The sequence below is a fragment of the Protomyctophum bolini genome (assembly GCF_963924005.1).
Source record: "Protomyctophum bolini genome assembly, chromosome: 8".
Taxonomy (NCBI): domain Eukaryota; kingdom Metazoa; phylum Chordata; class Actinopteri; order Myctophiformes; family Myctophidae; genus Protomyctophum; species Protomyctophum bolini.
The window spans coordinates 28,294,924-28,415,394 of NC_137869.1; the positions used below are offsets into that span (position 1 = coordinate 28,294,924).

Here is a 120,471-nt window from a genome sequence, read left to right on the forward strand (position 1 = left end):
TTTGGTGAAACACTGGGCATTGTAGTGCTCCTCTCTTTCCCAGACACCATCTACTAGTCTCTACCCTGAGGGACTGCTCCACCCACCTTGGGCTTTGGGTAGTAATGTAGAAGTGCAGGGGTATGGGGTGTATGTTGAGGTGAGGCGGGGCGGGGGGGGACGGGTTGTACACTCTGACCCAGCAGCAACGATTAGGATTGGGGGGTCAGGTGTTTGCATAGTTTTCTGTGCAAAAGCCACCAACCGGAGCCACTTTTATTCCTCGCGGCTGGCTACATCATCGTAAGATCAGCAGGAAACAGCGGTGGGTGGTGGGAAATGTGGTCTTTATATCGCAGGGCTTTGTTTCTTTTATGCTCATGCACTGCATTGACTGGACTGCGTCCCCTTGACGCAGCACTAGGCAGCGAGAGCACAGGAGTGCATGTTGGAAATGTGACGGGGAGTGGACGATGTTGGGATTCAGCATGTCTGAGCTTTGTTCTGGAGTGTAGTGGTGCTGTTAGCATGGGGCGTTCAAGTAGGATCATGTCAAGGTATAGAGGGAAACTGATGATGCGCGCAATTGCAGCACGGCTCTGCTAAGAGCCGGGCGGCAATAAGCTGATGGAAGCTACACGGGTGTATGTGTGTGTGGTCTGGTGAAGTGACAATGGCAGAGGGGCAGTTGTTTTGGCAGTCGGGCACCACCACAGCTTGGCACAACGCAGAGAGCCTCTTTTCCTGTGATTTTTATTTCTCTTTTCTTTTGGTTTGTTCTTTTTCCTCCCTACTGGCCTGCCCTCTCTCTACCTTTTTCTTGTTTTGAAACTGATTGTCTTCTACCATCACAAAGACACTTGGTTCTGATTGATTAACAGGTAACAGAAGAGGGAGAGCACAGTGCGACTGGGGGTGTCTACATCAGTCCCATTGGCAACCATCTATCCTACAGGGAAATGACACATACATATGCTGTTTGACAGTAGATGATGAGAGCATTTCATGGTTGGAGGGGTCAGTTGCCAAGTAGTACTGTGGTTGGTCGGTCATTCAGTCATTTAGTAAGAAATGGTTTTTTCGCAAATTTTCGCATGACAAATATTGCAACCCAAAGTAAAAGAACATTTTAAAAAAGAAACAAAAACAAATCAAAAAATAAATTAAATTCACTTGTTTCCACATAGATACAAATGCACGCACGTACACTGATCAAAAAAAGCATGTAAGACAGACAAACAGTTTTTTTCGGGGCTGCCCGGGCCTGTGAGTGTGTGTCCCTCTGATTAACTCCAAGCAAACAACCCGTCCTTGGAAAAGCAAGACACACATTTCAGGAACCCAAGTCAGGACCCCAAGCTGAGGAATGAAGATTGAATGTTATTGATTGGAGGAGAGGAATTTGACCTCCCCCAGCACACACTGCCCCCTACTGTCTGGATTTATATACATCAAAGAAACATTGGGGGAGGAAGGGGAGAGGGTTGCAACAATACATGCACACAACCAGTGAATCGACAGAAAGTCTAAAAACAAGGACCCCTCCAACGCCTAAAACCCAAATTCCCACCCACTTTTTTCCCCCCTTTCTTTTTTTTCTTTTTCTTTTTTTGATAACCAAAATATTCCCCAACCCACCTCCACCCACTTCCAGGCCTTTCCTTCCTCCTCCTCCTCCTCCCCACAAAAATCACAGGTCATTCCTGTTGGTCTATACAGTTATACAATATCCATGCAGAAAAGAAAAAAGTGCACCTCCTTTCCAGTAGGAGATGCTGGTCTAGAACACCAGGAGCACTTGAACACACCCAGGAACCTTCAAAAGTAACTGTGAAATCTTTTTTTCTTTTTTTCTTTCTTTTTCTTCAGAGAAAAGACTTGAAGGCAGAAGAAAGCTTACAATGAGTAAAAGATTATTCCTCCTATTGATTATTCTTCAAATGTTTTTTAATTCAGGCCAAATCCATTATTTGTATTTTTTGTTTTGTTTGCTTTTGCCTATCCCTGCCTTTGAGAGCATCAAGCACATCATCTGAATTGTAATAAGGTTAGCTCTCTCCCTCTCACTCTATCTCTGTAGCATGCCTTCTGTCTCTTCTTTTCTCATGTTGCCTTTCACAGAAACATTCACAATGTCTTTTCCATTTTTGAAAACAGTTAAGTACATGCCGTAGCAAAACAAAATGAGAGAGAACATACGAGAGAAATGAGCAAACGGATAAAAATAATTATAACAGTATAAAGCTTCAAGTCACAAGTTCCAAAACTAACTATCATAGTATCATAGTTTCATAATCATTGTTATCATTAGCAGTATTATTTTCAGTTAAATTACATAAACTTTACATGAAAGGTTTTTGAGGTATTTCAGAATTAATTGTCAACACACGCCTACCGAGTCTTTAGCACTAGCCAGGGGGAGAGGTTCAGATGAGTCGAGGAGGGAGGAGAGGATTTGTGTCTTAATTGTCAATGACTGTCCCACACTATTCTAGTGCAGCCACTGTGCTTGCACATCGTAGGAAGAGAGAGAGAAAGAGAGAGATACCTTTAGTGGTAAAATATTACAACTACAATGTGCTTAACAGCCTCTTACCATCTTACCTCCCCTCTCTCTGTTACACAAAAATATCTCTGCGGAGAGAGAGGTAAAGTGGCAAAGAGACGGTATTTAAACAACACTGGACAATGGAAAAAAATTAAAGGCTGTGAGCTACCATAAGGTCAACTATAGTAACAAAGACAATCGACAGTTTAAGGAGTAACATTATTTTGCTTCAAATAAATAGTGTATAGAAAATGTTTTATAGACTTTCTACATGATAAAGTGCTTGTATTCTAGTGTATGAAGATGGAAAGTCAATATAGAGAAAATGCTGACACAGCCCCCACTCTGCGTCCCTCTCTCCTCCCCCCTTCAGTCCATCTAATTATGGGTGTATTGTCTAAATGTGTGTTTATAAATGGGTGTGCAATGCATGTGTGCGCATGCACGGTGTGTGTATCCGGTGCAGTCTCACCCGTGGTTGAAGGGAAAAGGCACTCAACTCTTATCTGCAAGGTAGCCACCTCCTCTTGTATGGCACGATGCAGTCTGACTGCACTGTATGTGTGTGTGTGTGTGTGTGTGTGTGTGTGTGTGTGTGTGTGTGTGTGCGTGTGTGTGTGTTTGTGTGCGTACAGTAAAAATGTATGTGTTAAGTTAGTTAACTCTGAGAGTATAACATTTTACATTTGCACATTTACAAATGAATAAAATAAAACCAAATGGATAAGGATTTAGCTGTGCAGGTTTAGATTATAATCAGTGTGTCTATCAGCTATGGTATTGAACAGGGGGGATCTCTATTTGGTTTTTGTGTCCCCCTAGGCAGTTTAGGACCGGTAGGCAGGAGTATCTTTGGTATCAGTGGCGGTTTCACAAACCACTCAGCTTAGTGAGGTAGCCACATTGGTTCTCACTACAAACAAATGTCATTTCGTCAGCCTATAATATCTAGAGCTGAATCTAGCTATGTACCTATAATGCTCGCTGAACTGCGTATCACAAATCTATTTAAACTCATCATCCTTTGGTGACTTTTAACTCACTGCTTACAGCAACATGAAGTTAGTTAGCACTCCCCCCCCCCCCTCTATCACCCCCCCCCCCACACACACACATACACCCCCCCTCACAATGACCATCTCTTATCTAATCGGCACAGCTAATCTGATCTGACTACATTGTTGGAAATGCTACAGTTGCATTTTTTTAAGACCATACTGATAGCTTTTAAGTCCCTCCCTTCACCATCTCCCCTCGCCTATCACCCTCCCCCTCAATGCACACTGAATCAGCAAGGACATTTGGAGGTCATGTTTTGTACCCCCCCCCCCCCCCCTTCCCACCCACTACCCCCTCCTTTTCATTACACCCCTTTTTTGGAGCTCAGCTTTAAAAGGCGGCTGAAATGACCACAGTTCAGACATAAAATGCCAAAAGAGAGAGAGAACACATCCGTCTTTCATTCTTCTCTTCCACAGCTCCCTGTTTTTTTGTTTTTTGTTTTTTTCTCTCATGGGAAATGTCTCCGCCGAGTCAATATTCACATAGAATGCAAAAAAATATGTCCTTCATTGGCCTCGGTCCTTGTCTCTCCCTCCTTTTTTTCTCCTTTTAAAAAGTCCTTTCTTTTTCCCTTTTTTATTTTGATTTATCAACAAGGTGCCTTACTTCTGCACAACAGAGCACAATAGTAACAAGAAATAGAAACTTTGTGTCTATGGTACTAATTAAATACCCGCATCAATATTATAGAGAGAAAGAGAGAGAGGGGGGGGGGGGGGGGGGTATTTAGAGGGACAGAGGAGGTAGAACCAAAGACAGAATGAGAGAAAGATTTTCTTCTGTTTCAAAATGTGTGTCCAGTTTGGTAACACATACTTGTTATACCTTTTGTCAGCTGAGGTTTGGTATTGTACGCCTTAAAATCTCGTTCATTGTTTTTCCTTTGTTTTACTAAAAAAGTATATTCTAATTCGGTTAAAAGTTGATTGTTGGTTGCTATGGCACATACCGCCCGTCGTCAGTAGTGGGGACACACTGTATAGCTGTGTGAACGTTGTACCATATTCTCTGATTAGCATTAAGGCAGTTAGCATTGGCACACATTTTTGTAGCATTTTGACGGTCAAGAGTGGTGTAGTTGATTACTGAAAACCCATGTTGGCGTCTGTCCAGGAGGCGATTTGCATTAGATCAAATCGTATTTTCATAATTCACTGCAAATCTTTAAAAATCTTTTAAATCTGAGAGTGTACAAATGTAACCAAATGGACCAGTAAGAGTCCATTTGGTTACATGTGTACATTCTCAGAGTTACAAATAGATCAGGATTTGTATGTGTAGAAGAACTGAATGAATACATTAAATTAATAAACAGATGATGGGATTTGGGTCAGAAACCGTTGATTTGTCAAAACATTAAGCCCCCCAAAAACATTGTGATTGAAATCATGTAAAAATTAAATCTCCACAGCTCCTCGGATGTGTCAGTGTCTAGTAATACCCTCAGTGCCCTTCTATCAGTTATTTGTTATACTGTGTGTGTGTGTGTGTGTGTGTGTGTGTGTGTGTGTGTGTGTGTGTGTGTGTGTGTGTGTGTGTGTGTGTGTGTGTGTGTGTATCCTATCTTCTGCACTGTCTAAGATAAAGCTGTCAATTTTGATTCTTTCGTCTAACCATGTAATGTTTGTGTTTAGCTAAATCCCTGCGTTTTACTTCCCAGCATTTTCAGCATTGCGTTTAACCATCCCCCCTCCTCTGGCTTCACCAGTGCTGGTTGGATGAAGAACAACAATAGGATAATGGTTTGTTATTGATCTGCCTTCACAGAGCTGTGAGGGCCTGAACGTGTTGTGCCATGACTTTTCCAAGTGGCTCTTCCCCTCCCTCCCTCTCATCCTGCCTCCCTCCCATCCTGCCTCCCTCCTCCTCTCTGCTCTTCTTGCTGGCTACATGTCTCTGCTATTAACAGTAGGGGGCACTGTTGCTCCGCCAGCTGCTCGGACAGAACTGGGGAGGGAGAGGTGCCACTGCTACTGCTGCTGCTGCTGATGCTGTTGCTGTTGCTGCTGTGAGGCCTTTGTGTCCCCATCTCCACTGGGTTCTGTGTGCTCTTCTTACATTCTGCTTCCTCTGTGCAGCTGTAATGCAGTTGGCTGGACGCCCGAGCGCGTTGTTGTCGCTTGGTTCTCAGTTATTGATCAAAGGAAAAGCTCCCAGCAGAACAAAGAGCATGTCCAGACATATCACCCGCCTCTCCTGTCGGTCAGAGAAACACAGACTCTCGGCTCGGGCGCTCTTCTCGAGAGCGCCGACGACAGTGACAGTCTCCCTGCAGGCCTCCGACATCTGTGCAAAAAATATAGACCTGGTCTGGGCAGACCTGAGTATCTTCACTGCCGAGCGTCTTGAGTTTCACCTTCAGGAGGGGTCGAGGTCCCGCTCTCTCTGTCTGCATCGATTCATTTTTCAATTCATTAGTTTGCAGTATGATCAGACCGAGCTGCTCTCTGAAATGGCTGGCCAGCAGGGAATACCTCTGGCCGAGGAGTGAAGCAGAGTACAGGAGGGGAGGGGGGAGGTAGATGGAGAGGAGGAGGAGGAGGAGGAGAAGAGAAGAATCGGAAAGCCTTGTTATTTTCTTTTCATAGGATCCGTTGTTTTCTTTATGATGGCCTTGTGTGTGCAGGATGGGGCTTTGATAATAGGGCTATGTGCTGTTCCATCAGGTTTATTGCCACTCTTTCTTTTTCATCATCTTCTTCTATGCCCTTGTTGCATCCAGGGGTGCAGAGGGATGAGAAAGAGTAGAGAGGCAGACGCAAAGAGGAGAGTTGGGAGAAAAGCAGAATCCGAAGGAAATATTGTGGACAAGAAGGGCCGGCATTTGCCGTCTGATGGTGTCCAAAAAACAAAAATGTCATATCTTTGGTGACTCTTTAATTGCTAGCAACGCAGATGTCATAAAACTGGAGTTTAGTTTTTTCTTTTTTTTAAAAGACACAATGATTGTCCGTGTGTGTGTGTGTGTGTGTGTGTGTGTGTGTGTGTGTGTGTGTGTGTGAGAGAGATGTGAAGTGGACCTGACTTTTATGTTTGACCTTTAGGTTTTCATAACAGTCCAGTGGATGGAGGAGCTGGAGGTTGTGGTTTATTGTGTTTTTGTCACTGACCAGGTGATTGCATGGCACAAATGAAATTGAGGCATGAGGACACATTCTAGATGGTCCAGGCCAGGTAGGGGCAACGATCCAGACAAACTATAAGCATGGATCCCCCCCACCTGACCCGCCTTCCCAACCTGTGTCCCCAGCTCTCTGAAGGCCCCTCTCCTCCTCCTCCTCAGGCCTTCGAGAAGGTGGTGGCGGATGTGCCTGGCTGCCCGGGACTCGTTCCGTGGTCGTCGTGCCAGCGGTCCACGCAGCGGCGGCGGGCGTTCATGAAGAAGTTGCTGACGGTGTTGAGCTCCAGGCCCAGCTGCTGGGAGATGGTGATCTGCATCTCCTTGGACGGACGCTTGTTCTCCTTGAAGATGGCGATGAGCGTGCGGCGCTGCAGGTCGGTGAACACCAGGCGCTGCTTTTTGGGCGCCATGTTGCGGTCCTTGTGTTGCTCCTGCTCTTTGCGCTTGCAGGCTTGGAGAGGGTGGTGGTGGGGGTGGGGGTGGTGGGAGGGATGGCAATGGGGATCAGGATAGGAAGCAGAGAAATGGAAGAAAAACAGACATCAAGGTAAATACACAAACTTCATTCTATCCATATAGTAGCAGCTTTGGATGGGGTTGGGGTTAGCCTGTGCTTAAACATGTAACAAGTTAATACACCAAGAGAGATTCTACGGCTCCATCTATATGGTTGTATATTAAACTTGATTTAAAGCTAATCCATGCCTTCTGCCCAGTGGGACTATTCCTTGCATCCTGCAGAGTGCAGACAGGGAGCCAGCCCGCGGTGAGAGAGATAGAGATAGGTTGTGTGTGTGTGTGTGTGTGTGTGTGTGTGTGTGTGTTTGGTGGGGGGGGGGGGGGGGGGGGTGAAGGGGCTGCTAGCTGGAGACACTGCTGCTGTTTGATTCAATATTAATGCAGTTTGAGTCGCAATGGGGGACTGAGTGACTGTTGCACAAAATTGAACGTTTTTTGTGTGTCTGTGCATGTGGAGCTGTGTGAGTCTAGGTTAGGAGGGAGGAAGAAAGAAAGAAAGAAAGAAAGAAAGATGAGTCAAAGTGAGCACATTTGTGTGTCTCAGAACCCAAAAGAGAGGGGTAAGGAGGGAGGGAGAGGAACGAGGAGTGAAAGAGAGGGAGATATTGACCCACATTGCTGTAGGAATTGGGGGGGGGGGGGGGTTCTCCACGGGGACGGAGGCCAGAATCCCCCCCCAGCAGCTCTGCAGTCTGCTACTTCAAAAAGAACCCCACTGGAGCCCACTCTATTGAGCTCCGAGAGGGTATTTATAACCCACTCCTTTCCACCACAAGCACCAGAGAGATGCATGCATGCAGGACTCGCTATGAGCGCCCGCAACATACACAGAGCAATTTTCAAAAGAAAACACATGGAGTGGCCCCGTGGGAGTTGGTGGGGTTGGCGGGGTTGTAGCCAGGGAACAGAGAAATTAATAGTTAATAGAATGTTGCATGGAGTGTAAGTGTGTTGTTATAAGTTGTGGTGCATTTGCAGGGGATGGGGTGAATGGGGTAGTAGCGGTAGACGTGTGTAGATGAAAGGGAGAGACGGTGCTCTGAGATGGTGTGTGAAGACCAGATCTGTAGCCACACTGTAGCCCTGCTGGCCCTGGGTTACTTCCTTAGAGTATATATACTCTAAGGTTACTTCTAATCCTACCAGAGACATCTCTCCTGCACTGTATGTGTCCCTCTCAGCTTCCATATATGGCCTCACTGAGGAAATAAGACAAAATAGCAAGATGGCTGTCTTCTCGGATTATGCACTGTATCAAGATAGACTATTTCTCACTCTTATGCTGTGTGTGTGTGACTGCATGTATATAAAGCACTTAAAGCTCATTTGTAATTTTCCTATAGCATATGCTGTGTGTGTGTGTGTGTGTGTGTGTGTGTGTGTGTGTGTGTGTGTGTGTGTGTGTGTGTGTGTGTGTGTGTGTGTGTGTGTGTGTGTGTGTGTGTGTGTGTGCGTGAGTGTGTGCGCGTATTTGACAGAGATTCTGCAAGCTTGTACACGCGTGGATGCACATGCACCTGTGTGTGTGTGTGTGTGTGTGTGTGTGTGATTGTGCTGAAATGGCTGGAGCCAAGCAGTGGCGCTGTGTGTCTAATTACAGTGGAGCAGAGCCCATTGATCAGCCATCGCAGTCCAATCTGTTTACTACAGATGTCTAACCTGCACACAGGCCCATCCATCATATTCATATTTTACATCAACACTGCAGCTCTGTGTGTGTGTGTGTGTGTGTGTGTGTGTGTGTGTGTGTGTGTGTGTGTGTGTGTGTGTGTGTGTGTGTGTGTGTGTGTGTGTGTGTGTGTGTGTGTGTGTGTCTCTCACTCACTCACTCACTCACACAAACACACACACACACACACACACACACACACACACACACACACACACACACACACACACACACACACACTCACGCATGCAAGACCACATACTGTACACGAACACAAAGATTTGCACACAAAAATAAGCACGCTCATGCACATCTTGTATATGTATATGCAGCAGAATCTTATCAATCACTACACACTGTGTAGACTAATGAAGGCAGGGATGAAGTGTTGTTGTGCACAGTAAAATACTGTTAATTTACTTTAGAAGTTAAATTAACACTATGTATTTGACTGTGACGGTAATATTATCAGTGGCCAAGATGATGAAGATTATTATCTTATTGCGTGGTTTGGACTTTCCCTAAAGTGATTCAGAATGTGTGGTGCATCATTGAATGTTTCACTTCCATCTGTGTGAAGTTAATGCACAAAAGGATGCATTTAATGAATGAATTATTGACCTTCATGTGGATTTGTTCTTGCTCAAATAATAACATTCACTGGATATTTTCATGTGTGAAAGGTCTAATTTACAATACAATATTATGTAAAGAAGCAAGTAATTTAAGCGCTATATATTTCTTTGTACAACAAATTGCTAAAATGTCTGACCTGTGGGATTGTAGCAGTGCTATCTTTTGACATGTTTACAGATTTCTGGAAATATGCCCAAATTAGGGATGCCAGGGTTAATGTGGTGAAAATCCTGCAACTCGACAATAAGAATTGAACCCAATATAATGCTAGGGGATTAAATTGCTAGTGATTAATATGTGATAAATGTAACTCTTACAAATAACTATCTGATGTTTCTTGCACTCTAAAAAAGCAACCCCTTGCCATGAATTGCATCCCCTTAGTTTCCATTCCCACATTCTGTGACTTGTACTTTTTTAGATGGTGGAGCTTTGTTTTCACTCATATGACGTGCAGACAGTTCACACACCCTGACCAAACATTTCCTAACATTTGTGATATTTCATATCTTTTAACGTTATCTGTTTTTGTGCCCTTTGTCCTCTGCAAAGCTGTGATGACAAGCATGCATGCCAGAAGCCTTGTATAAGCTTATACTTTTGATTGTGGTGCGTTTTATTAAGAAAAAATATATGTTTTTTACCTTTTCGGTAATTTTACTACGGTCATGGTGTGTATCTAGAAAAAACAAGGAAGGAATAAGATGTGTGTTATTGATGGAAGGAAAGTCTTACACATCCATTCTTGTTTTCTCAAGTTGTCTGGACAAAATATTATTTTAATCTATTCCCATAAGGTTCTATAAATATATTTCACAAATCTTGGCTAAATTGCAAATAGGGATTATCAGGTAATATTATACGCAGTATATTTATCATACTTATTCTTGAAAATGTTTTAAAATAACAAACCTTCCCCAATCCCCTCAGATGTGTTCCAGTTCCAAGAACACTGTATTGCTCTCTGACTCTCTGACAATATATATAGAGCTCACAAAACAAGAGCATTTCCCTCCCCTCTTCTTCTCTCCAGCTTATTTCAATGGTGAGTCATGCCCTGCCATACAATCAACCACTGTGGGAGTCCAGCTTGGTGCTTTATCGTCTGTCTGTCGGTAGGTGTCACTCTCGCTGTGCCCCGGCTGCACGGGGCGCCATAGTGTGCTGCCTTTGCTACAGGCGCTGGATTTAGTAATCAATATCGATCGATTGGTGAGGAAGGGGGCCCTGATTACTGAACCAAGCTCGGCGTAGAAAAGAAAAAAATCGATCATTGCAGCTTTTAGAGCTACAGTAGGCACCGAGCGAGCGCACAGAGACGGACACAAACTCATGCACAAAGAACAGCCCACGCTATGAAATCCTATTTTTGGTATAGGCTATAGTGTTTTCTTATAGTTAGATCTCGTATATGGAGGTGTAAGGTGGTCATATCTGTATAGCAGCGTAGGCTATATGGAAATAACTCGGGCCATTCATTAGAAAGCAAGTCATTCATATTAAGGCAGCCAAACCATATCAACCTTTAGGGTTTATATGGGTTATTTCATTCAGGCATAACGTTGGGCCTAGAGTCGCTAGACTATATATTGAACTTTTTTTTAATATCACTGTTAATAAAAGGCCATTATTAAAATGTCTTGATTTATAAAACATTATAGGAAGCATACAATGTTTGTCCTCAAATTACTTTAGGCCTATTGTTGACTGTAAATGTAGGCTATAAGTTCACATAGCAGAAAAAAACTAATATTTTCCGATGGCATTAATATTCTTTGCATCACAACACGCCAAGAGGGGTTAAGAGAAAGGCCCTGTGTTCAATATCGATCGATGGATTCGTGAATAATTCGTGTGTGAAATTCAGTTCGTCCAATTAATTATGCCTTGCAGGGGGAGTGGGCCCATATAGTGCACATTCATGGAGGGGTGGAGACAAAACACTCTGGATGGAAAGGAAACGTGCTCGTCAACCTTTCTCTGCCCCCTCAGTTGGCACACGATGGTATATATAACCCACTATTCAGACTGTCACATATATACCGGTATAGGTATAGACATGTGCCTATTATTTCTGAATTGATAATGCCAAATATATTTGCCCTATCTATCTTGCGTCTTTTGGACTTTGCCTTTTCTTTAGGCTATAGCCTATATACGCATAATTCACATTTCATCGTCCTTTGCATTCTATAAAAACATGTTGTCTTTGATCATCTCATGCTGCAGGCATGCATTCATGCATTTGCGCTTCCCCAAATCGCCACAGTGCTTTCAAATTATATCCATGTTAATTGTAGGCCTATACTTATATTGTCCTTTTATGTACCCCATAAGGTATAAACGGATGGTTATGGCCCTAACGACTCATTTAATTAAGCTACCAATAAACACGTTTACTGGTTCGGCGTGCTAGGCTTTCATTTGCTTCCACGATATAGCTACTGCGAGAACCTATAACATTTTAGGCTATAAGCCTTATATATAGTGTGCCCATTTCAAACCTGTTTACTTCAAAAGGCACGGGATTATGTTTTTCTTTACCAATTGCTGTTAGTTTGAACATTCTCAGACTATTCGATTAAGATTGATAGTGTGGTATCGACACGACTACAATTTAAAAGGCTGTTTGTACAGTATTTATTCCATTCAACCTGCGGGGCAGTGCCAAGCTCTCGCCAGTCCAAATCACTTCCAGTTCAATACTCCTTAATGTAATGAGAGAGAATTGGTGTTAATATACTGATAAAGTGACACAGTTTGTTTGTTTTCCTTCCTCGCTACTCAGCTGCAAGGCATTCCCCACTACTTCAATAACATTCAATCTGAAGGGCGCATGATGCAGCTCAGATTCCCCTATACATTCCACTAGTTCATCATTGTTTCGAGGTGTATAGCCTTTAAAACAAAATAATAATAATGTGTTTTTATAACGTTATATAATTTTGTGGTCATTCTCAGTCTTAAATTCAAATATTGAACACGATGCACAGTGAACATATATAGCAGCGAATGCAGTATCATTATAAATATTCTATTTCACAGATGTCACAGCTCGCAAGTTATATTTTAGGGTCTACATCTGACGGCCATATATATATATATATATATATATATATATATATATATATATATATATATATATATATATATATATGCGCCATAGTGTTATTCAATGCTATACTGTTTTATACACGCCTCTATGTATAGCCTATAAAGCCTGAGAAATTACAGCGCGTCAACAATTCGATAATCAATAAAGATGGCCGTTTGCGATCATCTCTCCGCTTATGACTTTTTGGATAATGAAAAGCATTCAGCCATTTAAGTGTATGATTGAGAGAACTGTATGGCTGAATTCTAACCTGCATTATTTTGTGCCAAGTTAATAGTAGCCTGCACTCTGCGCAGGAGTGCATGCATGGCTTCGCTCATGATATTATATTATCTAAGATTATCATTGATTCCACTCATAATTGCTTGAACCAGTTATGCGTGGTGATGATGATAATTATAATGCTTTATTTTCTAAGCTTCACTTTCTTTCTCGTGTGCAGAGTCAGACATATAGCCTTTTATGTATGGTTGTTCAACTCACCAATATTAGCCTATAATTTAGCGAGATTTAGGCTAGGATTGTCATTTGACACACTGTCAAATTCTCAGCTTTATTTTAACACAGAGTGCACAAATGTAAACACCATAGTTACAATTAATTTAACACTGGGGATTTTAACACTGGGACATTCTATTTTGCGCACACATATAGCCTAACTATTTCTAAATAATTTGAATGTATGCTATGCCTGTATGTTCATTTAGCCTAGTCAACAGACCGACAATGCACACTCGTGCAAAACAACCGAACTGGTTGCAAATAAAGAATGAAATGTCAGAGCGTGTGAAAGCTACCTCAGCAGCGGGTTGTGTGCAGCTCTCTCTCCTGCTCTGTCGGATTTGAAGTGGGAGAGTAGAGGGTGGTAAGGCTATGGGGGGAATCGATAGGTAACCGCACCATGGGCCTGGCCAGCCGGCCTCACATAGATCGATGCCGAACGGGGCTGATGTGAAATTGGGTGCGGTGCGACTCTCTCCCGCAAAGGCCAGGCTACTGCCTGTGAGAAACAGTCTCCCTGTCACCCATGGGACTCAACCTCCACCGTACTTTTTTTTGTAATATCTATACTTACTAAGCGGCAGCGCCTTCAGATATATACACTTTATACAGTATATACAGGCTAATACTGAGCCACTAGGGCGCTATTGCGGGAAGTGGAAGTTATACTTGACAATGTATGCCTATATAGGCCTTACTTTTCAAATCATTGCTGCATGCATAATTATGTGTCTATAGACTAACATAACAGATTTCTTTATCATATATTTTTTAGAATATTTCACCTTTTTCACGTTTTTTTGTTGGCCTACTTTAGAACTTACGACAAGGCTATTTGCGCATTTTATATAGCAACAAGTCGGTGAAAACTTAAACAGATAACGGCTTCAACGGTGTTATTTGGTTTTGGAAATCAGTTTAGTAATTAGTCTATTTTGGACTAAAATACACTGCAGTGGATCACAAAACACAATAATGTCCTCTTCTCTCAGATAAACTTTATCTTTCGTATATGAGTGCCATCATTATTATCCACTAACAAATATAATTTGGAAGATCAATATAAAAAACATGTGGGTGAACAGTATTTATTCATTTACATTTCGTCTCAAAGCTCGATCTAGTTATAGCCTGCACGTCCTGTAATTATCAGCGTGAAAACATCTTCAAGTATCCAAAAATCACGATAATATAAATTCAAATAATAATAGTTTGTAACTTGAAATTACAACATTGCTGCTTTCTGAAAATCGTTATTACAATTATTATTATTATTATTATTATTATTATTATTATTATTTTAAATAAAAAGTTAGGAAGCCTAATTTATGTGGTTGGCCTATAACGAAAGTATATTCTCTCGCACGCACACGCACACACACACACACACACACACACACACACACACACACACACACACATAGGCACAAGCCCACATCAATACGTGTAATATCAGTAATCGTGAAAACATTAATAAACTAATTTGGCTGAATCAATCAGTCCATACCGGCCAAATCATAGCCTATGTGATTATTCAAATGGGAACGGCCAAATCGCAGTATGTATTAGCATGCTATGCAAAAGACATATATAGGCTAACATTGATTAATTCATCAATTGATTTCACAGTCGTTTTGTTCCTTTGTTGATTTGTGTGGGTTTGCCCAACTGGAGTTTCAGGTTGCACTTGCGGGTACGGCAAGGTGTGCGCGTGTGCGTGTGTGCGTGCGTGCGTGTGTGCGCGTGTGCGTGTGTGTGTGTGTGTGTGTGTGTGTGTGTGTGTGTGTGTGTGTGTGTGTGTGTGTGTCAGAGAGAGCGAGACAGTGATTGCGGTTTTGTTGTGATCGACCCTGTACTGTAGAGTGGTTTACAGAGGTCCCATATCAAACCATCTGCTTCCATCACAAAATAGAAAACATCTCTGATCAATTAATACGACATTTTATACAGAACACTTCTTTCCTGCGGTTGGTTGGCGGACAATGGCGTTATATAAATATTTGAATAATTAAAACGTTCAAATGCCGACATTATCTTATTCTCAACCAAATGTCCTATAATCCTATATAGAAGCCGGACACCTTTTTAACGTGTCCCACTTAGGCCTACTCATTATATGTTATTTCTTTTATTTCCCACCAAAGGGATAAGCAACGATTAGCACGCCACTACTCTCTTGGGTAACAGTCTATGGGCAACCTGATTTAATCAGGCCAACACAAACCATTCTTATCAATCTACCTCTCGGTGAGTCACCCTTAAATTGAATATGCGCCTTTTCTCTCCTTTAATTGCGTTGACAATGTCCTTGCCGCGCGTTTCTTAGCATGCGCATTAAACAAGCCATTATCGGGCCTTAATAAGCAATGGCCTGTCAGGGCTTCAGATAAGCGGCTACCGCGACGCGGCAGAGTAGATACTTTGGTGTTTCAGCGCCAGTGTGGTCAGAGATTTATAATTTGCTTTGGACCATATGATACAGTGGAGGTATATAGGAACAAGGAGCTATGGTTTTTGATGGTATAGCCTTATATGTATATGCCGTGCATATAGGCTAGGAATGTTTTGGTCAACATTCCTATATTGCACAATAACACCAATCAATGGCTTATAAGGAGCCATGATATCAATGGAGTCCATGATAGCCTTCGGCGACTATCGGGTCAAAAGCCATCGAAATACAGTTTTGTATAATTCAACATTAAATAGTATATGGCTATCCTTTATCCTGCTATACAGCGTAGGTTGAACGCGCAATTTCTTCATGATTAGAACCCTAAGTGCTTCGCAGACAGTAGGCATGCTGTTTCAGATTTAGATTATAATATGTGGTGCATGCACGCAATGGCTTTTAACTCTTTGATGCTAGCCTCGTGCATTCAGCCGAGTCTGTGAGCAATTTGATTTAAAGGTCATTCTCTCCTATCGATCCGGTTTGGCGAGGGGGCGACGGAGCAACATAGGAATTGATCATCTAAAATAGAATAGACGGTGTTCTAGACTGTACAGAGCCACGCTGCGCAGACCTCTGCTCTGCTGCATTTATAATTGCAAAGTGTGTGTGTGTGTGTGTGTGTGTGTGTGTGTGTGTGTGTGTGTGTGTGTGTGTGTGTGTGTGTGTGTGTGTGTGTGTGTGTGTGTGTGTGTGTGTGTGTGTGTGTGTGTGTGTGTGTGTGTGCGCGCGTTCGCGCGAAGTCCAACAGCTGGCCGTTTCCAGTAAGACAAAGGAGGTGATGACGTGTGCGGGACAGTATAAGGCAACTTTAGTATTTTGAATTCTACTCACGTTATATTCTGCAACAACAACAGCGACTCCCTGACTGTTTGTGTGAAATATCTGCACAATGACTACCTTTATGGTTGAGTGAATGTAAAGCCTGCATGCACGGAATATTGAGATATAGGCTTGTGTCCATCAATGATCAAAGGTAAAAGACACCGCGTGACTGTAGTTGTTGCAGCATGCAGCGACCTGTGCAAACCAGTGTAAGAGCAAGTGTTTATTAGTCATTCTGTTTTGTGTTATGAAGGGTGGCTGGGCTGTTAATGGGAGAAATGGTGTTGCACAGTGGAGAGGTATAGGGGCGGTGGGGGGTGGGGGGAGGCTAGCGGGAGTTGTATGGCTGCATGGCGCAGCTCCAGAGATGGAAAGGAGAGGCCGGGGGAATGGAAATCGATACAGATTCAGGGCTCGCCAGATCGGCCTTAACAATGTGTATGGCGCAGACGCACTCTATATCCCGATCACATACACACGGGAGAGAGAGCGAACTATGAGGCGACATGCCGGCTATATGCTATATTGGCTGCACGACGTGCATGCCGTTTTTCATCCTGCATGGGTAGCAGATAATGTTCCAAATCCCAAATTGCTATCTCATCTATATAGGCTATCACAGATAGCCTATAAGGAAAATGCCTTAAGAAAGGGCTGTTCAATAACCGTATAGTGCCCCTATATAGCGTCGAGGATGTGTGTACATTACGTCTCCGTATTTACAGCACACATAGCTGTGCTTAACGAACAGCGAGTCTGAAACCGCAGCTGCACCGTTCACTCGCCAGTCTTCCCCTTGCACATCAATTATTAAAGTACCAATCGATCATTTCAGGCTAACATCAAGCCATCTCTTCATGAAAAAGCCTGTTTTAGATGATCCCACATCAATCACATCTTATGCCCTTTCCAATTAAAACCATTATCCTCGGCTTAAGTGACCTACTCCGTACTATTTATGTTTTGTTTTTTATCGGTGAATAGCTTGCTACGATAGCCTATATAAACCGTCTTCCATTTCATATCATTTGATTCAAACCCCCAAAGACCGACGTTTGATTTCTCAGTTGGTTTTGGACTCAGATATAATCCTATAAGGATAGGGTTGTGAAGCTGACGTAACTCTGATATTGATCCATGGAAGCCAATGTTGGATGATAATGTGATGTTTCTGGCCTACACCAAGTGTATACTCTGTATAGGCCTATTGGCGAAAGAAACTGGAATATGCCCTAGTTTGGAATATTTCAGCACGCCGGACAGCGCCATGTGTAATACACATGCCCATATAGTTTTGAACATTTCAGCACTACTATACTTGCCTATAGACAGCACAATGCGTACAGGGAGCATTTCAGCACCATGGACAGCACCACTGATATGCGAGGTAGGCTAAAGCCAAGGAAACGACTAATTATTGAATAGGTCAATAAAAATGTATTTACTATTGAATAAATGGAAATGGGCATGCACTGATGCACGCTTCGAGGAGAAAGGACGTACGCAGCATTGTTTGTTACGGGCGGGCTGGGGCAGGAAGGGGGGAGGGGGTCTGCCCTAGTAAGTATTAGGAGGTCTATGTAAACGGCGTGTGTCTCATTGAAACGTGAATAAAGGCGGCCCACCCTCGCACACTGTCTTTTTTTCCTCTTCGGGTCTTGTGGGTCTGACCTACTATACACACTCTGGCACGTGCTCTGGCCATTCAAATGATAATGAACCAACTGCATGCGCTTTTTTCGGTGCAGGAGGAAAGAGAAAACAGTCCTCCTTTACTTGGCATATCATGGCATGCAGTCCTGCACTCCACCACAACACGAAACCATGCAATATATGCAGGCAATGCATTGCTTTGGATTTCGATTTGCTTATAGACTTAATCAGATTCCATCGCAATACCAAGAAGAAATTATTGCGCCATTTATGCATTGCATTTGACAATTCGTAGAGGTTTCATCGATGATTTCTTTGCAATATTAGCGTATAGTGAACGTATGTTTACACGGTTGATGATTGTGTAACCGAAACCCCAAAGGGCATATTGAGAGTGAGCTTGCTTTCCACTCAACAAATGTAACGTGATTACAGCAGAGAGAAAGAAAAAGGTGTGCAATAAGGCTTTCTTTCCTTTTTTTCTCCCTTTTTTTTAAGCGACCCTCTTTCCGCCTTTCCTGGCTGTGAACCTCCCCCTCTACTCCGGGGAGAGACCAATGGGAGAGAGTGCTGAGGCGGGATAATTGATAGATGCACTGGCTATCCTTATCGATCACAGCTTTATTGACCCGACCAAATACATTGAGATGGAGTGTGGAATTCAACACAGATGCAAAGACGAATTGTTTTCATCGTTAATGCAATCTTTAAATGCCTCCCAGGCCCTACCTTGCTGCGTCTTCCTTACAGCCTCTTGTTTACTAAAAGGTTAGCTTAGGAACAGGTATAGGTCCTATTTATTAATAGCCTATACTCAACCAATGCATGCAGTTGCAATTGCGAGGTGCAAGGACAGAGGCTATTTATTTGGCCTAGGGTTAGGCCGCCTAATCCATATCTGCACCTTCCATTTGGACCTGGAGGGAGTGAATAGGGTGAGTGGGAAAGCGTTGCCCTCATTCCATTAGCAGACGTCGAGCGTGAAGGGCACGCGCCACATTCCCCATGTCAGAACCCCCCATGCACCAATAACGTGATAGCCCATAGGCCTATCTCTCTCTACTCTGTTTTTCGTTCCGGGACTGGATCGTCATGTGAGTGTGCAGACACTGGCATTTTCACATTAGCTAAGCAGGGCAGCTGCATTGATTTGTGTGACTGTGATGAATTTGGAATAGTAATTTGAATTTATTGATTGATGTGGCCGACCGAGTATTGCCCAGCCTCCCTTTCAGCATCACAAACCCTCCAACTCCCACTCCCAGCCCACATATACGCACCGCGGATAATGGCGATTTTAAATGCAATAAGTAAAATGTAGCTCGAGCCATTTACATACAAATCATTTGTCATTTGCCCAGCTGTGTTCTGCCTCAAAGGTGCTGACAAGCAGGTAGCTCACAACACACAACAAAGACTTGTGCTCCTATAGCTGTTACCACTTAAGCTAGGCTATATACATTTTTTTCGGGGGTTTTGTGTGGTCACATCAATTCACATTAATTTACGCAGACCTTTTCATACTTGGCCACCACATAAACATCCTAAATGTTTGTTTTCTGTTGCAGTTTTGCAGTGAATATGACATGGAACAACTTGGACCCTTAAGCTGTTCCCTAGCAACCCTATTCCAGTGTATATAATAGCTCTGTTTTCTTCTATTTCGGTCACTGTACGGCAGCATGTGTCAACTGAAACAGAGTTTTATCCCGGCGCATGCAGGGTGTGGAAGATATAAAACCCCATTGCCCAATTAGCTTTAACAGCAGTGGCACTTAAACAGACAATTGTGGAGTGTTTAAATCTTTATTTACCAGAACCCCACTAAATGCGCAAAGGAACAATTTACATTCCATTAAGTGCTTTTCAATAGGGCATTGACTGGAACTAAAATATGCCACTATATCTGCTTAATTGAACTGTCCGCTGAAATACGACGCAGAAGCGCTGATTGACGTTTGGAATCGCATGTCTAAACGGGGGCCTTTACACAAACATCAATGAGAGACTCTCAACCACTGGTTTTTTTAATCCCTATTGTAATGTCTCTCATTTTCATTAAAGTCCCATTTAATCGGTTTCAAAGTGCGCTGTACTAATCTCTTGTGGGCCACAAGTTGTGATGTCTATAGTCTGACTTCTGAGATGTTTTTTAGGCCCTGTTTCGTTATCCCTCTAGCTATTGCGCAAGTGAGTCTGGACACCAAATTATATCGATCATCATTCCGAATGACCTGCATGTCACAAATTAACAAACGTGCTTAGAATCCTGCGCGCGTGCGTCCGTGCGTGCGTCCGTGCATGCGTGCGTGTGTGTGTGTGTGTGTGTGTGTGTGTGTGTGTGTGTGTGTGTGTGTGTGTGTGTGTGTGTGTCTGTGTCTGTGTCTGTGTGTGTGTGTGTGTGTGTGTGTGTGTGTGTGTGTGTGTGTGTGTGTGTGCTTGGCTGGCCTTCCACAATAAATCTGGTATATTTTATTCATCCGTGCTGCAGCCTGATGTATAATTGCTGTAATTGAAATAGTTCATTTCACAGTGCACAACCCACACAACACATTTCCACAAGCAGATAAAACACGGGGCATAAATCACGTTTGGAAATTAACAGTGTGCCAAGCGTTTGGAAAGCATGTGTGCCATATATGAATATTATTCAACACGGGGCCATGCAGAAGAAGACGCATCTGTTTGTTTCGTTGTCTTTCACATTCAAATCGATCATTTATCAGTGCGCTACTTTGAAAGGGACGCTGGGACCTGGAATATTGATCCACAGGAGGTCACGCTCCTGTGACTCGTTGGCCAGGCCCTTACGCCTCAGACGCATCTTGTTTGCGCCTCGCGTATTTGACAGGGGAACACAGTATAGCAGCTCTTCATGGACGCACAGGCCCAAAGTCACACTATAGGTGTTTGAGGGGGGGTTGATTACACAACGTAGAAGTGGGAGCTTGCTAAAAGGTCAATCATGTATATATAGCTTTATTTCACCGTTAAAGTCACATGGGTGATGGGTCTCAGATGCAATCATTTTAATCCGCAGCTTGATTTGATTTCCTTTGTTTGTATACTCCTCTCTCTCTCTCTCTCTCTCTCTCTCTCTCTCTCTCTCTCTCTCTCTCTCTCTCTCTCTCTCTCTCTCTTCCATTGTATTCTGTCTGTCTGTCTGTCTGTCTGTCTGTCTGTCTGTCTGTCTGTCTGTCTGTCTGTCTGTCTGTCTGTCTGTCTGTCTGTCTGGGCTGTCTGTCTGGGCTGTGCGGGTGTGCGCCTCTGTGTTTATGTGCGTAAAACACAGCCAATATAGGTCTTTGCAGAGATTTGTTTGGTTGATAGTATAGCAACCCTATATCCTTTGTTTTTACAGTCTAACGCTTGCCCTTGCGCTTGCCAAAGTAAAGCGCCTGTTTACACTATCATGGATTGTAACATCAATCAAAATATAGATTTCCTTAAACATTTAACACCCCAACTGTCATGATGAAGTTTTACTCGATGCCATCGACTAATAACTTCTAGTAATGTGTGTTTGAGCAGCTATTGACAGTCTCGCCACATTGACTTCTAATTGATCCCTCCACATCAGTCAGATTCAGAGCTGTCTCCTCACTCACCTGCTAGTCTGAGCGCTGACATCCGCTGGAACTCCGGCTCTTGGAGCCACTTCCACATCCTGCGGAAGGTTTCGCGGCCCGACTTGAGTTTACTCCACGGTTTAGGGTTCCGTAGCAGATCAGAGAGTGTTCCCTGGGACCGACACAAGATCCGCTGGGCAAAGATGGCCTGGGGGATGCTGTAGCGCTTGAGCTCCGCCGTTATTCGCTGCGCTACCTCCTTGGTGTTTATCTCTTCGACTTGACCCGACCCACCTCCCTGTCCGCCGCCCACCGCCTGCCTATCCCGGTCTGACAGCATGGACCCGTTCGCCTGAGAGTGCGGATGGCTGTGATGGTGCATGCCGTTCAACGATGTCATGAGCCCGGCCCCGTGGCCACCGAGACCCCTGGCCAAGTGCTCCTCGCTCCGGGACAACATGGCTGCGTGGGTCTCGAATCCCCCCGACGAGAGCATCTTGTCGTTGGACAGGTGAGCTCCGGGGCCGTAGGCGCCGAGAGACTGCTGGGAGTTGTGCAAAGACCCGAGGCCGTTGGACAGGGGAGACAGTGACTGCCCCATGCCGGACATATCTTTGGGGTAATGGCCATATAGGTTACCCATGGAGGCGAGGCTCCTGTCGTCCCTCATCAGGGTGAAGCTGCCGCTAACATTCCCGGCTGTGAGTCGCTGATGTGCCGGATGGTGGTGAGCATGTGGGTGGGGATGGTGGTGAAATTTTTCCGAGACGGTGGATATGGGAGGCAGATGCTGCAGCGGTGTCAGCGTGGTGTAGGTGCTGCTCAGGCTCATCCCGGAGTCGCACGACATGGTCATTGCGGGATGCAGGGGACCGGACAAAGCGTGGTCTGTACGGTAGTCCCCTGCCCCCTCCAATATCGAGGCCATACTGGACACCATCGCTGACCGTCCGTGCGACACCAAGTTCCGATGCGACGCCGAAGACTGTCGTGCGTGAGGGGAGTTCATTAAGTCACTCGTTTGATGAGAGTGAGACACGCCGTGCAGATTTCCAATGTTTTCCATTGTAAGTTCCATCGTTGAAAGAATCTTTATTTCCACCCCTCTCTCGCCACTCTCTCGCTCGCTCGCGTCTCTCTCTCTCTCGCTCCCTCTCCCCCTCTCACTCTCGCTCTTTCTCACACACTCCTTTCCAATAAATTTTGAACGATTTCAAAGCCGAGCCATTGATTGTAGTTGCCTCTGTGCAGTCAATCCAGCATGGTTTTAAAGGATCTCGTCCCAGCCGCCGCCACAGAACTGTGCCACAAACCACTGCTCGCCGTGGGTCGGTGTCTGCGTCTGCTTGTATTTCGTTCGCCGTAGAGCACCCTCTACTACCGAAAGCCAGCGCTACGCTTTCAGCGTGTATATTGACGTGCCCGCGCTCATGTTAAGCTGTGCCTGCGCACGTGTTCGCGCACAGCCATGCTAACACGCGCGCCCTGTGTCTGGGGCCAAGCTGACGTCACGAGCTCTATGTGTCAGAGACAGAGGTTTTGTCATGTTGTAAACTGAACCTCGGAATCCTTTTTTTAAAAGGCAAGAAGATTGCATTACACGTTTGTTAAGATAAGACGAGCTTCAATCATTTTTCTTTATGTGCAACGTTTACCTTGATGAGAGCTTTTGGATAAGAGTGGTTTGTTGCCTGTTTTCTCTGATAAAGCCGCTGGACTTGGCGCCAGTATAGCATGTGATTCCTCTCTTAAATAAATAGATGGTTAAATATTAATTGACGTGTCACATCAGCGTAAACGCACATTTTGTAGAGTCAAACCTTACATCACATATTGATTATTAGTGATATTTGTTTATTTTAACTTATAGGGAGAATGGGACCATTAATTGTCATATATGAAACTTTTCTAGGTTTTGATTGATTGATTAATAATAATAATACACAATTGCAATTAGCCTCCTTGGGTCAAAGGTATAGGCCTATAAGCCTATTCTACACCTTCAGGATATTGGAGAAACCCATGCAGGCGTTAATGCAATAACGTGTTTCATGAAATTATGCTTTATTTGACGAGACCATGTGATGCATTGAGTGAACAATATGCTTCATGCCATGCAGCAAATGGCGCATTAGATATATATCGTGTGGGAAATGCATTAATCTCGCATATTGTGATTTATCACAAGAAAACATGTGCACATAAAGTTCTTTATAACACCGATTTACGTTTCAGTATGGAGCCATGGCCTTCACATTGATCGATGAATACAGTTGTATATAGGCTTAAGTTAGGCGCCTTCAGAGAATTCCAAATATCACATAATATTTTAACTTATAAGTTCTGCATGCATGGAACTTTACTGCTTTCTGACGTCAATCTAGGTCAGCAATCCATCAATGTAGCCTACGCATCAGAGAGATGAGAATCCATATAGGGTTACAGTACATCGCCATGCTGGATCGTGGTGGACATTTTTGTCAAAATTCTATATTTCATGCATGTGCAAATATATAATTTTGACAAATGTCCACCACGACCCGCACGACCACGATAAGATCATCAGTTCTGTTTCTGCTAATATTTCTATTTGTACAGTATGATACAAATATTACCAGAAGCAGAGCTGGGGATATATGGTGCGTTCACGGGCAGACGCAAAGACGAATGGGAGTATAGGCTATCATTTGCATCATGCATTATTGCGTCTTTGCATCGTGGCTTCCTTTGACAATGAATAGACTGCATGCCTCGTTGCGTCTGACCCCTATATGGTCTGACCGCGTGTGAACGCAACATTAGTATAATTTGTCCTCAAAGTGCATGGAACTTGCTTTGGGGTTCCTATAGTGTGCACGGTTCAAATGGACCATGCACTGACATGCACTGACAAATACATGGTTCAATTTGTATACTCAAGAGTGTTTGTGGGGGTCCTTAAATAACAAGTTTGAGAACCATGCTCCATGTCTCTTTGGACTGCACTCCAAATAGTAAACCTGGAGATTGACAAAGTAATTGGAACCTATATTTAATCATCCAAATATGAACGTTATAATAAAATTAAAACAAATATAAGTTTGCCACGGACGGGACAATTGTGTGTGTGCGTGTGCGTGTGTGCGTGTGTGTGTGTGTGTGTGTGTGTGTGTGTGTGTGTGTGTGTGTGTGTGTGTGTGTGTGTGTGTGTGTGTGTGTGTGTGTGTGTGTGTGTGTGTGTGTGATGTGTGCTCTTTCTTGTGTAAGTATATTCCATTGCCAACACAGTAATGCACAAATACTATACAATAATACATTTGCACATTAAGCCAAAAAAGATCCAGTATGATTTCGACTAATAACCAGAAGAATAAGCTCACAATGATGTGGCGTCACTAATCATGTGCAAATTGCATGAGGATGAGGCCTATAACTAATTTTCCTCGAGTGTTTACCAACAACACTTAAGGTTCGGTCTTAGTGATGAAGAATTGTGATATCATAGACTGGCCTTGGCACTGCCGCTCTTCCCAAATAACGATCCCAAAACGGTGTCTTGCTGAACCGATTGCCAAGGGGGGATGGCGGCTTTTGGCTTGTGCCATCAGGAGAACAGCAGTGTCCGCTTGGGTTAATGTCCCTGTATTGATCCCAGCAACCACTGCTATCGAAAATGAATTACCGAACCTCGCACAGCAGCGAATCCGTCATTTCTGCTCAGCCAGCCGGCCAGAGCAGCTTATTGGTCGCGGTGGTGATGGATGTTAACTTTCATTCCCGGCTCCTCCGCTGCTAATTCACCAGGGTTTACAACCCAAAACAACGCAATAGAAAGTTTCATACTTCTATATGCACTTGACTACTATTAAGCTTACAGTAAAATCATGCATGAGCGTCATACTATATCTCTGAGTCTGCGTGTAAAACGCATCACCTAATCAGGATATTTCATTACTTGGTGCTGGACTTGGAGTAGCCAGTCTTATATAGGCCTATATCGTGCTATAGGCCTACTAGCTAGCTAGGCTATAGCCTACTTTCCTCAGCTAACGTAGGATAGCAGCATATAGTCTTCATGGTGAAGAGGTTGTGGACATAATCCTTTCTCTGAATCAATGTTGTTTTTCTTCTTTTTGTTCCGGCTTGGTTTAATCGTCTAACACAAATTTGAATGCAAAGTATCCATAAGTCCGACTATTTCGAGAAAGAAAATCTTTACATTTGCCCAGAGCTCCGTTTTAATTTGTATTTTAATGTACTGTTTTTGAATACTTAAATAAGCATGCATATCCTGTGGCAAATACAATATGAAATATTAACTATGTCGATATTTGCGGTGTGACGGGGCGATGCTGCGGAGACCAGGTGATTTATTTCATATTAATAGCAAGGGGCGAGTCAGTACTTCCAACAAAACACACACACACACACACACACACACACACACACACACACACACACACACACACACACACACACACACACACACACACACACACAAGATTAAATCATGCATAGTCGGTTCATTATACCTAAATTTATTTTTGATCGCTGTTCAAATGTTAAATGATCCCTGTTCTCACTCCCCATAAAGTTAATGTTAGAGGCATTCCTTGTTATTACAACGAGGCCTGCATGCCTCATGCCTATACACTGCAGCCTTGAATTCCTATTTCCTGATCAGATCAGCGGATCAATATACTGCACCCTACCCGGTCAATATAAGAACGAACACCTGTTATGTGTTAATTCAAGGCATCAAAACTTTTTAAAGACTTCATTCATTTAACACGCACCAGACAAACAGTTTAAATTCGTTCATCCTCCTCGTTTTGGTTTCGAGTGTGTTGGAGCCGGACATTGCGTTCATTCGAACTATTTTTGTTCAAATATAGACAATGCTCATTCAATATGAGCACTTTTGAAATACATAACCGGGCTAATAATAATAACAACAATGGGACATTTTATATCAATTGTAGTGTAAGAGAAATGACGATAGGCATATGAGAGAACTACTCCAGAGGCTACTCGTGCTCCAATAAAACTTAGGCTAAACATCCGTATGGCAAATCTATAAGTTAAAGTTGACATTGCTCCTCTTCAAAGTGTTAGTGTTTTTGTTATATACTAACCGTGTGTTCACTTGGAGTGAATTCTAGTATAGACTAACTTCCCTCCAGCCTCTAAGCTTGTCTATTTTTCTAAGAATCACTAGATCAGGACAGACTAATCTTTTCATGGCTTCTTGAATGACTTGGCGGCAGATACATCACTCTTAATGTATTCTAAAGTATATTTACTTGAATCTGGCTATTGGCAAAAGTTAAGTAGCAGTGTTTAGTAATGTCGCATTGATCAGGGCTGTGAGCAAGTCAGCGGGATGGAGCATCTCAGTCTATCCTGGCCTTGAAGGAGGGAAGAAAAAACTCCAAAGATTCGCCTTGTTTGCCCATGGCTCTGCTTTAAGTAAGCGCGCGCGCGCGCGCGCGTGTGTGTGTGTGTGTGTGTGTGTGTGTGTGTGTGTGTGTGTGTGGCCACATTTGCATAACCCGGTGTATTTGATATGTTCAACGCCACAAAGCAGACTTTAATCTTCGACCATATCAAGTCACAGTGAAACAGTTAGTCTGTGTATTTGTTAAAGACAAAGGCGCCGTGTGTGTGTGTGTGTGTGTGTGTGTGTGTGTGTGTGTGTGTGTGTGTGTGTGTGTGTGTGTGTGTGTGTGTGTGTGTGTGTGTGTGTGTGTGTGTGTGTGTGTGTGTGTGTGTGTGTGTCAGAGATGTTCCAGTTAAATGCTTTGAAGTTATTTTTGTCTCATATACAGCTTGTTTTGTTGCCTATTTCCGACGTAAAATATAAAGCAACTATAGCCTGATAAGTTTTTTAACATTAAATATTTAGTCTTTGGAAATAATTTATAATTACATAATAGAGCTCTAGAATATATTCTTTGCACGCAAGATTTCAAGAACATACATATGGGCTTAGTCATGAGGTTGATGTTCAGTGCACTGCTGCATGCACTGAACAGCCTAAGCAGTGTTTGTAAAGCGTTTGCCTGCAGTTTGTTAAGGAATTAGTGTGTTGCCATAGATTATTATTTAAGGACATTTGCATTTGAAAGCACCCAGCAATAGAGGACCGTGGTGATCAATAGCCCTGGTGCCATATCGATCTATCCGCATTCTGATCGATTGGTGGACAGAATTGGGCTCAAGACCGTTTGCCTGCTGCTGCTAGTTTCACTCAAAATGAAAAGGATAGGCTAATATAAAATATAAAAGTGATGCTACACACACACACACACACACACACACACAGACGCACACGCACACATAATAATCCTGTCAACAGGTGCCAAAGTAGGCACGTAGAAAATATTTCCTTCCCCCGGTTTGTATAGGCCTATACCTCAAATATCACACACAAACACAATGTTTTCTTGCCGAACTCGATCAATAATCAATGAATTCGTGGGATCTTTATTGATTTTTTCTTTATTGATATCAGAAAGATACTTCTATACGGGAAATAGGAAAGTAAGGAAACATGCAGGATATAGCTATTTTGGTGAAAAATACATGCAGAGAAATGTGTGATATATAGGCCTAATTATTAGCTGAGGCCTGCAGCCTATACTCTAAATAAATACATGTTACATTTTATAAGCTTTTTTTTCCTGCAATTTTTCAAAAGCTGAATAAAAGTTAAACCAAATATCGTATTATACTATATGGTAGGCTAATCAATTAGATGGCAAATATAGAACAATTCATTGTTGAATTCATTCAACAATTCAATTTGGCAAACATTATTTTGGGAAAATATTTTAGAAACTGAAACCATCCAAAATCTTTTAACTTTTATAAGTCAGTAGTAAAAAATAATAATGCATGCGTTCACGGGATGTCATTTCAATCAATAGCGCCACTAATCAGAAGAAAACATTTAATAGAAAATCGATCGAATTGGATTTGATTACCAAATGCTGTGCGGCTTGTCATTTCCTTCTTCTGCCGTAGGCCGTATATATAGCAATATAAAAACTTTAGACATGGACCTTAATACCTACAATTTATTTCCTAATCAAACAGGCTAAGCAAAGCATAACAGGACACACATGCACCTTTCCAAAGTTAAACCTCAAATGTTATGACGCATGAGGAGCATAATTCGCCTAATTATTATAAACTAAACTAGATAAATTAACGTCCCGCGAGTGAATGTAGGCCTAATATGAAACATTATTAATCCAGCAGTTAGTGTGTGCATATAGGCCTAATAAATGAATGTCAAAATAAAATCAGTTTGTGAATTATTTCACTACACTGTCCTGTTAGATCTGAGCATACCCACATCAATACAATAAAAAGGATTTCTTTTAGGTACTTATTTTAACACCAGTCAGTTCATTTAACTCGGAAAATGTACAATGTTTTACATGCGAGATAAAGTTACAAATGGATACGTAATTGCATAATTACATCGTTATTTTTTATTTATTTTTATGTGACAGTTATTTAGTTGACTCAAGTGTGTGTGTGTGTGTGTGTGTGTGTGTGTGTGTGTGTGTGTGTGTGTGTGTGTGTGTGTGTGTGTGTGTGTGTGTGTGTGTGTGTGTGTGTGTGTGTGTGTGTGTGTGTGTTTGTTTGTGTGAGAGAGAGAGAGAGAGAGAGTATAAATTACATCATAGTATAAGAAATGTATAGTATACAACTCATTTGTGTTGAATTTCAAAGAACCAAAATATCTTTTAATTTAACTCCCTATCTGTAGCCTATATTATTAATAATAATGTTCCATATAGGACCCAAGTTATTTTAAGAAAGGATTTGTATAATGCATTGAGATTCAAAATTACATATTGGGTTAAATTTAAAATAAATATGAATTAGTATAAGATACAACATGCAGGGTTCATGTTTATTAATTGTTACTGTTTCCTCTACTGCTGACAAACCATTGATTATTTGATGCAGAACAGCAACAGCAGAACAGCAAAGATAGTATAGCCATTTAAGCCATGAATATATGCTACATGTATATATGCTACAAACATTAAGTTAAATTATATTTGTGTGTGTGTGTGTGTGTGTGTGTGTGTGTGTGTGTGTGTGTGTGTGTGTGTGTGTGTGTGTGTGTGTATAGTATACAGTGTGTATTAGTATACGTAAGGTCAAGGACCCATGTACGTTAGCATATTTATTTTACACGAATCCATCCATCCATCTTCAACCGCTTATCCGTAGTCGGGTCGTGGGCATACCTTAAAGTCAAATGAGTATACACACAAAACAACATGTTATTTTCATTTGCCTCCTATATATAGGATCCTACTGAGAACTCTTCTCTATCTCCACTGAGGAGCTCTTTCTATCTCCACTGAGGAGCGCTTTGACTGTGTGTGTGTGTGTGTGTGTGTGTGTGTGTGTGTGTGTGTGTGTGTGTGTGTGTGTGTGTGTGTGTGTGTGTGTGCGTGCGTGTGTGTGTGTGTGTGTGTGTGTGTGTGTGTGTGTTTGTTTGTGTGAGAGAGAGAGAGAGACAGAGAGTCTAAATTACATCATATTAAGACATTTAGTATACACAACTAATTTGTGTTGAATTGCAAAGAACCAAAATATATTTAAATTTAACCCCCTATCTATTATACAATAGAATGTAGCCTATTATTAATAATGTTCCATATGGACCGAAGTTATTTTAAGAAAGGATTTGTATAATGCCTAGGGATTGAGATTCAAAATGACATATTGGGTTAAATTTAAAATAAATGTGAATTAGTATAAGATACAACATGCAGGGTTCATGTTTATTGTTACCTCTACTTATTGTTTCCTCTACTGCTGTCAAAATATTGATTATTTCATGCAGAACAGCAAAGATAATTTAGCCATAAGCCATGTATATGTTACAAACATTAAGTTAAATTATATCTCTGTGTGTGTGTGCATGTGTGTGCATGTGTGTGCATGTGTGTGTGTGTGTGTGTGTGTGTGTGTGTGTGTGTGTGTGTGTGTGTGCGTGCGGGCGTGCATGTTTGTGTGTGCGCTTGCATGCGAGTATACAGTGGGATCATACATGTGAATTTATTTGCGTGTGTGTGCTGCTTGTGTATACAGTATGTATGTATATGTGCACACAATAAAGACAAATGCCTGTAGCCTTGCACACTGCAAACATTGCATCAGTATGTTATACCATGCCCATCTGCTTAAGGGAGTTACATTAATATAAGCGTTGAATATCCCCTCCCCTGAACCCTTGCTTCTAAACCACACCATGTTCTCCCCTTTCCTCTCATTATCTACTTTCAACGACTACTAACGCTGGATTTATTAGGCTTAAAGAATAGCCTACACCACCTTCCTCAAAGGGGTTATTAAACGCAGATCAAAAGGATAACGTTTTAAAAGGAGAGGAGAACAAAGCACACATTCATGCTAAAGTATTTTCTTATTCCCCTCTGAGTCTCGACTCAGAAACATGGGAATCCATAGGCCTGTTTAACGAGCGTGTGCACATACCAAAAAAAATTAATTAGCAAGCTTTCATCTTGGTAGGTCAGCTTTCTTCACCAGATGTCAGGTCTCATCATTTGCGTCTCACACAATGTTCAACAGTTACAGTAGTGTCTTCACCAGTGGGCCATTTTCTTCCTTATTGGTTACTTTTTCTGTTGGCAATGCGCATAGAGTTATAAGCTATACGGCTGACAAGACTAAAGAAATGTCAGCCATCAGTAACAAAATAGAAAAACACGTCCGCACATGTCTGCATCACTATCAGCATGTCTTAATTAACCAGTCATAATTGTGTATGACATAAAAATGTGATGAGTATTAGATGTATTTTGACAATGTACTGTACAATAACAGACCCAGAATCAGCAGATCTCAATGACTGAAAAGAGTACTGTGTGTCTATAACCCCGTATGCATTGTTTCTCAGTACTGTTTTGCTATAATACTGTAGTGAAAGAAACGGACAAGACGAAATATGGTGATGATGGGAAACTGTTAATGGTTTGCTTAAAGATTGCTTCATTAAGAGTTATTCCTGTGAAACTACAATTGCAGTGGGGCTTATTTTTGTTCTACGTACTGTACAATGACAGCCTATAAAGTTAACTCCGTATTTTAACCACTACGGGCCAGAACCCTGAATTCAATTAGACCATTACTGTCATTCTCTAACTGCAATCAACAATCTACAGATTTCTTTTTTTCACTTCATATCCATATAGGCAGTAAAACCTCACATGATATAGTCCGTATATAGGACTAGTCCGTATAGTACTTATATAGGTACGGTAGTCAATTAGCCACTTGAACCCAGATTTTGGGAGGTATATTAGCCAAAAATAGCTGATCTACAAGCTCACAACAATGCATTTAGAGCTTGTAGATTGGCTATTTTTGGCGAAGAGATTTGGTGTAGAGAGTAAAAAAGCGGTCCAAGTAGGCTACAGACTGTAAGTACCCTATATGTCAGTTTAACTAAGTATAGATGGGTTCAAGTGGTTAAAAAAATTGGAATTGTGTTGAATTAAGTACAATAAGCTGTTGCCTGCGAAGCCCCCCACGTCCCTCCCTCCGCCCCCCCCGCACCCCTCCCCACACCACAACCTCACCCCTCCCTGAGTGAAACTCCCAACCTCCACACCCGATAGAGCACCCGTTGCTAAGCGACAGAGGGAGAGATGGATTGAGGAGACATAGTCGATCAATTCTACAGAGAGAGAGGGAGATCGGAGAGAGAGAGAGAGGGGGGGGGTGGGGGGAGTGGGGGAGAGAGAGAGAAAGGGGGAGAGAGAGAGAAAGGAGGAAGAGATGGAGCAAGAGGGAGAGAAAGTGGGAGAGAGAGGAGGGGAGGGCAGGGCAGCAAGCAGAGTGATTGCAGTTGTATTGAGGCACCAGTTCGGGTTGGAGATGATCTTTTGAAGCATCTGTCTTTGTTAACTGTATCGCGCCTCCGAAAATAAATCCATCTTTGAAAGCTGTCCACCTTTCCATCTTTGTCCAAGAGCCTTGCCTTAATACTTTTATCACCACGAATCTGCATGACCGCTTAATTCTTCCCCTCATTCAGAAGACATTTAATTGTGTATTTCATGCACTCTTTCCCTCTCGCTCTCTCTTTCTCTATACCTCCATTAGTCACTCGTGGATACGCACGGCCACGCACATGCACACAAACATATGCTAACAGAGAGGGGCATGTATGTGGTATTGCTGGGCATCTGCATATGTGTGAGTGTGTGTGTGTGTGTTTCTGTGCGTATGTGGTAGTGTACTTAGCTGTGTGTGTGTGTGTGTGTGTGTGTGTGTGTGTGTGTGTGTGTGCGCGTGCGTGTGTGTGTGTGTGTGTGTGTGTGTGTGTGTGTGCGTGTGCGTGTGCGTGTGCGTGTGCGTGTGCGTGTGCGTGTGCGTGTGTGTGTGTGTGTGTGCGTGCGTGCGTGCGTGTGTGTGTGCGAGCATGTGCATGCGTGCAGCGCTGGGTGTTGAGCGCATCGACTGGCTATCGATCCCACCACTCACCTCCCAGCAGTCAGCTCTTGTCCTACATAGCATGCCCTGTCTGATTTCTCCCTTAATGGCTTTTATCCAGCTCCAATCTTTATTTAAACTGAAAAGTAGGAGTTAGCACCCACTCTCATCCTAGTCTCTCTTACCTATATTCTTTTGGCTGTAATCTCTAAGTAAGTAACAAACCAGTGAACCCTGTCCCAGCTCCTCTCGGCTTGCATTTCTTTCATGAATGTGGAGGCTCATACAGTATACATGTCTTCCTATATTCCCTCTCTCTATGTGGTTCTGTTTTCCTTTTGGTCCTCATATCTCTTGTATGTCATCATGTCATGTCCATGTGTTAGGCTATCGTCATTGTAAACAAGTAAATAAAGCACACACGTCCAAAGATTAGAATGCAGGTGCTGGGCTGAAACAGACAGACGTCAAAGAGGAATAGAGTCCACGCACTGGCGCAAACTCCTAAAATAACATTTAGTAGGATTATTTACCACCCAGGTACCACTCGCTCTTCGTACAGTGATGATCCACAGCGATGTGTACACTGTGTACAGTGAGGATATACGACACTGTACTGTAGCCTACTATTCTTTCTCGTGCCATTGTACACATTCATACAGCATAATGCAGGTGAACATGAAAGCCTATAGGTGCTAATGGTCATCAAATGACTCGATTTTGATTGGCGAGGAGACACGTCTGACATTTCAACCTCCAAATGGGAATCATCTATTTTGCACAGACCAGTTTTCATATTGACGAGTTTTGCTTGTTGTGATCAGTCAGGCCCAACCCGGGGAGGACCACGCCGCATGCCATCATCCCTTTCGATTTGATTTGATTTGTTGCTCATAGAGCGAAGTGATGGGAGAGACTCTTATCTTGGCCGAGCAGAAACAAGCCGTACCAAATAAGACACGTCGGACTATCTGTGCTGGCACACACAATGGGGATTAATTGATCCCCTAATACCACAGATAAATCAATTCCTTCCTTCCCCCTCGAGCTCTTCGGCCAATCGGAGGGCCTATCGTTCGATCAACATGGCGTCTCTGGCCAATAGGAGTGGGAGCAGGGGGTTGACTGACAGGAGCGCGGGGGTTGAGCCCTAAAGGAGGTTAGGGAGAGAGAGTCCATCAGAAAACCATTGGCAGCAGGACTGCAGCTGAGGGCTGTGGTGTGCAGTCAGATCCATAGAAGGAAAGCCCTGTGTGTACACAGACACAGACGTGATGTTACACTGCAGAGGATGATTAATTATGTACTGTATATGCGTAGGTTTCATTATATATGCAGGATCAGAACCGAAACGAGAAGAGTAAAATGCGACTCATATTGTTGTATATCTAATACAGTAGCCAATATCACCATCTCTGCTGTCGGGAAGAAGCCACTTAACTAAATGTTCATTTTTCAGAAAATAAATAAATAATAATAATCAGGAAATGAAAGAAAATACGTATATTTTGAAAACAAAGCAATACTGCCTCATCAAAGTTGGTGCTGTGACTTTTATATTGTCAATTACTTGCATGAGAGGGGGAGAGGTAGTGGAGTTAGATGTTTTAGCAGACAGTTTGAGGGTCCAATGGTGTTAAGAGGTTTTGTCCAAAGTGCTTTTTAATACATTCCATTGGTTCAATATCTTTTTAACTATCACACAGACGTAAAGCGTGTTCAATAGCAACAAAATTACAGATTTGCTCGTACATACGTATGATGTAAATTCTCCATTCATTGTTAATGGCATAATTGTCAAAAAATCTAAAACCTAAAAAATTGAGTTAGGTATAGTTTCCTCCTGACAGCAACGATATGAAAATACATTCACTGCATAAAGTGCTCAGAATCCCTATGAATGGCACCCTCCAGATAGGTGTATTATTTAAAATCCCTATGAATGGCACCCTCCAGGTAGGTGTATTATTTGTTGTGTGTGTGTGTGTGTGTGTGTGTGTGTGTGTGTGTGTGTGTGTGTGTGTGTGTGTGTGTGTGTGTGTGTGTGTGTGTGTGTGTGTGTGTGTGTGTGTGTGTGTGTGTGTCTATGAATGGCACCCTCCAGATAGGTGTATTATTTATTATCCCTATGAATGGCACCCTCCAGATAGGTGTATTATTTATTATCCCTATGAATGGCACCCTCCAGATAGGTGTATTATTTATTATCCCTATGAATGGCACCCTCCAGATAGGTGTATTATTTGAATGGAACCCTCCAGATAGGTGTATTATTTGAATGGAACTCTCCAGATAGGTGTATTATTTGAATGGAACCCTCCAGATAGGTGTATTATTTGAATGGAACCCTCCAGATAGGTGTATTATTTGAATGGAACCCTCCAGATAGGTGTATTATTTGAATGGAACCCTCCAGATAGGTGTATTATTTGTTGCGGCATCCCATAGATTTTCTACGCACCCCTCCTTCCTCCTACTTCATCTGGCTTCACACACAACACAGCTTAAGACTCTGTGGTCAAGACATCAGCCATTTTCTCACAGTCACCCCATCTTATCTCCACCTTCGTTTGATCCATCTCCATTAGATTCTCCCTTACGGCCCACCATCACTCTCTTTCCCTCTCACTCCCTTTGTCTCTCTTCCCATCTCTCTCTCACCTCATCTCTTTCTTATCAGCACATTGGCATTTCTCTCTTTCCCACAAACATTGTTTTACTCATACAGCTCATATAATAACAGGCTAAAAATATGCCTTCTTTTTTCCTTTGGAGTATTGATTTTGCCCGTAGCATTGTCTATGGAGAGAGAGAGAGAGAGAGAGAGAGAGAGAGAGAGAGAGAGAGAGAGAGAGAGAGGAGAGAGAGGAGAGATGAAGTAGAAGAGACTAGAAAAATAATTATTGGGTGTCTGGTAATGCTCTCACCTTTCCTATTACTCAAACTAATTGCAGAGTACTATACTGTACTTATCTATAGAACATTTTTTCAATGTTTTTCCAATTTTAAAGCTAATTACTTCCAAGGAGATCTGTTTTGATCCATTCCACTTGTCTCCAGTTCAGGAAACCAAAACATGTTTACTTAGATTATGCATTTCATAAAACCCGGTAGAAATCAGACAAAACCATACCATTGCACATACGTTCCAGATATGTTTTGCAGGGAGAATGGTCGGCTCTTTTGGCACTGGTGTATAATGGGAATGGAGAGAGTTGATCAATAGGCTATTGATCGCAGCTGGCCAGAGTCTGGGGAATTGAGAGTGAGAATAGAAGGGAGTCAGGGTGGGGGTTGGTGTTTCCAGGTTGAATTTTTTAAAATGCTCTATTTCTGAGATGACAAATAGTCTATTTGAAGAGAGAGAGAGAGCATGAGAGAGACAAAGAAAATGAGAGAGAGAGAGAGAGAGAGAGAGAGAGAGAGAGAGAGAGAGAGAGAGAGAGAGAGAGAGAGAGAGAGAGAGACTCATCCACCAGCAAGCTGTGTGCTCTGAACAGAGATCTGAGGATGCTCAGATTCCCACAAGTTATTTTTGGGGTGGGAGCTCTTGAACTACAAAGACAAAAGAGAGCAGCTTCTTGGAGTACAGTAGTACACAGTCAAATCACAGTGTCCATTCAACTCTTAGAGTGTAACAGTACACCCAAGTCCAGGTTAAAGTAACTCTCCAGATTTTGGAGTGAGTTTTGGAGACGGTTCAGAGGGTTGGAACAAACCCTCTGAACCAGAGATGAATGTTTTAAATCCATTGTGAACAGTTCCCTGCAGGACAGTGATTTATATGCCTTGCATACAGGCAGATTATTATCAAACCTAAGCTCGGATGACTGACCCTCTCACTACACAGTCATATTATCCACAGAGACTGGGGGGTAGGGGGCGGCTTGAAGAGCACAGCACATTATTCACCTTGTCTTGCAAGTGATAATTCAAATCTTTAACGCGGAATGCAGTGTCGACTGTCGAGAAGCTCTGTCTCGAATGACGTCATGCTTTACATTGTGCACCTACATGCCTACAAACCAACACGATAAACAGACCTCACTTGGCAGCATTAGTCCTTCTGGTAAGTCAGCTTTACTGCAGGCAAGCTGGGAAGCAGTTAGAGCCCCATGCACAGTCTGTAAACACCCCAGAGAGAGGAACCCATACCTCAGTAAAAATTCAGCTGTAAATAATGTATTGAATGCAAACTTAAGGTCCACGGGGAGAACTGGATGGGCTCATTATGCTTTAAGTTTGTTGCCCTTTCACGTGGTCTATGCAGTTCTCAGCCATCGACTCAAGCCGCCCTCTCTCTTTTGAAGTAAAGATGCTTTTACCTGCGGATATTGTTATGGATATAAATATTGTTTTATTCTCTGTACATTGCCTAGAGGTTTCACTGCTGTTAACCTGTTCTCCCCACCCACATGCTCTAGTCTGCACCCGGTTGGTGTGTGTGTGTGCACGTGTGCGTGTGTGTGTGTGTGTGTGTGTGTGTGTGTGTGTGTGTGTGTGTGTGTGTGTGTGTGTGTGTGTGTGTGTGTGTGTGTGTGTGTGTGTGTGTGTGTGTGTGTGTGTGTGTGTGTGTGTGTGTGTGTGTGTGTGTGCGCGCGTGCATGTGTGTGTGTGTGTGTGTGTGTGTGTGTGTGTGTTATTTGGGCAGAGAGCCGAGGCGAGTATGTGGCCTATAGCTCTGTGTGCCCTGTTAATGTGGTGAGGCGGTATCCATTGATCTCCAAGCAGGATGTCAAACATTTTAGCGTTGATCACGTCCTTGTTATTGCCTTGCACAGCCAGGCTGTTAATGCATTAAAAATCATTTGTCCCTATCTTTCCAAACTTATCTCACCCTACTTCCCCGAGCAACACAAGAATACCCCTCCAGCATGTCGTACACACCACGCCTGCCCCCCTTCCTCCACACTCTGTTTCTAACCATGTCCTTCCATCCCCTCCGTCTCAATCAATCTTTACGACACCCGGTTGCATCTCCCTAATGTTTCCGGACTTGACCGTATCCCTGCTCAAAAATTCTTAATTAAGCCCATTCTGTATGTTTACCGTTGGGTAAATTACAATCTGACAGGGCTAATAAAACAACATCGCCAACAGGGAGATGAAGACTACCATGTTCTATGACCCTAAGCCTCTATATCTACACCTCTCTACCTTATCTCCCTCCATCCCTACATGTTCATATCTCCCCATTTTCTACCTCACAGGACTGGGAAAGGTTAGGGAGGGGATAAAGGAGTGAACCGGTGGCAGGGCACCATTTGGCTGGGGTCTTCCATTAATTTACTCTATGTCACTTTTTTATGTCACAAGTGCCCGTGTGTCATTAGAGTGACATATCTTGATAATACCACACAGCCCAGTCTCTTCTCATCTCTGATTATTAAGATTCATGAGCCTCCCTGCCTGCGTGTCAACTCTTACAGACATGAGTCATATATCTATGTTCACATCAGCATCTTTCTTAATTTAGCTATTGACTTGTGCAGCGTCCACAGATTCTGGAATCCATAGCCACACAGTCTGCATTATATCTCTGTTTCTGTACAGTTTGGTCCAGTTCACTTCTGAGCTGCAGTGGATTGTGTTATGCTAAAAGCATGATGGAGAGGGAGGGAGCGCATGTCTTATGGATCTGATCTACTGTTTGGATAGGCCCTGCAGAATGTGGAACATATAGTGGACGCTTCATGTCTATTGACGTTAACGGATTTAAAAGCATGGCGGTTTTGGCAAGAATTGGTCCAGCACCGCAATTATACAGCCCTGTTCCCTGTAATGTAGACAATATTCTGAGAACTGCAGGGAACTAATGCATAAACATAATGATTAACTTTCAGACAGATACATTTATCATTTATAACCGATTTTACTTGAACAGCAACAAATGAAGGAAAAGCAACAGATAGAGATGTTCAATCATCCCCAATATAACCAAATATATGTAATAGATGTTGTGGAACCTTCATGGCATTCAGACACTGTACTACAGACCACTAGTGTTTTTATTGTATGATGTTCTTATAATGTTTGTATGTATTGCATGAAAGCATATAGACATAGACATCTAAATAGCAAACGCTGGCTGCTCAACAGAAACACGGAAGGACGTGAGAGAAGTAAACTTCATTAACAGTGTTGGAATAACTGAAATAGCTGATCTACAAACTCATGTATGGCCTTGTAGTGTATGTTTTAGTAATTTTTTAACCTTTTTGGAAAGAATGTTGAATTGAATCCTTTTGACAATTATTCCTGGCAATATAATGGTATGCCCAAAATGGGGATGCCAAATTGAAAGTGCATGAAAGTTATGATTTTATGCAATGTTTTGGACTACCTCATGCTCACAAATTGCCAATATTACCAACACATTCTTTTTTGGACAATCAACTCATCAGACGAAAAGAAAAAATCACATCTGTGTGAACTGAGTGGTGCAACTCCCCTCTCCCCATGCCTCTCTCTCTCTCTCTCTCTCTCTCTCTCTCTCTCTCTCTCTCTCTCTCTCTCTCTCTCTCTCTCTCTCTCTCTCTCTCTCTCTCTGTAATTAACACTAGGCAACAGTGCAACACTATCTCTCTCTCTCTGTTTCTGGCACAACAGTGCCACTTTAGCCCCTACTGGTACTCAGCCACACTCATATAGCCACACACAGGTTAACATGGACATTGCTGTTCCTTGGAGTGGTTGCACCACTCAAAAATGTATCAGAGTTTTCTACTCTGCAAGCTTTGAATCTCTCCTTTTTACTTTTTACTGCAACTATAATTACCCTCAGGGAATGCAATAAAGAATACCTTCACACTAAACCAAACACAAACTATAAATTGCAGATCCAGAACATTGTATTTACTTGTCTAATGATAAAATAGGCCAATAAAACTTATCGAAAACCAGAACACAGATTTAGGGCATAAGGATGATGACACTCAAAGCCAATAAGTCCCGAACTATATGAGGCATTTCCAAAAAGCTGATAGCGCCATATAACAATCAAGTCCTGTCCTGTGAAATTGTGTGTGTGTGTGTGTGTGTGTGTGTGTGTGTGTGTGTGTGTGTGTGTGTGTGTGTGTGTGTGTGTGTGTGTGTGTGTGTGTGTGTGTGTGTGTGTGTGTGTGTGTGTGTGTGTGTGTGTGTGTGTGTGTGTGTGTGTGTGCGTGCGTGCGTGCGTGCGTGTGTGTCACACACGATCATGGAGGTGAGAAAGAGAGCATGGGTGAAGAATTGTTGGTGTACACGTCTGTGCATGTGCACGTGTGACAATGTACGTGTTGCAGGGTTTGTATGATGCGCCATGCTGTCTGACAGCAGCAATGCCCGTTGGGAAAGCACTACTGTATCTTCCACTTGGCTAAACATATACCTCACATCAGAGGTGTAACAAATCCATTCCTGTCTGCCAGAAGCTTTAGAGGCTCCCTGCCTGTGAACAACACATCTTCAGTTTTTCCACACTTCAGACCTGATGCGTGTGTGTGTGTGTGTGTGTGTGTGTGTGTGCGTGTGTGTGTGTGTGTGTGTGTGTGTGTGTGTGTGTGTGTGTGTGTGTGTGTGTGTGTGTGTGTGTATATATATATATACACACGTGTATGTGCATATGTGTGCGTGCGTGCAGTGCCGTGCACTCACACATGTGTACATATGAATGTACAGTATGCGTATCATACGCAACACAGTAGGTACACTGTGTGTGTGCGTGTGCGTGTGTTTGTGTGTGTGTGTGTGTGTGTGTGTGTGTGTGTGTGTGTGTGTGTGTGTGCGTGCGTGTGTGTGTTTATCTGTCACACTGCCTACGATCCACTCAGATGTACTGCAGCTTCACACAAAGGTGTGTGGCGACTATGAGGTGAGAGAATGAGATTGATAGAGAATGTGTCATCGAATCTGTGTGTGTGTGTGTGTGTGTGGACTGCATGTGTGTCTTATGTGTGCACGTGTGCTTACATTCGTGAGTGTATGTTTATATGTGAAGTGTGTGTGTATGTGTGTGTGTCTCAATGGCGTCTTTAGAGTGGTTAATCAGAGGAGAGGTTGTGGAGAGCGTCAAAGTGTCAGGGTGGCTCTGCTGAAGAGTCCTCAAGCCCTCTCGCTGTGTGTTGACACCTCTTAACCTTGGTCTATCATCTCTCGCACTCGCCGGCTTCCTTTCTATTGACACTCGCCACCCTGTAGCTCTCCAAAGACCCGAAGAGAATCCACTACCGTCATTGTTAGTACGGGGACAGCAGCATTGACGCCTATATTGAAGCCTGGAGAGGATGATGTAACAGTAACATATATGGAAATATAGATTATGGTGAGGGCAGGTGAGGTGTGTTTATATTTAGTGGCTATTTGATTATTATTATTTTATTCACTATTAGTATGGGTGGATGAATTAATCGAAGATAAAACACAGGAAAGGATTATGGATGTTACATGAGGGATATGGGTTATTTGCCACGGGTGGATGAAGTAGTTTGAAGGACAAAATTAATGAATAATAAACTATTTTGGGACAACACCACACATGGTAAAAGGCTCAGCAGAGACTATAGCCTGGCTGCAGTATTATTTCAGGCTCTGCCTTATGTACACTTTATCATACCTGTTTTTTCTGTTTGTTTATAGTACAGCATGTGATAAGTATAGATATCTTTACTTTATTTATTTAGTCTGGAGAGTGCACGTTGTTGAACACAATACATACACATGACATGAGCAAGTGCAAATACTGTATGCCGGATTTAGCTAAAGTTACTTTCCATCCAGTCAGGGATGGATTAACCCCCATGAGGGCCCCTGGGCCGGTCATTTTTGCAGGGCCCCCATAGTGCGCGTGCGCGCAACATTTTTGTGTTTTTCCGTGTTTTTTTTCATCATCATGTTTTTGACCTAAATTTTACTAAACCAATGGCCAATGAAGGGCCCCAGGAGCCCTTTTCAGGGCGTCAAACCTAGTACTGCCTGGTCCAATTTCCCCGAAGGGCCCCTGAGAGCCAAGGGCCCCTGGGCCACGGCCCCACTGGTCCAATGGCTAATTTGTCCCTGCATCCGGTAGTTCCCAAAACAAGAAGAAACAAAAAATATACACATTTGTGTTCTTTTTGACACGTTTATTTACTGTTTTATTTTTTCCCTCTCTATAACCCCCTCCCTTTTCCTTTCTGAATACTACAGAATAACGGAGCTTGCACAAAAATGAATTTCACCCACTTCTTTACACCTTTTAAACCTATGCATGATGTGACAATAACCTGTAAGATTATAGGCCATATGGACAGCCATATTATAGGAGCGGCCTGGTGTATCGCTTGAGAGGCCCTCATTTGGCAAAGTGGCATGCCATTTTTCAAAATGGTATACCACTTTTTGTGGAGTGGCATGCCAAAGACCACTTTTGAAGCTCGCCCTACCTCCACATTTGAGCGTTCACCAACAACACTGTACATGCTACTGCAAATGCACACAGTCTCTGTCCATCTGTCTATCTGATGTGCATCTGTAATCTCGAGAACCGAACAACAGGCCGACTTCAAATTCGGCACGCCAAGGACCCGAGGGAGTGCAGTGTTGATCGGTCAGGCAGGTTGGTCGGACAGGCAGTTGTCCAGAACTGCCGATTGGCCCATATATGGCCAATAGGCATGCATTTTCAACTTGCCTCGTTCTTCACTCAAATCATTCCTGAGTAGACTGGTTTGTAGTGAAGTGGATATAAGTCTCACATCACAGGGCCCAAACCAGGGAGGGGACCCTGATAGTCACGTGCCCCAGCATTGCACTGGTCCAATTGGCCCGGTTCATAATCAACCCATGCTCCAAAGATGTTTTTTTTGCGGCTTACGCCTTTTATTGGTTTTTTGAAGAGACTGACAGGAAACGGGAGAGAGATGGGGGGATGACATGCAGTAAAGGCCGTGTCGGCCTCGGGAGTCGAACCCGCGGCACACTTGCGATTACCAGTCGGGTGCCCAGACGGTTACGCCACCGCCTGGCCCCATTTGTACACTCTTAGTTAACCACTTGAACCCTAGAGTCCCTATTCTGGGGTGAACAACTTGCCATGTCGTAGCTTGGCAAGTTGTGAGCATATAGACAAAATTAATGCTGAGGATTTTACTGTGTAAAAACAACAAAACTAAATTAAGAACAATAAAATAGTTTGATGGATGGCTGGATGGATGGATGGATATGGATCGAGTTGGGTGGGTGGGTTGATGGATGGATGAGTGATGTAGGCTATGGAAGGAAGGACAGGTGAGTGAGTGGGTAGATGGATGATGAATGGATGGATGAATGTCAAATAGGACAATAGACAAGTTGGTAGAACAACTAATTGATCAACAAACTTGCAAATGTGTAAATTAGTCTCTCTCTTTCTTTCCTAAAACCAGGAAGTGTAAGGATCACTGTCCACCACTGTCACTGGCTAGTGTAAGTGGGGTCAGGGGTTTGGGGTCAACTGAGAAGAGGTCAAAGGTCACAGAGCAGTGGGTCTTGTTAAAATACCTTTTAGCCTCCTTCAGGGATGTTATGTAATGGCTCTGGGAATAGGTTGGGCTGGAGGGTGAGGTTTTGTTGGTGGATGCTAAATGATATATGTTCTCTGCTTTATGCCAGATGTATATTTATTGCCCTTTTTAAACATCAGGATGTAAAGTAAGTGCTAGAAGGTCAAAAAGGGTCAGGCTTAATGTTTGTGTATCATCTTCATTGTCCAATGTTATTGTGTGTAAGAAAAGGTAGCATCATCAAGAAATATATTTTAATTTCCAGGATATACATGTGGCTATATGATACGCCACCAAAATGTTTTACACAAAGAAAGAACCTTCAAAAGGTTATACAGTATAGGGAACCTTTTCTTTTTTTTACTCTGAGATAGGAGCAAAGGTTTACTCTCTTTAGGAACTGGGTTTGTCAATATATTGGGAACATTTTAATATCAATACAATCCGTGCCCTGTCTTCAATCTTAATCTTTAATATGGTGATAATAAGCATATTAATTTTCATAAGTTTCACTCAATAGCTTTGGAATGAGCGATGGTGACCCCTTTTTAAGCTGAAAATATCCATCTCTCTCCTCTTTGTCGTCATTGATCACTCCATAGCGCCATGCAGTCTCCCTTGCCCTCTTCCAGTCTCTCTCTCTCTCCCCTGCCTTCTGTCTTTATTCTCACACTGTAAAATCTGTTCTTATTCCCCGCTCCAGCACACTAACCGTGTGCACTACCTTTTATCAGTCCAGAGCTGTTAAATTAATAAATTGATATTGACGAGCTATCAGCCGGGGGATAAATTATTTGGGAGCAGAAGGCTAGGGTCACGTGACTTTTAGTACCCACGATTCTGTAATTATTCCCCACGAGAAGCATGGTGGTGTGGTGGTGCATTGCCCATCCCCCCCCCCCCTATGGAAGTGAACACACACACACACACACACGCACGCGCACGCACGCGCGCACACACACACACACACACACACACACACACACACACACACACACACACACACACACGACTATAAATAACCACACATACAGTGGATTATATGGTGGCCATGGGAATAGCCATGATCATTACTGCTATCATAACCGTCATGATACAGGGAGTTAGCTAGCTAGAGATTCATTTTTACCATCACAATTTACACAAAACCAAAGTGGATATACCTAGGAAACGTGTGCACCAGTGTGTGGCCGTTGGACACATGCAGTGCGTATGGAATGTATAGAGACGATGTAAGCGCTGAATGCAAATTACACAATATTGACCACTGCGTTGCCTTGAGCATGTAGGACAGGCTACCTGCAGAGGTGCAATGCAAAATGGTGGAAAGAGGGCTTATATTATGCAGCTCGTTTGGTCCACCCTCCGTAGTAAATGCAAATGAGTTGCTATACAAACCGGGAGGGAGGTATACAAGGCTGCGGATGAAGGGATGTAAGCGTGTCAGAGTGCCAATCATGGAAGTGCTCTTGTTGCCCTGCGGCCATCGCTGACCTCTTGACCCTGGCCATGGCCTAAAGGTCAGAGGTCACGAACAAGGGTCAGCAGGGATCACCGCAGGCACTGGTCAGAGAACATCACCATGGCAACACCTCTTGTCGGGAGGAGAGGAGGGGTCCTCCATAGTCCTGCTCTAATGTTGCATACACGCGCATCACATCTGTGCCATTTTATGAGTTTGCCCCTATTGGCTTAGAATATACTAGCACGCAGCTCAGCTGAATGAGTCAGTGGGCAGCTGCATTTATCCACAGTTATTTGCTTGAAGCCTAGTGTGAGCACATGAGCAGCAACAGCAAAGTACATATCTAGAGATAATAATTAATATCCTATTAAGACCATGATCTGACTATACCTATCCTCAGTGTTTTGTAGGCCCTACATTTGTTGCATGTGTACAATTAGAAATTGATTAATTTACACTGAGGATTAGAGATTTAACAATGTTGGTCCATGCCCTATAACCCTATTTATTTAATTCAGTTAGTTTGTGAAATAACTACAGACTACTACAGAGCAGAGCTCTATATGAGCTCTCACAAGCTTGTGTAATTCAGACAGAAACATATATCAACAATAAACACATACCTTCATAAAAATCCTGCCTATAAGCATAATTGCATATAGGCACTAGGCAGGCCTTGGTGCTCCTGTCCCTAAAGGGGGAGGGGGGGTTAACGTCACGCTGAGAATATTTACAGGCAACGTGCGACATCTAGTGGTTGGATTCGACCTCTTCTAGGCAGCGCCGCTGTGTGGTTCGGGACGGGCTCTTCTTTTTGCAGAAAGGGGGGGAAATTCGCTCGGTCTGCCTTTGTCTCCGGGGAGCTTCGGTCGATGCTTCGTCCTACCATATGTCTGAGCGCAGCTGCCAATCAACAGGTCAACGCGACCCCGGGGAGGTAGAGACTAGTGGGGAGAGATCAAACAGCGGACCTCGGGGATGACAGATGCAGATGAAAAGAAAGGCAATAAAACATTGCTTCAAAGATGGCAACGGTGCACTGGGAGGCAAATTATTGTTAACAGTAATCTGCAGAATAGCGCCTCGCATTCATGATGATCGATTGACTATTATGGAGCCTTTGAAGCTGAGGCAACGACGGGCTATTGTTCATGATGGGACACAACTAAACACAAAAAAGCAGCTGCTTTTGGTTCGGTGTGCTACTCTTCTAAGGTGCTACTACTTAAGGTTGAATTGGTCTACTATTTTAGTCTGTGCGACCAAAGGCGTTCTAATCGTCTTGTAATTTTCGACCGGGTCACCACATCTAGCTATAGTTCATATAGAAGCAGCTGCAGAATTTCAATAATCTACCAAATAAAAGCTACTGTGGCGCGCGCGTGTTGTGTGTGTGCGTGCGCGAGTATGCTACATACAGCAGGACTACACCCCCCCCCCCCCCCCCCCCCCCCCCACACACACACACACACACACACACACAGTCACACACACACACACACACACACACACACACACACACACAGTGTGAAAAAATATATTAGTAGGCCTAGGTTATGTTTGTGCGTGCGCGCGTGCGAGTGTGTGCAGGCAGCAATGTAACCAAATTAAAGCCTTAAAGCTGCATGTGAATTGAAGAGGATTTGAAGCAGAGAGCAATTCATGGTTATTTAGCAACTTATATCTCCAATTAGCTGTTGACATTGAAAAGGGAGAATTGTTTATCAAAAAATAATGATGTGGATTCGCAATTGCCCTAATGAGCATAATGAACAGTTTTTAATTGATCCTCCATTTGTCCCCCAGACGTTTACTTAATTATTTTGATTTCAAATATTGCCTTATACTCAAGTACTCAATACTATAATAAAAAAGCATGAGTTGAGACAAAAAAGTGTGAAAACAAAAGAGAATCTGCTATAGGCCTAAAGAGACAGCATTTAGTGGCAGACATACAGTATAGGCCCTACTGTATGTCTGCCACTAAATGCTGTCTCTTTTACGTATACAACAGATTGATATTCGGACTATTTTATTTCCTTTTTAACCTTTTTGGCTCATGTTTGAGTGTCTTTCATTCATTCCTATATACTACCGTTATTTAAATGGTCAACAAGTGTCTGTAAAGGGTTAGCAACCCATCAATCAATTAATCAATTACTGTCGCACAAATCCATCACAGTACACAAAAGGACATGCATAAGCAGAGCATGAATACATGAGGAATATATAGAAAAATAGAATATTGTTACCGTACAAAAACACAAAACATGATCTTTTGGAAATTATCACTGCCCTTCTCAAATTACCGTCTATTGTATTAGTTTATATAGTATTTGATTAATATTACTTTTTTCTGGGTGTGACCCTGTCATCATTGTTATTAATTGCTGTGTATTCCTTTGTATATGTTCTGCTAATGTGTGTCCTTGAGTGTAGTCTAGTGTGATACAGTAGTTGAGCACTGCCTTTTCTTCATTTACAGTCACTGCACTAATTTGCCTTTAAACGCTTTTAAAATGTTGCATGGAGCCTAATGTTATTTTTGCACATTCTTGTCACTTTCTCACCTGACATGCACCTTAATGTCTGTGCAAATGTTTATCTTCATTACCCCATTATCATCTCCCTGATATGTTCTATATATATCAAATGTTTATCTTCATTACCCCATTATCATCTCCCTGATATGTTCTATATATATCGCATTCATTCCCATATCCCCGCATGGGATTCATTCCTTTCTAGCTCCCTCCATATACAAATCCACCTCTTCCACCTGCTATATCCACCTTCTCTCTCCATCATATTTACACACTCCTCCACCATTGTCTCGACTGACTTTCCTTTCCTTTCCACTCCCTTTAGCCCTGCTTGTTCCTGTGTGTTCCCTCTCTTGCCAGTCTTGAGTAGTTGCAGATTACAGTATTTGGAATTTGTGGGATTATCAAATCTTTTATCCTATGAAATGGCTTTGGAAAGCCTGATTTTCATCTCATGAGGTACAAGATTTTGCATCCTACCAGCTTTCCTTTGACTAATTAGCACATGAGGCTTGTCAGTACACACACACACACACACACACACACACACACACACACACACACACACACACACACACACACACACACACACACACACACACACACACACACACACACACACACACACACACACACACAGTCCTCACTACAAAAAATGGTGTTCAATTAAATAAATACAAATCTGAACTCTAGAAACAATTGTGCATTACAGATATAGATTCATATAATACATTTTATTTAATCATATTCAATCCTATTTAAAGATTATCACTCAAACAAAGCAAAAGAATAATGGTACAAGACCACTTTCACATTCTCACTTTCAACATCACACAAACTTGACAAACCATTATACACAGAACATACAGGCTACAGAACTCATAAGAAAGTGGTCATGTTTACAATGGAAATTGGGGGCTCGCCGGCTTGGAGAGGTCAAGAGATATCCTTTCCCTCCACTTATATGTACTGGACATAATTAGTCCTGGTCTTTTGACGGATGAAAGGCTGTCAAGTGGCACTGAGTCCTGCCTGCCTGCGTTGATGAAACACATATTTAGAGGCAGGTTGTGAAGTTGTGACACATACTGTTCTTCCACTTTTTTATCCTGTTTGATCAAATTGGAATCATGGTTAGACAATTAATGTATATGAAATCAAAATCACTGATACAAATTTCTTTTTTTTTCCTTTTACAGTGACCAATGTTAATCACCCGAGTCACAATAACTATATAAACTACTCTAATTCAGACACATTGAATCAATGGCCTTTGTCCTTAGTATGGCATGGCATGTCTAAAAAACTAAGAACTGAAGATCGAGGTTTTTTGATTGATTGATTGAAATATTTATTAACAGTTTGCAGAATTACAGTACATTTCAAGCACAACTCAATACAAAGACTGTTAACTGTGAGTGGACGACCCAATAAAGCATTACACTTGTTTACAAGAGGGTCCACCTTGTTCAATTCATGAAAATGGTGAAAAGGCGAAGGACTTGAACACCAGTAGACAGTTATACATTTCAGATATATACGGCACTTATGATGGTCTTTTTACAGAATCGTTTGTTGGGTTTTGGGTTGAGCATAATATTATTTTTCTATTAATATTAAAGTCTCTGTCTAATTCCTAACTCCTTCACCTCTTCAGTTCCCCTCTGATGCCAAAATGGCTATGGCGATGAGTCCAGTGTAGGACTACACCCAGGCTGATCTCTGATGATGGTGTAGCAGTGGTCGCCGTGGTGACCTCCCCTCCCCCTCATCTCCAATTTCATGCTATTCTTTCACTTTCCTCTCTTCATTATCTTCAGCTGACCTTTGTAGCCTGCTGCCTCTTCCCCTGGTATCCTCGAGTCAATCCCCACCTCTTTGGGTTTGGGATCTGGCTAGTTGTTTACTGTCTGAACGGACTGCACCGTTGTTCGACTTTCCACCAGTCCCTCTTTGGAACTCTTGACTCCTTTATTGATGATAGTGAAGTCAATAGTGAAGCTCAGTCCCAGCCTTACCCAGGCGCTGCTGCTGCTGTTGCTGCTACTTCTGTCCACCATTGTGATCTCTGCGTTTAAAAGTCAGTCCTAAAATTATTTCCACAAGTCTGTGTCTACTGAGTGTCACAGTATTGTCTTACAAAGTGTACTATACTTCAGAAAAGGTGTGTGATTCAATACTCCTCTCTGCCTCTTTTGCAGAAGACTTACAGGGAACAGGATCAAGTTTACAGACAAAGATGAGTTTCTCAATGACCCTCACCAGATAATAGCCTACAACCTCATGTGGAACATTGTGTTTATTTTATGTTTCAGAGAACCTTTGATTAAATGTTACTGTTTCCTTACTGCCTTACTCTTTGGATCAAAACCTTCCTTTATCATTATTTCTGTGATTTATATGATACGGAGGACGGTTTTCTTACCGTTGTGAAGAGAAGACTGTGTTCATATATGACAGTGGATCCTTCCCTCACAAAAGGAGGCAAAGGGAACACAGCAGCATCTTAAGGTAGGCCTACGAGGTATTTTTTTTTAATTTAACCTATAAGCAAATATCTCCAAATATAAATAACACATTCATATTTAAGAAGTGTGTTCAAGGGGTGGGTCATGGGTGCTATTGCACCAAAGGCCTTTAGGTGGCAGCGTTATCCTGTAGAAGTGGTTTTGACAGCGCTGGACTGGTTTGTCCAAGTTTTGAGTCTCAACCATAGACTGTAAAAAGGTCTCAACTCAACTCAACTTACACAAAACAGTATTGTGCCGAAATGAATAGCCACAAGGCAACTTGGGTCCTGTCCTCTTATGAGTGAGCCAAAAGATCGTGCTCCCTTTACTCTTACTTACTTTACTTTACTCCAAAATATTATTACTCCTGTCTATTTCCATGCCATTGAAAGGTTTTACCTTTTTTCATTTTTTGAAGTGGACCAAAAGTATTCACTTTTCACACACACAATTTAACATTTTGATCTCTCCATTCTGTTTATAGTTCAACTTCAAATAAGGAGCAAACATTCTTATAGCTTTAGGCTTTCTATAACCATCTCTATAGTTTGACGTAATACACAGTTGTTTCTGTCTGAAACAACTGTGTATTACGTTTATTTATTTCAACGTCTTGAATTAGATTTGACTCTTTCTTTTCTTTCCATCTTAGATCTTGGCCAATATGTTCCATTTTAATATTTCATAACCTGCAGATTTTGTTGTCTGACTCTTCATCCTCGTTCTTTTGTTAACTATCTTGTATGAATATTATGAATTATGATGAAGGAATGTATAACTTTCATTTACAATTTGAATTATTATGGTGGATTCATATTACATGACTGTCATATAATATGTTCATATTATATGACAGTCATGTTATGTAACAGGGCTATAGTCAACCCATGTGATCAAATGTTATTCTGAACAAGCCCCTAGGCTATATATAGACAAGATAGGCCTACATAAATTATATATACCTTATCACCTTTCATAAATGTGATTTGAGTAAATTGCAATTCATTCATTCTGAAAAGGAATTAAATTGAAATGGAATTAAACAAGCAGACCATATTGGCCTCTTGTGATTAAATAAGAATACAATTGGAAATATAAAGGCACAGTAGTCATGTGTGGGATGGACATTATGATTGTATTGGATCTGTAACCATATTTTGTAGCCTAGATATTTTATTATAGGTATAACAGTAGACTATAAGCATACAGGTAGGACTATAGGCCACTGTACGTAACATAGCTTACATTCGTAGATATCATTTATAATAAATGTACACCTTGTATAACGATGTAAATGTTGTAGTAATTTGGTCTGGTTATGAAAAATGATTGTAAACATAGCCGAATAGCCCATAGTTCTTCATTTAACCTTATATAACCTTGACATAGTCACTCAGTTAATGTAAAGGATTCCATGTTGATAGATGAAAGTCATAAAACTAAAGGAAACTGGTTTAAATTTGCCCTTCATCTCATCATAACATTAAAATAGAACCACTGTGGTATTATGGCATGATATGGCATTATAATTTGTTCAATTGATTTTATGCATCAATGAGGCTGTCTCTGGTACTACAGTACACAAGAAGGACTTTGGGAAAAGCAGGACTGGATCCACAGATGGAGTTTTATAGTTTGCCTTTTACTGTTTTACACATTACCCGGAGTTATAAAAGTGAAATATGGCATGATGTTCAGAGGACCTAAGCAGGATTTTTGGAGGTGTATTATATTTGATATAGCATTTAGTTCCCTTGTCTGTTTTAATGTCACTGTGAAAGAGACAAAGCATCGACGCTCGCATCTTACGGTTAGAGGTATAACGTGGAACAGATTTTTTTGCTCGGACGGGAGTTTCAAGGACCATGCGAGCCACTCCACTTGGCACACCATGATTACGTTTTACTGGCAATCTCTGCCTTTATCCCAATGCGCATTTGTAATAGCTCGATACCATTAAACCGAAACAGAGTGAGCATTGAAATACTTCAGCGGGTGTCATAAATTGTGGATACCGAGGCCTTATTTTGGAAAGGCGACCTGTCTCTTAGTAGATTTAAAAAAGTTGTACTGTAACTTTAAAAGACGCTTTGGCACGCCTACTTTCCGTGCATGTCTCTGCGATTGGCGGCCGTTAGCCGTCCAACAAACAGAGCGCCGCGTCTCATTGGTAAAGCACCAGCCACCGTCTGCGGCTCTCGCGGTACTGCTGTACGAAGATGGCGGCCGAACTGGTGGAAGCGATGGCAAGTAGAGCTCTGCTGGCCCCGGGTTGATGAGAGAGGGATGCGGGAGGGTACAAACGAGTCGGTTTTTGCCATTATTGTGACGCGGGGGTTCCTTGAATCTGGCCCACGGTTATAACCGGTGTAATTGTGTACCGCTTAGGTCTATGAAAAATAAATGAGGTAGCCTGTCCTGCTAGCTTTGTGCTAACTAATGTTAGCTGGTAGTACTCTGGGTAAGCTAGCTTCACGCTGGCTAGAAGGAAGAGAGAGAGAGACGGACAGACAGACAGACAGACATACAGACATACATACAGGAGAAATGAATGATGGGCAGTAAAAACACTCGGCTGGCTTGCTACTAACATGCTGCCGGCATTTGAACTGTCCAGCGCCCTTTCGGCTGTCTTTGCTGTGCTCATTGTAAGCGAGCTAATTCATGCAACTAGCTGTCAATTTAATGTTATGGATTGACAGTTCAATCCATATAGTTCTAGGCTGTCGTAATGGTATAGATGACCAAGAGAAAGCCGTGTAGAAGCGTTACTGTACGCCCTTTGCTAACAACACGAACTGGGAAAGACCAAAATATTGTTGTTATGACAAAGTTTGAAGCATTGTTTACTGTTTTTACATAGGCATATCTATGTGTAGTAGGACAAAGCGGATGTTTCCCAGGAACAAAACATTCTAGGTCACCTACCGCGTCACTGCTGAGCATAAAGATGTAAACACTGGTCTTCTGAGTATTTAGCGTGCTTTTCTGATAAACGTAAACATTGGGTGTTTTCAGGAACGGTTGGTAATGGTAACGAATGGATTATGATGAACTAAATAATATATTTGGTCTCTTTTAAAGAAAGTGCTAAGGAGGTGTCTTTTATATAAGCAGATACACCTGCACTTTGTTATTTAAGCAAATGAATAGTTTTGTCGATTGATTATCAATCTACTGATATATGACTGATATATCAGACTCATGTTAGCCCTCACAAGACTTTCCCAAATCCATCACTATCAAAATGCAGTCCTATGTAACAAAAGTCAGGAGGGAACCTCCAATCTTGCATCCAAGCTGTACTTATCGGATTGTTATAGATATTCCAGTATTTATCTATATATTACCACCCTCTGTTTTATGCTGCATTTTGTCTAAATGTAGATAATCTAGAGATTATGTGAACGTTGTCAAGGATGCTATACAAGAGAGTACTACTATCCTAAATGTGACGCAGGATTTTGGCTGACATTGGCTGACATTGATTGTACAGTATACAGATAATGGATAACAACTTTATTATTAGGTGCCAATTGCAACATTCATCGTCTTGCTCGGCCTTATGATGGGTGATCGTGCATTCTAAGCAGGTTGCAATAAATCTTGCCGGCAAGATGGATCCTTGCCTGCAAGATCATCACATACATGACTATATCATCATGTGGCACATATATGGGTGGGCACATATGATTATTTGTCACTCTGTTCCTCCTCCCTCATTATACATTTCCTGTTTTGTGATTTCCTGATGTTTTTTAGAACATGGTGAAAAGTTTCCGGGTCTCAGACCTGCAAACACTGCTGGCCTCCATGGGTCGCAGCAAAAGCGGTCTGAAGCAGGACCTGGTTGGCCGTGCCCTAAGGCTGGTGCAGACTGAATACAGCCCAGAGCTGCTTAAGAATGTCAGGCAGCTCTACGAGTCGCGCTTCCCTAAGACGTCCGGTTGGTTGGCGGCTCGCCGTCCAGATGGGGTCCCGGTAGCCTACTCATCACTCAGCTCCTCCCCCTCTGCCACCTCTCAGGGCGCAGACTACCTCAATGGCATCTCCAAATCTATCACTACACCTGCGGCAGAAGTCAAGCTAGTGCCACTGCCCTTCTACCAAACCTTGGAGACGCTGTTGCAACCAACAGAGCTAAGTGAGTGATCCTTAGTTTGGAGTCTACTGGCATGATGGGGAGCACAATGGTTTATGTACATTCTCATTATAATCTATTAACCATATTCAAGCAGTAGCTATTTTGCTCTTATATCATACTTGGTGGTGGGAAACACTGAAGGGCAGGGGTTTTCCACTTAACCTATTATTTGCATACACAAATAGATGTCATGCTGTAACCCAATGAAATGGTATGACTTATGAGATTGATTTTGTACTGATGGTTTTGTTGTCCAATGTTTACAGTTGCCCAGAACAACGAGAAACTGCAGGACAGTCAGTGCATATTTGAGTTAACACAGAGCCAAGCAGACCAGATCAGAAATGCAAGGTATGAAATGTACACCTTTACACCTATGTCACACCCATGTCAGTGGGTTTGTGTTTACTTATATGCTTTACAATACAAACTATTTAACTTCCATACACCAAAACATGATTTATTTATAAACTATGTAACTGTCATATGGCATAACAAGCTTTTAAATTAACTGCCATACACAAAAACATCTGAGGAAGAATTATACTATTATTGTTATTATGGTTGTTTATGTCTAACTTTTATATTTTATTATCACGTATAGTACTTGCATATACGATTATGATATTTGGTAGCCTGTAGGAGCCAAGATGTCTCTGCTAGAAGGCCTAATACTTGAGTTGTGGTTGTTAGAGTAGTTGTGGTGGGAGTCATTTGTGTAGCTATTGTTTTTGTTACAGACTGTCTGTTGTGGTTCAGCTTGTCCTTGTAGCAGCTAGTAGAACTATGGTCTGAGCTCTGTGCTTTCTGGCAGAACTACCGTACCACTAACCTTGCCTCACCAGGCTTTCCACCTCGGAGGAAAGCCTGGTCTCTGTTCCAAAAGTGCCGTGTGAACCGGTCTGGAGTGGATGATATCGTTGTTGTTGTTGTATTATTTTGTTGTCGACAGGCAGGAACAATCAAACGGAACTTCCTTTTCCCTCAAACCGGAAGAATAACAATAGAAATCTCGTAGCCTGCCGCTTTTATTGAGAAAAATCGGTTTGAGGGAAAAGGAAGTTTGAAGTTTGATTGTTCCTGCCTGTCGACTACAAAACAATACTACAACATGACGTAACGATATCATCCGCTCCCGACCGGATCATATACCCGAAATGAAATGGTGCCCAGGCTACCGCTGACACTGATCTGTGTCAGACTGTATGTCTACTCTAACCTACTTCTCCCCATGATATCACCAGTAAGACGCCTGAGGGCGAGAAGCGACCTCGCCCTAAAGGGCGAGGGTTGCGTGGCGCTGGCGCTTTGGCATGGGGGGTCAGATCAACTATGGAATGAATTCTGTACTGGCCATATATGGAGTGTGTATTTAGTGTACAGGGTTTGATGAGATCAGATCAACATGGAATGTCAGAACAGGTCAGCTCCATATATGGATAACTTTTAAGATTTTTGTTTCGTTTTTTTGTTGAGAACCACAATGTAAATGAGCCCTCTGGCTTTATTTTATCTTTATCCTCTGTGTCAGGAGTGCTATTATGTGATATCTTTTTATGTGCTATCACCAAATTATATTTACAAACCATGTAATTGCCATGTGTTTCACTCTCTCCTCTCACTTAGTGAGCTTCGTCCAGGAACAAAATCAATCCAGGTGGTTCTTAGGTAAGTTCAAGCCAGTTCCCTCGTACTCCTACAACCCAGCCTACCAGTTCAAATCAGTATTTAACTCATAGAATGCTGAAAGCGTTTTTAAACGTTTTATTATAGCCAAGCGCAAGAAGCGCATAACGTTTTTATACGTTTTATGGTCCAAAAAACGTTTTTTTATTGATTACTATAGTTCAACTATATTTGCGCCCGGACAACTCATAATGTAACACCGATCGGCTCTAAAAAGAGTTAAAACCCCCCCCCTGCTGAAAAGAGGTGTTGGTCTGAGAAGCGTCTGGCACCGCCTATTGGTTGGTCTATGCGAGGACGTACGACGTATTGGAGACGGCCGTCCGGCATAGACCAACGCAGATGTCAGGGGATCTAAAATGGATGGGACAATGCTCTTGTTTGTGTGAATACACTCGATTCCCCCTCCCCTCCTGTTTCTACATGGTTTCTCCCGAGGGAGAATGGTGGGGGGGGGGTCTCTTCCTCTTGGATCGCATTGGCAGTTCCCCCCCCACTCCCGAGTCCCCACTGCTTTCAACTGCAAGGCTTGCACTCACTCTCATTCTCGGAACAAGATACAACGCGATTTGCTCTCTGCCCGTATATAAACCTGCAACGATCGGCATTTGATTTCATAACGTAACGTTTGCCAGACACATGTGGAGTTAGTCATGGACAGATTGCACATCATTATCGAGGGCCCGCCATGATACGTTGGTCGCTGATCGCAAGCCGTACTGCTGCTGCGCTGCTCGCATCCAACCATCCAATCCATCCCCCTTTCTCGTTACAACAGGCTATTATAAACTCACCGTCGAGCAGCCTGCCCTGCACCTAATGTGATAAAATGAACGGCAGGACAAAATCGGATCGATTATTATCTGTCTATCAGCAACATACGGGTGTTTGTCTTGCAACGACAGGTGGTGCTTTCTCGTTTTTTTTCTTCCAAATACGTTGACGTGCTGCTTCTGCTGCTGCCGCATCCATCTCGTTGTTTTTCTTGTTTTTTTTCCCAAACATGTCCAGACACAATCCGATCCAGTCTCGCGTCTCACCTTATAGATACGCGAGACTGGATCGATGAGGTTAGTGGTATGTCTGGACATGTTTGGAGCGGCACACGACAATCGACAATAATGTTGATTATGCAAGATCATTTCCTCAAAGCCTAGTTGCCCCCCCCCCCCCCCGTTACTGCGATTGTTTGTAGCTCGAATCACAGAATGAGTTCAATGAGCGTAGGGAGAGGGCACATATGGGGCTACGATTGAAGAAAGTTTCCAAGTCCGTTTTATGATCAGATAATGTGCATCAAGACTCTCTGCTTTCATAAGAAAAAAACTAATACTGTAATTGCGAATGCAATGAGCACTTACTATGAGACCTAGCAGATCACGTCTGTCTGTCTGTCTGTCTGTCTGTCTGTCTGTGTGTGTGTGTGTGTGTGTCTGTCTGTCCCGCTTACTGTATATGTGGACCTGGCCCTTTTGTGCCCATATATGGAGCTGAGTGATTTGTGAGTCATGGTGACATGAGTGTGATGGCGTGGTCCTGCTTTGGGGACTCCTTATATGGTTATGGCTGAGTCATGGTGACATGAGTGTGATGGCGTCTTTTGTGACCATATATGGAGCTGGCGTGGTCCAAGCACTAACTATGACACCCTGCAGATCATGTCTGTAATTTATTCTAATTGTTATTGCAATTTACGATCTGCGTTCGCCTTCCGCGTTCGCGCGTCTTACTCGTAATAATAAAAATCACACCCCTGTGAAGTGAGCAGTGCAATGTTGTGAAGTGAGCAGTGCAACATTGCACTGCTCACTTCACTGGGGTGTGATTTCTATTATTATTACAGTATTAGTATTTTTCTTATGAAAGCAGAGAGTATTCTGTTTCATACGGTATATAGTATGTACATGTCGCTATAGGCCTTATTTTGTGAATATTTAGTTGTTAGGTCCATGCTCTCTAAAATTATCTTTTTCAGAGAACTTTAGAGATGGCATGGGCCTGAATAACTATTATTCACAAAATAAGGCCTATAGCGACATGTACATACTATATACCGTATGAAACAGTCGACTCTCTGCTTTCATAAGAAAAATACTAATACTGTAATAATAATAAAAATCACACCCCTGTGAAGTGAGCAGTGCAATTGCACTGCTCACTTCACAGGGGTGTGATCTTTCTGGGTGGTATTTTTCTTATGAAAGCAGAGAGTCTACTGTTTCATACGGTATATAGTATGTACATGTCGCTATAGGCCTTATTTTGTGAATAATAGTTCTTCGGGTCCATGCCTTCTCTAAAGTTCTCTGGTGGGCGCAAGCTGCATTCAATAGCCAATTAGTGACAAACTGTATATGTGTACAATGTGTACTGTTTTCCTCCTAAAAGTAGACATTCAGGGCTTTCATTCGGTATATGGTTTGTATAGGATATTATTTGTGCTCAATTTTATATCGGTCTTTTGAACTAAAAAAACTGAACTGAAATGTCTGTCAACTTCAGGCCTCCATATCTCTGTTGTTTTTTTTCACAAGCAGCGTGCAGGCAAAAGCAGGTGTTAGAAAAAGGTCAATATCTCCAGAATGGAAGATGGTAGAATCATAATTTTTTTTTAAAATTGAAGTGGACAAGTTGGGCTTTCTTTTTATTTATGCGATTGTGATTCTCGCTATAAGAGGCCCCTCGCTGTGGGCCCCCCAAAAAGTTCAAAAAGCCCATGTTAAGCCTTCAGCACCAGTAAGCCAGGGTCCGCTAGAACCTGTAGCAGTCTATGTGTTAACAGTATTATGAAATATGTTTCTTTGAAAATAAACAGATACCGGCATTTCATAATACTGTGGCCTGGAAGGTGCTCTGTGTGTGTAATGATTTACAGATCTTTACATACTCTTACTTCTTTTTCTTCTTATTGTTAACCACTGAAGCCCTATTTTATACTTTTTTTGAATACCATTCATTGACCAAGTGGATGAATGACTTGATTGGTTCAATGAGGTTGTAAAATAAGCTTGTAGAACAGACATTATTATACAGTATTAAAGATTAATGCCGGCCTGGTAACCGCCCTCTCTCATGTCATGTTCCGTTTCCAGAATCTGTTACACAGACTCCATTGGTGTACAGGAAGACCAGTACCCTCCTAACATTGCTGTCAAAGTCAACCAGTCGTACTGTCACGTACCCGTGAGTAGGCCATCTTCAGTATGAGAAATATAAGAGCTGGAAAATGCAAAGTAAATTAATAAATGATATTTAAGCCCCTGGGAGGGAGCTCAGGGAATTTTCATCATTTCCGTTTGAATTATTAATGACGTGACAAGGCTGTTCACTTTTTCACTGTATTTAAATGAAATGTGCCTGGATGTTTTGTGTATATCTACAGGGCTATTATCCCTCCAACAAGCCTGGTGTTGAACCCCGTCGCCCATGTCGTCCTGTAAACATTACACCCTGGCTACATCTCTCCGCTATCAGTAACAGAGTCACTATCACATGGGGCAACTTCGGCAAGGTCAGCCTCTTTTACAGAATACTGTTATGTTGTCTCATAGTTTGTATATTTTCTCAAAACCTTCTCTTACAAGGATGTGGTCAAAAGATATTTTGTATTTTTTCCGAGAGCTCCCACAGATGGAGGAGGAAGAATTATAGAATTATAATGTTCAGTTCACTCAATGATCTGTTGGTTGGCACTATGAGATGGGATATGGGAGTCTGATGGGAAAATTACATGTCACGATTATTGTGGCAAAAATAATTGTGATTAACAATATTAAACCTAAAATTGCACTTTTGTTCTAAATGTTTTTTTTGTGGCTTTCGCCTATATTTTATATTTTTTATAGAGGGACAGACAGTAGGCTGACAGGAAATGGGGAAAAATGGGACTTTTGTTAACCCACTGAAACCCTACCATCCCTATTCTGGGAGGAACATTTGCCAAAAAAAATCTACAACCTCACAACGTGTTGCGAGCTTGTAGATCTTGTAGAACGAAATAAGCGCGTACCAAATGCGTACCAGAGCGTCGCAGTCCCGCCCCCTTTCAGAACGACGAGTGGCCCAGGAAATTATTCTCCATTCATTTTCTCCATAGGCTTTTCAAAAAGTATTTATTTAAAGACTGTTACGCCGCGGACAAAGCCAGCTCGGATCGCGACAAATCATGACAATAATTACAATGTTTTGGGCCGATCAAATAATTAGTAAAAACAAATAGTGTTGTATCCTGCCTTTATTTTCTTCTTTCAAATTATTATTATCGGCACAAAATATTGTGTTTGTCATGATTTGTCACGATCCGAGTTGGCTTTGTCCGCAGCGTAACCGTCTATATAAATACTTTTTGAAAAGCCTATGGAGAAAATGAATGGAGAATCATTTCCTGGGCCACTCGTCGTTCTGAAAGGGGGTGGGACTGCGACGCTCTATAGAGGGAGGGTTTAAGTGGTAATGAATTTGCATCTCAACAAGCTAATTCATCCTAGTGTATGACGAGGACAATTTCACGATAAATGACTCCACGATACTATTATTGTGGGCACTAGTTGGCACTTAAAATTGGTGCTTACAGCATTGTAATCTCTGCATTTGATTCCAGCGATATTCAGTAGCAGTCTATTTGGTGAGGGTCTTCACTTCAGCTGACCTCTTCAGCCAACTTAAGCACCACTCTGTCGAGAGTGCAGATCGCTGCAGAGAAAGAAGTAAGTTGCTTTTGTATTTTGGTCACTTTTCTTCTAAACAGGACTAATTTACGGAACATTCACACCTTGACTGTTTGGTCGATTTTAATTGAACCATGGTCCGTTTACTCTATTGCTCCGGTTCAATCGGAGAAGTGCATTCAAACTCCGTTGTGGATCAAACAACCGAACCATAGTCATCCTGAAAAAGCCAGGACTCTGTTCGGTTGCAAGTAACGATGTTCTGGTGCAGTGGTTTTCAACCAGTGGTCCTTGCTGGGGTTCCAGGTGGTCCCCAGCTAAATGATGGAGAGTTGTCAACCAAATGGACCCTTAAATCTTTAACTCTCTCAAGAGTTACATTTTTAGACAGCTATATGTGTGGCTGGGTCTGTCCCTGTGTCCGAGCACGAAAATAGCGTTATAGCGTTTGTTCAACAAGTGTCAATGTTGCACATCCTAACACACAGACACCGACACACACAGGCCAGGGAGGAAGGGTTAATACAGTACAGTACTGTACGGGTGGCCTCTCCTTAGTTCCGCTTCATGAAAGTCCGCCTTAAAGGTTTAGGGAAACGGTGGACATTTTATTTTGTGTCACATATTTTAGCGTGATGGTTAAGTTTAAAACAAGTAATACACTGTCTGGATGTCATCTTGAATTGGATAAAAAATGGAGTAGTTCTTTAATCAACACCAGCTGTCAGCAATCAGGAAGCATGGGAATAAAACTGGTGAGCTTCATTTTCATTGGCTTTTATAGATGTGTATCTCATTCTCTACACGTCATCAAGCAGCACGTTTTCGTTTTTTGGCATCCATGGTCTAAAAGTGTGAAAATCGTATTTTTCATTTCACCAAGCCTTTAAAATAGTGCCATCGTTTCATCGTCATAATGTCGAAAATATTCCAAAGTCCCGATCATCAACAAGAAGCGAGAACAGACCGACACAGAGGCTGCCATGACACTCCATAGGCATTGCATTGGGACTGGATTAACAACAAGCCCTTAGAGGCCAGCGTCACGTGATCCGGTAAACCTTGTATGTCTTAAAAGTGATCAAAAACAGCTCGGGTAACTCATTGTTGGGATGGAAAGAGGTCTTTATCAATTAGCTCGGGCCACTCGGGTTTCGGAGGGAATGTGTTGATGTCTGTTAGCCTTTTTACGAAATATGTTGGACAGATTTTTGTGTTTCATTGTGTGAGGGGGGGGGGGGGAGTACACATGCCTTGATTTTGTGGACATAAATATATTGTTATTTGTGTGTCGCTGTTCATTCCCTGTGGTGCTGAAATACGTATGTGAGTTGGGCTACTTTTGTCAACAAACCAACCCACAAACGTAAATCGGCTGTCGTCGTGTATCGCTGGCTACACATTAACCCATTCTGAACGGGAACCCATTTTGGTGTTGGCATCATGTTATGCTTTAGCTATTGAAAAATAGCAGATCTACAAGCTCATAGCGCGCCACCGAGTGGCGCGCTACGAGCTTGTAGGTCTGCTATTTTTGTAAAAATCGAAGAACGACTGACATTTTTAGAATCTGATCTCAGGTCAGAATGGGTTAATCAGACCAGTGTGTGTCCAGCGGAAACCTCGTATGAATCTGATCTCAGGTCAGATTGGGTTAAGATGTACTTTTTGAATCTGTTGCATTGTATATCAACAATGCATTCAGCTATCCTTGCAATACTCTGTAAGCCTCTCTACTGTTCAATATTAAATTAAATGTCAAAAGTATGGTCATATAAGGATCGTTGCATTGTTTATACCGAGTTCTCTCCTGACATGAACCTACATGATTCTCAAACTACTAATAATTTCTGAATGTAGTGGGTGGGGAAGGTTTAGCTGTTCAAACCCCAAAATGTATTCCCTGTTTAACTGATGCCTTCAATTTCTTATTTATTACTCTATTTTATGGTAACTTGTTTGTCAAATTCAGTACATTGATTTGTTCTGCAATGAGACTCCGTTCAGCATCATAATGATGATCTGCCATTTCTCCTTATCCAGTACAAGACAAACTACGTTTTGACCCAGAGAGTGAAATCGCTACCACAGGTCTCAGGGTTTCTCTCATCTGTCCGGTGAGTATTTGATAGTTTACACTTAGTGACATAGTGAAAATAAATGTTTTTCACACTTTTAGAGCAGTGTGGTCATAATATGGACATACCTAACACTAGCTACCAAATACATCTTTTTTTAATCAAAAGTCCCTCAAAGGCCAATCTTAATTAATTCCTGTGATCGAAAACGTGCTGCGTGATGACATAGATTGATTCCCATAGTTGCACGTTCCTTTTAACACAGCTGATGATAACCTTTTCCCAGCTAAAAAACGTATTCTGCGTTATTTGTCGGGAAGCGACGCTGCCAAAATGCGTAGTTGCATAAATGTGTTTGATTCGATCTAGTGGAAAGGCTACTCACATTAGCTTCGGGTGGCTATCTGTTGTTAGCTTAGACCCTGGGCTGCGTTGTTTGTATGGAGCCTGGCGGTCGTAGTAATAGCACCGGCCAGTAGTTATCAGCATTGACATAGAATGGTACCCGCCTCCTTTGGCTCTGGGACGTATGTGCAAAAGTGAGGGCAAGCTTCCGCATTGGTGCTTTACTAGTCTCACGTAGCCAGACAACTATGCGAGAGGCAAAAGTTTGACAACACGAGACTAGTGCTTCACAGAAGCTTCCGCATACAGAGAGGATGTTTGGGTCTGACAAGACCCGGAAAAGGCGCAATGTGATTGGCCAGGAATTGAGTGGCAGCATGGTGTAGCGTGCCATCTGCACTTCCGACGCACGTTGATAACACATCGCTCCAATGAACTGCAGCGGCCAATGAGGCATCCATTTGATATCCGATCAGATTTTTATGGCCGATTCCGATATGCTACAGATTATATCGTGCATCTCTATTTTTCATATATCTATGTTGGGCAGGCTACAAATACTAGCACTCTTCTCTGCAATGCTGCTGTGAGTGAGATTCCACCGTGCCTGAAGGAATGCAACCTTAAGATTGGTTGCGAGGGCGTTTCAGACTGAAACGTAAAAATAAAATAACCGAAAGTAATTTCACTACGTCTTTAAGTGGCGATTGCTTATATTTCTGCAATTCCCAAGGAATGTTGTCCTACTCTGTTTATAATATAAAGCCTGGTAAAAACTAACATGTCTTTCTGTCTTTCGCAGCTGGTGAAGATGCGGATTGGTGTGCCATGTCGAGTTTTAACCTGCGCCCATCTTCAATGTTTCGACGCCGTCTTCTTCCTTCAGATGAATGAGAAGAAGCCCACATGGACTTGTCCTGTATGTGACAAGCCTGCTCCATATGAACTGCTCATCATTGATGGGTAAGAAGACAGAGACGCGCTCAGTCTTGTCGCAAGCTTCCTCTTCACCTTTTGGAAAATGTTCATTAATGAGTCATTTTAAGGGAACTTTGCTGCATGTTGAAACCAAAGAAAGCTGAAAAGTCAAAACCTTTTTTTATTAATTTTGACCGACAACATAGCTTATTCTAATCTATACCAACCTTAGAGTAGATACCAACAGATTCAAGTCCATAAATTGGCTTGCTAGTTGGATAAAGTTGAGAAACTTTAGGAAGAGTGCTAATCATCTCATTAAGGGAGACTAACGAGCATACTGAAGCTGTCCTCTGGACTATTCCCCAAATTAAATCTGTGATGTGATGTGTTCTACTGATCTGTAATAACAAACTCAGACCACACTGACCTGTGCCATTTGTCACTTTCATAGCAGTTGTATCATTGCATCATGTGTCTTTTGTATCATTGCATCATTGTCATCTTTCAGGCAGCTGTCTGAAATCCTGAAGGAGACGAATGAGGACATTGAGGAGATCGAATACTTAACCGACGGCTCCTGGCGACCCATCAACATTGAAAAGGAGAGGGAGAGGGAGAGAGAACGCAGCAACACACCTGAATATCCTGTTGTTGATATTTGTGAGTGTTCGGCTAAGTTCAAAGCCAAGCCATAATCACCTCTAAATTAATGTATTTTTTTATATATCCATCACCGTTTTACACTTTATATTGACCCGTTTTTATTGTTGTACAGGTGTTAAAAATGTGACATTATATACAAGCTCCATCATTGCACTTTCAAGAAAGGTGGAAAGAAACCGAAAAATGGGTCAGATATCTACACTTTCTACAGTATATAAGCAGAGTAAAATGTATACCAGATGCGTGATTTATACATAGACTGCGTGACCAAAAATGGCAATGAAATGTGGAGTTAAATGGCACATATTTTCAAAAGGTGCATTGTTTAAAATCTATAAAGTTAGCCAGTTAAAATGACTGACTATGATATAATAACAGCCGGCATCAGTAGTGGTGTGCATCATTCTGCAGTCATACATTTACAGTATAATACTCAACTGTATATTTAAGTGAAAGAAATCGCAGCCATTCACAAAGGCAACAATGAGAAAGTGGCATTTGGTCAATGCTGTAATATAAGTAGATTAACATTGCTGTCAATAAGGAACTGCCCCTGTGAATTAAATGGTAGTCTCGATGGTGTTTCCTGACAGTTTATGTAGGGAGTTGGCGGGGAACGCACAGCCATTCTGTAAACCGTCAAACATACTGTAGTTTTCTTAGTGCCCAGATAAACTCCTTCAATTACAAAGCGAATACACATTTAAATGGACACTATCGCCATTTTCAACCATATTTTTATAACTTATTCCTTTTTTGTGGTGTATCATGGCTAATGTTATATTCACAAGGCAGAACTGAACTGAGCAATCGTGTGACTCTGAAACTGTGCCAAACTTCAACCCTTGCTTCTTTTTTGTGACCATTTTCATCGTTCGTTTTTCTTTTTATTTTACATCGAGAGCAACCCATTTTGCTCAGCAGTTTGATTTACAGTGTACGGACAATAGGACATTATACATGCATGTGTGCAGCAGAGCACATGCATGTTTACATCCACAACCACCGACCTACATATGCCGTCACTTATTTCCCTTTATTTTTTTGTATGCAGGGCTACCCTCCTTTCACTACCCCCCACCCAATCCTACAATCCTGTTGGTTCCATAATGACGACTGTAGTGCAAAGTGCACTTTGACCTTTTCTACAGCACCCATGAGTCCAATCCTTGCTTCCAGTTTTTTTTGTCACTAAAAGTGGGTTAATGTAATGGCAGCTATAGACCATATGGCATATGGGCTTGCCAGGCTGACGCTTTGTGTGTATGAACAGTCTGAATTGTATTGTAAATATTGTTTCTATAGATTATCATAATCATCGGAATGGCAGGAGTGACTTATTGTTGGTATCGGTCGAGAATGAGCGTGTCTATCCACTTTTCAATAGATTGCTGAGGAGAACAACATCTACCAAGTACTTACTGCACATCAACAATAACTGCAATACACATCAAAAGCATGCTGAACTTTCAAACATGATAATGTCCCTTTCACAATTACCACCTTTAAACTAGTCCAGCGTGTGTGAAATATGTACCACACATACTTTTTTTATTTTTACACCTGTGACACTTGCTGAAGAATGCCATGTCTGCCAGATATGAGCCCAAGCGCACGTACAACAGACCACCTGAATGGACTTTTTGTTCTTTGTATGTGTGTTTTACCGTAGTACGTAGAACAAAACGGGCATATTGTCTCTCTGAAACAATGCCAACGTTGTGCTGAAAAGGTCACTGACTGTGGTAATGTCTGTGAATCTAAAAACTTGCGAATGTGATATTTGTATATTTATTTCATTCTAATGTTTCATTTAATGTTTCATTCTAATGTTTCTATCTACAGGCAGCCCTGAGGTGAATGGCCATTCACCGGCCCACAGCAGCACCAGTCTGACGGGGAAGTCGGGGAGCGGGTCCTTGGGTGTGGGTGGAGCTGCACCGGGAGGAGGCACAGTAGTAGATCTGACTCTGGACTCCTCATCTGAGGAGGAAGGGGGAGGGGCTGGCGGAGACAGCGAGGACACTGAGGACAGCGCAGACAGCCCTGCCCCTAAGAGGGGTCGATACAACTATGACAAAGACCTGGTCACTGCCTACTGACTGGCCGGACAGCCCACCCCTTCACCTCCACAGACAGAATGAGAGAGAGGTTGGGGGGGGGGGGGGAGAGGCAGAGAGAGAGAGAGGCGGGGGACTGAACCTGGGGAGAGGAGAACATTAGTGTAGTGAACACCAATGGGATAACTGCTTCCTAACTCTTCAGTCTACCACCTTGCTGCACCGCCACCCCTCTCTCAGGATATCTGACTGAATAGAATAACTACCATCACACCTCTTCCCTCTCTAAACTCTTCATTCCCCTTTCCCCACCACCTCCTTGCCTCCCTGTACTTTATATGACTTGGACTTACTGGCTCTTTTAGCCGTGGGCGTTCCGATTTTTGCGTCTCTGATTTTTGTCACTTTTGGGATGAACGGGTAAGTGGGGAAAAATGAAGGCGCCTTTAGTAGTTTGTTAGTCGGAGGTCAAAACACAAATGACTAATGAGGGGAATTGGCGTAAATATTTGGGGGAGGCCAAGCTGAAGATGTCTGAAATGTGATGCAAGTTAAAACTCCCTCTCCCATTAAAATAATAATTTTTGGTTTTATTTGGTCAGAGAATGAAATCATGTCTTTTTTTCCCCCAGGAATTTGTCCTTTTTTATGAATAGATGGGCAAAAAAATCCTGCTGCCCTCAGTTTGATGTTAAACTCTTTATTTTTGTTTTTGGTCCTTTATAGATAAAGAGAACCTACCTCAGTCATATAAACTTTGCATACCGTACATGACCAGAGAGTAGCTTAGAAACGGGAACAGAAGCATTGATGAGAGATGTACTGAAGCCAATTTTACACTGGAGATTTTGTTTCCCTAGTTTTCTCCCCCAGGTGTTCCATACAGTTCCTAGTCCTCCCAGAGCTATGAAAAATGCAAGGTAATCGGTCAATGACCAGCACTTAAGCCCTAGTTTATATTTTGTCGTACGACTGTGTCGCACAATAAAATTGTGATAATAGCAGATTTTGCATTGCGCAGTCTCTGAGCTTGTGAGATATGCTATTCTTGCTATTTTTGAAAATGTTTAATAATGGACATGCCCAACTAGAGGCGTTTGATGGTTGAAAAGGTTGGTAGCTGGGACTGTGCTACCCTGTGCAATGTGCAGTTATCTTGCTTGAACAACAGGAACTCTTGAGGGTTGATTTATTAACATTACATTCTGGACAAAACTCACTCATCACAATTATTTTGTGGCAGTTGTGCCAAAGTAGGTTTGTTTATTTTACGTATTCGTTGATGTGAATTGGTCAGGAGATTTGGGTGCCTTTTTTAGTTTAGGATTTTGAATGATGAAGGCTGGAGCCTTTCAGTGGAGGGGCTAGTAGAGCTGGCCAGCAAATGATACCTCCCACCCCACCCCCAACCCACTCTGACAGATGTTCTTCTTTTCATTGTGGTTTGTCATTTGCCTAGGCTTTTCCAAAAGGAAAAATAGACATAGGAGTCTAGAGAAGGAGAAGAATTGGATGGTAACAATATCTCTAATTCTGGAGTAACCTTCATAAGTGCTCACATCCTTTTGACATATTTTGAATTTCTTAAAATCATAGTATTTATTGATAATTGCTTCACAACTTTTATTTTAATAGTGGTTTGCTGTATTTGTACATACATTTTTGCCATGTAAGAGTGCTGTACAGATGATATCCTGAGGAAAAGATACACTTAAAGTCCTGTGTGCTCTATTGTAAATGAGTCAGGCCTATGACATTGCTGTTGATAAACTGGTTCCCTTTGCTTGTTAAAGCTACCATTGCAATGTATGGTATTTTCTTTGTTGGTACAAGCCCCACCAACATTTAAATTAATTTCACTAACTGTCCCTTTTGGAACACAAGTAAGCTACCGGTAATTCAACCTACAACTTCCTTTGGCCCCATCCCCATCGGAATATATGTCATTATTTTCTGGAATAAAAAACTGTACTTAATGGCTGTAGTATACCATGTAGGCCTGATGGTTATTTCTCACTCTGCCCCTACTCTAACATTATCAGTAAGTCATGGTTATTTCTGAGGAGCGGAAAGGATAGGAGACTTAGTTTGGATGTGCAGGCTTCAGTTTTATATACTGTACATTAGCACTGCAGGGGAAAAGACACTGGGTTTGAAGTGAATTGCCTTACACCCAGAGATGATTGTATTTTGACTCTTGGCCCATGGTCCCAGATGAGCAGTGTTTATCTCCTGTCTCTGACGGCTGTGACCAGGTCACCTCAGCCATCTTGTGGCTCTTCTGTGGATCCAAATCTATCCCACTCCACTTTGTGGATCAGACCTGCATTATATGACTTCTTTGTATGCTTGTCCCTGTTGTGTAGTTTTATGGGTTCAGATTCAGAAGCTGCTTCTGATCCATAACTCCACAAATGCACATGGGAAATTGCATCTACGCATTGATCCAGAGCTGTTGCAAGTGCATGTTCTGAGTTTGAGGCCTGACGAAGTAGATGTAGTCAAAATCTGGTCTTCCATTTTCTTGCTCTTTTGACACTTGACTTGGCTTACAGATCGATATACTGTTATACTGATACCATTTTGTTAATTCGCACATACCTTTATTGATGGCACTTTGCCTGAAATCTTTCCCTTAACCCGAACAGATTTCTTTCCCTACGTAAGCTGCATTCAAGCAACATAACGCGAAGAACTCTGATGCACATTTTTAAAACAGGCAGTTGATTGATGGGAAACTATTATATACATTTAAATTGATATTTGTTCATAGGTATTGAAATTTGTGTGAAGTTCTCCCTAAACCTTTCCCCCTATTTGATTACAAATAAGAAGAGGTGCTTTGGTTGCTTCTGTTGAACTGAGCCAGGTAAAGTTTGTGGTTATGTGGGGATGAAGAGAGTGGAGGAGAGGGTCCGGTCTTTCATGGTGGCTTCCCTTCTTATTAAAAAGTGTAAGGTAGCATGGGCAGAGGCTTACAATCCACAATTGTCCACCAGTTTGTGTGTTTTTTTATATGTTCATGTTAAAAGACAATAAATTTAAATAATATTTTATTAAGCTTTGAATCGCCTCCAGTTGTTCCATACAGACATTGAGACAATGTAATGGTTACCAGTGTTGAAGCTGATGCCATTAGGACTGAGGAGAGAGCAGTTGTAGATTGTAATGTTCTGTACCAAATGTTGGATCTTAGGGACAAATTTGTCACCTGTTGGAAAAACTGTAAATTCAGAATTATCGTATTCTAACACCTGTTATTGACGTGTGGAATTAATTAAAATCCGTTTTTAAAAACTCACCTGCCATCATTGTCATTTTGAAATTAGAAAATGTTGAATACAGTGTTAGGAATAGTAAAATCTCTATTCAACTCATAGCAGTCAAGTCTCTTTTGGAGGTACAGATTTCGCAGGGAAGGGGGTACATCTATAGAATACCAAACGACTCGCCCGTTTACCAACTCGCCCCCGCGAAATGTTAATGAAACAGTTAATATTTCCCTCCCTCTCTGAAATTATCTTGTATACAGATTTATTTGATTGTATAGTAGTCGATCTCTATACTCTATACTTCAGAGACGGTGACTGCTTAATTAAGTTAATTTCGTTTTATTACACACATTTCTTCCATGTAGCCCATGTTTTGTAATGGCATCATCATGCTATTATGCCCGTGGATATACAGAGTGAACTTAACAATGATAAATTAATATGATAATACATTTTTAAATAATCACCAACATGAATTATGTTTGTTATTTACAGCTAGGTAGAGTAGTGGGGCGAGATGGAAAAGGGGCTACCAAACATACACGTTACCCATCTATACGTATATTAATCGGGTTCCTCTTTTTGACTCTGAGGTTCCTAGCTTGCTAGGTGTGGATGAGTAACTTCTATGTACCAAGGGAGGTTATATTTCAATTTTATTAGTTGGAATACTGTGATTGTAAAAATGACAATGTAATTTAAATTTGGCTAAATTGATTATTGGTGGTTCTGCATGCGATGATGGGTGAAGGTTCTACCAGCTCACTGATGCATCATGCATGCATCAGTGAGCTGGTAGAACCACTTCACGAACCACTTATACGGCCAGCATCCATGTTCTTGGTGGAAACATTAGCCATAAATGGCATGATCCAGCATGTTGTGAGCTTGTGGATCTGCTATTTAAGAGATTTGGTGTAGGCAGGGAAACGGTGGTCAGCTCAGAGTACAGAGCCACCTCAGGTCCAGTGTATGACGGACAATTTCAATTAAAGCTTTGCGATATGATTATTCTGAGCGTGTTTTGCTTTGTTTCGCGATAAAGTAACGATTATAGTCCCATCCCTGGTAACATCATGCTAGAGACCAGTTTACAGTTTGTCTCTAATAACTTAACGAACAGCCCCAGCCCCTCTTACAGACACATCACACAACTGTGTTAATAGAAAAGGCAGTGACAAGGCAACATCCTAATTGTTTACTAAATATATTGAAAACAGAGGTCTCACAAAAACGTGACTTATGCTATTAAAGGACCACTTTTCAACCTATCTTCATATAATTGGTCCTCCCTAATAATCACGATAAAAATATCTACTCTGTGTCTCATCGAGGGCTGTGGGCAGTTCAGAAACCCAGTGACATCATCGATGGGGAATCCAAACCAATAGAAAGCACAGGCTTTCTATTCTTGAAAAGTTGCAATACAAAATGAAAGCCATCGTTCTCACAATAAAATCTAAATATTTTACAAAATTAGTTTTTTAAAAGAATCTGCCTAGCGATGTCACTGGTGGCTGGGTTTCTGAACTGCCCACAGCCCTCCTATGGAGACAGACTGAGTAGGACCAATTATATGAAGATGGGTTGAAAAGTCGTGAAGCAGTCCTTTAATTGTGAATGAATCACAATTGCTAGACAAGAGACTAGAGAAGAATAGAGATAGAAAATGGGTCAGATTACATACAACCAAATTAAAAAAGTATAATATAGACAAGTCTATGGCAGAACCTAAACTCTATAGTGACTTACTATGACACTGCTATGAGTGACACCTGAATTCCCCTCTGGAGATCAATAAAGGTTCGTTTATCTTCTATCAAGGGAACAGATCAAGTCAAGAAGAAGCAACATTATTTCATAACATGGTTTAATAACCGGTTACTGGCTTACTTCTCCATCAGGATGATGATTAGCCCACAATGCCAGTTGACGAAGTTTGGCATACCTTATTAGCTCTGGTCTGATCCATAGCCCTAATGCTGTTGCTGCAACGGCATTAGGGCTATGGATCAGAATTCCCCAGAAGAAATTATACAACTAAGTTTTATTTTTAAATAAGGTTAGCGTTAATAGATTGTTACATTTGTGGGAGAGGCCAGGCCGCCAGGAAAGAAACAAACTATGTTCTATCATTTGACAAAAACATGACATTGATAAGATTAAACATGTTGATAAAATATGGCAGTTCTGTCTTTACGTGATAAGAATCAAAGTCTCAGTTCACACTATAGCTCAGTGGATGGAGCTGTAGGATAGAATGCAATTCTTACATAATATAAAGAAAAGGAACCGGAAGTGTTAACACTTAAATACGAACCAACACGATTTTCTGCATCAATCAACTTGTCAGTCAGGCAGTCTCGCAGGCGCAGGCTTTCTCTCCTTGTGCCTGCAGTAGTATTTGACGCTGCTTCCTGGATTGAAACATCGAAGGAAAGGAAAGGAAACCCAGCCCCACCAGCACAGGCTCAAGACCTCTCCTGATAGCGGTGGGACTTCCACAAGTCAAGGCGGCCGCCCAAGCTGCTTCTCCTCTCCGGTGTAGTTGGCGATCATCGCGGGTGAAGGGGGGCACCGTGTGGTGAAAGCTGATAAGATAAGCAAGGGCCGATCCCCGCAGGGCACGACATTCCAGAAGCTGGTGCTAGCTTGTAGCAGCTAGGTGGCTAATGCCTGGCCAGTGTGTTTACACACGGGTATCTAACGTTAGCAGCCAAAAATACGCAAGGGGGAAAACAGCAATGCGTTGACTGCAAAGGCCACTATAGCTGCAGAAGAACGATATGATTTATCCAAATAGCTGACTGACATGCTCGCAAAAGTAAACTAAGATAGCTAACGTTAGCTACGTTGCTAGCAGCCTAAAGCTACTCCTGTTGCTCTTAGTCTTGAGTTTTGAACAAGGCAAATTAGATTAGCTGCTGTTTAGCACCTCGCAGGTTGTTGTTGCACTACCACTTCACTCGGGTTAGCTAGGCTAGGTGTCATTGAGATGGCTCCCAAAAGAAGACCCGTTCCCCTCAACATAACGCCCATCGGGGAGGGACAGGCCACCTCAACGTCCATCGATGCTGCATCTGAGTAAGTAGCGTACTTGTTGATGATACAGCAGTTTAAACAATTGTACTTGAAAGATCATATGTTCTTGAAATGGTGCTACCTATAGTCTACTGGTTTATACCCTGTATAACATAACGACGCAATATGACATAGCTCTGTTTACAAAATGCTGTACCCCCTCCAACTATATACTTTCCCAATTTTTCAACATTATATTTTGACACTTGCTTTGGCAATGTAAACATGTTTTCTCATGCTAATAAATCTCCTTTGAATTAATTTGGGTCTTGTTAAATGGCACACTTGAAATGTGATTTCTACTTCAACCTGTCCTTCCACTGTGTGTCACAGAGCCAACCTTGAAGCCTTACAGAAGAAGTTGGGTGAACTGGACCTGGATGAGCAGCAAAGGAAGCGCCTGGAGGCTTTTCTCACCCAGAAGGCTCAGGTTGGGGAGCTAAAGGATGATGATTTTCACCCCATTTGTGAGCTGGGAGCTGGAAATGGAGGAGTGGTCAACAAGGTCCGCCACAAGCCCTCGAGTCTGGTCATGGCCCGAAAGGTAAAACCCCACTAGGTTTAATATATTGTTGATATATTGTACATATTATTCCAGCAAGCAAAATGTTGATTATAGATAGACGGACAGTTTGTTTGTTTGCTCAAATGGACTGTCATATAATCTTGAACAAGAGTTCCTGCTCTCAATATGTTTTTTTGTATGACTAATGGGAAATGGAACACATTTCCTCTGTGTAATTTGCAAACGATGTTTTTCCAAATATCTGGGCATATTGGTGCATTCTCTCGTTCACATTTCACAGTTTTCTCATATGCATCTATTCTAGATTGATATAGTCTCAGGCAATGGATGACATCATTCTAGAAATGGGGGAAAAAGGTTAATATTGATGGAGCCGCCAGGGACAGGGGACGGCATAGTTGTCGCTCCACCATTTCCTTGAATTGAATTAACCTAAATTCCACATTGACTCAATATTAGGTAGGAGGAACTCGGATCCTAGAGTGGGCATAGAAAATAATGTGAATTTAGCAATTTCCGTGACCAGCCAAAATCATTTGAATATTCTTTAAAATAAATTAACTTATTCTTATTAGAATGGATCATTGAAATCAAAGGGTTTTGCACAATAAATAAAAACTACAACATTCAGCAATATATATTCCTAGGACACTAGTTAGTAGCATGTCACAGGAATATATGACAGCATTGCATTTCCAATCAACCGATCTTCAGAAACGGTATGTAGCATGTGCATCTTATTATAGTTAATAACTATGAAAGCGTGCATTTAACGTCAAGCTATATGTCACGTGATGTCATCAATATTAAGTCCATATATGGAGATCCCTCAATATATAGAGCATTGCAGTCCCGCCTTTCATGATGGCCCAGGAAATAAATCGCCATGAATTTTTTCCCATAGACATTTCAAAAAGCATTTAAAGATCTGTAAGCCTCGAACAAAGCCAACTCGGATCGTGACAAATCATGACAACAAATACAATATTTTGGGCTGAGCAAATAATTACAAAGAAGAAAAACAACCAAAAAGTGTTGTAACCTGTCCTTTTTTTCTTCTAATTATTTATTCGGCCCAAAGTCTTTTGTTTGACATGATTTAAACATTTATAGAATATGCACATCACTTAGTAGAGGTGCTGGGTTCAAAAGTATAATTTTTATATAGATAACGTCACACAACGTAGAGAGGACAAATGTCTGTAAACTTTAGACTACATTTTCGAGACATGTTGAAACTTTCAACCACTTGACAAAGGAATCCCCAAAACTTGGGTTTGCTAAATTGTAAAACTGGACAGTGCACACCCAGGCGACCAATGGTATTGCGAGCAGTGGTATTGTCACATTCGGTATATGGGATATTTACTGTAGACAGGACCTGTCTCTAAAACTGGACAGTGACAGTCCACATCAAGGCGATGAACAGTCGTGTGTGTGTGTGTGTGTGTGTGTGTGTGTGTGTGTGTGTGTGTGTGTGTGTGTGTGTGTGTGTGTGTGTGTGTGTGTGTGTGTGTGTGTGTGTGTGTGTGTGTGTGTGTGTGTGTGTGTGTGTGTGTGTGTGTGTGTGTGTGTGTGTGTGTGTGTGTGTGTGTGTGTGTGTGTGTGTGTGTGTGTGTGTGTGTGTGTGTGTGTGTGTGTGTGTGTGTGTGTGTGTGTGTGTGTGTGTGTGTGTGTGTGTGTGTGTGTGTGACAGTGTGACAGTGTGACACACACCCACACACTTTTTCCTGGCACTACTATTCAAATATTTTATAAAATTCAGACTAATCCCCAAATAAATACAGAGGACTTAATGTATTCTTTTCCACTTTCCAAAATGGGACCAGTGATCCCTGGAGATGGAGGGAAGACAGAGAAGGATGTTGGTACATTTGTTTCATCAGTCTTAGTCAGAACAGCACCTTCTCTCTTTCCCGTTTTCCTTCCATAGTTGATCCACCTGGAAATCAAGCCCGCCATCAGAAACCAGATCATCAGAGAGCTGCAGGTGCTGCATGAGTGCAATTCCCCCTACATTGTGGGCTTCTATGGAGCCTTCTATAGTGATGGGGAGATCAGTATCTGTATGGAGCACATGGTGAGAGACAAGCACACAAACAGGCAAAGAATGAACAGAGAGAAAATGAACGAGGGTTTGCATGCTCAGATTTAACATTCGACTCCCATCTTACTTTTACTACACAGATAAAATATGTATTTATAGTACAATATCATTGTTTGCAAAAAAAATAACTAGACAGAGCGATGTGCATACTTTTTTATTACGCGTCTATGCTCATTACAGGATGGAGGATCCTTGGACCAAGTCCTAAAGGAAGCCAGGAGAATTCCAGAGGAAATTTTGGGCAAAGTCAGCATAGCTGTAAGTAGTTACTTCCTTGTTTATAAATATTAAGATTTGTCTTTAACGTTTGCTTTGAGCTTTGCGTCTCAAATTGGACAAATAAGTACAAAATAACATGACTGACTTCACTGTGTCTCCACGGTGATGTTGTTAGATGTGCGTCCTTAAACTCTGGCACACACACGTGTGTGTGCGCGTGACAACAAGCACAAACAGACTGTTGTCTGTCTCCCTACCTGACTGCTCGCCTCTTGCTGAACACGCGTCTGATTTTTGCTTTGAACATAAATTGAAAACAAATACATTATTTAAAACAAAACTTAAACAATGTCTGAAATGGAGTAGGATGTGTAAAACTTATTAAACTCCTACTCCCCTTTTGCCAATGCAAAGTATTCACTGTTATCAGAAAATGTATTTCTAACTGCATAGTGCACACACGTGTGTGTGTGTGTGTGTGTGTGTGTGTGTGTGTGTGCGTGCGTGCGCACGCTTGTGTGTGTGTGTGTGTGTGTGTGTGTGTGTGCGCGAGTGTGTGCTCCTCATACTCAAAGAAAAAAAACATAAAAATATAACCATAAAAACAATCGCAGCAATAATAGAAATAAAATAAATAAAACAGCCCCTTCTCGTCCAAATACATCCCAAATATGATATTTTTATATAACTTAAAATAATTCCCGTCTGGACTGAGTTGCTTCCTCCATACTAGGTCCATTCCACAAATTCACTCCACAAACTGAAATGCACATCATTTTCAATGTCCAGACTTTTATTCTTTGAATTTTAAGCTTAAAATGTAACACCATTTGTTGTATGTTACCTGGCAATAGCTTGTTTTTATCACAAGAGCCAGCCATCCAGGGCTCCAGGCCAGAATGTGGTGCCAGTCGTCCATATTTGAGCCTCATCCTAGGCTGTGCTTCGACGCGCGATGTCGATGGATTAACTCTCTTAGCACAATCAAAGTTTAGACTTTTAGAAGGTCTCAAAGATCACAATTTGTCTCATTTAGAGGAGAAAAGGCGTGTGCTTGGATCGGGATGTACCATAGGTGTTTCTACCATGTGAGTAAAAAAATCACACCCATGTGAAGTGAGTGGTGCAACTCAGTGTGGGGGTCCCCGGAAATTCCAGACCCACAGGATCGCCCATGGGGCCGGGCTGGTTCCGGTGAGCCGCCCCACGTCCGAAAAGGTTGAGAAATGACAGAGTTAGCGTGTGGGGGTCCCTCTACTGTGTACTGTACTGTACTGGCACACCCGAAAACATATATGCAGTTAATATGTTTGTGTGTGTTAGGTGGTGAAAAACAACCATGCTGTTTTCATGCTCAGACGCACCCAGGCAGGCACCCACACACACACATAGCCAACCATGCTGTTTTCATGCTCAGACCCACCCAGGCAGGCACCCACACACAGCTCCGTAAGGGAGTGGTTGCACCACTCAAAAAACAAAAAAACGATAAGTATTTTTAGATGTTTTTTTATCAAATCTCAGCATTTAGTCGTACTGGAACAAATCTGACAAATCTTATGAAGCATTTAAAGCATGTGCTTTCAATTCAGTAACATTGACACTGGTTTATTCAGCAGACGCGTGCTGTAATGCGTTATCATATCCATCTTACAAAAACATCAGGTGCATTCAGTAAATTACCGTAACAGCTGCATAGAGTGATGCCTCATTTGCAGGAAATCATATAATTTGTATAGTGTCAATCAACATGATGACGACGGCTAGGAATGTGGGGCACAGGTTGACGAAAAAATTCTTATTGAGATAATAATTGGCCGTAGATATGTGGAGATCAATATCTACAAATAGATGTGCAGTGTAAGACTAGATTTAGTTTAGTGTAGTATGTGTAGGAACAACTGTTGAGCATGCTGTGTATAACGTATATTACCATCTTTTAGGTGCTGAGGGGACTAGCCTACCTGCGGGAGAAACATCAGATCATGCACAGAGGTAATTATATTTTTGTTTCCGTTCACAGAATTCTGGATGGTAATAATGTTATTGTTTGACAGAGGACGTGACAATTACTTTGAAATGTAAACTATACAGTATACACACATCCAAGTTGGTACTGAGCCAAGAAAAATCACCCAGCAACAGCTCGCAACTAAAACAAACTATGCTCCCAGATTTAATGGATTTTCGATTCTGCACAGGATCTTCATCACTTCATGCAAACGGGTGTGTTGCAAGTGTTTATAAATGGAGACAATATTTTTTCCCTGTACTTTGTGTACAAATAAGACAGTATTTTCGATATTCCATATATCAAATCATAGCAAAAACCGAAATCACAGAGCACAGTAATAAAATCCTGTCCCGAAGGATATTCCTCTTCACAGGTCTGTTCAACACCCACAACAAAACAACACATAGTACAGAAAACATAACACCAAGACAATAAAAAAACATGAGGTCACCACTGACTGTGATGGCCTTATTGTTCAGATCAGAAAGTGTGGGTGTGGGAAATCCGATACAGGTAATACCGAAAAGTTTGTTTCTGTTAGGCATGGACGGTATGTGGTAGAAACATGCAGATTGCAGAACAATACAACGGAACAGGATAAATAATGCTTTTGTACAATAATAACAAGATGAGGAGCAACAGATAATGATCTTGACTAAATACATACGCAAATAACGTAATATGTTGATCAAACTAAGTATTGCCCAGAGTGAGTCCAAGATATGTGAAACTGTCAACCTGTTCTACTGTTTTACTATTAATGAGTAGATTAGGTCCAGTGTGGGTCGTTTCAATGATTAGTAGTGCTCTCTTTAACATATTGCTCATTATTGTCTTTATTTAAAAGTTAAAACACCTGAAACACATTTGTCTGTGTACCTGCTGTTTATCACTAAGTTCCCATACTGGATTCCAATCTCAGAGCATGACAAATTGAGTTGTAAAACTTGTGTTTTATATAAAAAATTGAGCCAATTTTATTTATAAATGGGCTCAAGCTACCAGAATATATCACTTCTGTGCTGTAGCATTCTTCACTGGTTTCTTTAGTCCATATAAGCCACTTTTTAGATATATTTTTGTACACGCTTAAGAGGTAGAAAACATGGAATTTAAAATCAGTTCTTTGGGCTGCAGAAGGTGCGATAACTATACAGTGATTATAATGACTAGTATATACATAATACAGAATAACTGAATAATGACTAGTACATTACTTCCAAGCCATTTGTTCATGGTGATGATGCAGAAGCATCATTCTGCAAGGCAGATCAGCAGGTTTCATACTTGACTCTCTTATTCTTAATCTGAGCACAAATCGTATTCCGATAAGGAGCACCAGCTGCAAACTCAACTCAACTGATGGGCTAGGCAGAAGCAACTAGTTCAGTCGTATAATTTCCAAGAACATTCCTGTTCACTGAGATGTATTCCCTTCTCTTCTAACTCTGTCAGTTATCTAATAATAATAACAGTAATAATGGCAGTGTTTTATGTATCCGATTTTGATAATTTGATTCCTGAAACGATGCTTTTACAAAACACAATGTATCAGCCTTTCCCACCAACTCACTGCACCAGTGGACTTATTACAGGGTGTGTGTGAGTGACTATAGCATACAGGCATGCTATTTAAGGCTAATTCCTATTTTTTTCTTGTGATATACAGATGGTTCTTTGGCTAAAAGCAGTTTAAGAACCTGTTTAAATCTGTAATATATGTTTTGGTTGTCTGGCAACAGCCCTGCATAGACTACAGCATTTAGAAACTGCTTATGCATAGTTAAGTTATAGGGGCAATCATGGCATGTTTGTCCTCATTTAGCAGTACAGTTTTTCTTTGTTGGACGTTTCATTCAGGAATCGCATTCATTCAGCACATATATTGTATGAATTCAGTATTAAGGTTGTTGACTAAGACTAAAGGACTAAGATTTGGCTTGGGCTTGTCACAAAAAACCTGAAAAAGATTTTGAAAAGAAAAGACTAGACTAAGACAATTTCAGATGATTAAATGGTGTGTTATTCATAAAACAGACTAAATCAAAATTTGCTGTCAAAATTAACACTATGAATTAACATTGTTTACAACAAATTCTTTCATTCTTTAAACTTGACGCTCATCCACATTTGTTGACATAATAGTATTTACCAAATACCTATGATAACTTTTGCCTGTTGCCACATAATAAAACATTGAGGATTGGATAGGCGATTTGACCTGGCCTACCTGGGTGGCACTCAGGCCCAGGCCACACTACTCTGGATCTTTTGCAAAACGGATATTTTCGTCCTCCGTTTTAGAAGAAATCCCTGGCCATACACAGAGATATCTATGTCCACACACAAACGCAGAAACGCATTGAACACAGGATAAAGTCACTGCAGTAGCCGGTGTCAATTGTAGGCTATATTATATTTTAAATGTACACTTGTGAGGTGCCAATCATATTTTTTAATGAAGGAATAAGTATCGCATTTTAAAAGCCACCTAAATTGTGAGTGGAAGTGGAACATGTTTCTTTCATTGTCTGTCAGCATGTCACACTATGTGCGTAAATCTCCAAATCCAGACTATCGACTTTTCTCTCCATTTTAAATTAGGCTATATTATAGCCTAATTTAAAAATGATAGACACTTTACCATTGCTCTGGCGACTTGGCAAGTCCTGCACAGTAAATAATAGCAGAGTTAGACCTATAGAAGTGTCCACAACCACTTGTGAGCTTGTAGAGTGGCTATATTTTCGAGGTGTATAATAAATGTCACGTTATAATGTAGGCTAATAAAAGTTCACACGCGCATATTGTTGGCATGCAGACACAGTGACAAATGCAGTCAAGGGTGTGCCCTTTATTACCTAAACAGGAGAGAGCCATGTGCGCTGCTGCGCACGGGGACCCACTGTATTCTCTCTCTCTCTCTCTCTCCATGCTATATCTACAGACTACAGTTTATCTGTAGCGGTCCGCAATTAACATATTGTCACTTGATGAAATCACCAGTCCGCACTGGACTATAGCTGATATATTTATTATTGGATGCAGCAGAGCAGAGCCTTGCTTGCTGCAGTTGATGCAACATATGATACGTTTTAAAGTTGTTAACAGTGATATATAAACATGAACAATCGGATAGCTATCCGTAGTTTCCATGCAGGCATAAGCTGCATTTCTCACCTAATTATAGTAAAAATTATATGCGCTAATAAGCGGTGACATCATCGTTTCTCAAAAGCTATGTTTCGCATGACTACACAGCTCCACTGATCCGGATATTTTCGAAAATCTTCACTTATTTATCCGTTTCCAAAAACCTCCGTTTGAGTTGCCGAAAATGCCGTTTGCGTGTGGCTGAAAGGCCCAAACTCACAAAGAAATGTGCGTTTAGCAAAATATCCAGATACGTATGGCCTGGGCCTCAGTCCCATAGCCTTTTAGCTTATTAGCAGAAAGCACAATGTGACAATTACACACCATTTTAAGGCAGATCACTGTTAATTCAATTGAGTTAACACTTTTCCCTGGAGACATAATGTTATGGTACAGGTCAGGACCCGATAATAAATTAGAGATCATCACTAGATAAATTATATAGAATCTGATCGTTGCATAGACTCGCCAATGCTGATACCAGCATTTTAGATGTTATCAGAGGCATTTCTGATAGTGGTATCGGAACAACTCTGCTTAGGAGGAAACTCTGGAAGAGGTCTGCCAGATCCAAAGGTAAAAAGGCAAAATAGTTTCTCAGTGCGTTATACCAACTATAACATAGAGGAGGCAGCATGATGGTCTGGGGCTCTCTTGCTGGATTGAGAGTCTGGAACTTGAACAGAGTGACTGGCACCCTGAACAAAAAGGTCTACCATAGCATTTTGCACCCTCTGCGCCTACTTGGTCATCCTACAGCAAGATAACATACCTCCACACTATGTAAGAAGTACCTTGGAATCAAATTCATGATGTTTAGTACAATTTAAAGTAACTTATTTCATGTTTCTTTGTTCTATGCTTTAATGTCATAGTACATTTAGAGCTGCCTACATTTCTGAAAACATTGAGGTGCTCTACAAGCACTATAGAGTAGGTCTTGTGGTGCTGTGGTGTCATGATAGGACCCAGTGAGGAATAACTTATGTTGCTCATTAACACCAACATTATCACGGCTGCTGGTGCAAAACAGGATGATTTGACCTCCATATTGTAGCTCAGGGTGGTGTTGCGAGCATAGCTTTCCCGCAGGATAGGGTCGGTGGTACTGTAGTGAGTAGTGGCAGGTCTTAGTAAGGACAGAGTTGTCTCTGAGCCCAGGCGGTAATTACAGCCTCTCGAATGTGATTATACAGCAGCCGCGCCCTGTCGACCCCTCCCTCTGTCTCCCTCTCCCTCTGTCGCTCTCCCGCTCTTTCATGCCACCTCTTTCTCAGAGTCGCTCCTTGTTTGTCCTTGGGTGGTGGTGATGGTGGTGGGGCGGGGGGCGGGTCACACACCACAGAGGATGGATTGCAGGGCTCAGTCCTACCCCGTTATTTATATTTTTTCCTGCAGGATGTTTTTCCACAGTGCTGAGGGCCAGTAGTGAGGAGGACTGGGTTTGTTTGTGACGGGGGCTCAGCACTAGTTATTTTCTTACTGCCTTGCTTAAGAGAACCCCCGAGGACGGAGCAGCTTGGCATGGGCTTGCCATCACCCGTGGTGGCCTTTCGCTCACAGGCAGACTTTGGAGTCCTGCTCTAAATATTTGTCTCTGAAGCGGTTCTCCACAGTGAGAGAGATTTGGTCATATACAGGACTTATTCGCCATCCTTCAGAGTACCAGGCTCTTAACACTAACAAACCAGGCAGTGCTCTTATTTATGTTGTGGTCAGTCCTGGTAATTTATTGTACAGAATCCCATTAGCAGTGACATATTTTCTTGCTAGTGTCCACAGCTTTTGCTATAGGCCCATTCATCAGTGGTTGGTTGTTTGTTTTGGTGTGGGAGACAGAAAGGGAGTAGAGGAAGTGCAGTATGAAGATGCGGCATGTGCTGCTTCTCTGGGTGCTGAGCAGGGAGTTCACCTTTGTGCACCTGTCTCCCCTGTGTGTGTGTGTGTGTGTGTGTGTGTGTGTGCGCTCGTGCGTTTGTGTGTGCGTGCGTCCGCCCACCCTCTACTCACCACGCAGACGTCAAGCCCTCCAACATCCTGGTCAACTCTCGCGGGGAAATCAAGCTGTGCGACTTTGGCGTGAGCGGCCAGCTCATCGATTCTATGGCCAACTCCTTCGTTGGAACGCGCTCCTACATGTCGGTGAGTCAGCTTAGCGCCCCCTCCACACCTCCAATCCTTTTTTTTTTTTTTTCTCTCTCTCTGGCCCTATCCCCACTTTTTCCATCCTCCTCTTTTCTCCCATCTCCCTATTTCACTGACCCCTCCCTCTCTCTCTCCTTCTCTCTGCTCCCTTCCTCTGGCCCGCCCTCATGTCCCTGCCAAGAGCATAGGGCCGTGCCCAGGAAAGGGCTGTTTGGCACTGAAGCAGGCACTGCCAACTGTGCTCTCTCTCCTCTCCCCTGTTTGTCCCTCCCTTTCTCCCTCTCTCCCTCCCTTTCTCCCACCTAGTCTCCTTTTAATATACCTGGAGGCTGCAGTGCCCAGAATATTGCTGCTTGTTCATTCTCACTGAAAGGTAGATGGCCCTTTGCCTTTCCCTGTCATAAGCCCCAACACCCACAACCATCCTCAATACTCCTTCATAGTCTGAACAGAACAAAGGCCTCCTTCATTTCCTGCCAACCCCTACTATCCTCTGTCCTTTTGCCCCCTTCCACACCTTGTCCTTGCTGTACCCACTCCACACCCCCACACGTTGCCTTCCCCTTACTAGCCATCTCTGCCCATTCCTCTCTATCCTGCCTGTCGACTTGGCACACAGAGGCTCTCCGTGCTCTCTCTGACGTAGTTGTGTATTCCTCAACAGCCGGAGAGACTGCAGGGCACTCACTACTCGGTGCAGTCGGACGTGTGGAGCATGGGTCTGTCTCTGGTGGAGCTGGCTATCGGCCGCTTTCCCATCCCCCCGCCTGATACTAAGGAGCTGGAAGCCATTTTCGGACGGCCCATCATAGACGGGGCAGAGGGGGAACCTCACACCAACATGCAGAGACCCAGACCCCCAGGCAGGCCTGCAAGCGGTAAGGATAAAGAATTGCGTGTGTGAGTGCGCGAGCACACTCGCACGCACACAAAGTATACACGGATAATGCGATTTTTTTTTTTTTAATGAACATTTCTAAAGCATAATGGTACTCGTACACATGCACACATTGCTTGGACAAACTTAACACTGATGTTACTCTTTCATAGCTAGTTGTTGTTTTGCATTTCACATCTCGGTTTGTATATTGATTAGTTTGCTATTGTACCTTTTCTGAACTGAAGAGTTGTTATAAAATTACATTCATGAAGTGAAATGTCAAGATTATAACACACAGTTTAAAGAGCAACATTTTTGGCAAGTTTTCTGACAGTGTGCGGGACCCTTCTTTGTTTTTCAAAGATAACCCTTTTAAAGATTATAACACAGCCATTGCATGGATGACAATGTCTGATTTTGCTAATGATATGCTATTTCCTCTACAGGACATGGGATGGACAGCCGACCTGCCATGGCTATATTCGAGCTTCTGGACTACATTGTGAATGAGGTCAGAGGAACTGCTGACTGCACAGCTTATTCTCTTACACTCTTTCTTTCCTCATACAGACTCATAGCTCCCCACCCCACCTCTTTCTCCCTCTCTCGCTCCTCTTGAAAAACACACACACACACACACACACACACACACACACACACACACACACACACACACACACACACACACACACTTGTTCTCTCTCTGTTCTGGTTTCTGTTGGTGATGTTATTTGATTCCTGCTTCCTCCTCAGCCTCCTCCTAAGCTGCCACATGGTGTCTTCACCTCCGACTTCCAGGAATTTGTTACAAAATGGTGAGCATCAACATGGCCACGTCAAACTACAGCCTAATTTATAATTTGTTGCATGATGGAGCCGCTCGCCTAAAATAGCTTAAGCTAAGAATTGATATTGGCTTGAAAATCAAACTTGTGTAAATTAGACTTTGGCTACCAACTCCATCTTAATGGATAAAGCAACGGTACAAAACTATAAAGTATTATAGTAGTACTAAAGTTGCAATAGCTACATACGTTTCTTACACTGAAATACAAAGCAAATGTTTTTTCTCATTGTTGTCTTGTTTGTGTTTGCAGTCTGATTAAGAACCCAGCAGAGAGAGCAGATCTGAAGATGCTGATGGTAGGTCCACAACTTTATGGGGATGCCCCATTTGAAATGCATATCGATTTGTGATATTCCAATTCTTTTACATTTGTCTGTTATGGTTTAGCTGCGCAGCTTGAACTAAAATCGGTCATCTTTTTTTCTTTTTTTTGTACAGAGTCACACGTTCATCAAGCGATCTGAGGTGGAAGGGGTGGATTTTGCTGGCTGGCTGTGTAGAACCATGGGCCTCAACCAGCCCAGTACTCCCACTCGTGGCACTGACTAAACAAACCTGGAAAGAGCCCCACTGCCCTCACTCAGACTTCTAGGTCTTAAAATACAGTAGATGCTTACATGCACACACACACACACACACACATATACATATACACATGTCATCACACATGTTTCTCACCCTGTTTGTCTTATTCTTTGGTTGAAAAACAAAGAAACCAAAAAACCTGTTTTGGTCTCATGTTTTTTTTCACCAGCAAGCGGGGCCCATTGAGTCACTGTACTGTAAGACCACAGATTCACCACCTGCACCACCAGTGTCTGAGTTAACTATGGCTCAGTTTGCCACACATTTCTTTAAGGGGAGACATGAGGCACTGAAGGGCTGCCAGAGTGTCGGTTGATGAATTTGTATTGATCGCACAGCACCACTTTTGTATTGTTGAATATTCTGTATTAATCTTTTCTATGGCAACGGCTGATGGCTGGTGGGGTTGTATTTTAATAGTTTGCTGCGCTAGAGAGTTGTTCGTGTGAAACTGACGAGGAGTCTAAAGATATTCTCTCTCTCTGCTGACAAATTATAAAAATGGTTTTTAATGACGGTTATGTTAATGTTTTGAATGTTTATGCAATGTCTTCAACAGAATCCTTTTATTTTTATTTTTTTGTTGATATTATCAACTGGGGTTTTTGCGATTACCTGCCGTGGTATATTTGATTAGGAGTACAGGACAAAAATGGATTGAATCGTCTTTTTTTTTTGTTCTTGGTAAATGAGAGAAATCGTGCTAAAAATCACTTGACTGTACTTTGTTAACGGTGAGAGACAAACCAAAGAGGGTACTCATGACTACTAACACATTCATATCTGTAACAGTATATCTGTGTAATTTGAATGTTGGCATTTCATTTCCCCAGGTAATTACTCAGATTGTGTAGACATTCTTTCCTCAAAATAACGAAATTGACCTTCAATGTTTGTGACATGTTTCATGTAGGGGAAGTCATTTTACACTTTCGGGGCCCTAAAACATGCCAATATGTCTTCTGATGACCATGAGGATGCAATGATCAAAATGTACTATTTGGACAATATAGCATGATTTACTATCTTTCTAATGTATGGGTATTTTTGTTTCCCAAGATCATGATGGGGATGATGGTTAGCTGGTGTTATCAAATGCCTGAATCTCTGTTACATCAATGTAATTTCAATCATGTTGACTACTAAGATTTTTCTGCTTTGTTGTTGGTCTGTACTTGAAGAATTGCCCCAAAGTGTATGTGGTCATGTTTCCACTGTACTGCTATGTTTGAGTATGTGACATGCGCTCCAAGCTCTCTTTCTCAGTAAGCTACACAGTCCAGAGCCTGGTTTTCCTGATGGAGAATGCCATTGGAAGATTTTCTTTCCCTCTCAGTTACTTTTTTCCCTGTTATTTAACCAACTCTGTTGTGATAAAAATGCAAGCCAACCTCAAGTACCACTCCAGACAGGCAAAAGCAAATGCTTCAAGCAGTTAAAAAGGATTTTAATGAGCATTTTGACTCAAGTCTGGTTTTTGGGGTATGGTGGTGGTGATGTTAACTTGCTAGCCTGCAGTCTGCTCCTGTATCCTCTGCTTCTGGCTGACTTTCCTTATATTCCCAATAGACTTTGCATTCATCCTCAAAGTGAATGCACTGTCACCTCAATGTACAAAGCTATTTAAAAAAAAGGTACAGGAGTACTATTTTGCAGTCTTAATATACACATTTTGATTTCTGTAAATTACATGGGAGAAGAGTTCTTTTATTATAATATAAAAATGTGTCTCATAATGGTTAATGTATAAAAATGATCAAAATAAAAACTTATTTGTGAATGTACCTTTTTGTTTTGAGAAAGCAACTCCCATAAGCACTTGTGACAGAACTATTTCTGAATTTCTTAACTCGGTAAATTCAGTCCACTTGTGTTAATTATGCTACCATGTCCATTGTCCAATCCATGGATAAAATGGAGTATAGCTATATATCTGTGTGGAATGAGTGACATACAAATGTAATTTAAATGGGTAAATGTAGGTCTGATAAATGATGTAGCTCTGGTCCTTAACGCTTAGAGCTATGGACCAGAGCTAATAAATGTAGCATGTTCAAATTCTGTATTTTATATTTTGGGGAAGTTAGTAACTTAATAATTCAAAGGGAGAAGGAGAAAAAATAATCCCTGTCAATGGCCACTCCGGTGCTCTGTAAATTTGTGGCTATTGATGTTTTAGGTGCTACTGCCCAGTGCTCACTCATCCGGAGGTGGCCTTTTCTACACAGGTGAGCCAGAGTAGCTACTGTGTTTGTTTGAACAGTTTGGAAGGAACCAACTTTTGGCTACGTTGATTCTGACACGATCTCTTCAATTTCTCTCTCTGTGAGTAATCGTATCTATTCTACACTCAGATTGAATTTGAGGCGTGCGGTTCGGCCTGTAAAATGACCAGAATGACCGGGTATTTGCCACTTTTCTTGAGGATCGTATTCGAAACATGTCACTTGGTGAGGCGGCAGGCCTGCGGCTTCGCGTGTGTGTGCATTTGTATTTGTTGCATCAAAGTAGGCTACCTGCAAAATACACAGTTTAAAGTGTTATATAATGTAATTTTACCATAGCCCTAATTCATAATACTGTAAACAGAGGTTCAAATTGGATTTCTCCACGTCTCTCCTTTTTTTTGTCTAGATTTTAATTGAAACCATCAGGCAGACACAAATGACAAACACAGAGCTGATGTGGGGTTGTCTGGGACTGGAACGGGTGGGTTTATATTGGACGACGACGTTGTCGTAAAAATGGCTGACATCATCCACCCGGGGCTGAAAATAAGCAATTTTAGTTATTGCAAGACTTTTTTTGTGACCAAGTTCTTTATTGATACTTTTTTATTTTTCAGTTATTGCAAGACTTAACGAAAGAGAAGAATTATAACCTAATATGCATTAGTATTTTAATCTCAATTTGTTTAATTCCCTAAATAATAGTGTGTGTGTGTATATGTATATGTGTGTATATATATGTATGTAGTATATGTATATACATAGGATATATATATGCTCTGTGCAGTGATGGGCAAGCTACTTGGAAAATGTAGTAAGCTACACTACCAGTTACTCTCTATTAAATATAGCTCAACTACAACAAAGCTATCCCCAGATAATTATAGCAAGCTACACTATAAGCTACATGGCAAAAGTAGCTAGCTACATGGACACTACTTTTTTTTTTTAATATTTTTTATCAACTTCATGATCAAGTTTCCACCGAACAAATAGCCTAATACAGGGCTCGAAATAGCGACCATTTTGGTCGCAAATGCGCCTGAATTTTAATCTGTGCGATCTCAAAATATAACTGGGCGCACCAGTGCTACTGCATATAATTACTGTAGTGCGACCAAAACGATCGCGACCGAAAGTGTCGCGGGCCGGTTCCGTCCCGCGAGATGATTTAAACTTGTAGAGCATAAAGATCTGAGCATGTCAAAAAAAAGAGTAAGTTCCTAGTCCATTCCTGTCCAGAGTTATGATTGTTTAAAGAAATATCTCCTTGGCTTCTTCTACTTCCTCTAACCTCCCGTCAGTCCGTGGACTGATTGGGTGATCAACATCAGCTGGACCTGAGGTCCTCAGTTGTGAGAGACAACAAAAGGGCTCAATTGAATGGAATGTGTGGAGTCACACACACACACATTTATGATGACGTTATGAAAATAACTTCTCATAAATATATACAGTATATATACATATATATATTTTTTTACTTCAATCAAAAAGCAGGCCTACATAAAACAAAGGGTTTTGTAGCCATTTACACATTCAGAAATTATAGCAGAGACAGTATTTAGAATTTAATTATATTTTCAACTGGTTTATTGCCACAAAAATAGCATCTCATACCAACTGGCTTGTAGGCCAGTGGTTCCCAAAGTGGGGTCCGGGGATCCCTAGGGGTCCTCGGTTAAATATGATAGTTAGGAACCAAATGGACCCTTATGGGTCTGAAACTCTGAGAGTGTATACTACATACTATGGGTAAACCAATTTCACTGTACATTTGTACACTCAGTTAAATTAACTTTGATTTTATGGGTCCCAGAGATAGAAATGGGGAACGGTAGCCTAATTCAGGTCAAACTGGGGGTCCTTGAAAATCACTGCTAGAGCCGTAAAAATCTTCTCATATGGGGGTCCCTGGCATATATTTTCAAATGGGGGTCCGTGGGCTAATGAGTGTCAATTTGAGGGTGCTTGACATGAAAAATGTTGGGAACCACTGTTGTAGGCTACAAGTGTAATAATAATGAATGTAAAAAATCGATTACATATTGGTGCTCGTAAAATTTTGGTGGGTGCTCCTAATTTTTTTCTGGTGCTCCTTCATTCTGAATTTGGGAGCACCAGTGCTACCAAGTAAAAAAGTTAATTTCGAGCCCTGTAATAGGCAGGCAAAAATGCTGAGTTTGGTTGTTTATTAAAAAACAAACTGGAAACAAGCCCTCTGTCTGGCTTTTGGTGTCAACCTTTTCACATTTACTTGTATTAATGTACTTGCGGTGTGGCTGATTCATGTGTTCAGTGTTGGGAAAGTTCTTTTTTTTATTAACTATAGTTCAGTTCACAGTTAATTTTTTTTAAAGGAACTAATTCAGTTCATAATTCAACATTTTGAACTAAAGTTCATGGTTCCAAAAAATGAACGATTTTAGTTATTTTTTGTTATTTTTTTAAATTATTATTATTGCCACAGCCTAGCCATTTGCGCACCAGCTGAGAGACAGGGATTTAGACTAGAGAATGCGGGTGGTCTGTTTGTTTGTGTCAGACTCTTCTTATCTAAACCAACCAATCATGGATTTCTTTCCAGGGATTTTTTCCCCCCACAAAACTTTATTTAACAGTCAATTTGTAACTTATAGCTTTTGTTGAAAGCTACGTCACTACTTGGGTCTAAAAATAGCTACACTACAAAAAACGCTACTTGGTTCAAAAGGAGTGAAGCTACCATCAAGCTACTGATAAATGTAGTAAGCTATGTAGCTTCGCTACTTGTAGCTAGCTACTGCCCAACACTGGCTCTGTGTGTGTGTGTGTGTGTGTGTGTGTGTGTATACTATATATATATATATATATATATAGTCACCTGTTGTGGTGTTTGACAGTGCCCTCTAGGCAGGGTGTGTGAAACTGCCTCCTAGCCTAATCAGCCACTAGAGTCCCTGGCATAGTGATCTCTGCAGTGCCACCGTCAAGCCAGAATGCCATGCTGTCATGTGGGACTCTGTAACTTCCTGTGAGACTGGAGGCAAACAGGCAACTCTTCCAACCAGCAGTGAGGGTTAGCGCCTGGCCCTTGCATAAGGTATGTCATTCATCCACACGTAGCATACGATTTCCAAGTTCATTGTCAGGTGTGCTGCACCAGCTCTGCCTGTGTGAGGTATGTATGAACATTGCACAGTACTTGTTGCTACATCCTCCACCACCCCTCAACACAGTACAAACACTGGCAACGACTGAGTCAGGGGTTGTGCAGGCGGGTGGTTGGCAATTGCACAACATCCGAGATCGAGACATCAGGCACTTGAGCTGTAAAAAGAAGTGACGCTGTCATCCCTCGTGGTGGATTCGTAAAGGCCTGCTTTCGTACCTGGTAATGCATTTCCTGATGTCTCACCTGTAGCAGCTTGGCAGGTATTATGTTGAGATGAGGCTGAGCCAGTGTGTTGAGGGGGTTGTTGGCAGCCCCTACTGTATGTGCTGGAATGTGCCAAGGCTTGTTTTTTGGGGTGGGACATCATGACCTCAGGCAGTAGGATGGGTGGGTGCGACTCTACTCACAGAAAGAAAATAGGAGTGATAGATGAGGAAGGAGAGGAAGAGAGTGCTAACTTTTATTTCACCCCGCGTGCCATTCATTGGAGTGCAGAGAAGACTCACTGAGGTTTATTTAAAAACCTAAGAGCAGATAGCCATGGTTTAATGATGATGCTGTCCTCTGATTTTTTTTAAATACATTTTCTTTTTTTATGTTTTGCTTTTACAACTGGCTCCACTTCAACAACTGCAAAGAAACACTTTACTTATCGCTCCTCAGAGGGAAGAGGAATAGAAACAGAGGGGCGAATGCTGTTTCTTTAAGAGAGAAGGGGAGAGAGTAAGGGAGAGAGAGAGAGAAAGGGAGGGACCTCTTTGCCCTCCAGAAACCAGGAAGGGAATTGAGTTGATCTGCTGCTGCTTGGTTTAGCGCATACGGGGCTTTGAGCTGCACGACAGCTAAGAGGGAGAGAGAGAGAGCTCCGGAGAGGAGGAGAGGAGAGGGCTGAGCTAACCACAACAAGCACCACCACGGCCATCGCAGGTGAGCTAAAGACACCCCCCTGCTACCCCCCTGCTGTCTGCCCTGGGCCTGTCGACAAGAGAGAAACAGGCTAAGGAGGAGAGGAGAGAACGGAATGAGGGAGGGGGACAGAAAGGAGAGAGCAGGGGGGGCTGGCATGGGAGGAGAGGTGGGTCGCAGCAGTAGTCACTAGTCAAGGTTCCCTTTTTTCTCCATATCCGCCTAAAGTACTTACTCCGGACTGCTTTTTTCACCTCTGGGAATTCCTGCGATAAAGTTTATTGGATGTATTCAAGGCATTAACTTTTCAGGCAGGTGGAAGCACTTAGAGGAGGAGGGGGATGGGGGCTCTCTGGAGAGAGGGTGGTGGTGGTAGGGGGGGGGGGCACTGGACAAGAGGAAGAAGGAACCAGAAATAATTATATCGGACAACGGACAGGCGACAACAACTTTTCAGGACAGTGTCATCCCCGTTTCCCAATTGGAGTGGGGTGCAAATTGTGTTCTATGTGCGCTGGATTTGTTTTGGTGACATTTTACAGAATGAGTGTTAATTTAGGTCAGGAGTCTTGGAAGTGTATCTGATATGTGTGTAGAGGTGTTACTGTGTGACACTGTGACAGTATCATAGCTGATGTTTGTTTGTTGTTTACCAACAGTGCTGAACGAAAGCTTTTTCTTATACGAAGCACTGCCCTGTTTGATGGCTGGTCTGTACTTTTAATACCTGGCAGCCTGCTAGCAACATACTGTAGTGTATAATTCAGCCCGGAGTGCTTACGTTAGAACAAGCTTGGAGATAGTGGGGGTGGTGAGGGCAGAGAAAGCTGGGACACGTAGTTCACAGTAGGGACTGCGTAGCGGGTCACATAGGATTCAAGGACTCAACATCCCAGAGTGCCTTGCCCTTGGCCATACAGGAAAGGGAACAGCCGCTAGCCTATCCCAGCAAGGAGGTGTGGTGAGTGAGCAGCTGTCAGGCCAATAGGAGGAAGGCAAGCAGAGCCTGAGTTGTGGGCTGAAAATAGAGGGGGGGAGCTGGTAGGTGTCTGCTTGTGTGGGATCAGGCAAGGGCTTGCCTGTACGACCAGGGCCACTAGCAAGTTTCCTGTCTGGTAAAGCTCCAGCCCTGCCCAGAGACGGAGGCAGGACAGCAGGCCGGCAGGCAGGCAGGAGAGGCAGACGGGGCCCAGGAAATATTTCTGCCTAGCTGGTAAGCACTCCAAATATATATACAGATAATCTGTTTTATTGTAATGTGAAAGAGAAAATGACAGATGAGAAGGCAGATTGATAGAGAAATAAGAGTGCTGTAGTGTGTATGTGCAACTGTGCATGTTTATGAAACAGAGGGAGATGGAGGTTGATAGAGTTCATAGTTCTTGACCCACTTGCAGATAAAGGAGGTCAGTGCTGAGAGTAAGGTACTGCACAGAATACAGCTCAAGAGGACGCGCATTGTGTCAAAGTTTGTATTCCCACAGGCAAGCTTTTTGAACATTCCTTTGCCGGGCTGGTTTCTTATGTGTTTTTATTGTATGTATGGCCACGATGTCATGATGAGGTTTTGGTTCTTAAAAATGGATGGAAAAAGATGCACATCATTTACTGTTTCCTCCTCAGGGCCCTGGGTAATTCATCTAAGGCCACTGTATGCGAGATCGATATATGAACGGACACGGCATCGGCTATTTGACAGACAGCAGCCGAGTGGGCTGTGTTGAGAGCTGGCGTAGTAGAGGCACGTTATGTCACATTCGTTTACATGGAAAAGGTGTGCAAGTTAAAAACTGCCGCTCTCACGGGAGGGGAGGAAATGTGGAAGCTCTTGTGGAAAATGTACCTTGTTATTTGTGTAAGCTGCCATAACTTAAAACCTTAAGGTCTGGAAACTGAGGTCAATATCCTTTGGCACTTCAGTATTTATTTATGGATTTCAAGTTTCTCTCTTCAGCTCAAACCATACCAGGCCCCGCACATACATACAGTATAGTACACATGTACAGCGTTTCTTAAAGCAGATTCTAATCTAGACTGTACAGCACTACTCTCTTGTGGTTTGTTTGAAGAATTTACAGGAACCCTGCCTGCATTGCCTGATACACAGATGCATATTTTTTGGCATCCCATACTTGCTGAACCCGTTTTTTAAGTGTGCGGGCACAAAGAGGGTACAAGCAGCAGGGAGTACTTGAGAGAGCAAATGAAGAGGAAGACGCCCAGGCGCTGGGAAAGTGTTTGGAATCCTTGTTGTCAGGAGGTAGCGCATAGCCGGAGTGAATGACATTTTTTCATTCTGTCCAATGTCACTGAAAATGTTTAATGTTTATGTCAATGCTGCCCTCGATGCCGCTTCCTGAATGCCACTGCAGAACACAAGTAACTCTATACTTTTAGTTCAAGTAAATTCCAGCAAGAGGTTAAACTAGGACGCTGTGCGTGCGTGCGTGTGTGTGTTGTGTGTGTTGTGTGTGTGTGTGTGTGTGTGTGTGTGTGTGTGTGTGTGTGTGTGTGTGTGTTGCCAACAATAGACTCCAGGGGAATTGCAGGGGACTTCAGTGGCTGTGGGCAGGTCCAAGACACCACCCATCAATTTGGCGGTGAGGCTGAATACAGTTTGATATTCCTGTATGTTTGTGCCTGCGCCACTATAGCCTGAAACTAGCAGGTTCAGACTGACTGTGAAGACAGGTTGCGTGAGGTTTGCTGTGGCAGCTCAAGGCTTCATTTTAGGTTGAAACGGTCGCTGTTGTACGATACACTTTGTTTTTTTAACATAGCACTATATTTGTCCAAGGTTTTGTGTATGTGGTCGAAAATTGTGTGTTATGATCTATAAACTGGAAGCAATCCTGTGAAACCTTGCTATTTTCAAACCAATTCTATGTTGTTTCATGTAGTTTGCCCTTAAACCAGCATGCTTTTTCGAGTGTTAAACTATATGTGTTAAAATATTTAATCTATAGTCTACAGTATATCATACCTGTTTATCGGCCAGCCTCATACACAAGAGAATGGAGCTTCACTTCCCACTTTAGTTTGGCTCCCCTGGTCAGCTGCTCTGTATACCACAGCTCTCAGCCTGGTTAGACGGACAGACAGACCCCTCTGTTGTTTTCATGTTGTTTAGCTGCAGTTTGGGGGGAGTGAAGGGGCTTGTTCTGTTCTGGGACGTTTATTATGGAGAGGCCAACACAACCTGATCAAATTAGAGAGAGAGAGAGAGAGAGAGTGGGAGAGTGGGAGAGAGAGGCCAGGATACACAGTCAGAGCACAGGGATGTTTGTCTGGGTGGAGGTTAAGTTAAACTTGACTTTCTACACTTCCACATTTGTATAGTATGTGAGAGTTGATGCTGTATTTTTGTGCTACTGTATGTTGGCTGGTACACATTTTTGTGCTGACAGACCCCTGCCCCACCCCCTGGAGACATTTTAAAGACAAGCTCAAGGGGTTTAGCTCCAACCTGTTGTCAGCTTTAAGCAATAACACTTTGACCTTCAATATAATTTGCCTTGAGAGACGAGTAAAGATGCAAATGACCCCTTCCCTTATTTTCTTATCTTTACTTTCTTTTTTTGTTGGTCTGTTGATTTAGTGGTTGGAATGGCGAGGAGGAAGGAGTGAGGATGGTTAGTTTGCAGTCTTGCAGAAAATGAAGGAGAATTAGCAGGGGGTGGGATGGTGGGTGGGTGTCTTGAGTTTTGCCTTCTCAGCAGGGGAAAGGGGAAGTGGGTGATGTAGTGGGAACTGGGCAGTGTCTGAGACAGAAAGATGGAGAATGAAGAGATGGACAGAGAGAGAGAGAGAGAGGAGGGTCAGATGTGGGGACAGACGGAGAGATAGGGAGAGGGGGTAGAGGAGGAGAGAGCTGGTCATCTGATAACAGAGCGGGTTCTGTTACACGCCTGCCACAGACACACAGGAAGTGCTCTCTCTCTCTCCATTGAGCTGTGCATGCACAGAATGGTGCAGCTCGGGCACATTGGACCCGCCATGGACTGCCCAACGGACCAGCCTGGGCTCTCCACTTGGCAGCTCTGTGATGTGTCGAGTGTTGTCTTTGAAGCCACGTGTTAGATTTAGATACACTTCCTGGTTGACATCACAACAGTGTTAGAGCATGTTACACTAGCTGTAACGAATGTCAGAATGTGGTTGTGGTTGTACTGCTCTGGTGACTTGAGGAGGGTGCTATGTCAAAACATGTTCCAAATTTCCAATGTGGCTCCGCCCCCTAGAAGTGGAGTGAAGTAAAATACTCTAATTCCAAATTGAGAAATGCACAATTTGGCAAATGTGAGTGACATACTCTGACGAAATGATTGCTACAGTAGTATGCCAGTGAAATAGAGTGGTCTTGAAGTTCTGATTGGAAAAACATGGCTAACAAAATAGAAGCACAGCAGATGTAATCATCTGCTCTCAAAGGTATTTGTCACGAGCGACCAAAATGTATTAATAGCATAGTATTTTAAGAAAAGTTTGATGTTAAATGCATTACAGTATGTTAAATGCATTACAGTAAGCTACCGGTAGTAACATCAGTATACACGCCATATTGTAGAAACCTTGTTATAATAATAACTTTACTTAACTTGACAGAAAGGATCTCAGCCCTGGCTTCATAAAAAAGAAAAACTCTAAGTTCCTCATACTAAAATTTTATTGACCACCTGGTGGTTAAGTTTTCCCTTGTTGATGAGGGTCACATTGGGTGAGTGAGGGAGAGGTTAAAAGAGTTTATCATTGACATCAGACCTAGATTACCAGGCTGTCAGTGTCATACACCCAGGGGGTTATGCATGAGCCTATGGGTGAGTTTGTTTTACATTCCACCTAAACCTCCACCTTTCTTGCCGTCATTGTCTCTCAGTTTAGGCAGTTTCCTGGTTAGTTTCTATTGAAATGGCCCAGCCTAGACTGGCCCTCTCAACTTTAGTTTCATCACACTCTCGCCCTTTTGCTCCCTTTACAACCAGTCCTGCTTCCTTCCAACGCTGGTAACGGTGAGTCACTTGGACCGAACCCTTGCTTAAAATCCCCTTCCCTTGGAACTGGCCCTATACTGATTCTGATTATCTTGTAATATCCTCTTGCCTCGACCTTGAACCCTTGTCTAGTGATTCCCCATCTCTGCTAATCACCAGACCAGAAGAATTACAGTAGACAGTCGAGAAAAGAGGAGAGAGTTGAAAAATGAAATGAAAGACATAGAAGGAGTATTATATAGGAGAGGAAAGCCATTTTCACATATTCTGTATCCTGACTTTTAATTACTGGTAAGATTACAGCACAACAGTATTATAACACACATGCTGTTCAAAAGAACTTCTGATTGTTTCTTGGGCTATACATACATACAATACTTCTATCAAGTAAAAGTATAGATATTCTGAAATGGTTATTTGGTAATTATTAGGTAAGAGTTTCTTTATACAATATAGACATATTGTTCAATATTGTGTCCTTGTACAGTGTGTCACGGCCTGGCAATGTCCTATATTGCTCTCAGCCTGCATGCAAATAGTTATTATCCATGAGAAATTACTTCTATGAATAGATCACATGCTTTGCATGACAGACATTTTCTACAAAGTAACTACAGTAATAACTGTAGTAACACTACATAAAAACAGTACAGTGAAAGTAAAAACAAAAACACATGAGCTTACAGAAGGTTGTTTAACTTTCAGAAAGACCAGCAGTGAAAAAGAGGGACCGCTATGCTGCCAGCCAGTCCCTCTTGTATTTCGGATTCTTCTTTCTTCACCATCTTCTTCAAATCTTCAGTTATGCGTGCTGTGAATTTTCACCAAAATGTAGTCCCAATTGAGCAGAAATCTTCATAAGCGTTGAGTTTGTTTGTTTCTCATCAACTTCCAATGTTTATTACTCTTCTTTTCCTTCATATTTATGCCACACTGCCATGACATTTTCATATTAGACTTTTTTTAGTTCATGCTTTATTGAGACAGATACAGTGAAGGAAATGGAGAGCAGAGGAATGATACTGTACAGCAAATGGTACGGCCAGCCAGGAATTGAACTGGGACTTGCTGTCAGTCTTTAGAGCCCTTGCGGTATGCAACTCCACTTGGCTATCGGGTAGCCCTGTGCCCATTTGTTTTCAATATTCATTTGTTAATTACATGGTCTTCTTTCACTAACATTCACCTTGGTGATGCAGTAACTCAGGACTTTTAGTGTCTGAGAATCCAAAGGACTCCGGTTTGAACCATGGCTCTTCCAGGCTTGTTTTCTCTTGATTTTAAGTGACGCACAAAATCCACGATGACCCGGCCTAAATCAATGCCAGTGCTACTTTTGCAAACAAACAAACAAAAATGTATTAAATGGAAATCTTGTTCTGCTCATTTTCCTATAGTAGGCTACCTAAACTGTTGCTCCATGATGATAGAAGCCAAGTAGCCTGCCCTAATTAGAACTCTACAATCTAAGCTTTCACATAGTGTGAAGCCATATGATGTGGTTTGTCACTTGGTAAGTAGCTCAACAAGTTCATGACTTTCCCTTGGTGTTTAAAGGAGAATTCCATACTAAAAGGCTTTCTTACCTTTCTTTGTAGTTGTTACGTACGTCCCCACCAAAGAGGTCCAGGTGTTATTTTATGCAAAAGCTCCTTTGGCTATTTCCCCTACCACAAGCCCTAAATGAATTGAATGGGAATTGAATGGGGCTATGTGGTGTTGTGCTAATTCGCATATTTTCCATCCAAAAAATATATCCTCTCTTCATAATGTATATAATATCCCAAGCGGCACACTTTACTACTTATTTCGATGGAAATAAGCGAATTAGCACAACAACCCATAGCCCCATTCAATTCCAATTCCAATGCAATTCATTAAGGGCTTATGGTAGGGGAAATAGCCAATAAGGAGTTTTTGCACAAAAAAACACCTGGACCTCTTTGGTGGGGACGTAACGACTACAAAGAAAGGTAAGAAAGGTAAAAAAAAGCCTTCCAGCATGGAATTCTCCTTTAACGCAATGAAAAAAGAAAGTATCTGCACATATGCTGTATTTCTGGCCACGCACGGAGCGTCCGTGTGAGCACGGCTGCATTCATTAACACGGACGGATCAGAAGAAAAGCATGCACCATGTGCTTATGCGTGTGTGTCTTGTGGCTTTTGTGTGTATGGTTGGGAGTTTGAGCCATGAGTGATGCAAAATTGTGCTTTGTGGATTAGAGGCATGCGATTTAAAAATATTAATTTCTTTCATTTGTTATTCTCTCTAAGTGGTGACATCACCCCTGATTGATGATTTCAAAGAATAGCAACATTTAAAATGTCAACTAAGGGTGTAGATGTGTTTAATACTGTGGTAATATAACTGTAACTCTGCAATGGTTCCCTTGGCTTACACAATACACTTTTGCTGGGTAATATTTCTTCTCTGTAGAATAGATCCATGTAACAGTAAGTATGGGTGCATGGGTGCTCCCCTTGAGTCAAAAGGTTATGTGTTCGATTAGGCGTTTTCACAATTATTACATTAATCGTCTAATCACAATTATTTGCATAATCGTATTCTTAAACATTTTCAAATAGCAGATATAGATTGGGTATTTTCACTATACATACAAGTATACATTATACATACAAAGCCTAAAAGCCAAATAGAAATGTAATTTTTTTCCCCCAGTGTTCAACAACAAAAACACAATTAAATCAATCGCAAAATGTATTGAGCGACAATCAATTGCCAAGTAAAATCGCATAACTGTGACAGCCCTTGGTTCAATACCAGGCACTGACAGCAGTGCCAACTCAGTGTATGAGTAGCATCAACAAAACTCTGCACATAGCATCGGACCTGACCAGACCTCAGGTTGCCCAGACCTGACCAGACCTGACCAGACCTCAGGTTGCCCAGACCTGACCAGACCTCAGGTTGCCCAGACCTGACCAGACCTGACCAGACCTCAGGTTGCCCAGACCTGACCAGACCTGACCAGACCTGACCAGACCTGACCAGACCTCAGGTTGCCCAGACCTGACCAGACCTCAGGTTGCCCAGACCTGACCAGACCTAACCAGACCTGACCAGACCTGCCCAGACCTGACCAGACCTGACCAGACCTCAGGTTGCCCAGACCTGCCCAGACCTGACCAGACCTGACCAGACCTCAGGTTGCCCAGACCTGACCAGACCTCAGGTTGCCCAGACCTGACCAGACCTGACCAGACCTCAGGTTGCCCAGACCTGACCAGACCTCAGGTTGCCCGGCCCCGACCATCGCTGCTCAGCATTTATAATTCCTCTGCTTACATCCTCGTCTAGCTACTGTAAGACACACCTGAAGTTATTGAGTGTTCATTACGACCTGAGGCTGATTCTAAACCAGTAGTTCTCACACTTTTCAAGATGCTTATAAAATGTTCAGAATGATGTACAAGCTTGAGGCGTGGCACGAAGTGACGCACTGTGAGCTTGCACGTCTGCTATCTTTGAATTAGCCAACACTAAAATCTAAAATGGCACTTTCTCGGTTTTAATGCTTTAAACTCTGTTTCTGTTCTGTTGTATTCTAGGAATGACTGGTATGTGTCAGACACACGCAAAGATATATACGTGAAAACTATTCAGTCATACATCTACTAGATGTAGAACTCGATGCACAGCCACATTATCTTAAAACAGCAAGTCCCATCCTGTGGGCTGGTGGGTCATGATGGTATTGCAAATGGCCCCCCAAATAATTGGCAAAAAACCCAAATGTCATTGATAATATAACATGAATATGAAATAATTTGTGTAAAAAAAGAAAAAAAGGCCGGAACACAATCGATTGATTGATCATTCAAATGAAACCATTTTGGACGGGAACCCCTTTTGGTGTTTTAAACATTATGTTATAATTTAGCTATTGAAAAATAGCAGATCTACAAGCTCATACGAGCTCCTACGAGCTTGTAGGTCTGCTATTTTTGAAAAATCGTGAAAATATTTATTTCAGAAAACTGGAGGATTTAGAAGATTTCTTTAAAATTTTGAGGTCAGGCCTAAATGGATTAACTCTGAAAATACAGCGACCTTCTGACCACTTAACACGGCAGCCAAATGGCTGCCGTGTTAAGTGATCAGATGGGTGGGCCACGAACGCTTTTGTGATTTTCCAGAGGGCCTTGATCCAGAGACGGTTGGGAACCACACTGGTCTAAAAGCAACAGCAGCGTATATGGATGAGTTGTGAACTGTGAGACATGCCTTGGAACAGGACTGAAACAAAGTTGACGCATTGCTCTGGCTGGCCAGTATGCCATGCGTTCAAATCATCCCTGAAATCTAATCTGCATAGATTCCCCTGCTGTGTGGTTGGTAATACACACACGTGCATACCAACTTGGTATGCACGTGTGTGTGTGTATGTGTACTTGTATTACTATACTTGTAAGGTCCAAATGTCCCTACAAGTATAGTAGAATTATTTGAGAAATTTACATTGTGAGGACCACTTTCCCGGTCCTCAAATTATTTTGTTGTTAGACGTTGAGTTTAGGGGTTTTGGTTAGAGGTATGCTTGATTTATATTTACGCATACTTTAGTTGCATGCTGGTGTTGCGCCCCAAGAAAATGGTTACACTTGCAAATGCAACGCATTGTGAGCTTGTAGATCTGCAATTTAAACTGCAATCTTCGATGCCATGCCATCCTAAAATGTTGACGTCCTCGTAAGTATAGTTATACAAACGTTAGTGTGTGTGTGTGTGTGTGTGTGTGTGTGTGTGTGTGTGTGCGCGCACTGTGCGCGTGCGTGCGTGTTTGTGTGTGGTGAGGCGGAGTCAGCGGGTTAGTATAGGTAAGGTTAGAGGAGATGAGGATATGGGTGGGGCCGGTGGGTTCTGCAGTAAGTGGTGGTTTGACTTGCAAAACAGGCCAGTGTGTGCATGCAGCCTAGCCTTAGAGAGGAGGGCCGTCCCCCCCTGGAACTGAGAGGGACACAGCCGGCCGGCCGGGCGCTGCTCTGCTGTACACCAGACTGCGGGCCTTGTCACCCACAGGCATGAATTAGTGATAAGGAATGTTTCAAGCCATGAGGAGGTGTCAGGATCAGGTTTGTTTGCACTGTGTTTCCTCTTTCTACCTGCGCTTTGCAGGTCATTCGGGGACGGGCGGCTCCTCCGCGCGGGACACTGCCTCCATGCTCCGTTGACGCTGTATTGACTTGGTGTGTGTGTGTTTGTATGTGTGTGTGTGTGTGTGTGTGTGTGTGTGTGTGTGTGTGTGTGTGTGTGTGTGTTAGTGTTATCTCCTCTCAGCTCAGCTTCTTTACCCCACAAAGCCGTGACCCAGGGTCAGCTGTGTGTGTCCTGGGGATAACGTGTAAGCGATGTTGCAAGCAAAGCCTCCTCTGCAGGTGCTGCCTGTGTGCAGCAGCAGCGAGAGTGGCAGAGAGACCGAGGGAAGCAGAATGGCTCTTCCTCTGCTAGGGCTCACTGAGATCTATTTCCACCTGTGAAGGACACGACCGTTCGCCATGTGGTCGCCCTCTCCCTAGATCCTTCATCCGTCTCATCTCATTCTCTCCTCTCTTCCCTCTACTCTCCTCTTTCCCTCTCACTCCCCCCTCTTGTTCTATCTCTTTCACTCAGCCCCATCCTCCATCGAGCTCGCTCTCCCTCACTTGCCCTCCACACTCTGACTTAGCCTCTCTCCCCTCCCTCAGCATATTCAAATACGAACTGGGTGGCGGGTAATAAAATTTGCGTCAATGTCGTATGGGCTGTTTTTATCGGAGTTCTTGGGGAAAGACAGTGTCTGAGTTTGTAGAGGCTAAGATGTCAGCTGCCTATCCAAATTAAAGGGACACATAGATAGGAGAGGACATTATTGGGTCTAAGATCAAGTGAGTAGACACTGTACAATAAGTCGAGCACAAGGGCTACTTTGAAATATATATATGTCCTATTTGAATGTATAAACAGTTTTATCATTTGTGCTCTCAATGTCTCCATTATATCATTGTTGTGCTCTCATGTAAACTTTTGACCCATTTAAAAGATAACCATGTGTTGAAATGAATTCATCCTACTTATGTCAGTGACATTGAAATGGTAAATATAGAAAAGGGAGATAAGAGGAAAGTGACATGGAGATAACAGTGCACGCATCCCAACTTTCTGCATCTCCGCTCCGGGGCTGCAGTGGCTGCTTAGGGGTAGAGTGGCTGGTAGAGCAGCTGGATGCCAACCGTGAGGTTCCCAGTTCGATCCCAGGCTCCCCCAGAGTTGATGTCGAAGTGTCCTTGAGCAAGACGCTGAACCCCTAATTGCTCCTGATGTGCATGTTGGTGCCTTGCATGGTTTCCTCCGCCATCGGTGTGTGAATGGGTGATTGTAAATGTTAACAGAGTTAAGCAATTGAAATTGGGACTGACATTTAAAATTGTAAATGAAGCTTTGCCCTCTGGTCCGCATACCTGACAACTACCTTGTGAAAAAAAAAAAGTGAGCGACTCCCACAGCCACAATACAAGAGGAAGCGAGAACAACAATCTGGTACCACTTTCAAAACAAACATGGGCAAATTCTCCTTCTACAGCACAGCCACCCAAGTGTAGAATGCCCTGACTCCCCTCAAAAAATGTAAATCCCTGGCGTCCCTTAAAATAGGCCTGAAAATCCACCTTTCAGAATGCCAAAGGTAGAGGAAATGATTCCCCCCCCCCCCCCCCCCTTAGTCTAGTGACTACCCCACCTCCTTATACCCCCTTCTTTGTTCCCCAACCTATATATTTTTGGTATTTTTACCTTTTATGATTATTTGATTGTTGTTGTTATTTTTCACGTCATGATTATGAATTGAATACCCAGGACCTGAATGGAAACAAGACCGCAAGGACTTTTTTCGGTGATCCCATTGGACGTGTGTTTGACTGTACCCTGTACTGATTACACTTCTGCCAATAAATAAAGTATTCAATCAATCAATCATGTAATGCGCCTTGGATGAAGGCGCTATATAAATGCACCATTTACCTGAGAGGTCTGTTTTAGAGAGCCTCACCTATCTCTGGCCTGTGGGTACAGCTGACACGGTGCCAGAACTCAAGGTGTGGACCTATGGGAGAGGCATGGCTGTTGAGAAGGGAGTGGACGTGGCTGAACAGAGCAGGGGAGAGGTGAACGTCACCAGTGTTGCCACGTATGCTTATTATAAGCTAATTGTTCTTCTGTAAAGTTGCCTAAAGTTGCCAGGGACCAACATACCAGATTTGTTTGAAAACTGCTCACGGCGACTTGTGGCGTGCGACACATTGTGAGCTTGTAGATCGGCTATTTTCAAATGGCCGATCCATAATAGGTTTAAAGGGCACATGATGTGGCCTACAGTCGGTTCTTTTGGGCTTGTTGTCATAGACCTGGTTGCTTACTTCTCTCGCAAAGTCTGGCAACACGAACGTCGCCCAACAGGTAGGGAAGAGAGAGAGAGAGACATAGAGGTATGGGCAGGTACGGCTGGGCACGGTGGTGCTGTATATGCACTGTAGCAGAAAGGCTAATCTGAGGAATGTCAACTGAAAGAAGTGCTCTTATGGAGTGTGCCCCGCGCCCCCCTCCCCGCTTACCCCCGGCCTTACCCCCTGCTGGGAATCTGTGCCAGATGGAAGAGGGTGGGCGCACAGAGACTATAACTATCTATCGGTCTGCCTACGTGTGAGCGTGTCATACAAGCCTGCCGTGTTTTGAGTTGTAGTGTGTGTAAATTGTATATACACACACACACACACACACACACACACACACACACACACACATTATATACAGTATATTTGTGTGTTTGTAAACTGACAAATGGAGGATGGCTTGTTCCACCGAAACCCCCCTCCCCCTGCGCAGGCTTCAGTCGATCGTTTTAATCTCCCCCCACACGTGAGCGAGGGGACAGCCTTTGCTGGAACTTGGCACACAGTACAGGGTGGGGTAACCAGCTCAGACCGGATTGACAACCTCCCTTTTTAATACCGTTCCCTTGCAGCTTGTTGCGTGTCCTCTTCCTCCTCCTGTGGGTTTTTTCCACAGGGTCTGCTGTATCTGGCAGCCCCCCCCCCCCCCCCCACACACACACACACACACACCCTCTCCTCCTCCCTCTGTCCCCACTCTGGCACTCTGACTGACACGGAGTGCGCAAGCTGCACTGCCCGGCTCCCAGCATGCACTCTGATCCCCACTGTCCTCTTTCTCTACTATGTCCCCCGCAAACTCTTAGTTTTGCATTTGCAGGAGCATGCATGCACACAGGTACACATACTGCCATGCCCATACGTATAATACATGGGCACACACACACACACACACACACACACACACACACACACACACACACACATACACACACACAGTACACAGCCATGTGTGCTGTGCATAAATAGTAAATACCAATCTATGCATATTACACAGATATCTACAGTCCTGTGTTCAGCCTCCCGCTTATGTTAACGCTGGCCAAAATAGCAATTTATTCAAAATCATTGAGACCACTCCACTACACATTGTAATCTCTTATCCAATTTTATACTTAAGTTTGTAAAATACACTTGTTGTGCCAATAGAGTTTTGCTGTAAAATCATGAGGCAGAAAAAGAGGTGTGTAGGACTATGGTGTTAGAACAATATGGCTCCCCTCCAGATACTTGGGCCAGTTGATGAAGAGTCACGTAGGTGTTAAATATTGGGAGTTATACTGATCTATGGAGTCATATTGTCGCTTACCCGGTGGACTGTTGAGGTTATATATCAATGTGATTAAGAATAACAGATCTGGTTATTAAAGAATGCACAATGTCCCCGCCCCCTAGTCAGTCAAAACGCATCTCACAACTACAGCAGTCAAAACAACTTTGCTACTCCTGACAGGTTGTTTCACTTGTTACCATGTCAAGTGAATGACAAAGGTGGTTTAAAGGTATCTACTAAATTAATTTGTTATGACTGGCGGTGTGCATCTCACCCTCCGGGACTGATTTGATTCACGATCAGTGATTGGATGCAGATACATTTTAAGCACCCAATGATCGATACGATTCAATTCAGCCCTCAGGTCCCTGTCTCAATGTAATATGATGCTGTGTGATATGATGCGTAGACAGTATTTGCTCACCGACGGTTGACATCCTTGTCAAAACAATGGGGAGAGGAACTCAGACATGAGAGGGAGGAAAGTTTGCTTTCTAGGGCGAGGGGCGGGCACACTTGTGATGTGAGCCTTCACACTTGCAGGAGGATTGACGGGCAGAGAGACGCAAGCATAAAAACATGTGTCGGACACTGACCATTCCACGTTTCAGATCAATGTGTGTTTAGCAATATCTTCAGGTTTAATATGAGAAGACTGACCTGGTGTCTTGCTATTCAATAGATGGCATGGAATTTAAACACATCTAACTGCTTGTAAATTGTAAAAATATAGAAATAAAATAGGTACAACGGTTCCCAGAATAAACATTTGAGTTGCCGAAAAAAGATTGGTCTTCAATTAATCCTCTTTTAATGGATGGACGGGGCTCGGGACATGCAGTTGAGTTGGAATTAGGTCATGAACCATGGACTGAACTCTTGCACTTGGGGGGGGTTTGCAGCATGGTTTTGGCCTTTGTGCAATTTAGCTCTTGTGTGTTATAGTGTGTGTTGTATTCTCAGCAGCCTTACTGTATGTATAGACATCTGTGATGAAACAATGAATTCCTCTAACTCCCCCTTCGTTCATCCACATGCTGTATAACTATGACATGAACAGTGACCTGATCTTCATCCTCCTCTTCCTCTCCTGTTCCCTCAGACAGGCAGACGGACAGACGACAGGACGGACACGCGGGCGGCGGCTGTGCTAGGCGGCTCGGCGGCAGGCTGGTGGAAGATGTCGTCAGGGGCCGGCGGGCGAGGGGGAAGGCGGCTCAGGGGGACGGCGGCCAGCGGGGGCGGCGGAGGCCGCGGAGGGGCCGGGGAGGCAGAGGAGGGCCCCGTGGGGATCCCCTTCCCCGAGCACAGCGCCGACATCCTCGGAAGCCTGAACAAGCAGCGGATGAGCGGTCTGCTCTGCGACGTGCTGCTCGTCACCCAGGACCGCGAGTTCCCAGCTCACCGCTCCGTCCTGGCCTCCTGCAGCACCTACTTCCACAAGCTCTTCACGTCGGGGGCCGCCGCGGACCAACAGAGCGTCTACGCCCTCGACTTTGTGGCGGCAGAGGCTCTGGGAGCGCTGCTGGACTTTGCCTACACGGCCACTCTGATGGTCAGCCACAGTAGTGTAGCCGACATCCTGGCCGCCGCCCATCTGCTGGAGATCCCACCCGTCCAGGACGTCTGTACGCACCTACTGGACACCAAAGTGCTTTCCCCGCAGGTAACATGTCATTCCTATTGAGCACCGCTCAGCTCTGCACAACGGCACGCCATAACTAGGAAAGACATCTCGTAGAACGGTGGCTTGTGGTACAGTGCAGTGCTGTTGGGGACTTTGAAGGGTACAGTATGTGTTGTTGAAGAACTTGGGGCCCCTGGCCGTCATACCATACCAATGCCCCTCCATCCCTTTATCAAATAGTCAGCTTACATCATGGCCCTTATTAGTTTCTCAATCCGTCCCATACACAGTGCAACACATACGCCCACAGCTCCAGGGTTACTCTAACACTTACTCATGCTCAGCCTGTGTGTGTGTGTGTGTGTGTGTGTGTGTGTGTGTGTGTGTGTGTGTGTGTGTGTGTGTGTGTGTGTGTGTGTGTGTGTGTGTGTGTGTGTGTGTGTGTGTGTGTGTGTGTGTGTGTGTGTGTGTGTGTGTGTGTGTGTGTGTGTGTGTGTGTGTGTGTGTGTGTGTGTGTGAGAGAGATGGGGTGGGGTACCCAACATTCTACAGACCCAGCATATCACAGCTAGGCTTCAACATTCACATGATGTAAAGCATGTCAGATAGATTGATTGTGTGTGCCGTACCCTAGTGCATTGACGTGTACCCCCTCTCCCTGTGTGTGATGTACTATTTACATGGACTAAGGCTAAGCAATGGTGTGGTGGACGTAGGTAACTGTGCACTTTTGTGCCTCTCTGCGTAACTCCCTCCATCTCCCTCTCTGTCAGTCTCCTATTTCTTCCACTGACACACTTTCTCTGTCCTTCCCACTCCCTCTGCCCCCCCCCCCTCCACCTCCCTCTCCCAGGCGGGCAGTGAGCAAAGAGATGAAGACGAGGATGAGGAGGAAGGGAAGGGCAGAGGAGGCGGGGAGCAGGGGAATCGTCTTCGGGCCCGGGAATACCTGGAGTACTTCCAGAGGGGGGCGCACTGGAGCAGCAGCTGCAGCACGCCGGAGCTCAGGGACCTGCCCACACACCTGCACTTTAACCACGGCAACGGAGGGCCCCACAGCAATGGGGCCCCTGGAGGCCCCAGCGAGTACTACTCCCCTCTGGCCCTCGCCCTGGCCCAGGCCCCCACGCAGGAGCAGGACGAAGAGGACGAGGACGAGGATGAGGAGGAGGAGGAAGGGGAGGCGGCACAGGGGGAGCCTAGAGACTGGCCACGGGGCAACGGAGGAGGGCCAGGCTCGTCTTATTACCCTCCGTCCCAGAACGGCCACTTCTACCTCTCCGCCGAGTCCAGGCTGGGGCAGGAGGCAGACGTGGGGGAGGGAGGAGGGAGGGAGGCGGCAGACAGGGAGCGGGGCTCCGCCAGCGCCCTCCTGCAGCAGATGATGGAGCGCGCGGCCGCCGGGGAGGAGCCGGGGGATGGGGACGATCCCGACATGGAGTTTTACTTGAATTATTTTAACAGCGCACAGCACGAGGACGCAGCCTCGGCCGCTGTGACACAGGGACTGCTGCCCGTGTGGGCGTCACGGGGCGGCGCCGGCCACGAGAGGGGAGGGTCAGCGGGAGAGAGAGGAGCAGGAGAGAGGGGCAGTGGCGGAGAGAGGGGTGGAGGAGGAGGAGGAGGGGCCGGAGGAGAGAGGAAGATGCGCTCTAAGGCCTTCCAGAAGTGCCCCATATGCTCCAAGGTCATTCAGGGAGCAGGCAAGCTGCCCCGCCACATCCGAACACACACGGGAGAGAAGCCCTATGAATGCGCCATCTGCAAAGTGCGCTTTACCAGGTAAGCCCAATTAATGAGCTGACCACCCCATGTGAGAGATCTACTAATAGTCTTGGACTCAGCCCTGTAGCCAATGGCAGTCAGCACCAAACCAAGGGCAGGGGTATTAGTACCAACCAACTTAGCACGGTATTAAGTTAGCAACTCCATTTTGATGATTTGACTATTTTACTCCAGACCAAAGGGTGCTTAATAATTCCTAGCTCTGTATTTAATCACCCTGCCTATGCTGTAGCCTGAATAATATATTTTTGCCCAGTGTGTACCAAAATGCTTATCCCATTTTCTGTTCCTTTATGACAACCTGTGTGTCCAGGTTGTCATAAAGTCCTGTTTTATTGTGACAGGCTCCATAGCAAAGTCCTGGAATATTAACATAGGGGTCCTATAAAAGAGGGCTGGGCCGGTAAAGTGTTATCTTCCAAAGAGCTGCTATAAAGTGGTGTGTTCTGATTTTGAGGGGGATTACAGGACCAGAGTTGTGCCCTATCTGTGCCAATGCAGTAATTTGAACTTGTGATCTCTGGTAATGTTGATTATTGCCCACAGCAGAATGGCTCCCCTGCCCCCCGCCCCCTCTCTCTTAACCTCCCTAATGCAATTTGCCATGTGCTGCTCATCTCGTTGTGGTACATCCAGGGTGAGGGGGCTACATAAATTCCCCAATTGTTTAAGCCAGCTACGGCTTCTTCCTTGAAGCCAGTCGCTTAATGAATTAATCAGTGGACATGCAAAGGAAATGGATGCAACAGGGTCGAAATACCAGGAGTAGGACCCTTTGCATTAGCCAGCAGATAGGCAGAGAATCCCTTTCCAATCTAGACTTGCTTTCCAGCTAAATGCGTCCGGCAGTGGGAAGGGGTATTGTAATCGTAATCCTGTTTGATCAGGGTTAAGAGTGTGCCTCACGCTGTAATAAATCACTCCTGTCCTTTAAATAATTCACCTCTGTCAGTGTGCCACTTTGTTCCAAGGCCCTGGCCTGTTGTGTGTGTGTGTGTGTGTGTGTGTGTGTGTGTGTGTGTGTGTGGGGGGGGGTACCTACTTACCTACTGTACATGTCTCTCAGTGTCTTGCTAATTTGAGTAGTTTTGCCCCAGAACCTACATTACAGCTGGTGTTGTGTTCGTTTATAGACGAATTCAGAAACTGAGTAAACGCAGTTTACGTATTTCCTGTAGGCAGAGCCGACATTACTGCGGGGTAAACCTGCCTCTTAAAAAACCTCTTCTACTAAGGTGAATGGTAGAGTCACTGATGTACAGTCTGCCTCAAACATTACTCTTTTACCTGCTTTTTACTAACACTAACATTACAAAGATGCCCAGAACATCGGGTTGAACCTGTGTAGTTTATGGCTGCTCCAACAGTAGTGGCGACATTCCAAAGAAAAAAAAACGAAATGTCAAAATATCCACCACGGTGGCTGAGAGCAGAGCCATAGAGTAAGACAGAGACAAAGCAGTGAAAGGTCCTGAAAGATACATAACATCAGTCTTACCCAATACCCAATCTTTCTGTTTTATGAACACAAGGCTGCTGTACTTTATACCTCATACTAAGCATTTAAAGTATGAGGTATAAAGTACAGCAGCATTCTGTTCATAAAACAGAAAGATTGGGTATTGGGTAAGACTGACGTTATGTATCTTTCAGGACCTTTCACTTCTTCGTCTCAACCATTACTCTATGGCTCTGCTCTCAGCCACCGGGGTGGATATTTTGACTTTCCGTATTTATTTATTTTTTGAATGTTGCCAACTTGCCACTACTGTTCGAGCAGCCATAAACTACACAGGTTCATCCCGATGGTCTGGGCATCTTTGTAATGTTAGTGTTAGTAAAAAGCAGGTAAAAGAGTTGAGGCAGACTGTACATCAGTCACTCTACCATTCACCTTTAGTAGAAGAGGTTTTTTTAAGAGGCAGGTTTACCTCGCAGTTATGTCTGTTCCGCCTACAGGAAATACGTAAGTTGCGACTATGAGACCCGTTTCTGAATTTGTTTATATGAAAGCTAACACACCCAGGTGCTGTGTATGTTTGCTTAGTTGTCTTGACTATACTAGTCAGACTTGAGTGCTAGAGTGAGGTAGGAAGGATTAGGGGAGAGGAGTAAGTCCTATTAGACAGAGAATACAGGGCAGAATGGTGGGTGTAACATTTAGAAGCAGAATACCAATACGCAATGAGCCAGAGCTAGATGTATTGATTGTGTCATCAAGTGGTATTTGTGATCTTTGTACACAGATTAGTCTAGAGAGCATAGTAACTCTGTCTGGACTGACCCCAACAGTTATGGTAGAACAATGATAATGACAATGACAATGATAATTTATGACATGTTTTCTTATTTATTTATTTTATTCTTCAAGTAATAATGTTTGTTGTCCCCTCCCAACATTATTATTATTTTTTTTGAACTGTTCCTAACTACACAATACACATTGAACATTGCACTTTCTTGTCAATCCTCAGCAGTGAGAAATTGCATAGATAACAATGTAAAGTTTATGGCTTGTCCTCAGTTGACCCTGCTACCATCACGGAATTAGTCTGTTGGAAGGGCTCCAAAAGATGGCAGGGGGAGCATAATTGGACATGTAAACAACTAAAGCCTACATTGCATGTTAAGTTGTTAACTCATATGCATTGAATAATTTATTTATATTATTATTGTTATTATGTAGTGGCTCTATGTCTACTACAGAGCAGTAACGTAAAGTATTTGTGTGGAGAGGTACTCGACATTCTTTTCAATGTAATCTTGTTTACTTTCTGTCCTCTCAGGCAGGACAAGCTCAAGGTTCACATGCGTAAGCATACGGGAGAGAAGCCTTACCTGTGTACGCAGTGTGGGGCTGCCTTCGCCCACAACTACGACCTGAAGAACCACATGCGCGTTCACACCGGCCTGCGTCCCTACCAGTGCTCCAGCTGCTTTAAGACTTTCGTCCGCTCGGATCACCTGCACCGCCACCTCAAGAAGGACGGATGCAACGGCATCCCGTCCCGCCGGGGCCGCAAGCCTCGGGTGCGAGAGCCCGGCCACCCGGAGGTCCCCCTCGGTCTGCTGGGCCACGGGGCCGTCCCGGGGCCCCGCGGCATCAAGGGCCGGCGGCGCTCGGAGGCAACCTCCGTTTCAGAGGTGGAGGGGGCTGTTGGGCCACATGCACACAGTCCTGAGCTGGAGGAGGAGAGGGCAGGGGAGCCGGGGCCCTGAGACTGCAGGGGTAAGGAGGACACTGCTGGACACGCCATAGTCACTCTGCACCGACCTGTGAGATGGGCCACAGAACAGAGGAGAACAAAAACAAAACACGCTAAGGCAAACTTTAAAAGAAAAAAAAAACACAACTAACTATTCCTCTATAAACCAAATCAGGGTGTCACAAAAATCTAATCTTTATGTTTCTTTCTCCATTTGCTTTAGGAAACAGAGTAGAGACACAAACACTCATGTCAGTTTGTCTGATTAAAAGAGCAAAGAACGCTTCAAATCACACACCCATGACGTCCACTTTCTGGGTCATTTTCCTTCCTTTGTAATCTTAGGGAGTTTTTGTACATTGGCATAACATGCTTGGGCAAAATGTGTACAGTAGATACAGAGCAACTCTGAGAAACTATGCAGTTTAATTTAGATTTATATTGGTCTTGTCCTCACAGCCTTCAAGCTCTAAGCAAGGTGTCTGTCAAGCGCCTTCTGGCTGCTGTACGGGTGAAACGAGGACAAATCCGCTGAGTGAAAACAACCCTTTTTCTATTCTTTTGCAGGTCTGAAATGTACAGTTACCATAGAAACAACATTGCCACATTATGGCATATGCAAGTCTAACTCTCACCACCACACAATTTTGATGCAACATTTTTTTTCTCTAAATGCTCCAGAAAGAATCTGACAAGGGTTTGATTGAAGTGTTACTTACTCTATAAAAAAAATATATATATATATTTTAAGAATTTATGGTTCAACTTTTTAAGAAAAAAAAAATGTTTTGCGTTGAGCCGTATCCATGTTTCTGGGGGCTCTTCTGATGCAGGGCTAGGGAAGATGAGGAGAGGAGGGTCTGTGTTTATAAAGCACTACCATCGTCAATGTATCTGTAAGCTTGGCTACGTTGCCTCTTATCCCTCACAACCCTGCGATTTCAGCATTTCTAATTCCCTTTTTGATTTGTCTTAATTTTTGTTGTTGTTAATGTCGTTTGTTCCTTTTTTTGAGTTGACTGCTTCGGGTACTTGACACTTTACAATTGTATACATTGTATATATACAGCAGATGGTGATATGACATTAGTCCCTTCTTAATGCTGAGGTATACTTACCAATCGGGTTTTTCCTCTTAGGCTTGATGTCATATTTCTCACAGAGTGAAGCTTTTGGGGTGAACGAAACAAACTGTATGAATGTTAGATAAGAAAACAAGAAAAAAAATACTGAATTGAGAAACCCAATCGGTCCTAAACTTAAACACTTGACATGCCCAAAGGATGCGGATATTGGATGAATGAATGTGCTTAGCTTCGTGCAGTTTTTCGGAATCTGTCCTTGTGTGACAAGACGCGGGTAGCATTTAACCAACAACAGGTTAAATGAATGGCAGGGAGCCTGGATGGAAGAATGATAAGAGTGGGAAGGAGAGATGAGCACCTTTTCTATGTTTGCACAGCTTTACTAAAGAAATCCAACTGAGTGAGGGGAAGGGGGTATATTTAAAGGAGGGCGTCTGGTGGCGGGACAGAATGCGCAAAGGTTTATGTATTGCGCTTATTCCAATCGTTTTTGCCCTAGGGACCACGAAACCATGAGGCAACCTGTGATGAAGAGAGCAATAAATACCTGTCCAAGTTGGGAGGCCAAATAAGAGCACAGCTGCAGCTGGTCGGTGGGGGAGGGGAATCCATGGAAGGGGAGGGGGATCTCACAATGTCTGTTGCATTCCAAAAAATAATCTCCCCCATGCACAGCCACGTTTCCAGGCAGGAGGGGATCAAATCAGGCCTTGTTTCCCTTCTCTCTCTCCCTCTGTAGTCCTCTAATGCCCCCAAACCAGCCTAGAGGGGATATTATTGTATTAGAACTGGGTGTTGCTGTGGGTAGGATGCCTGGCTGGTGCTGGCAGTTTTTTGTGTTATGTGTCTTTGTGCACATGCGTGCATGCGTACGCACGAGCACACACACACACACACACACACACACACACACACACACACACACACATGGGTGAGTATGTGTGCGTGGCAGCCAGGGTCCCTCTGGCCACATCATCATGATGTGAGTCAGCCACAGCCTGTTCAAACATGCACCCTGAACTGCCAGCCCAAATGCTGTTCCTCCACACACACACACACACACACACTCACACAGGGTCCAGGCATCCACTCGAGAAAGACTAAACACCAGAGCCAGCAAGCTATGTGTGGACACTGGACATTGTCAGCGACTCCATACATCTGGATTTGCTAGTTCCTGTGTTATTGTAGTCCAAATCCACAGTTTTTCCAAACTAGAAAATTGAGCTCGTAGGTGAAGGAGAAAACTAAAAATGGAGTCCCCCCCCCCCCTCCCCACCATTGCTGCTGCAGTGCTGTAGTTCTGAGTATCAGTCCTTTGCACCTTAATTTGGAAAGTAGCAGGTTCTGAATGCACTTTGTTACTGAGAAGGGCACTTTTGTCAACGAAACGGGTACTTCGAAACATACCAGTGGAGGACGACATCAAACCCATCCTCTTTCCTAGGAGGTGACATTGATCACCTTCACTGGTTTTGTTCAGGTTTTGATGACAAGCTGCCAAAAAAAATACAGATCTCTAAAAGAGAAGTCAGGTGGGTTCAGAAACGAATATGATGGGCTTTGTGACCTTAAATGCTTAAAAAGACAAAAGTTAACCCATGTAACTGATTGCACTTGAAGTTAGTTGGTAACAAAAATATATATAGATTTCTCTATATGTCTTAATGCAGAGCAAGGCGATGGAGGAAGGAGAGGGGCAAAGGAGAGAAGGCACTTGTGTGCCTGCACATTGGTGGGTGGATGCATACATGTCTGAGTGCATGCATGCATGCATATGTTGCTGACTGGCAGGCCGGAGGGTCTCAGGACAAGCCTGGATAAACAAACTTTGTATGTAGCCCATCTGGTCACCAGCTCTTCTCATAACTACACATAATTATTTTCAGAGGATCCAGACCTCAGTGGCAATATTTACACAGGATAACAAATATACTGGATGTTAGAACAACAGACTTGGCTATTGTCTGTTTCGGTTGTGGCATTCTAGTAGTTTATACTGGAATGACTGTTATTGCCGATCTGTTATTTCCTACAAGCAACACTGTGGTGTGATAAATCAATGGTTTTTGAGATGTTTGCATAACTCTTGATGCTATATCTTTATCGGTTTCTGGTTAGACCTCATGAACTTTTATTCTTCATTTCGGCTACTCCATTATGCTAAACAGCTGATTGATTTGTACTGTTTGACTCATAACAGTAGTAAGCTGTGTAAGTTGATGATATACCTGGTCCTGTATATGGACAAACACAAAAGCCACGTTTTAGGCGTGGGCAACAAAATGTCCTGGGATGTGTCACGTAACAAACAAATAGCATATTTTCAAATGAAACAAATTGTCGACAAAGCATAAATCATGCTTAAAGATGAGAGGAGCTTTTGGCAGTGTGGTATATTGTATTGACTACTGAAACTAATTTTGCATTAATGGGTCTGCTAAGCCTCCTGCACCATACCGTTATTTCTATATTTGTCTCACTCATTTGTTTACCAGCCAAAGCTTCCAAAGTTTAAGTAGAGGGAAAGCCCTCTATGATTGTCCTGCATCGTACAGTCCTGTAGACTAGACATACAGTATATTGAAGGCAGACTGAGACTCTCTGACCAGGCCAAACACCAATGTCCTCCTGAAAATATTATGCAGAAAAGTGTGTGGAATCATACAGACATTTACTTGAGTTCACGTTTTCTATTGCTGTTTGTTTTTTTCCTTATGGGCTTTAGACTCAGAGGTTAATAGATGTAATAGCTTATACTTTATGTCCATCTTTGTTCTCTTTTTTTTTCTCTGTAAAAGGTGTCATGCTACAGCTAAATTTTTCTAACTAATTTACATGGCTGCGAGTGTGCGTGCGCGTGTGTGTCTGTGTGTGAGTGGGTTGGGGTTATAGTTTTGGGTTATGGTGCCAGGAGGGTGGGGTAACTAAAGAGGTAGGGTATGGGGTGTTTTGGGTGGGGTTATGGATATAAAGCCTGATAGCACTGGAAGGAGTGCTTTAGCTGAGACAGCAAGAGTTTGCACTAAAGTTAAATGTCCTTGTCCTGCTTGTGGGAGAAGGGCAGGAGACCTCAGAACGGCCTGCGAGTTTCCATGAGCACAGAGCAGTGCATAATATACTCAATGGTCCAACACAGTGTCCATCCAACCCCTCAACAGATATAATCATAGTCAGAGTAATATACAAACGTCCAACAACCGCAGATACCAAAGGAGAGAGTCAGAAAAAAAAGCTTGACTTATATTAAAGTCATTGCACATTTTAAGCTACCAGTCTTTTGTTGGATTAATGGAATTTATATATGTTCAAATCTGAAGGCTCTTAGAAAGAGGTTTTGGATGTACTGTATGTTTTTGTCGTTACTAGCGGCAGTATGACAACAGCAAATTTGACATTTGCTCTTCCCGTTAAGAAATGTTCAAAAAGTCTAGGCCATAGTTGAAATACATAATATGCCTTTGGGAGGTAAGGCCTTCCCAAAAAACATTCTGAACATTGTTTGTCCTGGTCCGATGGCTCAAATGTATTCAGAGTGGCTATCGAGCATACATTTTAATTTAAATTATTCAATTTAGTAATCAGATTTTTTTCCCCCGTCTCCATTGAACATAGATCAGTAATGAATTGTTTAATTAGACTTGGTACTATTGGGGAAAACGCTAAATATGTTTTTGTAAAATACAGTAAGTAGTTTAGATTAACGCTTTAATGGTTTCAGTTTAATTTATAAATTGATTTAATTGAATAAAAATGTACCCTCACCCAAGTGGACATTGTAGGCTACAGTATGAAAGAATGTTCTCTGGGACTTTTGTGGCCTTGTCTTGAGGACTTGAGCATAATTTATACTTTGTATAAACAAATTATACATCTTATAAATTAGGCTTGATGCTTATTTTTATGGGTCCAGACATTTAGTTGCAGTCTGGGGCTGGGGCTCATTCCTACCAAGTGGATATTATAATAGGGTCATAATGTGCCTTAATTGCACACAGGTGAACAACGCTGTCAGTCTCCTGTATTTTCCTGCATGAAACAACATTGAAAATTCAACACTGTCCATAATTTGAGATCATATCCTAAAAGTCGGCAGTGACTTAATGCTGAACTCTGTCCGCTTGTCCTTAATTTTAAATGTATCTGAAATTGATCAACAGTCTACCAGTTCAGAACTATGTCTCTATATGGCTCCACGGGTGGTTTTAGCCTCAGCCCCAGACCCAAGGTTACTCTGACACAGGCTACACTGAGATGGTCTTAAAGCCTTGTGGCTACCGCTTTTGTTTGTTTGTTTGTTTCCCCCAAATTGTCCATGTCTTAATCTGTATAAAAAATTTGGAAGTGAAACTTTGAAGGCCATAAAACAAAGATGACCAACAACAATAACTTTGTGAATAATTACAAGAATGAGGACTTTGTAATGGCTGTTATATGATGATGATGATGCTGATGGCGGTGGTGGCAGAGAAGGGAGAGACTTGTTTGCTTTGCCTTGGCATTTTGATGCACACCTGAAATCTTTGTATTTTCCATCAGGCGCTCAATGCACAGCAGGCTGAGCGTGGCATATGCGATACGGCACCATGCACAGCATGGCTCTGGCACTCGACAGCCCTGGGTCCTTCACAAAGGCAGGTTGCAGTCTGTTAGCCACTCTCAGCCCAATGGGAACAGTTTGCACTTGGAGTCTTTCTCTGTCTCTTGGGGGTATAATGGTTTGCACAAAGATGGGAGGAGCTGGGGTGGGAGTGTTAGGGCGGACATACTGTACGGTACAGAAGAAGAGATTTTCATGGGTGACCTAAGAGATCCAGGTTTCATAGGAGTGATGGTGTGGGAAAATTACAAACCTTGAAATACAATGGAGCTCTTCACAGATCTCACAATGAGGGAATTGCAACATGGGTTTATGTTATTGAGTTGTTTTCTGTCCATGCAAGTACACTGATATTTAACATTTAAGGGTCCCGGGAAGTTAAAACTAGGAACAATTTCCTCATTGTAAAGTGACTGTGACCAGCCCATTACGCCATCTAATATTGATCCAGTGAACCGTTTGGTGGAGGGAAGCTAGGGAATTGGTTCTAATAGTCAAGTTTGTAATATTTCTAAAAGTAGACCGGATGGAAAAGCACAGAGAGGGGTGGAAGTTATGTTGCCTTTTCCTACTTCCTCCCTCATTCTTACCCCCTTTACTGCTGACTGGCTTTTGATCAAAGATCATGCACTCAGCAGGGGGATTTTAGAAGAGGTGGTTATGGCATGGGATTCTTTTTCTTTGCTTTTTTGCAGTCACCCCATAACAATTTAGAATACATTCCATAAGTTCATACGGTGATTCCCAATTTGCAAACTTGGCAGATTCAAAGGCGTTTTGAAGACGCCAGGAGGAGAACAATCACCATTTTGCAGTTTGTTTATTTTAAGTCTTTCTATCTTCCAATTAAATGCCCCTGAAATGTACAAGAGGGACAAAGAGACATGTTGACAGCAAGGTAAAATCCTCAGTGTAAATGTATGTGTACAAAATTAATGTTGGTTTGGTTTCTTTTGTACACTCTTTCTTTTGTACGCCCAAACCACACCGGTAGGAACTCCTTGGGACTGAACTGTTTTAAGGTCATCCTTAACCTGTGGATGACCTTACAAACAGTCTCGTCCCGTCTCGATCCTTTGGTGTGGTTTGGGCTTTAGAGTTATACATGATAAATTAGCATCAGATTTTGTGTTAGCATTTGGCTAGCCAACTGCCCCTTTCAGCTTCTGTGATTGTAACAAAGCACTTTGCGAAAAGGCCATCCCAAATTGTGTGTGCTATGGTTATCACTATTGTTATTTTGTTGTTCTTGTCAATGTTTGGGGATTTTTTTCTTTTTCATTACAGATGATTATTTAAATGCAAAAAAGAAAATGCAATGAAAATGGGGGAAAAGGAAAAACTTGAATATTTGACATTTGGATTGAAGTTTGTCAATGCTGCAGCCCCATCAGGACATGAGACAAAGAAAGTCCAGTTTACCACCACCTTATTTCTGTTCTATCCAGCTGGTTGCATACTTACACTATGGAATTTATAGGACCTGAGACTTCGCCTTATCCTCTCTCCATTTACAATCTCAGATCTCATTGGGAGAAAGGTCTTTGGATCTAATTTTGGGAGAATTTATTTCTTGTACAGAAACCTATGTAACAGTTGCAAAGCTTTCAGAGAAGGCTAGCTGTGCTGAATGTTAAACTTGCAGTGTTGTATCCACTGCAGAATCTGTCGTTGTCTGCTATAATACCCTGTCTATTGTAAAAGTAAATGACTGGATCTGGTATCCACACAGTACAGAAATACATTTGAAAGAGAGCTGAAATGACCAAATGACCATCATGCAGTTTTTCGAAACTGTACAGTTTGTCCCGGGCCGTGACATCTAATGTCAAATCAAGATATTTGCAGTAGAATAACGGAGATAATTCAAGTGTTGATCAAGAAAATATACCTACAGTAAATCTATAGCTCAGTAAATGGTTTAAACTCGGGACAAGAAAGAGATAGGCTATTATTTATAATAGATTGATTTGTTACTGTGATTATTGAGATAATCCTTTACAGCAGTTTGAAACGTTCCTGGGGTAGATTATGGGGACGGCAGAAAATGTCCTGTCACTCAGGCCTGGATGTTAATGAACCCCTTTCTCTTCACAGAGGTTGTTTTTACTTGCATAGCAGTATGTGTTGGACGCCGCAGGGGGTATATAGGTGATTTTTGAGGAATTTGCACTTTTTGGCGATAAGAAAAATTGTATTGTATATGAGACCACTAAATCCACACAGTCTAAAAACCATATAATTCCATTTTGTTTCAGTTTTGTTTTTAGTTTTTTTTTTTTCTCTCTCTTTTTTTCCCCCTTTTTTAATATATCCAAAAATGTCTGGCATCTGGTTGTCTGGTTTAAAGAATACAAGATCTTTCTATTAAAAAAAAACTATGGTTTCAATGTTTTGCGTGTATGTATGATCCTGATTTCATCCCGATGTCCTACACATAATGCATCTTACACTTAATGTCACTAATGTGAATTGTTAAGTGATGCTTTTATTTCATTATTGTCAAAAGTAACTCTTTTTTTTTTTTATGTAGGCTATTGTAAATTACACAATATGTTGACCTTGTCCGAAGATCATTAAGATTGAAACAGCCGTTTCAGCAAAGGCTTTCCCCATAATATGGAATGCATGCTGGGGTTT

General features: G+C 42.7%; 4 protein-coding genes across 6 annotated transcripts; 3 read left to right on the forward strand and 1 right to left on the reverse strand.

Moving 5' to 3' along the window:
- Nucleotides 1-6,868: 6,868 nt before the first annotated feature.
- onecut3a (one cut homeobox 3a) lies at nt 6,869-22,727 on the reverse strand (the record flags this gene model as incomplete). Its single annotated transcript, XM_080769705.1, has 2 exons — nt 6,869-7,200; nt 21,689-22,727. 2 exons carry the CDS (start codon nt 22,725-22,727, stop codon nt 6,869-6,871), a joined length of 1,371 nt encoding a protein of 456 aa, XP_080625831.1.
- A 29,589-nt stretch (nt 22,728-52,316) lies between these two features.
- Nucleotides 52,317-69,755, forward strand: pias4a (protein inhibitor of activated STAT, 4a). Its single transcript, XM_080770061.1, has 11 exons — nt 52,317-52,381; nt 53,898-54,279; nt 54,546-54,630; nt 55,906-55,947; nt 59,058-59,148; nt 59,348-59,476; nt 60,566-60,671; nt 62,676-62,749; nt 63,858-64,018; nt 64,485-64,636; nt 66,485-69,755. The coding sequence occupies exons 1-11, from the start codon at nt 52,355-52,357 to the stop codon at nt 66,739-66,741; spliced, it is 1,506 nt and encodes a 501-aa protein (XP_080626187.1). The 5' UTR covers nt 52,317-52,354; the 3' UTR covers nt 66,742-69,755.
- Nucleotides 69,756-72,305: 2,550 nt separating this feature from the next.
- On the forward strand, nt 72,306-87,312 carry map2k2a (mitogen-activated protein kinase kinase 2a). The gene is made up of 11 exons (XM_080769839.1): nt 72,306-73,055; nt 73,386-73,596; nt 75,512-75,658; nt 75,866-75,943; nt 77,848-77,899; nt 83,089-83,213; nt 83,881-84,094; nt 84,543-84,607; nt 84,850-84,911; nt 85,194-85,239; nt 85,382-87,312. The coding sequence occupies exons 1-11, from the start codon at nt 72,967-72,969 to the stop codon at nt 85,490-85,492; spliced, it is 1,200 nt and encodes a 399-aa protein (XP_080625965.1). The 5' UTR covers nt 72,306-72,966; the 3' UTR covers nt 85,493-87,312.
- A 4,151-nt stretch (nt 87,313-91,463) lies between these two features.
- Nucleotides 91,464-120,223, forward strand: zbtb7a (zinc finger and BTB domain containing 7a). Of its 3 annotated transcripts, XM_080769849.1 has the most exons (5): nt 91,797-91,837; nt 94,348-94,416; nt 106,635-107,194; nt 108,009-108,937; nt 111,727-120,223. In XM_080769849.1, the coding sequence occupies exons 3-5, from the start codon at nt 106,709-106,711 to the stop codon at nt 112,157-112,159; spliced, it is 1,848 nt and encodes a 615-aa protein (XP_080625975.1). In that variant the 5' UTR covers nt 91,797-91,837; nt 94,348-94,416; nt 106,635-106,708; the 3' UTR covers nt 112,160-120,223. The 3 variants fall into 3 exon arrangements, with proteins under 3 accessions (XP_080625974.1, XP_080625975.1, XP_080625973.1); XM_080769848.1 differs by lacking the exon at nt 94,348-94,416 and having other exon boundaries at nt 91,464-91,837; nt 106,631-107,194; XM_080769847.1 differs by lacking the exons at nt 91,797-91,837; nt 94,348-94,416 and adding an exon at nt 92,891-93,029 and having other exon boundaries at nt 106,631-107,194.
- Nucleotides 120,224-120,471: the final 248 nt, after the last annotated feature.

What these genes read in the sequence shown, in the direction of transcription:
- pias4a (XM_080770061.1), top strand. Translation starts at nt 52,355, where the DNA reads ATGGCGGCCGAACTGGTGGAAGCGATG. An exon ending in GTTGCAACCAACAGAGCTAA is followed by an intron (nt 54,280 to 54,545) that starts GTGAGTGATCCT and finishes CAATGTTTACAG; the next exon opens with TTGCCCAGAACAACGAGAAA. An exon ending in GAACTGCTCATCATTGATGG is followed by an intron (nt 64,019 to 64,484) that starts GTAAGAAGACAG and finishes GTCATCTTTCAG; the next exon opens with GCAGCTGTCTGAAATCCTGA.
- map2k2a (XM_080769839.1), top strand. Translation starts at nt 72,967, where the DNA reads ATGGCTCCCAAAAGAAGACCCGTTCCCCTCAACATAACGCCCATCGGG. An exon ending in GAACGCGCTCCTACATGTCG is followed by an intron (nt 83,214 to 83,880) that starts GTGAGTCAGCTT and finishes ATTCCTCAACAG; the next exon opens with CCGGAGAGACTGCAGGGCAC. An exon ending in CAGATCTGAAGATGCTGATG is followed by an intron (nt 85,240 to 85,381) that starts GTAGGTCCACAA and finishes TTTTTTGTACAG; the next exon opens with AGTCACACGTTCATCAAGCG.
- zbtb7a (XM_080769848.1), top strand. Translation starts at nt 106,709, where the DNA reads ATGTCGTCAGGGGCCGGCGGGCGAGGGGGAAGGCGGCTCAGGGGGACG. An exon ending in CCAAAGTGCTTTCCCCGCAG is followed by an intron (nt 107,195 to 108,008) that starts GTAACATGTCAT and finishes TCCCTCTCCCAG; the next exon opens with GCGGGCAGTGAGCAAAGAGA. An exon ending in TGCAAAGTGCGCTTTACCAG is followed by an intron (nt 108,938 to 111,726) that starts GTAAGCCCAATT and finishes CTGTCCTCTCAG; the next exon opens with GCAGGACAAGCTCAAGGTTC.